This window comes from Scyliorhinus canicula, chromosome 12 (genome assembly GCF_902713615.1).
Source record: "Scyliorhinus canicula chromosome 12, sScyCan1.1, whole genome shotgun sequence".
Taxonomy (NCBI): Eukaryota; Metazoa; Chordata; class Chondrichthyes; order Carcharhiniformes; family Scyliorhinidae; genus Scyliorhinus; species Scyliorhinus canicula.
In genome coordinates, this window is record NC_052157.1 from 82,580,390 (window position 1) to 82,724,568 (window position 144,179).

General features: G+C 45.6%; 2 long non-coding RNA genes across 2 annotated transcripts; both read right to left on the reverse strand.

Moving 5' to 3' along the window:
- Positions 1–5,144: 5,144 nt before the first annotated feature.
- Positions 5,145–37,298, reverse strand: LOC119974597. The gene is made up of 4 exons (XR_005462529.1): positions 37,268–37,298; positions 34,538–34,558; positions 7,433–7,453; positions 5,145–5,165 (listed from the first exon to the last, which is right to left on the reverse strand). It is a non-coding gene; the product is annotated as an uncharacterized LOC119974597 (long non-coding RNA).
- Positions 37,299–51,785: 14,487 nt separating this feature from the next.
- Positions 51,786–97,578, reverse strand: LOC119974596. The gene is made up of 6 exons (XR_005462528.1): positions 97,557–97,578; positions 92,847–92,867; positions 81,642–81,671; positions 73,776–73,796; positions 72,160–72,180; positions 51,786–51,806 (listed from the first exon to the last, which is right to left on the reverse strand). It is a non-coding gene; the product is annotated as an uncharacterized LOC119974596 (long non-coding RNA).
- Positions 97,579–144,179: the final 46,601 nt, after the last annotated feature.

Below are 144,179 nucleotides of genomic sequence, written 5' to 3' on the forward strand. Positions count from 1 at the left end.
ACCAAACGTATCCTATAACGTACCGAATTGTGGCCACTGCTCCAAAAATGTCCCGCTAATGAAACCTGAACCACCTGTCCAGGCTCATTACCCAATACCAGGTTTGGTACTGTGCCTTCTAGAGCTGGTCTGTATACATATTGCATCAATGCGCCTCACTGGACAAACCATGCAATCTGTGCCACATCCAAGCCTTTCGCACAAATTCAGTCCCAGTCAATATAAGGTAAATTCAATTCCCCCACCAGAACAACCCTGTAATCTTTCCACTGATCCAAATCTCTACCTGTCTGCTCTTCTATCCCTCGCTGTCAGCAGTTTGGTGGCCTGCAATAAACAACAACATTGTGATTGCCCCCTTCCTGTTTCTGAGCTCAACCCGAATTGCCTCGTTGTGTGAACAATCCGAATTGTACTTCCGCAGTACGGCTATAATATACTCCCTAACCAGTAATGCTACACTGCCAATCCTTGCACTTTCCCTCTACCTCCCCTGAAACATCTATATCCTCCAACATTCAGTTGCCAATCCTGCCCTTTAACGTTTAACAACTTTTCTGTGATAACCACATCATAGTTCCAAGTACAAATAGTCCTCTGCCTTACCTAATATACTTCTGGCTTTGAAACTAAAATACTTGAAAACACTGCTTTTGAGCACACAGGGTGATAGTGTTCTCTTATATTTGTTGTTTATTTCTCCATCAGTTGTTACACCTTCCCAGCTAACGCTCTGGTTCCCACCCCTCTGCCATACTAGTTTGACTGCTCCTGAGTGACTCTAGCATACCGCCCAACACGGATGTTGGTGCCCTTTAAATTAGATGCACCCGTCCTTCATGCGCATCACACCTGCCCCGGAAGATATCCTAGTGGTCCAGAAATCCCTCTTACAACACCAGTTTAGCCACGTATTTAGCAGCACTATCGTCCTATTTCTCGCCGCACTGGCGCGTTACACATGGTGTAATCCTGATATAAGATAATCTGTGTATGAACCCTTACTATTCAATCCCAAATAACTATATCCCTCCTGCACTCTTCTGGCTGCTGTTGCTTTCCCCAGAAACGGTATACATGTTGAGATGGGACAGCCACAAGGTATTCCTGCACTGACGGCCTGCCCTTTCAAGCGGACTCCCATCAGTCTACCTCCACCTTGTGTGTCAGCACGTGCTATGAACCCTATCTACAGCGCTTTCGGCCACCTGCATTCTCCTAAGTACATCTAACTGCATGTTCAACCGAACCACACGGGATGCAGAGGAGCTGCCAGGTGTTACACGTCCTGCACACATAGTCAATCGGAATGCTGGAAGCGTCAATGATCGCTCAATTCTCTCAGTTGGAGTACAGCACCCGGTGAGTGACATTTGAGCACTAGTTAATTAATTTAAACTAAGTACTTCCATCGGTAAGTTGCAGATAACGAAATGACACTTGGTTAAAATGTAAATGTAAAAATAAATGCTGAGTATTAATCGATGCCCTCAGGTTTAGATACTCATTTTCCCATTTACTAAAGTAGTTTAAAACCGTTTTCCATTTTTCTTTGCAAATTTAGAATCCAAATTCATTTTTTCTAATTTAGGAGCAATTTAGCGTGACCAATCCATCTAACTTGCACACCGTTTGGCTTGTCGGGGTGAAACCCACGCAAACACGGAGAGAATATGCAAACTCCACAGGGACGGTGACTCAGAGCCGGGATCGTGCCTGGGACCTCGGCGCCGTGAGGCAGCAGTGCTAACTACTGCGCAACTCTACTGCACTTAAATAATTTTTATTAATTTAAGAAATATTCCCTATGAGCCAATCAGTTCACATCTTTACTGTGACGTCACCTCTCAGGTTGCCCATCCCTCACACTTCGAAAGCAGAGAGAGAGACAGACACGAAGTACCACTTACCTTCCCAGATTGCTTTCCGTATTTCTTCTGCTGAACTCCGCTCCCGATATGAAGGAGGTAACTGCCTTACCTGCTTCACAGCAATCAGCAAAAACAAAGAACAAAGAACAATACAGCACACGAAATGTCCCTTCGGCCCTCCAAAGCTGCATCGCCAATAGCACCTGTCTAAACAAAAGCCGTCTGCACTTATGGGGTTCGTGCCGTTCCATTACCACCCTGTTCATATAGTCGTCCATATGTTGCTTAAGTGCCACTATCGCACATGCTCCCAGTACATCCTCAGAAAGTGCAATCCATATATTTACCACCCACTCGCACATCTGTTCTAAACGTTTTCCAGGGCACTTTGAACCGAAGTCCCTTAGTTGACTCTCCTACTCCAGGAAAGAGCATGCGATTATCCAATCTGTCCATGCCACCCATCATCATGTCGTCACGTGCAGCAAGACAGGGCTAGTAACTGGAAATCTGTGTAACAAATCGAGGGATAAATGAGCCCTCCTCTCACCCCGTCTCCTGTTCCCACCGAGCCTCAAATTCCCAGCTCCCAATCTTACTCGCCGATGTGTTTCACTCTGGATGTCTCCACTCTGTCTCAACGGGGTGCTCCCTCTGACACATAGCTGTGTTAAAATCTCAGAATAACTCTGTGCCTTCTAAATTATTAAGACGATGAATTCGAGACATAGAATTATAGAGGGTTACAAAATGAAAATAGGCCCTTCGGTCACACATATCCATGCTGCACAGTAATAAACCACTAAGCTAGTCCTAATTGCGTGAATTTGGCACATGTCCCTCTATAAAATGCTTTGCTATATAACTGTCAATAGAGTTTAAATTCTGACGGGAGATTGTTCATTCGCATTTATTTTGCTTTCTGCCACAGATCTCATGTGGCATTTATCCGGCAGATTTCCTTGTATCCATCCCCAACACTTAATCCTGTCCATATTCAGGCAGAAAGAAAAGGGATGGAACAATGTCCTTACTTGCTTTCGTCCATTTATTGGCTGCAGGCGAAAAGGGAACATGTAAACATGATACATGAATTCGCATTTACTGGCACAGATTAAAGGGCTGAATGTTCGCAAGTTGAAAGGCAGTTTGACGAGAGATATAAATGTTTATTCTCCGCACTCCCAACCACGTTTTTCTCGGCACGGGCAGTTTGCTGGCGGTGGTGTTATTTCCTCACGCCGCTTCTCTATTGGATTACTGATGGAAACCACCCCGAACATCGCCCAGATGTCATGCGTCACAATTTCCATCCTAGCCTCTATTTGAACGAAATAATTGCCATATACAAATAAGGGTATTACCGAGACTTAAATTTAAATTCAGATTTTTCACCCTTTATGCCTGAGGCCTCGAAAGAAAAAATCGTTGGGTCAACATTAAGGGGAGACTGAGTTGAGAGTGGACGGATTTCTTCTTTATTTTCTGTATTCTAAACCCGGATGTTTTCGGTAAGGGTGAAGGCTGCCAGGAAGTTTTACCCTAAAAAGTATGATCATTTTAATACCGAAGCTTGATGGCGGACAACACTGCAGTCATTTGTTATCGTATTTCCTCGACCTTGCTTTCATCGAGTCAAATAAATTACAGTTCAGGAGGATGCCATTCGGCCCATCGAGTCTGCACCGTCGCTTGGAAAGAGAACTTTAGGTATGCCCAGGCCTCCACATTATGCCCGTAACCCAGTAACCCAACCGAAACTTTTTGGACGCAAAGGGCAATTTAGCATCGCCGATCCACTTAACCTGCACATCTTTGGACACTGGGAGTCAACCGGAGCACCCGGAGGAAACCCTCGCGGGTACGGGAAGAACGTGCAGTCTCCGGACAGGCATAACCCAAGCCGGGAATCGAAACTGGGACCCTGGAGCTGTGAATCCACTGTGCTAATCACTGCTTCCATGCTGCGCTTTGAATCACAGATTAGTTCAGCATTCCTCTGTCACCATCGTTCTGTATTTCAGCCCGGTCTGTAATTAATAAAATTACTTATTGGATGCATTATTTCAAACACAACACGCATTCCGTTATTTCTATATCAAAATGAAGCAGTGCTTATAACATTACATGTCAAACGTAATTTGTGGATCCTCTGTTCCATCTGCTCATAAACATTTCCCAGTACAAATGTTTCCATCTTACGAATGCCATTGTATCCTTCCCCGATCTTCAACTGAGTCACTTTGTCACAGTCAGAAGCCCGTGTTCACATTCAAGTAACGAATGAGGCGAGTCACTTACTCTTATTCGCTTGCACTAGTTCTGAAAAGCAAAATATGATGATTTAAACCCGCTGTCAAATTCGTTTTCCAATAACGAATATGAACTCCGAAGGACCTGAAAACTGAAAAAAAGTGTTTGACAAGATATCGACTATATCTTGGTAAGTGATACATTCAGAGATTCCACAACAAATGGCATTGTCACAAGACCGTCATCTCCATTGAACGGTAAAACAGTGACTTAAATGGTTAATTGAAATTTTACAGCCAAATAAACCGAGGCTGAAAACGGTTGTACGGTGGCGGAAAAGTCAAGATAATAGCCGTCTGAATGGATACATTTTTGGTGTGTATTTGGCTGCAGGAGTTTGTCAAATGGGAGATACGAGCAGGAACGAAATTGTCAAAATGATGAAATGTTTAATTCCTAGATGTCATTTAACAGAATGTCTATTTTTCCCGATATGCTAAAATTTAGTTCGGCATTTTATGTCTGCTTCTAAATTAAGAACAAAATAGCAACATCAAATTTATTCGGCTCGCCGATTGGGACAACTCGACATGTTTTCGCACATGGTTGGCCTTCTCTCTTATGTTCTAATGCTTTCCTAATCTTTGTCTTCTGAATAAGAAAACAATTCTCCAAGTATGGACAGTCACTTGGCACTTTGCCCATTGCTTTTCTCATCATGTACTGATGCACGCAATGCTCTCGCTGACTGTCACCGCCGCATAACGTGATCTCCCTGTCTAACTCATTTCCAAAAACTGTCTCTCTGCCTACTAAAACAGAGCTATATGTGTCAGTCATGATAGTCAGCCTGCAGAAGAGTCACAATCTAACAGATATTTTTTAGTCAGACTGGATTAATTGCTGACATTCTTTATGAATTTCAACAGCACTCTTATTTTCCCACTAGCGTTCGAGCATTTTCTGCAACGTCGTTTCTGGCAAAATGAAGACACACTCAAAAGTTTTGTACTGCCTTACCAACTTTCAGATTCTTTATCTCTGTGTGGCATAAGGACACGCGTCTGAATGTTTTGCACTCGTTCCACTTATTCATGAACTTACAAATGGGAAACCCGAATTTCAAAACTCAACCTCGACAATAGGTCGGGCAAGATTGTGGCAATGTGGCGACGCACGCACATGTTCAAACGACATGGTGCAGAAGTCCGAAAATGTTGTCGCCATTGAACGACATCGTGTTATTCCAACGTTTTAGTAAAAGTTAAGAGTGATAATACGAAAGACAATGCAATAAAGCAAGTTACGATTGCTTGGTATTTGGTTGACTACGTAGAAATCGACACATGATTCTGATGATTCTGTTGTAAATATGTTTCAATGCCGTACATAATGCAGCGCACAGCATGTTATACCAAAGCAGCAATATGCGAGGACAGAAATGCAGTGTATCATTATAATTAGAAAATCCATTGTGGAGTTTTATCTATCATCACTTGGTGACTACAAACCTAAAATGTCCATGACATGAATTACCAAACATTTGCTCAACAAAATACTCTGCACCTCTTACTCAGTCGCTCACGCTCCCACACGCCAGTAACAAACGGGAGCTATATCTACGTGTAACGGTTAGTCGGCCGATGAGCAAAATTTATGCCTAGAAATTCTCAGCAGCCAAGAATTGTTGGCTTCAATATTTTAAAGCTTCCAGTGCTGAGAAAACTCTTTTACGTGAGAACAAGATATCACCCGAAAATCTTTGCAGCATCCATGAGCACGGGTGAAGTCCCGGAGGACTGGAGAATTGCTAATGTTGTCCCTTTGTTTAAGAAGGGTAGCAGGCATAATCGAGGAAATTATACACCTGTGAGCTTGACGTCAGTGGTAGGCAAACTGTTGGAGAAGATACTGAGGGATAGTATATATTCACGTCTGGAAGAAAATAGAATTATCAGTGATAAGCAGCATGGTTTTGTGCAGTGTAAGTCATGTCTTACAAACCTAATAGAATTCTTTGAGGAAGTGACAAAGTTAATTGATAAGGGAAGGGCTGTAGATGTCATATACATGGAATTCTGTAAGGCGTTTGATAAAGTTCCCCATGCAGGTTGATGAAAAAAGTGAAGTTGTATTGTGTTCAGGGTGCACTAGCTAGATGGAAAAAGAACTGGCTGGGCAACAGGAGACAGAGAGTAGTGGTGGAATGGACTGTTTCAAAATGGAGAAGGGTGACTAGTGGTGTTCCACAGGGATCCGTGCTCGGACCACTGTTGTTTGTGATATACATAAATGATCTGGAGGAAGGTATAGGTGGCCTGATTAGCAAGGTTGCAGATGAAACTAAGATTGGTGGAGTTGCAAGATAGCGAGGAGGACTGTCAGACAATACAGTAAAATACAGATAGATTTGAGAGTTGGGCAGAGAAATGGTAGCTGGAAATCAATCCAGGCAAATGCGAGGTGATGCATTTTGGAAGATGTAATTCAAGAGCGGACTAAATGGTCAATGGAACAGTCCTGGGGAAAGTTGATGTCCAGAAAGATCTGGGATTTCAGGTCCGTTGTACCCTGAAGGTGGGAACGCAGGTTGATAGAGTGGTCAAGATGGCATACAGCAAGCTTGCCTTAATCGGCCGGGGTATTGAATACATAAGTCGGCAGGTCATTTTACAGTTGTATAGGAATTTAGTTAGGCCACATTTGGAATACTGCGTGTAGTTCTGGTCGCCACATTACCAGAAGGACGAGGATGCTTCTGAGAGGGTGCAGAGGAGGTTCACCAGGATGTTGGCTGGAATGGAGGGTGCTAGCTATGAAGAAAAGTTAAGTAAATTAGGATTGTTTTCGTTGGAAAGACGGAGGTTGAGGGGGGACCTGATTGAGGTCTATAAAATTATGAGAGGTATGGACAGGGTGGATAGCAACAAGCTTTTTCCAAGATTGGTGGTGTCACTTACAATGCGTCACAATTTCAATGTGAGAGCGGGACAGTTTAAGGGAGATGTGCGTGGAAAGATTTTTATGCAGAGGGTGGTGTGTGCCTGGAACGCTTTGCCAGCGGAGGTGGCGGAGGCCGGCAAGACAGCATCATTTAAGATGCATCTAGACAGGTATATGAACGGGCGGGGAACAGAGGGAAGTAGAACTTGGACAATAGGGGACAGGTTTAGATAAAGGATCTATCTCGGCGCAGGCTGGGAGGGCCGAAGGTCCTGTTTCTGTGCTGTAATTTTCTTTGTTCTTTGTAATCGCATTGTTTCTGCCAAATTCATACATTGATACAGAATGATATTTAACTGCGTTACCTTCACTTGCTTCTGCTAGTTCTGTAGGACACAAGGGTATGACTGTTTTGAAGGCATTCCATTTGCGAGGAACAGAAATGAGAATTAAATGAGAGCAAAGCAAGAATGCTAACACTTTATAATTGATCTGGCATACTCATGCCAGGGGAAAGCAACAAGACACAGAGACAAGCAGCACAATGTCTCAGCACGATAAATCGGACGCAATGGAATTGGATCTTTGCAGGAAAATGTTTTGAGGAAAGGCACGTTTTGAAAAAAGTAATAAAAACAATAGTTTTTGATACTTAATGAAATCAGTGACACTTCCAGAGTTTTGGTTGACTACGTCTGCAAGAAGTGCAATGATTGACAGCTCCTCCCATGTAGCGTGGTTCTGATGAGAGCAGCAGGTACACGCATTTCGTAGATGCCGGTGCAGGAAAGCGTCATGGATGGGAGTTATAGAGACGTGGTCACGCCCACGCTGCAGGAAGATGGATGGGTGACGCTACAAAGGGCAGACAGTCAGTGCCGGAATCCCATATGGCCGTCCCCCTCTCTACATGTTGTACTGCTTTGGATACCTTGGTAGTGGAGAGGCGGGAGATAGACAATCAGTGGAAATCAACAGCAGACATCACAGTCGCACCACAACTGGTTCTGCAGCTCAGGAGGAGAGGGAAAAGTCCCGGACGTCGATGGTTATGGTGACTCAAAGTGAGAGGCACAGAAAGGCGCTCTGCGGATGTGAATGAGACTCGACGATGGCATGTTGCCTCCCTGGTGCCAGGGTCGGAACTAACACAGGACATCATGAGGGGATGGTTAAAATACAGAGGTCATAGTACACAAACGTACGAACGACAGAGGTAGGAACTGTGACGAGACCTTGCAGATGGAGTTCAGGGAGTTCGGCATTAAGCTAAATTGCAGGACATTGAGGGCAGTAATGTCAAGAAGACTCCTTGTGCCACATGCCAACGAGGCTACAACTAGGAGGGTAGTGCACATTTGGCTAAACGGGTAGTGTCGGAGTGAGGATTTTATATGTCGGGGCCATTGGGACCTCTTTCGGGGCAGATGCGACATCTAAAATAAGTATGTGTTGCATCCCAACTGGCGATGTACGGATATCCTGGCTGCGAGGTTTGTTGGAGTTAATCTAGAGGATGTAAACTAGTATGGCAGCGGATGGAAACCAGAGTGTTAGCATGGAACGTATAACACCTAAATGCGAAATATATAACAGGAATAGGAGATAAATATCAACCTCAGGCACTGCAAAAGATCTGACTAGTGTGAGACGGGAGGTGGTAAATGTTAGAACATAAGAACATAAGAACTAGGAGCAGGAGTAGGCCATCTGGCCCCTCGAGCCTGCTCTGCCATTCAATTAGATCATGGCTGATCTTTTGTGGACTCAGCTCTACTTTCCGGCCCGAACACCATAACCCTTAATCCCTTTATTCTTCAAAAAACTATCTATCTTTACCTTAAAAACATGTAATGAAGGAGCCTCAACTACTTCACTGGGCAAGGAATTCCATAGATTCACAACCCTTTGGGTGAAGAAGTTCCTCCTAAACTCAGTCCTAAATCTACTTCCCCTTATTTTGAGGCTATGCCCCCTAGTTCTGCTGTCACCGCCAGTGGAAACAACCTGCCCGCATCTATCCTATCTATTCCCTTCATAATTTTAAATGTTTCTATAAGATCCCCCCTCATCCTTCTAAATTCCAACGAGTACAGTCCCAGTCTACTCAACCTCTCCTCATAATCCAACCCCTTCAGATCTGGGATTAACCTAGTGAATCTCCTCTGCACACCCTCCAGCGTCAGTACGTCCTTTCTCAAGTAAGGAGACCAAAACTGAACACAATACTCCAGGTGTGGCCGCACTAACACCTTATACAATTGCAACATAACCTCCCTAGTCTTAAACTCCATCCCTCTAGCAATGAAGGACAAAATTCCATTTGCCTTCTTAATCACCTGTTGCACTTGTAAACCAACCTTCTGTGACTCATGCACTAGCACACCCAAGTCTCTCTGAACAGCGGCATGCTTTAATATTTTATCGTTTAAATAATAATCCCGTTTGCTGTTATTCCTACCAAAATGGATAACCTCACATTTGTCAACATTGTATTCCATCTGCCGGACCGGAGCCCATTCACTTAACCTATCCAAATCCCTCTGCAGTCTTCCAGTATCCTCTGCACTTTTCGCTTTACCACTCATCTTAGTGTCATCTGCAAACTTGGACACATTGCCCTTGGTCCCCAACTCCAAATCATCAAAGTAAATTGTGAACAATTGTGGGCCCAACACGGATCCCTGAGGGACACCACTAGCTACTGATTGCCAACCAGAGAAACACCCATTTATCCCAACTCTTTGCTTTCTATTAATTAACCAATCCTCTATCCATGCTACAACTTTACCCTTAATGCCATGCATCTTTATCTTATGCAGCAACCTTTTGTGTGGCACCTTGTCAAAGGCTTTCTGGAAATCCAGATATACCACATCCATCGGCTCCCCGTTATCTACTGCACTGGTAATGTCCTCAAAAAATTCCACTAAATTAGTTAGGCATGACCTGCCTTTAACGAACCCATGCTGCGTCTGCCCAATGGGACAATTTCTATCCAGATGCCTCGCAATTTCTTCCTTGATGATAGATTCCAGCATCTTCCCTATTACCGAAGTTAAACTCACTGGCCGATAATTTCCTGCTTTCTGCCTACCTCCTTTTTTAAACAGTGGCGTCACGTTTGCTAATTTCCAATCCACCGGGACCACCCCAGAGTCTAGTGAATTTCGGTAAATTATCACTAGTGCATCTGCAATTTCCCTAGCCATCTCTTTTGGCACTCTGGGATGCATTCCATCAGGGCCAGGAGACTTGTCTATCTTTAGCCCCATTAGCTTGCCCATCACTCCCTCCTTAGTGATAACAATCCGCTCAAGGTCCTCACCTGTCATAGCCTCATTTCTATCAGTCGCTGGCATGTTATTTGTGTCTTCCACTGTGAAGACCGACCCAAAAAACCTGTTCAGTTCCTCAGCCATTTCCTCATTTCCCATTATTAAAACTCCCTTTTCATCCTCTAAAGGACCAATATTTAACTTAGCCACTATTTTTTGTCTAATATATTTGTAAAAACTTTTACTGTCTGTTTTTATATTCTGAGCAAGTTTACTCTCATACTCTATCTTACTCTTCTTTATAGCTTTTTTTTAGTAGATTTCTGTTGCCCCCTAAAGATTTCCCAGTCCTCTAATCTCCCAGCAATATTTGCCACTTTATATGCTTTTTCCTTCAATTTGATACTCTCCCTTATTTCCTTAGATATCCACGGTCGATTTTCCCTCTTTCTTCCGTCCTTCCTTTTTGTTGGTATAAACCTTTGCTGAGCACTGTGAAAAATCGCTTGGAAGATTCTCCACTGTTCCTCAACTGTTCCACCATAAAGTATTAGCTCCCAGTCTACCTTAGCTAGTTCTTCTCTCATCCCCTTGTAATCTCCTTTGTTTAAACACAAAACACTAGTATTTGATTTTAGTTTCTCACCCTCCATCTGTATTTTAAATTCCACCATATTGTGATCGCTCCTTCCGAGAGGATCCCTAACTATGAGATCATGAATCAATCCTGTCTCATTACACAGGACAAGATCTAGGACCGCTTGTTCCCTCGTAGGTTCCCTTACATACTGAGGGTTTTGTCCCTAAATAGGTGCGCTATATGGAACAAGTCACTGTACCTGTTGCTTATGTTGAAATTTGCTGGTATGACGTTGTGGGCATCAAATAGATGTGGCTGAAAGGGGATCAGGGCTGGGATCTAAATGTACACGTATGTGTGCCCTATCGTCAGGACAGGCAAATTGACAGATGTGCAAAGGTTGCATTGTTCATGAGGAATGAAGTTAAATCGATAGCAAGGAGAGAAATATGGATGGGAAGGAATAGGACATATTTGGGAATAGCTGAGTAATCGCAAAGGTACAAAGACCCTGATGGGAGTTATGCACAGACCCCCGAGATGTACACAGGGTGTTTGACAGAAATAACTCAGGAGATAGAAAGGGCATCTAACAAAGGCAACATTACAATAATATGGTGGGATTTAAATTTTCAGATGGATTGTGAAAGTCAGGTTAGTAGTACATCACAAGAAAATGAATTTGTGGAATGGGCAAGAGATATTTGTTTTCAGCAGCTTGTGACAGCCAACGAGGGAACAGACAGTTCTGGATTTCGTTATTCAACTTGATTAGAGAACTGAAGGTGAAGGAATACTTTGGAACCAGCGACCACAACGTTTACCTTGCAGTTTGAGAGGGGGAAGCTGGAATTAGATATATCGGTAATACAATTACTTAAATCCAACTGCAAGGGCTTGAAAGGAGAAGCTGTCCAGAGTTGATTGGATAACGAGCAAAGCAGGGAAGACAGTTGAAAAGTAATGACAGGAGTTTTGAGGTTTTTTTTCTGTAAGGACACCAGAAATTCATCCCAAGGAGGAGGAAACCTGCTAAGGGGAGGAAAAGGCTTCCACGACTGACGAGAGTCATCAAGGTGAGCATCAATGCAAAAGGAATATCATAAGAAGTGGCGAGGATTAGTAGGAAGCCAGAGAATTGGGAAACATTTAAAAGGGAGCTCCGAACGACAAATAATCAATACGGGTAGATAATATGAAATATGAGTGCAAGCTAGTTGGCACTATAAAAGAAGATAGGAACTGTTTCCGGGAAGGCAAACGTCTACATTGGAGCACTGTAAACATTCACTGGAGAAGTAATAGTAGGAAACAAAAATGACAGAGGAACTGAATAGTTACTTTGTATCGGTTGTCACGGTGGAAGACAGCAGTGGAATGCCAGTACTCCAGGAGAATAATAGGACCCAGGGGAGTGTAGTGGTCGTCCCTCAGGAGAAGGTTATGAGGAGATTATAAGGACTGAAGGTGGAAAAATCACCTGTACAGGATGGATTACACCACAGGGTTCGATAACAGATAGCTGGGTAGATTGTGGAGACATTGGTGGTGATCTTTCAGCAATCACTGGAGGCAGGGAGCGTCCGAGAGGAATATAAAGTAGCTAATGCAACACGGCTGTTTAAAATGGGAGGGAGGCAGAAGACAGGAAATTATAGGCCATTTGGCGAGACTTGGGACATTGTTAAGAATTTTATTTTCGTTCTTTTTTTGGCATTTTCAGCATGATGTGCATTGGCGTTCGTGTTCATTTGCAACGCAACAAAACTTTTATCTTACTTTATTTTATTTACAGATTGCTGCCGTCAAGTTCGGCGAGTCCTCTAATCCCTCCCGTGCACCCTCCCAAGCCTCCCTGTCCCTAAGCCCTCTCCCATCCGCACCTTTCTATTCTGCCTGATCTTTCCCGGGATTTGCTCACCCTTTACTTGCTCCCCCTTCTCTTCAACCTTAGTCGGCTTCAGCCGTTTTTTTTAGTGTATGACTGTGGCGGGGGCGTTACTCCCACCACCCCCCACCCCCCCGTGTTGTCCCTTTTCTTCCGTCTCATAATCTCTTCCAGCTTCCCCACACCCAGCCACCCCCCCCCCCCCCCGATTTGTGCGTCTCTGGATTTCCTCCTTGTGTTCTTAATTTGATTCCTCTCTGATGCTTTCAAGCTCCCCCTCTCCTGGCTGCTGCTGCCACAAACGGACCAACATATTGTCCCCATGTATTAAGGAAGTCTCCCTCTGAGCCTTGGATGGAATATTTTACCTTCTCCAAATGCAGAAATTCCGATAGATCAGCTAACGAGGGTGCGCGTGGTGGTGCTTCTGTTCGCCAGTGAGCGATCGGACGGGGCTGGCTTAGCACATTGATAAATCGATGGCTTTGAAAGCAGACTAAGGCACGCCAGCAGAATGGTTCAATTCCTATACCAGCCTTCCCGTACACACGCCAGAATGAGGCGACTAGGGCCTTTTCATAGTAACTTCATTTGAAAGCTACTTGTGACGATAAGCGATTTTAATTTCATTTTTCTTCCGCGTGCGGTTAGGGTAGCGAAAGCTAGGGCGACGGCCCTCTTCCCCATCTGCAGCTGTGGCTGCTTTAATATCCCGAAGATTGACACATTTGGACATGGTTTCACGCTCAGCCCTACAACATTGGACATTGCCTCGGAGAAGGCTGTCCAGAACTCGATAAGTTTGAAACACGCCCATAACATGTGCGTGTGGTTAACCTGGCTCCATTGGCACCATTCACATTTATCCTCCACCTCTGGGAACAATCTGCTCATTCGGGTTTGAACTGCATGAGGCTGAGATTTGCGCAGGAGGAGGGAGATATGGTCATGCATAGTGCGTCGCTCCAGATTCCCCACCAAACTTCTATTCCCAGTTCGTCCTCTCATTTTTTTCTGGTCTCGTTCAGTGTTGTTCTGGCTGTCGTTTTTTTCTCCCCTCAGAGTACACCGTGCTTACTGTCCTCGGTCATCAAGTCCTCTATTCGTGTTGTCTCCGGGGCCTTGCGTGTCCTACTGCCTCTTTGCGGTGGAAATGATTGATTTTTCAGTGTCTAATTTCCTATCCTGTCTGCAATTCCCCTTCGTCCGTCAGTTCGTTCAGCATTACAAGGCTGTGCCGTTTCTAGATGTCCCGAACTGTCAACGTTGTATGGCCCTCTCTCCATTACTTATACGTTGCGTCTATCATGGCTGTGGGAGTGGTGGTTGTGTGGGGGATATATAGTTACCGCAGATGGAGGGCGTGGCAGACATCCCGGTGACCCGAAATGTTGTCTTAGCTGGCCCCACGTTTTCAGAGTGTCCATTCCCACTTGGTGCGATTTGCATTTCGCCGCTGGGGAATGGAGGTACGCTTTATTTCCGGGAGCAGGAGATAGAGACGGAGCTGGAGTACAGCTTGGGAATTAGATTGGTTCTTAAACTTACGCCCAGGTTCCAACGGCCGTCATTTCCGGGAGCGGAGAGACAGAGGGAGCACGAGTGCAGCTTGGTAATCAGTTCGGTTTTTAAACTTCCCCTCGCCCTGTCCAGCGGCCTTCATTTTCGGGAGCGTGAGAGAAAGAGGGAGCCAGTGTGCAGCTTCTGAATCAGGTAGGTTTTTAAATATACCCCCAGGTTCCAGCGGCCTTCATTTCTGGGAGCGGAAAAGAGAGAGGGAGCCGGAGTGCAGCTTCGTAATCAGGTCAGATCTTCAGCTTACCCAAAGGTTCCAGCGGCATTCATTTCTTGGAGCGGGGGAGAGACGGGAGCCGCAGTGCAGCTTGGGAATCAGGTAGTTTCTTCAACATACCCGCAGGTTCCAGCGGTCTTCATTTCAGAGAGCGGTGGAGAGATAGGTAGCGGATGTGTCGCTTGGGAATCAAGGTTGTTAAACTTACCGCTAGGTTCCAGCGGCCTTCATTTCCGTGAGCGGGAGAGGCAGAGGGAGCCGGAGTACAGCTTCAGAATGAGGTTGGAGCTTAACCATACCCTTATGTTCCAGCACCCTTCATTTCAAGGAGCGAGAGAGAGCGGGAGCCGGCGTGCAGCTTGGGAATCAGGCAGGTGCTTAAAATTCCCACCAGGTTCCAGCAGCATTCATTTTCAGGAGTGGGAGAGAGAGTGGAAGCCGGAGTGCAGCTTGGGAATCATGTTGTTTCTTAAAATTAGCCCCAAGCTCCAACGGCCTTCATTTTCGGGAGCAGGGGCGAGGGAGGGAGCCGGAGAACAGCTTGGAAATGAGGTAGGTTATAATTTCCGGGAGAGAGAGCTAGCCGGAGGACAGCTTGGGAATCAGTTAGGTTCTTAAACTTACCGCCAGTTTCCAGCGGCCTTCATTTCGGAGAGCGCACGAGAGAGAGGGAGCCGAAGCACAGCTTGGAAAACAGGTAGGTTCGTAAACTTACGCCCATTTTCCAGCTGCTTCATTTTCGGGAGATGGAGTGACAGATGGAGCGGGAGTGCAGCTTGGGATTCAGGTAGGTTCTTAGACATACCCGCATGTTTCAGCGGCCTTCATTTCCGGGAGCGGGTGAGAGAGATGGAGCCGGAGCGCAGATTTGGAATCTGGTACGTTCTTAAACTTACCCCCAGGTTCCAGCGGCCTTCATTTCCGGGAGAGAGAGGAAGCTGGAGTACAGCTTGGAAATCAGCTCGGTTCTTAACCTTACTCCCATGTTCTAGAGGCCTTAATTTCCGGCAGCGGGGGTAGACAGAAGGAGCCGGAGTACAGCTTGGGAATCAGGGCGGTTAATAAACGTACCCCGAGGTACCAGCGGCTTTCATTTCAGAGAGCGGGAGAGTGAGAAGGAGGCGGAGTACATCTTGGGAATCAGTTAAGGTCTTAAACTTAACCCAGGTTCCAGCGGCCTTCATTTACGGGAGCGGGAGAGAGGGAGTGAGCCCGAGTAGCGCTTGGAATTAAGGTAGGTGCTTAAGTGTTCTATTTCTACCTGTATTTAAGTTGGGCGGTTGCTAAACCCGAGGAACGACACCAGTAATATCCCCCACCTTTCCAAATCCTCTAACCTAAGTTAATATCAGGTAAGCTCGTTATTTATTTTCTTTTATCCGCAAATTGGCTGGAGGGGATGGAGGCGAAGGCAGTACAATGTTCCACCTGCAGATTATTTAAGGTGAGGATCGCCGTCAGTATACCTGCTGATTTCACCTGTGTGAAGTGCAGCCTTCTCCTGCTCCTCAGAAACCGCATCAGGGAACTAGAGCTGGATGAACTACGGATCATTCAGGAGGCAGTGGTGGTCACAGATCGTAGCTTCAAGGATGTAGTTACTCCGCAGAATGTAGATAGATGTGTGACGGTGAGAGGGGCTGGGAGGAAGGACTCAGTGCAGGGATCCCCTGCGGGCGTTACCCTCAGTAATATATCTACCGCATTGGATAATGTTAAAGTGGACGGCCTACCAGTGGTAAGCTACAGTAACCGGATCTCAAGCACCGACTCCATCCATGTGGCTCAGTAGGGAAGAGGGGAGAGCCGAAGAGCAATAGCTATTGGGCACTCGATAGTTAGAGGGACAGATAAACGGTTATGTGGCAATGAAAGCGACTCATGGATGGTATGCTGCCTGGTGGGTGCCAGGGTCCGTGATGTCTCGGACCGTGTTTTCAGAATCCTTAAGGGGAGGGAGAACAGGAGGGCTGTTTTAGGCTGCAAAGAGACATTGATAAAATGCAGAGCTGGGCCGAAAAATGGCAGATGGAGTTTAACCGTGATAAGTGGGAAGTGATTAATATTGGGAGGAAACATTTGAATGCGGATTACAGGTTCAACAACAGGGTTATGAGGAATACGGAGGAACAGAGAGATCTTAGGGTTCAGGTCCACAGATCTTTGAAGATTGCCACTCAATTGGATAGAGCCGTGCAGAAGGCCTCTCGTGTGTATGTGTTTATTAACAGAGGGCTTGGGTTCAACAGACGTGGAGTTATGCTGCAACTGTACATGTCCCTGGTGAGACCACAATTGGAATATTATCTGCAGTTCTGGTCACCTCACTATACGAAGGATGTGGAATTATTGAAAAGGGTGTAAAGGAGATTTACCAGGATGCTGCCTTGTTTGGAAGGAAGGTCTTCTGAGGAAAGGTTGAGAGAGCTAGGGCTTTTCTCTTTGGGGCGGAGGAGGCTGAGAGGCGACTGAATAGATGTTTATAAGGTGATGAGGGGGATAGATAGAGTGGACGTTCAGAGACTACTTCTTCAGGTGGATGTGGTTTTTTCAAGAGGGCATAACTATAATGTTCAGTGTGGAAGATACAGGACCGATGTCCGAGGATGGTTCTTTACTCAGAGTGTTTAGAGTGTGGAATGGAACGCCTGCTGTGATAGTGGAGTCGGACACTTCAGGAACTTTCAAGCGGTTATTGGATCGGCACATGGAGCACACCAGAATGACAGGAAGTGTCAAGACAATGACACGGATAGCTTTATCTTGGTTTCGGACAATTCTTATCACAACATCGAGAGCCGAAGGGCCTGTTATGTGCTGCACTTTTTTATGTTCTGTGAAGTGCTGCCGTGGCCCGGGCTCTGATGGCAGTTCCCTTGCAAGAGACCTCCTCCACCAGTACTCAATCTGAATTGGACACGTGCACACATTCCCGCACTCGTTTGGCTGTTGCTGTCCTGTAGTAATACTGCAAGTTTGGCATTGCCAGTCATCCCTTACTATTGCTCAGTTACAGTGTTGTTATGGGGACACCTGGATTCCTGTAATGCCTCCACCCCCGGCTCCCCAACATACACACACGAACGCCATAACTCAGCTACCTAAGTTCTGAGTAAAGCCCGTCGGGATGATGGTAGTTATGAACTTAAACAGGAAGAGAAATCTCGGAAGCACGTGCAATTCGGCCGTCTGCACTCTCTCCGCCAGGAAGAATAGGAGACCGGCTCACTTCTGTTGGTCCTTTTTGACTTCCTCCAACAGGCTGGTAAGGTTCCATTTCTGTATATGTGTCAAGTATATACTTGTATATACTTGCAAGTAATAACACAAGGAATAAAACTGGAGATGTTAAGATTCAAAACAGAGGTAAAAAAACCAACATAAGTGTACTTTACCTGAATGCTCGTAGTATTCGGAATAAAGTAAATGAGTTGGTGGCACAAATCATCGTGAAGGACTATGATTTAGTGGCATTTACTGAAACATGGTTAAAGGATGGTCACGACTGGGAGTTAAATATCCGAGGGTATCAAACTATTCGGAAGGACAGAGTGGATGGTAAGGGAGGTGGTGTTGCTCTGTTATTTAAGGATGACATCCGGGCAATAGTAAGGGATGACATCGGTGCTATGGAGGATAAGGTTGAATCCATTTGGGTGGAAATCAGGAATAGTAAGGCGAAAAAGTCACTGATAGGAGTAGTCTATCGGCCACCAAATAGTAACGAGATGGTGGGGCAGGCAATAAACAAAGAAATAACTGATGCATGTAGAAATGGTACAGCAGTTATCATGGGGGATTTTAATCTACATGTCGATTGGTTTAACCAGGTCGGTCAAGGCAACCGTGAGGAGGGGTTTATAGAATGTATCCGCGATAGTTTCCTAGAACAGTATGTAATGGAACCTACGAGGGAACAAGCGGTCCTAGATCTTGTCCTGTGTAATGAGACAGGATTGATTCATGATCTCATAGTTAGGGATCCTCTCGGAAGGAGCGATCACAATATGGTGGAATTTAAAATACAGATGGAGGGTGAGAAACTAAAATCAAATACTAGTGTTTTGTGTTTAAACAAAGGAGATTACAAGGGGATGAGAGAAGAACTAGCTAAGGTAGACTGGGAGCTAAGACTTTATGGTGGAACAGTTGAGGAACAGTGGAGAACCTTCCAAGCGATTTTTCACAGTGCTCAGCAAAGGTTTATACCAACAAAAAGGAAGGACGGAAGAAAGAGGGAAAATCGACCGTGGATATCTAAGGAAATAAGGGAGAGTATCAAATTGAAGGAAAAAGCATATAAAGTGGCAAAGATTGCTGGGAGATTAGAGGACTGGGAAATCTTTAGGGGGCAACAGAAAGCTACTAAAAAAGCTATAAAGAAGAGTAAGATAGAGTATGAGAGTAAACTTGCTCAGAATATAAAAACAGACAGTAAAAGTTTTTACAAATATATAAGACAAAAAAGAGTGGCTAAGGTAAATATTGGTCCTTTAGAGGATGAGAAGGGAGTTTTAATAATGGGAAATGAGGAAATGGCTGAGGAACTGAATAGGTTTTTTGGGTCGGTCTTCACAGTGGAAGACACAGATAACATGCCAGTGACTGATAGAAATGAGGCTATGACAGGTGAGGACCTTGAGACGATTGTTATCACTAAGGAGGGAGTGATGGGCAAGCTAATGGGGCTAAAGGTAGACAAGTCTCCTGGCCCTGATGGAATGCATCCCAGAGTGCTAAAAGAGATGGCTAGGGAAATTGCAGATGTACTAGTGATAATTTACCGAAATTCACTAGACTCTGGGGTGGTCCCGGTGGATTGGAAATTAGCAAACGTGACGCCACTGTTTAAAAAAGGAGGTAGGCAGAAAGCAGGAAATTATCGGCCAGTGAGTTTAACTTCGGTAATAGGGAAGATGCTGGAATCTATCATCAAGGAAGAAATTGCGAGGCATCTGGATAGAAATTGTCCCATTGGGCAGACGCAGCATGGGTTCGTAAAAGGCAGGTCGTGCCTAACTAATTTAGTGGAATTTTTTGAGGACATTACCAGTGCAGTAGATAACGGGGAGCCGATGGATGTGGTATATCTGGATTTCCAGAAAGCCTTTGACAAGGTGCCACACAAAAGGTTGCTGCATAAGATAAAGATGCATGGCATTATGGGTAAAGTAGTAGCATGGATAGAGGATTGGTTAATTAATAGAAAGCAAAGAGTTGGGATAAATGGGTGTTTCTCTGGTTGGCAATCAGTAGCTAGTGGTGTCCCTCAGGGATCCGTGTTGGGCCCAGAATTGTTCACAATTTACATTGATGATTTGGAGTTGGGGACCAAGGGCAATGTGTCCAAGTTTGCAGATGACACTAAGATGAGTGGTAAAGCGAAAAGTGCAGAGGATACTGGAAGTCTGCAGAGGGATTTGGATAGGTTAAGTGAATGGGCTCGGGTCTGGCAGATGGAATACAATGTTGACAAATGTGAGGTTATCCATTTTGGTAGGAATAACAGCAAACGGGATTATTATTTAAACGATAAAATATTAAAGCATGCCGCTGTTCAGAGAGACTTGGGTGTGCTAGTGCATGAGTCACAGAAGGTTGGTTTACAAGTGCAACAGGTGATTAAGAAGGCAAATGGAATTTTGTCCTTCATTGCAAGAGGGATGGAGTTTAAGACTAGGGAGGGTATGTTGCAATTGTATAAGGTGTTAGTGCGGCCACACCTGGAGTATTGTGTTCAGTTTTGGTCTCCTTACTTGAGAAAGGACGTACTGGCGCTGGAGGGTGTGCAGAGGAGATTCACTAGGTTAATCCCAGAGCTGAAGGGGTTGGATTATGAGGAGAGGTTGAGTAGACTGGGACTGTACTCGTTGGAATTTAGAAGGATGAGGGGGGATCTAATAGAAACATTTAAAATTATGAAGGGAATAGATAGGATAGATGCGGGCAGGTTGTTTCCACTGGCGGGTGACAGCAGAACTAGGGGGCATAGCCTCAAAATAAGGGGAAGTAGATTTAGAACTGAGTTTAGGAGGAACTTCTTCACCCAAAGGGTTGTGAATCTATGGAATTCCTTGCCCAGTGAAGCAGTTGAGGCTCCTTCATTACATGTTTTTAAGGTAAAGATAGATAGTTTTTTGAAGAATAAAGGGATTAAGGGTTATGGTGTTCGGGCCGGAAAGTAGAGCTGAGTCCACAAAAGATCAGCCATGATCTAATTGAATGGCAGAGCAGGCTCGAGGGGCCAGATGGCCTACTCCTGCTCCTAGTTCTTATGTTCTTATGTTCTAACATTTACCACCTCCCGTCTCACACTAGTCAGATCTTTTGCAGTGCCTGAGGTTGATATTTATCTCCTATTCTTGTTATATATTTCGCATTTAGGTGTTATACGTTCCATGCTAACACTCTGGTTTCCATCCGCTGCCATACTAGTTTACATCCTCTAGATGGTGTTCGGGCCGGAAAGTGGAGCTGAGTCCACAAAAGATCAGCCATGATCTCATTGAATGGCGGAGCAGGCTCGAGGGGCCAGATGGCCTACTCCTGCTCCTAGTTCTTATGTTCTTATGTTCTTATGTTCTTATGTTCTTATGTTCTTATACAAGGGCAGCACGGTAGCATGGTGGTTAGCATAAATGCTTCACAGCTCCTGGGTCCCAGGTTCGATTCCCGGCTGGGTCACTGTCGGTGCGGAGTCTGCACGTCCTCCCCTTGTGTGCGTGGGTTTCCTCCGTGTGCTCCGGTTTCCTCCCACAGTCCAAAGATGAGCGGGTTAGGTGGATTGGCCATGCTAAATTGCCCCTAGTGTCCTAAAAAAGTAAGGTTAGGGGGGGGTTGTTGGGTTACGTGTATAGGGTAGATATGTGGGTTTGGGTAGGGTGATCATTGCTCGGCACAACATCGAGGGCCGAAGGGCCTGTTCTGTGCTGTACTGTTCTATGTTCTATGTTCTATCTGGCTGTTTGGATCCCTTGGAATCGGAATCTGTTTTGTGCTGTTTTGATCGGGAGCTCCTCCAGCTATGTCCCTCCCCCGTTTGGGTTCAGCGGAAATGCCTCACTTTTGCCCAGGTTGGGAACGCTTTAAATAAATGCATGATAGTTTTCAGTCCTTCCCGTGGCTTTTAGGCGGACAGGAGCTGGTGATCTGCATACAGCTGAGTTCTGTGCTCTCTGCCTCCTCATTGGATGCCTTTCCAGTTTGTAGCACCCCAGTCGGGCTATTGCTATGGGTTCCATTGAGAAAGCAAACTATAGCAGGGTCAGTGGGCATTCTTGCCATGTGCCTCTTTGTAGCAGGATTTGTTCCGAGCTGGTGGTGTTCGTTCGAACGCTCGCAGTAGGAGTACTGCACAGAAGTGTCACCAAGGAGGTGAATCCTGCTCCTAGCCAAAGCCGTTCCAGTAACTCTTGACTTTGTCACAGTCTTTATCTGCATCCAGGGAGGCGATCACCTCTGGTGTTCTCTCCCTGGTCAGGGTCATAATGCCGTTCACCAGCTGTCTGATGTTCGCATTGAGTTTCCTACCCTTGACAAGCCCATCTGATCTTCAGTGACCACCTTCCGAACGTGTTCTCCAGCAAACACATTCATAAGCGGAATGGGTCTATAATATCCACATCCCGACGGGTCTGTCGTTTGGGGTATTATTAAGATTGAGGCCTGTGCTAGCATGCGATGCAAAGTGTCCCTTGCCAGCATGTCTGTGAACAGGTCACTTCGATGTGCGGCCCAGAGCCCGTGCGAATTTCTTGTCGACGTCTGCCGGGATCCATCATGCCCCGGCGCCTTCCCTGCCTTTGTGGTGCGGAGGCACTCCATGATTTATCCCAGATCGATTGGTCCTTCCAATTCCCCCGTATACTCTCTCCCACAACGGGCATTTCCAGGCTGTCGAGGAATTGTTTCATCCCCGCATCGCCATCAGATTCGGAGGTCTCCACTCCTCGGTCTCAAATGCTTGATTGACCTCTACTGGTTCCACTATCAGTGTGCCTCTGCCATATTGTACCTGTGCTATGTGCCTCATGGCTGCCTGCTGTCTCAGCTCGTGAGCCAGCAGGCCGCCAACATTTTTTCCACGTTCGAAAAAGATTCCCGTGCCTGCCGGAGTTGGTACATGCTTTCTATTAGATAGCAGGTTAAATTCCATTTGTAGCATTTGCCTCTATGCAGCAGATGTACAACATAGACGCGGAGTATTTTCTGTTTACCTGCAAGAGGGAGATCGCATTTTGCCTGCGATTGTTTTCGCTGAAGGCCTTGTCGTCCAGGAGATCTGTGTCCAATCTTCACATGGGGCGCTGGGTACGTGCCGTCTCCAACCTCACATCCAGGTACTGCGGAACATGGTTGCATATGACTATTGTGGAGTACTGTGCTCCTGTAATACCACGAAATACCGTTTTGCCCGCTGCAAAGAAGTAGATACAGAATATACATTGGCCAATTTGAAAACTTGAGAAATATTTTTCTCCCGGGTGCAGGAACCTTAACGGAACCACTGTCCCCCAACTGTTCCATAAATGTCCCCAGCTCCTTAGCCATACCTGTCATTTTCCCGTTCTAGGATTTGACTGGTCGGTCAGTGGGTCCTGTACACAGATATAATTGCCCCTATAATCAGTCAATGTCGGCAATTTCCGCCATGGTATTTTATTATAAAGTCTGTGTCCTCCCAGTTGAGTGCGATCACATTCTCCAGTACTACCTGTGCCCCATCCAGGACACCACTGTTTATGGTGTACTATCCACTGGATCCATAACCGTACTAGTCACAGTCAATTTCGACCACTCGCTGTTGAGTATGGCCGCTGCCCTAGCCCTTGAACCGTAACATGAATGGTGCGTCTGTCCCACCCAGGCCTTTCTTCCCAGTAGTCTCTCTTTTTCCCTCAGGTGTGTTTCCTGCAGGTAGCCTATGTCCGCCTTCTGGATTCTCAGGTGGGCGAAGACCCTGTATCATTTCACTGGGCCATTAAGTCCCCTTACATTCCAGGAAACTAGCTTGGTGGAGGTGTTGCGACACCCCCTCCCCGGTTCTTGGGATCAACCACACTGACCTGGTGGACTGCCCTGCACTGCGGTCATTCTTTTGTCAGGGAGCATTCCAAACCGGACATGGTCGCCGCCCTTCCCATGAGGTTGGGCTACTGCGCTCCACGGCTTCACTTTGTCCAGGGACGCCAAATGTGCGCACGCCACTTTTGTGCTCCCCTGAAACCCAGGGATTCACCTTTTATAGCCCTGCCAAAGTGGCTGCTTATGGCGTTCTCTTGATTAATCAGCCTTCTCTACGCCTGCAGGGACGTGTGTCTGTCTCGCTGTCAAGCCTTTCCTATCTTCAGGCCTTTTTTGGTCCGTGAATGCCCTCCTTTTCTCACCTACACTCCTTGGGGCCCCAGCACTTCTCCCCCCCCCCCCGAATTCGCCCGCGTTACTGCCCAGGACACACCCTGACTTGGTCAGACGCTTCATCTCCCTGAGAGATGCGCCACGGTCCACTTTAATGGTTCTGTTCCCGTGAAAGCCCTCCCTGCAAGTACTGTGGCTCCCCTCCAGAGGGTGGTCTCGCCATATAACTGTGATGTCTGCCCGGCTCCGTTCCCTACCGCGCCCCCTCACCTATTTCCCCTATCCTCGCTACGCTCTCTATGTCCTCCTATTTTAGTCGGAGAAGGAGGCAGCACATTCCGGCGACAACAGGGACCATGCAAAACATCTGTGTGCCGTTTCGTCCTCCACTTTCCGTCTTTTGCCCCGCATCCCTCCCCTTTTCTGCGCCTGTTCCTTCTCTAGCCTGTTGGTTTTCATCAACCCCTCGTACTTCGCCAGGGTGCCAAATTATTTTCATTTTACTTTATGCCTTTACCAAAATTCTGAATGGAAACAACATGCCGAACATCACCACGACCTTGTAGGGCACCGATTTCGCCTTCTTGAATTCGGCCCTTTTTTTGCGAGGTCATCCCCAGTGTCCTGATAGAGCCTTATTCTGTGTTCTTTGACTGTCGGGCCCACCGCATGATCTTCTCCCGGTTCGCGTATTGGTGTAGCTTCGCAATGATTGATTTCGGCTGCGCCGCTGTCTTGAGTTTTTGCCGCAGCTCCCTGAGTGCCCCATCGAGTTCTGGGGGTTTGGGAAGCTGTTACTCCCGATCAGGTTGCCCAGCATGTTGGGGATATGGGCCTTTGGCACCCTTCCCTTCACCCCGTCTGGCAGATCCACAATAGGGATGTTCTGTCACAGGGGCCTATTTAATTCGTCCTCTACGCTTCCCCGCAGGTTCCCTTGCACTGCCAGAAAACTTTTCACGTTGATCGCCAGAGCGACGAACCAATCCCTCTAGTCGGTTGCCGTCCTTTTCAGCTCCTAGAACGTCATTGTCCGTTCTGCCACATTCTTTGATGGGCCGTCTATCGAACGCTGGATGGCAGCCATCGCTTCGGTCACCACCGCCATCAACATCTCTTTTACCACCACATGGAGTAAATTTTCGTCGTCTTCATCATGACAGTTCGTTCTTCTTTGAGGAATGTCATCCATCCCTCCCCCGTTGTAGTGCGCGGTGGTGGAGGTGGGGTGAAGGGCGTCGCTACCAGTTTATGCTCCTCTGTTCGGGTCGCCCCGTACCTTGTTTCATCGGGAACTCCGCCTTGCCTCGTGCGTCCGCTGGTGCGTCTGCTCACTGCTCCTGCCCCTTGCCGCCTCTACTGACATTTCGCCAGCACTTTGAACTATCGCTTGCCGGAATTTTCCCTTCTGCTTCCGCGCTACTAGTGTCTTTTGAAATGTTAGCAGTTTTGCGTGGCATTTTGAGCCAAGAATTCTGGAAAATTTGCTATTTTGGGTGCGATTGGCAAAACAGCCATCTGATGTGCGCGCGCTCAGCATATTGCCATGACCGGAAGTATACTGGTAAGAATTTCAGAGTCCATCATTAAAGATTACATCGTAGAATACTTGGAAGTGCATAGTAAAATAGGACTGACTCAGAACCGTTTCATTGTGGGGAGTTAATGTCTGAAAAAATCTTTTCTGGTTCTTTGATAACGTGAAGAGGGAGTTTGATAAAAGAGAACTCGCGGACATGAGTTATTTAGAACTCCAGAAGGCCTTTGTCAATGTTCAGCACAGGAGACAGTTAAATAAGTTTAGATCCCATGCTTTCAAGTGGACGATCCTGGCATCGATAAAAGATCGGCTGCCTGGCATAAGGAAGAAGATGGGGATAAAGGAGTCATTTTCACGATGGCAGCAGGTGACTAATTGTATGTCCCAGCGGTGTGTGCTGGGCCATAACGTTTCGCAATGTGCGTTAATAATATGGTAGACGGAACTGAAGGCCCTGTTTGCGACGTTATCAGATGGTACAAAGATCTGTCGTGGAACAGGTAGCAGTGAAAAGTCAGGGAGCTACAAAAAGTGGAGGCTAATCGGCGGAGGGATGGCAATGAGCCCCCCACCTCGGCTGATCATCTGGAATGTTCGAGGGTTAAATGGGCCGGTCAAAAGGGCACATGTGTTCGTGCATCTAAGGGGATTGAAGGCGAACGTAGTAATGTTGCAGGAGACTCAACTTCGAGTTATGGACCTGGTTAGACTGGGGAAAGGCTGGGTCCATCAGGTCTTTCACTCGCGACTAGATTAAAAGATGGAGAGGTTGCAACCCTGATCAATAAGCGAGTGGTATTTGAGGGAGTAGAATAGTCTCGGACGTGGGATGTCGATACATTATGTATGTGGGATGGTAGAGGGGGTGCAGGTGGTATTAGTAAATGTGGACACCCGAAATTGGGATGATGTAGGGTTTATAAAGTGGATGCTGGGGAAGATACCTGACCTGGACTCGCACAGGTTTGTCATGGGAGGGGACTTCAACACTATTATGCACCCTGGCTTGAATCGGTCAAGCTCGAAAACGGGCAGGATGCCAGCAATGGCAAAGGAACTAAAAGGGATCATAGAGTTGATGGGGGCGTGGTGCATCCAGGGAGATTTAGGCAGCCGAGCGTCAAGGAGCTCTCCTTCTACTAACACGTGCATAAAGTGTATTCCCGGATTGATTTCTACGTTTTGAGCAGAGCCTTGCTAGGTGGGATGGCGAAGAGGGGATACTTGGTGATTACAATCTCAGACCATGCTCAACATTGGGTTGAACTGCAGGTTAGTAAAGACAGTAACCAGCGCCCGCACTGGAGGTTGGATGTGGGACCTTTGGCGGATGAAGTAGTGTGCGAGCGGCTGAGGAAATGTATACATAGCCACCTGCAGCTCAATGACATGAGGGAATTTTCAGCAGCGTTGGTGTGGAAAGCACTGAAGGCGGTGGTCAGGGGGGAACTGATCTCGTGTACAGGGCGGAGACGGACCGACCGGTAAAGGAGTTACTACAGATTTATGGGCGGTACGCGGACACCCTGGAGACAGGTAATGGCGGAGGTTACAGGCGGAGTTTAGCTTGCTGATGACAGGAAGGGCGGTCGTGCAGCTGAGAAAGGCGAGGGGGGGGGGGATATCTGATCATGGGGAGAAGTCCAGCAGAACACTTGTTCAGCAGCTTAGGAAGAGGGCGGCAGCTAGGATGATAGGAAAAGTAAAGGACGGAACTGGGAACCTGGTTGGTGATTCAGTAGGGGTGAATGGGGCGTTTAGGGATTTCTACAGCAGGCTGTACAGGTCCGAATCCCCTATGGGGAGTGAGGCACTTCTTGGACCTGCTGAATTTCCCAAAGGTGGATGGGGAGCGTGTAGAATGGCTGAAGGGCACAATCGGGCTGGTGGAGATAGTGGAGAGCATGAAGGCCATGCAGACTGGAAAGGCCACTGGTCCTGACAGGTACCCAATGGAGTTTTATAAATCTTTCTCGGAGATATTGGGGCGAGTGTCGTTGAGGATGTTCAATGAGGCAAGGGAATGAGGGGTGTTGCCACCGACGATGTCACAGGCAACGATCTTGCTTATTCGTAAGCGGGCCAATACCTGGAGCTGTGTGGGTCCTGCAGTCCGATCTCCCTGTTTAATGTAGATGCCAAGTTGCCGGCTAAAATCAATCCTCCAGGCACTAGGATTGTGCTCCAGAGGTTACTGGCGAAGACCAGACTGCGTATGCTAAGGGTAGAAAGTTAGTGGGCAACGTAAGAAGACCTTTAAATGTGATCATGATGCACATTGGATAGTAGGGAGGTGGAGGTAGTGATCGCAATGGCTGCAGAAAAGGCTTTTGACCGGGTAGAATGGGACCAACTGTGGGAGATATTGGGATGGTTCCGATTCGGACGGGGCTTTATTAACTGTGTCAGGTTACTGAATCAGGCTCATGTGGCAAGTGCAGCGAAAAATAGGATAACAAAGGATTATTTTAGAGTACATTGGTGGACTAAACTTGGATGCCTCCTCTCCCCAGTGTTGTTTGGGTTGGCTATAGAACCGTTGGCAATTGCTCTCAGAGCGTCCAAGGGCTGGAGAGGACTGTTCTGGGTGGGGAGGCGAAGGGCACAGAGTTTCGTTCTGTACAGATAACCTGCTTCTGTTTATTTCAGACCCAGCAGAGGGGATGGAAGAAATCATGAGGACAACCGGGGTAAATGGCCGGTTTTCGGGGTATAATCTTAAGATGTTTGTGGTGCAGGCCAGCGGACAGGAGAGGCGATTGGGAGAGCTGACGTTTCGGTTAGTACAGGGAAGCTTCATGTATCTAGGCATACAAGAGGCACGGGAATGGAATCGGCTGCATGAATTGAATCTGGCCCTGCTGGTGGACAAAATGAAGGACGATTTTCTGAAATGGGACGCGCTTCCGTTGTCTCTGGCTGGAGGGTGCGAACGATGAAGATGACGGTCTTCCCGAGATTCCTATTGTATTTCAGTGTCTCCCCATCTATATTCCGCGGTCCTTTTTTAAGCGGGACAACAGAGTGATCAAGAGCTTCGTCTGGGCGGGCATAACCACGCAGTTAAGGAAGGTAATGCTTGAGCGGTGTCGCGGTGAGGGCGGGCTGGCACTGCCAAATGTTAGCAATTATTATTGGGTGGCTAACATAGCAATGATCAGGAAGTGGGTGGTGGGGGAGGGGTCGGCATGGGTGCATATGGAGGCGGCATCATGTAAGGGCACCAGTTTGAGGGCGTTGGTAACTGCGCCTCTGCCGTTTCCGCCTGCACGGTACTCCACCAGTCTCCAAGCCTGAGAGTTTGTGGCCAGAGGATGCGGCATGTGGGAGTATTGGGAGCATTGGTCTGTGCGCCAGTCTGTCAGCATTGCCAGTTTGCCCCGGGGAGTATGGACGGCGGTTCCGGTTGTGGCTGAGAGCAGGGATTGAGAGGATAGGGGAAATGTTCATAGAGGGGAGCTTTCCGAGTAAGAGGCCGTTGGAGGAATAGTTTGGGTTGTCGAGGGGCAACCAATTCAGATATCGGCAGGTGCGGGACTTCCTTCTTAAAGAGGTACCATCCTTCCTGCTTTTACCGCTAAGGGGGATTCAGGACTGGCTAGTCCAGAGGGGGTGGAGGAGAAGGGAGCGGCTTGGAATTTTATAAGGAGATGCAGACCGAGGAGCTGAAGTGCAAGTTGGAGGAAGAGGTGAGAGGTGAGATAGAGGATGGTCTATGGCAGGTGCGTTAAGTAGAGTCAATACGTCGGCAACATGTGCCAGGCTCAGGCTGATACAATTTAAGTTTGTTCACTGGGCTCAGATGACAGTGGCCCAGTTGAGCAGATTAATGGGGTGGAGGACATGTGCATTAAATATGCGGGAGGATTGGCGAACCATGTCCACTTGTTTTGGAAATGTCCAAAGCTTAGCAAATTTTGGTAGGGGTTTTCGGACGTTATGTCCTCGGCGTTCAAAACAAGGATGGCGCTGAGTCCAGAGGTGGTGATTGTCGGGGTGTCAGAAGACCCGGGAATGCAGGAGGAGAAAGATGCAGATGTTCTGGCTTTTGCTTCCCTCGTCGCCCGGAGATGGATACGATCAGCACAGAGGGACCCAAATCGCCCGAAGTCGGAGACCTGGCTATCGAGCATGGCTAGCTTTCTCTTTTGGAGAAAATCAAGTTCGCCTTGAGGAGGTCACTGTTTGGGTTCAACTGGAGATGGCAACCGTATGACGACTCCTTTGCGGGAATTTAATTGTCAGCAGACGGGGGCGGGAGGAAGGAGTAGTTTACATTAGAGAAGGGTGTCAATAAAGGTGGGACCTGTACGAGAGGTAAATGGCTTTTGCACTATGTTTATGCTTTCATGTATATTGTTTATTTTGTTGTTATCACTATATCAAAAATACTTCAATAAAATGTTTATTTAAAAAAAAGATAAAGCAGGGGGCTGAAGAAAGACTTGGAGATGTCCGGAGAGTGGAATGTGGAAACGTGGCAGATTATGTTGTTTGCAACGTGGGATGAAGGCACAGACGATTTTCTGAATTGTGAAATGCTCTAGAAATCAGAAGCATAGTGGGATTTTGTAGTCCTTGTTCAAGATTTTCTGAAGCTTCACGGGCAGGTCCAGTCGGCAGTTAGCAAGGCACATGCATAGTGATCATGCACGCTGTGATATCGAGAATACAGGACCTGGGATGTACTTCTGAGGCTCTGGTTAAACCCCATTTAGAATATTGTCAGCAGTTCTGCACTCCGTATCGATGGAAGGATGTATTGGCATTGGGAATGGTCAGAGCATGTTTACAGGAATGATCTCTGTAAGGAAGAGCTTATCGTATGAGGAACCGTTGTGGACTCTGTGTCTGTACTCGATTGAGTTTCGAAGGATGCGGGTGGATCTTCTTGAAACAGGTGACTGCAATGCCTCGATAGAGTGGATATGGAGAGGATGTTTCCACTTGGAGGAACAAGTAGAACCAGATGACACAGTCTCAGACTAAAGGAATGATCCGTCAAAACAGATGAGGAGGATATCTTGAGCCAGAATTGTGGTGAATCTGTGGAACGCTTTGCCGTATAAGGCTGCGGAGGCGAAGAAACTGAGCGCCTTTAAGACAGAGATAGACAGGTTCTTGATTAATCAGTGGGTGAGGGGTTACGTGGAGAAGGCAGGAGATGTGTTTGACGAAAGTTCCGGCCATGATTGAATGGCGGAGCAGGCTCGAAGGACCGAGTGGTCGAATTGTGCTCTGATGTCTTCTGGTTTTATGATACATTAACAATTTTATGAGTATGTAGCGATGGTGGAATTAATGTAAACTGGAGAATGTGTGGCCAAAAACAATTGGAGGTTCATAGTGTTCTTACAGATATCATTGCAATTCATTTAAAAATCGCAAGTTTTCTTGTGGACCGATGACAACCAGAATTTGATATCAAACACAGTATACATCAAGGATAAGAATAGCCATGTGATTTCCTAAAGTGATAAACTCGACATCGCGCATTGGCGGTCCTTTGAAGGCAACGCTCATTTGGACAACTGAAACATTGAATTTTAATTTTTCGGAAATTAATATTGTGATCACAGCGCAGGGTAAAATAAAGGAGCTTTTTGAGATGGAGGTTCTGGAATAGCAGGAACTGCCTAAGATTGGACACAATACAACGTGTACATAAAATCAAGATCAAAAAATTTAAAATTTGCTTGGCTCGGCGCAAAGTTTAGTCTGTGAACATCAGCCAAAAGCTGTTGCTTTGAGCTCATAGTTATTGCACTGAAGAGATACCTCCGTTCAATGCATGTCACATTGCATGTTTAAATGTGTTATGTTTTTGCTGAAATATTCCAGAATTATGACAGGAGAGTGGAATCGTTCAAATGCTGCTACAGAAAGGCTTTGTAAACATCGAAGAGCCGCCTCGACTCTCTCTGGACTATTAACATTATGACATTCCGTGATTCTATAATGAAATCATGATATAAATAATTGCAGACCGTGTATTCTATTTCGCCATGCATATTTAAGCAAATAAGTCGGATATGCACGGTTGTAAAATCCGTATTCCTGGATAATTTGTGCGTCCAATATGAACCAACAAATAAATTCAGACAGCTAATTTTAAACATTAATCTTGAAAATTGAGGACCAGTTAAATACAATCAAGCTGCCGTCTTCATTCAGAGACATTGTTTCCAGCATGACGTTGAAAATATAGTTTTTCCTGACCTCGTTTTTACATTATGCTCATTTAGTCTCTCTCAGTATAGCCCTCAATCGTCATCTGTATATTTCTACCTGCCGCAGTTTAATTGTATACCTTATACATGGATAATCCATGGTACTAACATGGATTGACGATTGGCTATCAGACAGAAAGCAGAGAGTTGGGATAAAATGTTTTTTTTCGGAATGGCAACCGGTGACAAGTGGTGTCCCGCAGGGTTCAGTGTTGGGGCCACAGCTGTTCTCTTTATATATTAACGATCTAGATGACGGGACTGGGGGCATTCTGGCCAAGTTTTCCGATGATACAAAGATTGGTGGAGGGGCAGGTAGTATTGAGGAGGTGGGGAGGCTGCAGAAAGATTTAGGCAGTTTAGGAGAATGGTCCAAGAAGTGGCTGATGAAATTCAACGTGGGCAAGTGCGAGGTCTTGCACTTTGGAAAGAAGAATAGAGGCATGGACTATTTTCTAAACGGTGACAACATTCATAATGCTAAAGTGCAAAGGGTCCCAGTCCCAGTCCAGGATTCTCTAAAGGTAAACTTGCAGGTTGAGTCCGTAATTAAGAAAGCAAATGTAATGTTGTCATTTATCTCAAGAGGCTTGGAATATAAAAGCAGGGATGTACTTCTGAGGCTTTATAAAACACGAGTTAGGCCCCATTTAGAATACTGTGAGCAATTTTTGGCCCCACACCTCAGGAAGGACATACTGGCACTGGAGCGGGTCCAGCGGAGATTCACACGGATGATCCCAGGAATAGTAGGCCTAACATACGATGAACGTCTGAGGATCGTGGGATTATATTCATTGGAGTTCAGGAGGTTGAGGGGAGATATAATAGAAACTTACAAGATAATGAATGGCTTGGATAGGATGGACGTAGGGACGTTGTTTCCATTAGCAGGAGAGACTAGGACGCGGGGGCGCAGCCTTAGAATAAAAGGGAGTCACTTTAGAACAGAGATGAGGAGAAATATCTTCAGCCAGAGAATGGTAGGTCTGTGGAATTCATTGCCACAGAGGGCGGTGGAGGCCGGGACGTTGAGTGTCTTTAAGACAGAAATTGATAAATTCTTGATTTCTCGAGGAATTAAGGGCTATGGGGAGAGAGCGGGTAAATGGAGTTGAAATCAACCATGATTGAATGGTGGAGTGGACTCGATGGGCCGAATGGCCTTACTTCCGCTCCTATGTCTTATGGTCTTATGTTCTTATCTACTGCTGCACGATAGCACAACAGGATAGCACTCTGGCCTCCCAGCGCCAGGGTCCCCAGGATCGATTCCCTAATGGGTCACTGTCTGTGTGGAGTCTCCATATTCTCCCGTGTGTGTATGGGTTTCCACCTCGTCCTCCGGTTTCCTCCCACAGTCTAAAGAGTTGCAGGTTATGTGGATTGGCAAACATAAATTGCCCTTAGTGACCAAACATTTGAGGAGGTGTTTTTGGGTTCGGGGATAGGTTTGAACTGAGGCTTAAGTGAGTCGATGCTGCGAATGGCCTCCGTTCGCACTGCATGTTCTACCTTCTAGACTTCCGAAGGCAACGTATAACTGATATAAGTCACCCCTCAGCATCAACATTTCACATAAAAAATGACACTAGCCGTTGCAATCTATCAAAACTGAAATATGAAGCACTGACTACAATCTTAAAGAGTCTCACTGCATCCCTCCATCACAAATTATGTATTTTCTGTAATATTTTGACCATGTTCTATGCATGCTTAGAGATGTGGGCTGACCTGCATTTGATACATTTCCACCTCCTCTGCACATCTCTGTGGGGGAGTTGAAGTACGGGGAGAATGTGCAAACGCCACACGGACAGTAACCCAGAGCCGGGATTGAACCTTGGACCTCAACGCCGTGAGGAATCAGCGCGAACCCACTGCGCCACCGTGCTACCCTCATCATTGTTTCTACATTCAATGAAAAGATCAATTAATGTTACCATCCATGCGTCCTCTTCACTATATGACACTCCTGTCCTTCCAGTTCACGACTGGTTGAAAAGTATCAGTATTCACTGACTACCTCGTCCTCTAGTCATATCGTCCCGTATGTGGACTGTTCCGCAACACGGAAACCATTATTGTACAGCTGGTGAAATGGCGTGAAAACCTGGTTGGTAGTTGACTGGGACACGGGTAGCGTTTGCGACTTCTGTCGTTTTATATTATAGGTAATTTGCACTCGCTAGTCGTGAAGTCAAGTTTCTTCACTTGCATTATAAATATGTTATGTTAATTTCTGTTTACAACATTGGGTTGCCTGGCATCGAGTTATCCTGGTTTCCCAGTTGCTTCTTGAAAAATCGTTCAAATTAAAACAAATTTATTTTTATCTGATGATCAAATCCATAGTCACTCTCTGTAACTTAAATTCGGACCAATAAAAATATGTTCTCCGTGTAATGTTACACTTGGAGCTGTTTAAGACTCAGCGTTCTTCTGTAGATTTTCAACTTCCGGCGGCCGTGAATGCTAGGAAAGGAATATGAACAGACTAACATGCAACCAAAACACTTCCCTCCCTATGTCAATCGGAATTCTATTCAGCAAACACACATTCAGTTTATTGTGTATCAGTGCACGCCTTGAAAGACCTGTATCCCAGTTGGCGGCCACATGACAACAGTTGTTCATTGTCTTTAATTCTCCTTATGCCCAGAAGACGGTTCGTTTTGAGGTTTTCCTGCCCTCACGCCTCTAATAAATAGACAAGAAAATTAAGTTGAAAGACTGCATTGCCAGAAAACAGCAGTACATTTTCCAAAATATTATCTCTTATGTAAAATTCCATACACTACTCACGCTTAGTCCTGTCGTAGAGTGCTGTATCCGTGTACAGGTAGATATCGGGATGGAACAGAGAATGAGAGAGTGAGAAGTTGATGCAGAGGCATTTGCATTTGCAACGTTACAGGCAAAACGAAATGGAGGCTAAGAATGAAGATACATCCATCAACGGCTATTCGAGCCACGATCGAACAGTGGTTGTCACTGTTGCTTCACAGTGCCAAGGTCCCCCTTTCGATTCCCGCCTGGATCACTTTCTGTGCAGAGTCTGCATCTTCTCCCCGTGTCTGCGTCAGGTTCCTCCGGGGGCTCCGATTTCCTCCAACATGTCTCGAAAGATGTGCTGCTGGGAAATTTGGACATTTTGAATTCTACCTCCGTGAACACCAACTGACGCCAGAGTGCGGCGATGAGGGGATTTGCACGGTATCTTCACTGCAGTGTTAACGTAAGAATACCTGTGACAATAAAAAAAATTATCATTACTGTCTCGAAACACAGTTATTATGAACATGCGAAATTTCTTCATTGAGTATATCAGTCTCTGTAAAAAAGGCAAGTATCCATATGCCAAGATGACTCTCGCTGCTTCGCTAATTGACAAGTAGAGGTGACTGGCGATTATTTAACCTGACGGTCGCCACATCTCAGGACAGGAGCACGTTTGAGAACGCAGGACCATCATAAATAATCTCACCTAGTACGAAAATTAATTCCGTGTTATTGGTCTCGCTCTCCATGCTGAAACGGCTGTTTCATAGATTTCATAGAATTTACAGTGCAGAAGGAGGCCATTCGGCCCATCGAGTCTGCACCGGCTCTTGGAATGAGCACCCTACCCAAGCCCACACCTCCACCCTATCCCCATAACCCAGTAACCCCACCTAACACTAAGGGCAATTTTGAACCTGAGGGAAATTTAGCCTGGCCAATTCACCTAACCTGCACATCTTTGGACTGTGGGAGGAAACCGGAGCACCCGGAGGAAACCCACGCACACACGGGGAGAACGTGCAGACTCCACACAGACAGTGACCCAAGCCGGGATTCGAACCTGGGACCCTGGAGCTGTGAAGCATTTATGCTAACCACTATGCTAATGTGCTGTTAAACTGGGATAAACCGGCCCTTCCAGTCTTTGTAGACATTTAGTGCAAACATCTGGCAACCCTGCCTCCAATGTAAATTTGTGCATAGATATGAAAGAAATGCTGTTTACTGTTCTGTTTAGTCGTTATTGCACTGCATATAAATATTTTTATACAGTCCCCAATCATATTCCTTATGCACAGATTAGGAATGAATTAATTTAAGGTCGCACTACGTGCACAGTTCAGGCTATTTCCGATTTTGGGACACGTTTCTTGGTAGCCTACGCATTCTCATACCGACATACGATAGAACTGCGTCATTGGTTAACCATGGAGTCGTTGATGTTGATACGTTTTATAAAATCAAGAAAATGTAAACAATAAAGGTTGCCAGGAAGGAATTAGTGTGTTACCTATTTGTTGCAATAATGTAGGCTCTATTACACGTAGTAATTGATAAAGATGTCTCTTTAAAGGGACGTTATCATAGATGCGAAATGGAAAACTTTGCAGTTCGCTGGCTGGATATTTGATCGGAGGTTGTCTGTTACGTTAAGCCGATCGTTCCAACTGTTTGTACTGCAGAACGATAAGCACAAGAACGTATTGTGAGCAAATTAAAGAGTTTATGACACGAACAAATCAAAAACAGAACAGCAATGTCTGATTCGTTCTATACAACTCTAAATGCACTCTGCCTCCAGCGGCTTAAGTAACCTTCTATTATTTGCTTTCTGCCAGGTAAATCATTCCTCCTGCTGTACGAATAGCGTAATTTGCAAGCAGCTGCTTTCAGTATGTCCGCAAGTGTCCTAATGCTTGAATGCTCATCAGACGAATCAGTAACTGTGTTTTAAAAGTGAGGACGGAGGGAAAAAATACTCAATCTCGGAGTCCAGAGCATTCATTAACATATGTTAAGTAAACATTCATGGAACACTTCGGGTGCATCTGCATGAGCGTTCGCCCGACAGTTCGTCGTGGAAAGAAACAGCTGAAACCAGCAACTTGGTGGCGATCATAACCTATGTGTCTGTGAATTGTAGATATGTTTTGTCTCTCCATCGTTGCATTTTTTTATTAAGTTCATCTAACTCAAATATCGCCGGTCGACGCTCTCAGGAATATGTAAGGCGCAATATATTTGTAAATATGTATCCTCTTTGATGAATAACGTGCAATAATCACTGTGATGTCGAATCCCCCACCTGCAATCAAACTCTGTCGACATCCGCTTTGACAGTACATCTATTGCTATAGTTCTATCCATCCAGAAGAGCTCACATCTATAAATAAATAAATATGTGCCTCAGACGTATGATTCTGTATTATGTTGCCAATGAAAATGTCTGTCTCCATACACAAATGCACTTTTTCCTGTAATTTAAAGCTCTGAGAATTCCTGTCTCCTGTACATTCTGCGGAATGAACCAGTTTTTCAGTTATACTCTCTCTCCGCCTAAAGGTTGGCTGAACGTAAGCCTATACACATAATATGTCATTTTCGAATTCGGCACGAACAAAAGGTGGATATGTTAACCTCGATCTGAAGCTGTCCACAGACGTTAATTTTTATTTGCCAATGATAATTTGTTCCAATAATTAAGTCTCCCAATATCGAAGAGGTTCTGCAACAAATACATTGCTTCCTTACCCGTTCTGCACTGATTGTATTCTCTGGGGGCTTGGAAAAGATAAATACATACATTAAAGTTGTCCATGTTGATATACACAACAGAAAATTCCGACTGCATCAATTTCTTATTCAAGACGAAAAGTTGACGAGCGATCTGGTCGGAACATTACACTGCTTAAGCCACACGATTCACAACTGTGAATAATCTAACGCCATGAAATTGGATAATTTTTTCAAAAATTTATCGAAGTCCCGAATGTGATAAAAATAAGGAGAATTCAAGAAAAATGTGTCAGATCCTTTCTCATATTCTCCCTCTTAGTAATCCGAACACAAATCTATTCTTTACACCGTCGCATCCAGACGTTAAAAACGTAAACATTCTTAAACTATGATACAAGTAATTCCATTGATAGAACGTGAAATCAGTCGTAGTAGCATCAACAGAACAGTACAGCACAGAACAGGCCCTTCGGCCCTCGATGTTGTGCAGAGCAATGATCACCATTTTCAAACCCACATATCCACCCTATACCCGTAAACTAACAACCCCACCTCCTTAACCTTACTTTTTTATGACACTACGGGAAATTTAGCATGGCCAATCCACCGAACCAGCACATCTTTGGACTGTGGGAGGAAACCGGAGCACCCGGAGGAAATCCACGCACACACGGGGAGGACGTGCAGACTCCGCACTGACAGTGAACCAGCCGGGAATTGAACCTGGGACCCTGGAGCTGTGAAGCATTTATGCTAACCACCATGCTACCGTGCTGCCCTCAATATATTGTTCTAAAAAAATTGTAAAATTAAAAGAAAACACCTTGCATGACAGGTGCAAACACGATTTGTAAATAGCACACAATAAAAAATAATGACATATTTCCGATATTTAATCGAAACGCTGTGTTCCTCCGTACAGTGTGTCATTTTAAAGTCGAGGTTCTGAGATTTATTGGTCTTTTCCCTAAAATTTACGATTTAAGCAGTCGAAAACAGGGACATAGGTATCTGTATATGAAATGTCGACAATTAGCGACGAGTGTCCGGATTCACGATGCAGCACGTGGGTTAACACTACAGCCTCACGGCGCTGAGGTCTCAGGTTCGATCCCGGCTCTGAGTCACTGTCCGTGTGGAGTTTGCACATTCTCCGTTTGTTTGCGTGGGTTTCCCCACCACAACTCAAAAATGTGCACGCTAGGTGGATTGGCCACCCTAAATTGCCCCTTAATTGGAAAAAAGGAATTGGGTACTGTAAACTTAAAAAAAAACAGAATAGGAGAAGGTTAATGAGAGTGGGGGTGAGGCAATGCGCAAGTGAAATCAGAGGTAGGAATTTTCATTTCAGGTATTGCTTTAACAGGGGGAAATAAATCACGTTTCGTAGTCAAAAGTAGGTTTTCTCCGACCGGAATATGTCCGTGTGTGGATGTACTTATAGCCTGCATGTGCTATTGCTTATTGCTTTATTGCTTACATGTGCTTATAGCCTGCAATTACATCAACGAAATATGCATCACACATGGTAGTGATATTGAGCTTCAGAGCGCAAAAAGAAACACTTCGGTCCATCGTGCCAAGCTGAACAAGAAGCACGTATCTACTTGAGTCCATTTTCCAGCACTTGGGTCGGTAGCCTTCGATGCTGGGACGTTTCAAATGCATGTCTCCAAGTTTATTCTCCGTTGTAACCGTTCGCGCTTCACCCGACATTTGAGGGTGCTAGTTTCAGATGCTTACCGTCGGGATTAAATAAATATATTCCTCGAATACCGTCCAAATCTCCTTCTATTGTGGTAATCGATGCTTCTGGTTATTGGCTCTTCTAATTAGAGTAAACGTTCATTCCTACCGGTCATGGGTACGTATTGAATTTTTTTTGCACCTGAGTCCTGTTTCCCATGTCAGCCTTCACTATTCCGTAGATCGAACATCGTGCCGCGACAGTGTTCCTTCACAGCTAAAACGCTCCAGCCCAAACTACGTCATGGTGAACTACCCCGCACGCTTTGTGTTGCAATCACATATTTATCAAATTATAAAGCATGGCTAAGAAATATTCTAACACGGTGCACGATGCGGGCTGTAATCAAAATTCACACATTGCAATGAATTAATTCCAATTGTGAACTTTCGTCAAATCTGAATGCTGTGCAATTTCTCTATCAGATACGGCAGTCGTAATGCTTTCCAATCAATTGTGTCAAACATTAATTCTGATATTTGGCGAAAAGTCACCTCAAAGTATATAAAATACGCAATCATTCCAAAGACAAGTTAACTAACTAATTCGTGTTTTTCTCCTACGGTCGGTGGTCAGCAGAATAATTCTCTGCCCCCCTCTCACACTCTCTGTTGAGTTCCTTTTCGGAGCATAGCAGATTCTGTCTCTCTAAAATAAGGAGCCAGACGAGGCAATCACAGCATGAAAGGAGCAATATATCACTTTCCGATGGCACCACAAATGTTCGTTCATTGGAACCAGTCCTTGTGATACGCAGTAATGTTAGATTATATTTTTACCCCCAAAATGGAAGGGTTAAAGAGCCATAATATTTATCACTTTTGAGCGACAATTCCAAATAAAATGGACATTTGACACCTGCCGAAATTTGGTTCAAGGGAGCTGTCCGGGACAATTATACATGTCTAGTCCAGTATCCTTTTGATGTGTCCATGAATTATGAACAGGAAAAGAATTATATCCGGATGGCCCACTCGTAAAATCTCAGAGAGATAATTTTTCAAAGTGCACGTCAGTAATCGTGCACAATTAGTGAAATAAAACTTTAGCTTGAGTGAATAGCGGCTCGAATGCACACCCTTGGGGATTTCACAATTAAGTGTGTTCAGAAAATAACTGTTTTCGGTCAGTTTGATTGTAAGTATTGTAACTAATACTAAAGTTCTTAGATATGTTTAATTAGAGTCGTGAGGGAAGCAGTTCAACAAGATCCCTTTTTCCTTTGATATTTCCTAAATATCTCACATTTCAGAAAGTGACCTTTGTCTGCTGAAGGGGAAGAATATGTGGGCCTGACGAAGGCTTAGTCTCAAACTAAAGTTGAGAAAAGTCTAGCTAGTGGTAATGAAGTGAGTGAATTACACGAACGAAAAGAGGTAAATTATATAACTGAATTAATTAATGCAAACGCGATTAAAACTGGATGATAACTCGATCCGGGGCAAAAGCGTCTGCAGTCAATATTTCTTGTTTGAGCAGTGCAGCTCAGTTTTTGAACCGAAGGCTGAACTACATTCGATGCAGTGCAATAGTGAGTACGGTAATTCACGAGGACTTTTTCTGACAGGACGACGCCACATTTATGAAGAAAAGGCCTTCGATTTTGGTAGCAGGACATAGGCACTATGTAAATATGACCTCAAAGTGGACAGAAGGAGATGTGCTCAGTTTTGCAATTGTACCAAATCGTAATATAAAATATTTATCTTGTTTGGATTTAAAAGGGGCCCCAGTTAGAAACAGCTAAGTGGCATTGGAACAGTGATAATATAAACCATTCTAGTGGGGTAAATTAAATGGAATCTAGCGGCATAAGGGGATTGTCTCTTCCAATGGAATGACTTAGTTCTTTGCAGAAAAGAGCACTATTGCAGACGGGAGATATGCCTGTCTGCATACAGGTTTTGTGGCAACTACATTTTCCATGATAGAAATTGCAGTGCGAGCTGGTGGGGCCATTCGTTGGAGTCCATGAATGTTGCAATGATGTAGCCAACGTAGAAGGAAGTTCTGCATCATGTGGGGACCTGGGGAATGGGAGAAGAATAATAACCTAACTGAATCATTGACTGAGTAAAGTTGATATTGGCAAGAAAGAAATCAGATTAGTAAGAAGGACGCTTCGCTAAAAATATGATGCTACGGAATACGTTGAATTCCATCAGACACGACTACTAATATAGGGAAAAGTGCGATCAATACATTTCGGAAAATTATCTCAAAAAATCTTCTCTGGCCGTTGTTCTTGCAAGCCTCTTGACTATAGAATTAGTAAGGTTTTGAAATTAATAATATGGCTATGTAGGTCGAGCAAGTGATGGGACGGGACTGTTGCCATAGTTTTTTTTTAAATTGAGCTGGTAATCCAATAAAGCAGTAATGCAGATCTGAAGGGTCAGATACCCTATTTCATCATGACATTTGGTGTAATTGGAATTGAACAAAGACAAATCTGTCATAAAAATCCAAATTAAATAATTGTTCGCAGTCAAAACCCATCCGAAGTTCGTGGGTCTTTTAGGGAAGAAAATCTGCCACCCTTACATGACAATTGACAAATAAATCAGATAATGACAGAAAGTGATATGGAACAGGAAATGAGTGAATGAAACAAGATGAAATAGATAATGCAAATGAAAGTCCTAATGTGAGTGCGGCTGGCTTTCGAAATAAAACAGCCAAACTGAGAGAATGAATATAGTAATAAGTAAGTATGATTCAACAGCCATAACGGAGACTTGGCTGCAGGACATAGGAGTGGGCAGGGGTATTTTTGCATCAGAAATTGCTGACCTAATTTGAGGATGCCAGGATGTGAAAAGGTTTACATTCAGATGAGGAATTGTAGGAGGAGGAAAATAACTGCCGAGAGTTATGGCAGGGTCGTATATACCATAAATAGTCGCATGCTTGTCAGAAAAGTGCACTAATAATAAGGGGAGATTTTAAATTGAAGATATAGTGCTAAAGTCTGGTGGGCTAAGGTCTCCCTGATGAATTGGCGAACACTGTTAAAGATAGTTTCAGAGAATAATCTGTTCTGGCGAAAACCAGAGAATAGGCTGTACTAGAGCTGGTGTTGTACAAGAGGATGGGAATAATTCATGATTTTATAGTGAAGTCGGCCCTTGGCTGCACCAGCCAAAAGGTAATTTGAATGTTTCATTCTGGTGCAGAAAGCCGTGAGTGGACCTCAGGCTGTGTTTTCAAACTAAATAAATTAAATTAGGAGTGCATTGCGGCTGTGCATCTTTAAGTGCATTGGACAAACATGAGCCGTCAATAGCGATACTGTAGCGAAACTGTGATTGTATTTACGTGAGGAACTGATGTTTAATATCTCGATTAAGTTCATTTTACACAGAATAGAAGGACATTCATTAATAAAGCTATCAGTGTATTGTCCTCTGTACGCAGAAATTGTTACTTCGACATTTCTAATGACTTCTCTCTGGCTTCATTTTGGAAAGAAATGTACAGCCGGATTGATGCACACCCAGAGCCATAACATACTGTTGAAATAATTGCAAGAAGACTGTCGAAAATTCCCTCTTCTGCAGTTTTACATCTCTCCGCCACATATTACAAAAAGTTTCAAACTTCAATTTTGAAATTGTCTATTTGCATCGTAATACTTAGGTAGTTAGAAGATGTCCATCGACCGAGACAATGCTGTTGAAACTGTTCATGCCCACCAAAACCAAACACAAATTATTCACTCAGCCATTTTTCTAATAAAGAATTAGCCTCAGCATTGTTAATCCAATGTACCACAATAAAATAAATGGTGGATCGCACTGTGGCATGTGCCTTCAAATGAGTTCACATCCACAACCTGCCACTGACAAAACTGTGCAGTGAGTGACTTCCTTCCATCGGGAGAGTCAGAAGATACCGAATTCCAACCTATGAACAAGGCTCAGTGGGAAAGAACGGGACATTATCCAAGTCCCCTTCTGTCATTTATTAATATTAATCGAAAATTTAAATCTTTCCGGAGTACCTTCCCATCCAGCGGTTAATTAAGTGGGCGGCACAGTGGCCGAGTGGTTGGCACTGCTTCTTACGGCAATGAGGACTATCCAGGCCCCCTGTCACTGCCGTGTGCAGTCTGCACATTCTACCTGTGGCTGCGTGGGTTTCACAACCACATTTCAAAGACGGGCAGGTTATGTGGGTTGGCTACACTAAATTGCCCATTAATTTGAAAAATGATAACTGGGTGTTCAAAATTATGAAAATAAAAGTAAGTTTATTTGACCAGACAATGATCTGACAAGGGTCAAAAATGTTCGTGCCATTTTGATAGGAAAAGTAATAAAGAATCATGGAAATGAAATGGTGAGAGATGGCAGAGCTCTGATGTCGGGGGAGCCTTGAACAAATACACGAATCAGAAATGACCAGTGTACAGCTTCGTCAAGTGGTTTTGGTCGCTAAGAGAATCACATCATGACGACGGTAATTCAATAGAGAACGATGGATTTGATGCTTCAGTTTTGCAAGGAAATGTTAAGACCCCCTTTCCAGTAATGTGCACAGAATTGGTAATGATTTTTAACGAGAGAACAAAGAACAGGCACATAAACAGGCCCATTGGCCCTCCAAGCCTGTGACGGTCATGATGCTACCCTTGGCCAAAAGTCTCAGCTTAATTTGTCAAAATACCTTTCGAACACCGTTAATGTATCTGCTTCCACAACCTCCTCTGACACCGTTTGCACCAATCTGCCATGAATCACCTTGTCAAAGTCTTTACTGACGCATATGCAATTAACATCCACCGCCCTCCACTCATCAATCATCTTTGTTAACTCCTCAAATAAAACAATCAAGTCAGTAAGACAAGAGCTCCCGTCACAGAACCATGCCTCCTGTCGCTAAAGCTCCATTTCTTTTCAGTTGGTATAAAGCCTTTCCCTGATAATTCACTCCAATAATTTACCAACTACCGAGGTGAGGCGCACGAGCCCATAGTTTCCAGGATTATCCCTGCTACCTTTTTTAAACAGGGGTACCATTTTACCTATTCTACCGTTCTCTGCGATCTCACCAGTCGCCAACGAGGATACAAAGATGCCAGTTAAGGCCCCAGCAATTTCCTCCCTTGTTTCGCCGTGTATTCTGAGGTGATTTCCATCCGGACGTATCAACCTTAATTTGTTTTTATAGACCGAAGACCTCCTCCTTTTCGATGTCAACATGACTCAGACCATTTTTCACAAAGTCCTTTTGTTTAATGAATACTGATGCAACTTTTCGTACCTCACACATTTCCTCTGCCTCAACACATAGCTTTCTCCAGTATCCTTCAGTTGTTCAATCCTTTCCCTGGCCACCCTCCTGCTTTTTACATCTGAAGAGATTGCTTTTGGATTAACCTTAATCCAAATTGTCAATGACGTTCTATAACCCCTCCCACACCTCCTAATTTCCGCCGTAAATACTTTCTTACTTTGGTTATACTCCACAAGCGTTCCCACTGTCCCGGTCCTTCTTGACCATAGAAAACCTCCTTTTTATGTTTGACAATGTTCACAGTGTCCCTCGTTATCCAAGTCTCCCTGAGTCTTCAATCCGAACACTTGGTTCTATCAGGAATCATAATCAACTGTCGCTTGAAAGATTCCACATGTCCGATGTTGATTTACCCTCCAAAATGTGCAGCCAATCCAAATTCGTCAATTCCTGTCAAGTTTATCGCAATTTGCCTTTGCCCAGTTTGGCAAATTAACGCTGGAGTTAAACTCAGCATTATACAAAAGTATTCGAAACGTACGGAATTGCGGTCACTACCATAACAATGTATCCCTACTGACATCTCAAAAACCTATCCAGGTTCATTCACTAATGCCAAGTCCAGTACTGCCCCTTCCTGAGTTAGAATATCTACATATTGCATCAATAAGCGTTCCTTGAAACAGCTTACACATTCTGCCCCATGCAAGCCCTAACAGTAAGTAAGACCCAGTCAAAATAATGGAAATTAAAACCCCCTACTGCATTAACCCTATTTATTTTGCACCTATCCAAAATCTCTCTGCCGATTTGTATCTCATTGACAGTTAGAATGCCTGTAATCAACGCCCATCATTATAATATCCCTTGTCCAGTTCCTGAGCTGTACCAAGATTGCCTCATTGTGTGAGCACTCCGAAGTCATAGAATTTTTAATTTTTTTTAACAGTGCAGAAGGAGGCCATTCAGCCCATCGAGTCTGCACCGGCTCTTGGAAATAGCACCTTACCCAAGGTCAACACCTCCACCCATTCCCATAACCCAGTAACCTCACCCAACTCTAAGGGCAATTTTGGACACTCACGGCAATTTATCATGGCCAATCCACCTAACCTGCACATCTTTGGACTGTGGGAGGAAACCGGAGCACCCGAAGGAAACCCAGGCACACACGGAGAGGAAGTGCAGTCTCCGCTCAGACAGTGACCCAATGCCGGAATCGAACCTGGGACCTTGGAGCTGTGAAGCGATTGTGCTATCCACAATGCTACCACAGTGGGGGTAATGATAACTGAGCTAAATCGCTGGCTTTTAAAGCAGACCAAGTAGGCCAGCAGCACGGTTCGATTCCCGTACCAGTCTCCCCGGGCAGGTGCTGGAATGTGGCGATTAGGAGCTTTTCATAATAACTTAATTGAAGCCTACTCGTGACAATAAGCGATTTCCATTTCATAATATGCTCCTTAAACATAAATGCTACCCCCCCCCTCCTCCTTGACACCCCCCTCTATCTCATTTAAATACCTCAATCCGCCAACATTCAGCTGGCAACTATGCCCATCATCTCACCACGTTTCTGTGATGTCCACAATATGTTCCAATTACCAATAAGTGATCGAAGTACATCTGTATTACCTGATGTACAGGCGTTGAAACAAATACAATTCAAACCACTGCATTTGAACAGACGGGTGGGGGGGGGGGTGTTCTCTCATTTGGTTCTCTGTTTCCCGATTATTACAGCTTCACAGCTAATTCTCTGGCTCGCAACCCCGTGCCTCACAAAGTTAAATCCTCCCGAGCGACACCAGCAAACATCCCAGCCAGGATATTGGTGAACCTCTAGTTCAGATGTAGCCGAACTGTTTTGCACTGGCTACAACCACCCTGAAAGACATTCCAGTCGTCAGGAAATCTGAGATCCTCCCTCCGACCAGTTAGCTGCGTATTTAGCTGCAATATCCTCCAATTTTTCTAAAGGAAATGGGAAACACGGTAGCACAGTAGTTTGGACAGATACTTCATTGAGTCAGGGTCCGACGTGCGTTTACCGGCGTGGGTCAGACTCTGAGCAGAGTCCGCACTTTCTCCTCGTATCTGCGGTGGCTTCATCCCGGTGATCGGGTTCCCTCCAACAGTCCAAAGATGTGCAGGTTAGGTGGATTGTCCATGATAAATTGCTCTTATATTCTAAATAAATGGTTGGTTGTGATACCAGGGTTTCGGGGATAGGCATTAAGTGGGGTGCTCTTTTCAGATGCTGGTCCAGACTCGATTGGCCGAATGGGCACTTTCTGCACAGTAAATTCAATGGTTTTATGATATTACTCGCGTCAGTGACAGTTGGAACAGGCAGTAATCCTGAGATTACAACTTTGAAGTCCTGCTTTTATGCTTGCTGCCACAATTCAGTTACGTTTGCTTCAGCGATGGAAAGGGGTAGGCATATACCGCAGGGCAAGAGTTACAGCTGGGGAAAGTCAATAATGATGCGATGAGGCAAGACTTAGGATGCATAGGATGGGGAAGGTAATTGCAGCGGATGGGCACAATTGAAATATGGAGCTCGTTTAAGGAACAGCTACTGCGTGTCCTTGATAAGTATGTTGCTGTCAGGCAGGGAGGACAGTGCTCAAGCGAGGGAACCGTGGTGTACGAAAGTAGTTGAATCACATGTTAAGAGGAAGATGGAGGTTTATTTAAAAATCAGGCGTGAACGTTCAGTTTGGGCGCTCGAGAGTTACAAGTTAGCTAGGAAGGACCCAAAGAGAGAGTTAAGAAGAGCCATGAAGGGATATGAGACGTATTTGGCAGTTCGGATCAAGGATAACCCTAAAGCTTTTAATAGGTATGTCAGGAATAAAAGAATGACTAGGGTATGACTAGGGCCAGTCAAGGACAGTAGTGGGAAGCTGTGCTTGGAGTCCGAGGAGATAGGAGAGGTGCTAAATGCATATTTTTCGTCAGTATTCACGCAGGAAAAGGACAATGTTGTCGAGGAGAATACTGAGATACAGGTTATTCCACTAGAAGGGATTGAGGTTCATAAGGAAAAGGTGATAGCAATTCTGGAAAGTGTGAAAGTAAATAAGTCCCCTAGGCCGGATGGCATTTGTCCGAGGATTCTCTGTGAAGCTAGGGAGGAGTTTGCAGAGTATTTGGTTTAGATCTTCATGTCGTCATTGTCTACAGGAAAAGTGCTAGAAGACTGGAGGACAGTAAATGTTGTCCCATTGTTCAAGAAGGGGAGTAGAGACAACCCCGGTAACTGCAGATGAAAGAGCCTTACTTCTGTTGTGGGAAAACTCTCGGAAAGATTTATAATCATCTAGAAAGGAATAATTTGATTAGTGATAGTCAACATGGTTTTATGAAGGGTAGGTTGTGCCTCACAAACTTTATTCAGTTCTTTGAGAAGGTGACCAAACAGATGGACGAGCAGTTGATGTAGTGTATACAGATTTTAGTAAAGCGTTTGATAAGGTTCCCCACGGTCGGCTATTGCAGAAAACACGGCGGCATGAGATTGAGGATCAGTTAGCAGCTTGGATCAGAAATTGGCTCGCTGTAAGAGGACAGAGAGTGGTACTTGAAGGGAAATGTTCCGCCTCGAGTTCAGGTACTAGTGTTGTACCACAACGATCTGATTTGGGGCCACTGCTGTTTGCCATTTTTATAAATGACCTGGAGGAGTGCGTCGAAGGATGGGTGAGTAAATTTGCAGATTACACTAAAGTAGGTGGAGTTGTGGCCATTGCAGAAATATGTTGCAGTTTACAGGGGGACATAGATAAGCTGCAGAGCTGGACTGAGAAGTGGCAAATGAGTTGAATGCAGAGAAGTGTGAGGTGATTCAGTTTGGAAGGTGTAACAGGAATGCAGAGTACTGGGCTAATGGTAAGATTCTTGGTAGTGTAGATTAGCACAGATATCTCGGTTTGCATGTCCATTGATCCCTGAAAGTTGCCACCCAGGTTGATGGGGTTGTTAAGAAGGCGTACTGTGTGTTGTCCTTTATTGGTAGATGGATTGAGTTTCAGAGCCATGAGGTCATGTTGCAGCTGAATAAAACTCTGGTGCAGCCACATTTGGAGTATTTTGTGCAATTCTGGTTGCCGCATTATCGGAAGGATGTGGACGCACTTGAAAGGGTGCAGAGGAGATTTACCAGGATGTTGCCTGGTACGGAGGGGAGATCTATTGAGGAAACACTGAGGCACTTAATGCTGTTTTTGTTAGAGAGAAGAAGGTTAAGAGGTGACTTAATTGAGGCATACAAGATAATCAGAGGATTAGCTAGGGTAGACATTGAGAGCCTTTTTCCTCGGATGGTGATGGCTATCACGAGGGGACATAGCTATAAACTGAGGGGAGATTGATCAAGAACAGATGTCAGACGTAGGTTCTTTACTCAGAGGGTAGTAAGGGTGCTGAATTCCCTGCCTGCAACAGTAGTGGACTCGCCAACATCAATAGCATTTAAATGGTCATTGGATAAACATATGGATGATAATGGAATAGTGTGGATGGGCTTTAGAGTGGTTTCACAGGTCGGCGCAACATCGAGGGCCGACGGGCGTGTACTGCTCTGCAATGTTTCACGTTCACTCCCTGAACTCCTTCTGCATGTCTCCATCAATCTTTCTGTATTTGCTGTTTGTTACGATGAGCACTACGACGTCTCGATGTTAACCCACCACTTTCACAATCCCCTGTGTTCGGTCAGAGAAATCCTTGGCCATGGCACCAGGAAGCAACGTATCATCCTGGAGTATCTTTCTTGTCCACAGAAGCGCCAATCTGTGCCCCTTACGAATGAGTCCTCTTTTACTATCGCTCTCCTGCACATTGCATGCCCCTACTGAACAAGAGTTCCAGTAGTGTTGCCACTCTTCTGGCTGATGTTGTTTTCCCGTGATAGGATTCCCCCCCCCCCCCCGCAGCACTATCCAAAACGACGTATTTATTAGAGAGGGGGCAGTCTCAAAGGAGTACTCTACTGACTGCCTGCCCTTTCGTGGGACCACGCATTTGTCTGCCTGCATCGTGCGTATGACCACGGCTCTATAATTGCTACATATCCCGCGTTCCGCCAACTGCATTATCATAAGTGCATTCAATTGCTGCTCCAGCCGAATCACGTGGTTTGTGAGTATCTGCCATTGATTATGCTCCGATGAGAAGTCAGATAAATAACATGATTATCTCAACCGGAGATCCAGCAAAGCTGGAACTTGAATACACAGATGCTTTGTTGGATGAGAAAGATATGCAGCAGAACGTCTTCTGGGAAGTTTCATCTGACTTACAGTTTTATGATGTGATATTCATGGGAACAAATCAAGTGTCTAAATTGGCCAGGAGTGAGTTAGGGAGATTCCACCCCCCCCCCCCCTACAATTAGAAAGCCTTCACGTGTAAGCATAGATTCCCGTCCGTCATTGTATCTTTAATCACCAAAGCGCAGATGAGTTACAAGGCAGCTCGGAAGGATATGAACCGGACAAGACTGGAGCACATGATTTCATACCATGCTGCTAATAATATATCACCACCCAACGAGCAACCGTACTGGCAGAATGTCATATTCATATAATCAGGCTAGAATGCAAGAGGACATGAGCGAAGTACATGGCTGTTTCCGTACGAATGGAATTTCGTCAAGCAAATGTCTGTGGTAGACACCTATTGCGCAAGCGTCCAACACCTAGCCAGGGTCTGAATGCCTGACGGATGATAAATCCACTTGAACACCTCAGGTTATTGTTAATCTGGCTAACACAGAGGAATTTATCCCACAGGCTGCCAACGTGTATTTGGAAGCGAGGCTGGACAAAAAAAAGATCAAGATCCAAGAGATATAAAGCGAGAAATCCTACAGTGTTCTGTAGAACCAGCAGGGCAACCTCAGAAAGGTACGGCCCTAAAACTCCAGAATCAAAGAGTAACGCACTCTACAAATCCACAAGATGTAAAACGGGTTCTGTACAATGGGGATAGAACCTGCAGGATGCGGAAAACAATTGTTTCACTATTTCTTTGCCACCAAAATGAGAAAACTAACCCCGATTCTGCATCCGAGCAAATGCATATCGAAAGGTCGCAAATGAAATCCACGTAATAGTTCCCATGACTGCTAATGTGCCATCTTTCAAAGTTAAAAATAATATGCAGCATGACGTGGTCATTGCTCGATAGCTGATAACCTGACGCGTCAGAATCAATGGCAAAACACATATAAAACAGTATCATTTAATCATTGTCCGTTTTGGACAACGAAAGTAACGGCTAATTTTTAAAATTTCATCAATCTGGCAAATACTTTCAAAACACTGTTGCCAAGGATTGGTCCAACACAAAAAGAACTCGCCTTCGGGACATGTGAGACCACTTTAACTCTGCAAAGTCAGTAACGCCCTGGCAGTTGCAAAGGAACAATTTCACAGTCCATTTTAATTCAATAAGCCAGGACTGGTGAACGGCGACTACGTGAGTTCACGCACAATGAACGCTGAAACTTATGTTTTTTTAAAATCGTTATTGACCGAAACGAAAGACACTTGGCGAAACAAAATAGTTTGTTTCATAGATATATCGGATGGGTATGAATAAGAAGAGGCTACAATGTAAATAATCTCACCGCTCCTACACCCTTCACTTTCACACATCCACCCACCCATCGCTCCCACATTCCCCTGCAGCATCTGAGAAAAATAGTGAATCCGCATGTATCTGCCGTTTTGCATCTCATGCAACGATGTTGCCAGCGTCTGCAAGTCGAATTCCCAAATTAAATATTTTCTCTTGCAGCAGCGGATTGTCAACCGTCCTCTTCCACCGACTGATCTCTATAAATCACGACAACTTTGGACTGAGAACTCCGGATAAGCAAATATTCATATTTCCTATGTGGTCTTTTCCTGTTTCTGTTTTGATTATACATGAATCATTTTGTGCGAATGCAGATGGGTGTTCAAGAAAATTACGCTCAAATTTTCGTTGTGCACAAAATAAATTTGCCCCAAAAATGCACCGTTCCCCGAACTTAACATCAACCTTGTCTCGCAATTTCTAAATAGCCGGGAAATAATTACTGCCAAGTTGTTTACGAAAGGTATCACTTCACTAATCCAGTTTCTCACTTTCAGGACAAAAGCTCGCGAGCGTCATAAACATGCTCCCGGTAGCAGAAACAGATCAATTAACCGTTTTTACAAATGCATCATAGACTCATATAATTTGCAGTGCAGAAGGAGGCCGTTCGGTTCATACCGTCTGCACCGACACTTGGAAAGGGCGCCCTACTTAAACTCCCGTCTCCATCCTTTCCCCTTAACCCAGTAATCCCACCCAACCTTATTTGGACACGAAGGGCAATGTAGCATGGTCAATCCACCTGACCTGAACCTTCTTGGACTGTGCACCGAAAGCACCTGGAGGATGCTCACACAGACAGTGATTCAAGCGGTAGTCGAACTTGGGATCCTGGATATGTGAAGCTGTAGTGTTAACGCATGTGCTACCGAGCTGCCGCAAATAGTTGCTTACCAATTCTGTACCTTTCGATTTCTGTAGGGTAAGAAATAGCGTTCATGAATATTTTGCCAACTTTCCGTTCTACTGTGAAAAACAAAGTCAGTTGATCTTAATTCAAAACCGCACACGTTGGGGAGATTCAGGAATCACGCGAAACACCTTCAAGCCACGTGATGCACAGTACGATCAATCGTCAAGAAACATTGTCACTAATGATGGTGTTGCCGCAAAACAGAGAACAAGGCAAGAGAAACAATAGAAGAAAAGTGCTCCAGAATGTTCGGCTCGAATACATGACTTTATTGAGCACGGTTTAAAATAAATTACGAATGTGGACGTCCGTAGATAAGTTAGCATTTATTGCCCGTCCCTTTTTGCCCGACATAAAGTGGCGGTGCATTATTTTCTTTTTTGTATTCTTTGTTCCAAACACACTCAAAAAAACAGATAATCATCCAATAAACATTGTGTTTTCCCATTTGTTTCCTGACGTAATACAAACACTCCAATCATGCCACCCCCGATCGAAAATACAGACTGCTTGAATAGAGAGCTAAACAACCTGCATCTGCATAAAAAAAGTCATTTGCAGCGCGAATCTCTACCTGCTGTTGCACAGCCGTTATCTCCAACGACGCCGACTCGCTCGGCGGCACAGCGTATGCGAGGCTCAACAGAATGTGCATTCAGAGTGGCGAACTTATTACGGTCCCTTCTATCCGCTTTGGAATCTCTGGCACTATGAAAATCGCCACCCTTGGGCACTGTGCCATTTTCACCCCCACATTCTCCGACAGTTTGGTAAAGCTCAAGGTCTAATTGTCGACTTCGAACGATGTAGTCCCTGACGTGTCGGTGCACGCAGGGCGCTGTTAAGGGAGTTCCAGAACTTTGACCAAGCGACAGTGACGTAACAGCGATAACTTTCCAAATTTTCAGGAATAAAAGAATGACTAGGGTAAGAGTAGGGCCAGTCAAGGACAGTGGTGGGAAGTTGTGTGTGGAGGCTGAGGAGATAAGCGAGATACTAAATGAATACTTTTTGTCAGTATTCACTCAGGACAAAGATAATATTGTGGAGGAGAATGCTGAGACACAGGCTATTAGAACAGATGGCATTGAGGTGAGTAGGGAAGAAGTGTTGGCAATTCTGGACAAGGTGAAAATAGATAAGTCCCCGGGGCCTGATGGGATTTATCCTAGGATTCTCTGGGAAGCCAGGGAAGATATTGCTGAGCCTTTGGCTTTGATTTTTAGGTCATCATTGGCTACAGGAATAGTGCCAGAGGACTGGAGGATAGCAAATGTGGTCCCTTTGTTCAAGAAGGGGAGTAGAGATAACCCCGGTAACTGTGAGCCTAACATCTGTGGTGGGTAAAGTCTTGGAGAGGATTATAAAATATACGATTTATAATCATCTAGATAGGAATAATATGATTAGGGATAGTCAGCATGGTTTTGTGAAGGGTAGGTCATGCCTCACAAACCTTATCGAGTTCTTTGAGAAGGTGACTGAACAGGTGGACGAGGGTAAAGCAGTTGATGTGGTGTATATGGATTTCAGTAAATCGTTTGATAAGGTTCCCCACGGTCGGCTATTGCAGAAAATACGGAGGCTGGGGATTGAGGGTGATTTAGAGATGTGGATCAGAAATTGGCTAGTTGAAAGAAGACAGAGAGTGGTGGTTGATGGGAAATGTTCAGAATGGAGTTCAGTTACGAGTGACGTACCACAAGGATCTGTTCTGGGGCCGTTGCTGTTTGTCATTTTTATAAATGACCTAGATGAGGGAGCAGAAGGATGGGTAAGTAAATTTGCAGACGACACTAAAGTCGGTGGAGTTGTAGACAGTGCGGAAGGATGTTGCAGGTTACAGAGGGACATAGATAAGCTGCAGAGCTGGGCTGAGAGGTGTCAAATGGAGTTTAATGTGGAGAAGTGTGAGGTGATTCACTTTGGAAAGAATAACAGTAATGCGGAATATTTGGCTAATGGTAAAATTCTTGGTAGTGTGGATGAGCAGAGGGATCTCGGTGTCCATGTACATAGATCCCTGAAAGTTGCCACCCAGGTTGATAGGGTTGTGAAGAAGGCCTATGGTGTGATGGCCTTTATTGGTAGAGGGATTGAGTTCCGGAGCCATGAGGTCATGTTGCAGTTGTACAAAACTCTAGTACGGCCGCATTTGGAGTATTGCGTACAGTTCTGGTCGCCCCATTATAGGAAGGACGTAGAAGCTTTGGAACGAGTGCAGAGGAGATTTACCAGGATGTTGCCTGGTATGGAGGGAAAATCTTATGAGGAAAGGCTGATGGACTTGAGGTTGTTTTCGTTAGAGAGAAGAAGGTTAAGAGGTGACCTAATAGAGGCATACAAAATGATCAGAGGGTTAGATAGGGTGGACAGCGAGAGCCTTCTCCCGCGGATGGAGGTGGCTATCACGAGGGGACATAGCCTTAAATTGAGGGGTAATAGACATAGGACAGAGGTCAGAGGTGGGTTTTTTACGCAAAGAGTGGTGAGGCCGTGGAATGCCCTACCTGCAACAGTAGTGAACTCGCCAACATTGAGGGCATTTAAAAGTTTATTGGATAAGCATATGGATGATAAGGGCATAGTGTAGGTTAGATGGCCTTTATTTTTTTTTCCATGTCGGTGCAACATTGAGGGCCGAAGGGCCTGTACTGCGATGTATCGTTCTATGTTCTATGTTCTATGGTTGTGAATGACTTGTGCGGAACATTCATGTATTCGGGTTCCCAGCTATCCCGTGTTCCTTTACATCTGTTTGCTAACGGTCCTGGGTTCCGATTGCGATGCTGAAGGAACTTTGGCGAATTTCTGCAGGGCATAATGTAGATGGTACACATTGCTGCCATTGTTTGTCTGTTGTGGAGGAATTGAATATTAAGGCACGGGTAGCAATCAAACAGACCGCTTAGCCCGGGATGGTGTCAGCTTCTTGGGTATTTTTGGCGTTTCCCTCATTCAGGAAGTGGATTGCGTCCCACTATCGTAACACCATAAAACCATGACAGGAGAAAAGGATCCGGCCAATTGGGCCATCATATCTGCTCCACCATTCAGTAATGGCTGATATTTTTCTGATCCCCATTCTCCTGCATTATTCCCATGGCTCTTCTTTCCCTTCTTAATTAAGAACCTATTTATCAATGTCTTAAAGACACACAGTGGTTTGGCCTCCACAGCTTGCTGCGGCAAAGTGTTTCACAGTTTCATCAACGTCTCGCTGAAGAAATTCCTCCTGATCACTGTTTTAAAGGATCATCCCTACAGTCTGAGACTGTTTCCTCTGCTTCTAGTTTTTCCGACAAGTGGGAATATCCACTCCAGGCCCACTCTATCCAGACCTTGCGGTGTCCTCCTAAGTTTCAATAAGATCCCCCACAATATTTTAAAACTCTAACCACAACAGACACAGAGACCTCAGTTGTTTTTTATGCGTCAAGTTCTTCATTCCAAGGATCATTCTTGTGAACCGCTCTGGACCACTTCCAAGAAACGCACGCGATTCCTTAGATATGAGACCCAACACTGCTCACAATACTCAAAATGGGGTCTGGCCAGAGCCATCTATAGCCTCAGAGTGGACCCCTGGTCTCGATATGAATTGTAATATTGTCTTCCTAACTGCCGACTGAATGTGCACGTTAGCCTTAAGAGCATCGTGAACAAGGACTCTCAACACCCTATGTGCTTCTGATTCCCTAAGCATTTCCCGATTTCAAAATAGACTATTCTACATTTTCTTCAAAAGTACATAACTTCACACTTGTGAACACTTTATTCCATCTGTCACTTCATCCCCCACTTACCTAGCCTCCCAAGTTCATCTGCAGCCCGCCTGCCTCCGCAATACTACCTGGCCAGCAACAGAACATTTTGTTCTCTGCAAACTTAGCAACAGTGCCTTATTTCCTTTCTCCAGATAATTGACATATATTGTGAAATGTATTGTTCCCAGCACAGACACCTGAGGCACACCACTAATCACCGGCAGCCATCCTGAAAAATACCCATTTATCCCGACTCTCTGCCTTTCACCTGTTACCCAACCATCTATCCGTGCCAGGAAGTTATCCTTAAAAGCATGGGCTCCAAACGCAATTAACAGTCTCCGATGTGGCAACTTGTTAAAGGCCTTATAGAAATCGAAACAAATCACGTCCGCTGCTTCTTCTTTGTATAACTACCTTGTTACTTCCTCAAGGAACTCAAACAGATTTGTCAGGCAATGATCTCGCCATGACAAAATTGTGCCAACTCTGAACTGATTTATCATGCACTTCCAAGTACTCCGCAGCCTCATCTTTAATAATGGACTCTAAGATCTTACCAATCACCAAAATCAGGCCAACCGGCTATAATTCCCCGTCTCCTTCCTTCCCCCCGCCCCTTGTGGAACAGCGGTGTTTTATTATCCACGTTCCAGTCCGCTGCAACTTTTCCTGCCTCCAATGATTCCAGAAAGATCATCACTAATGCCTCCAAAATCTTCTCAGCTGTCTCTGGTCCAGGTGATTGATCCAACTTCAGACATTTCAGTTCCCACAGAAGGTTCTCCTTTGTTTTTATCGTTACACCCACCTCTGCCCTCTAATTCTCCAAAAGTTCCGGAATCTCACTGGCGTCTTACACCGTGAAGTCTCATGCAAAGTATCCATTCAGTTCCTCTGCTATTTCTTTGTTTCCTATTATTACTTCATCAGCCACATTTTGATTGGTCCAATAAATATTTTTGTCTGTCTCTTAATTTTTATATGTTGAAAAACTCTTTCTATCTTCTTTTTCATTACTGGCTCGTTTGTGTTCTTATTTCATAATTCATCTCTCCGTCCTAATTGCTTTTTTATATGTCCGCTGCTCGCTTTTAAAGGCTTCCCAATTCTCTGACTTCCCACTAATCCTCTCCACTTTGTATCCTCCTTCTTTTGCCTTTATGGTGTCCTTGACTCCCCTCTCCATAACCGGATGCCTTGTCCTCCCCTGAGAATGCTTCCTCATCCTAGGGACGCATTTTCATTCTGCCTGTCGAATAACCACCCCCCAACCCTTGCCATTGATGTTCCGCTGTCTTCCCTGCTGGGCTCCTTTTCCAATCAACTCTGACCAACTTCACCCTCGTGTCTTTGCAGTCACCCCTTTTCAATTGTAATACCGCTACATCTGATTCCAGCTTTTTCCTCTCAAACTGCAGGGTAAATTCGATCATATTATGTTGCCTGCTGCCTACGAGTTCATTCTCCTCAAGTGCCTTGCCTCATTGCATACCACGAAATGGCGAATTGCCTGTTCCCACACTCCTGCAAGATTTCTTTATGTCCTCCCGAGTCATCCTGCAAAAATCCCAACTAGGCTATTGGTGTAACGCTTGTTTAGATGCAACCGCTCCTTCATTTACAGGTCGCAACTGGCAACGTAGAGTTCCCAATGGTTCAGAAGACTGAAACCCTCCCTCCTGCACCACCAGTTAAGCCACATTTTTAGCTGCACCATCCTCCTATTTGTGACCTTACTCGCCCGTGGCACAGGGGTAATCTGGAGATTATAATCGTACAGGTCCTCCTTTTTACCTTACGTCTAACTCCTATAACTCCTTCTGCAAGACCTACTAATCGTCCTGCCTATGCTGTTAGTACCTATGTGCACCACGACTTTTAAACGTTCACCCTTCCTCCTACAGGATGTCCTGTGTTCGATCAGAGACGTCTTTTACCTTGGCACCACGGAGGCAACACACCATGTTGGAGTCTCTTTCTGGGCCTCAGAAGTGCCTATCTGTGGTCCTTACTACAGAGCCCCCATGACTATCTCTCCGCTGCAATCACCCTCCCCTCCCCCCGCTCCTGCTGAGCAAAATAAACTGTTTTGTTCTCACTGTTCTGGCTGCTATCTTCCCCTGATACACTCCTGATTTTTAGACGCACCATGCGCACCACAGTGTTTGGGTGGCTCAGGATGTGGGTTCCTCGCTGGTGCATTGCTAGACTTTGATCTGACCTGGTAACCGTCATCTTAATATCGAATTATAGACTTTACAGTGCAGAAGGGGGCTATTCGGCCCATCGGTCTGAACGGCCCTTAGAAAAAGCACCCTATCGAAGTCCTCACCTACACCCTGTCCCCAAAATGCAGTAACCCCACCCAACACTCAGGGTAATTTTAGAGATGAAGGACAATTTGTCATAGCCAATCCTCCTAACCTGCACATCATTGGACTGTGGAAGGAAAGCGGAGCACCTGGAGGAAACCCACGCACACACGGGGAAAACGCACAGACTCCCTACAGGCAGTGACCCAAACCCGGAATTGAAACTGGGACACTGGAGCTGTGAAGTTATTGTGCTAACCACTGTGCTACCGTGCTGCCTAAATATGGCTCATCCAGTTCTGTTTCGGTCGACGGTAACCTCCAGGGTGTTCATTGTGAGGATTCAGCAAATATAGTGACATTGAATGTCGAAACTTCTCTCTGAGGAGATGGTCATTGCCGGGCGCCTGTGCAGCAGGACTGTAACTTGCCACTTTTCAGCCCATATCCGCTTGGTGTGTGAGCAACCTGAGCCATAGAAATTATATAACATACAGAATGTATGATCAAGAGTAGCAGTTTCCAAGTGAAGTTCCCAACAAACGTGTTAAGACTGGTGGAAACCGACATTCAAAAGGCGTTGCGCGAAGATCTTTGTTATCATTTGAAATGAACTCAACAGATGTATCAATAAAGTGTACTGAACGCAAGACCAGATCCCAACAGTGGTTAAGATGCTCGACAGAATCGCAACGTTAACTTGTCATTTTGTGGTTGTGCTGAAAGTTTAATTCACTCCAAGCGTGATTACATGAAGAAGAGCTCTTGCATATTTGAAAAATGAACTATATTATGACAAAAGTAAACAATATTTAAATATTTCAAATTCAGACCTAACACAAACAAATCAGTTTTCACTCTAGGGCACCATTAATTATTAACCAATACGTAAATTGAACATGCAGCTCTCAGTTCAATTTCGCAAGCAGGCTACATGATACATCCATTAGAGAACAAGGGCGAAATTCTCCGACACCCAGCAGGGTCGGAGAATCGCCTGGGGGCGCCTAAAATCCCGCACCCGCCGTGGCAGAGATTCTCCGCCACCCGGGAAGTAACGGGGGCAGGAATATCGCCAGTCCGATCGGAGAGGCCCCTGCGGCGATTCTCCGGCCCGGATGGGCCGAAGTCCCGCCGCTGGGAGGTCTCTCCCGCCGCCGAGGTTTAAAGCTCCTCTGGAACGGCGGGCACAGCGGCGCGAGCAGGCCCCCGGGGTCGCGATCGAACCCCTGGTGGTGCCCCCACGGTGGCCTGGCCCGCGATCAAGCCCCCCCCCCCTCAGAGTCCGGGCCAGTGCCCTGGCTGCACTAGTTTCTTCCGCGTACCATGGCGGAAGCGGAAGAGAAGACCACATCGCGCATGCGCCGGCAGTGACGTCACCGGTCAGCTGCCGCTGACGTCACTGCTGGCGCATGCGCGGACCGGAGAAATCCTTTCGGCTAGCTCCGCTGCCAGGGGTGCCGGTTTTTTGCGCCGGTCCTCTGGTGGCAACCGCTCCGGCGCGGGGCTGCCCCCAAAGGTAGGATAATCGCCCGGGGCCGGCGTAATTCCCGCCCCCGCCATGGCCCGAATACTCAGGGCAGCAGGGTAGCATGGTGGTTAGCATAAATGCTTCACAGCTCCAGGGTCCCAGATTCGATTCCCGGCTGGGTCACTGTCTGTGTGGAGTCTGCACGTCCTCCCCCTGTGTGCGTGGGTTTCCTCCGGGTGCTCCGGTTTCCTCCCACAGTCCAAAGATGTGCGGGATAGGTGAATTGGCCATGCTAAATTGCCCGTAGTGTCCTAATAAAAGTAAGGTTAAGGGGGGGTTGTTGGGTTACGGGTATAGGGTGGATACGTGGGTTTGAGTAGGGTGATCATGGCTCGGCACAACATTGAGGGCCGAAGGGCCTGTTCTGTGCTGTACTGTTCTATGTTCTATAAAGGTGGGGAGAATTCCCACCTTTGGGGAGGCGCGACCCCTGAGTCGTTGGCGCCACTCCCCTACTCCGGGACCCTCCGTCACGCCGGGTTAGGGGAGAATGCTGGAAATGCATATTACTGCTGGCAGTGAAACTCGTTTAGTTCCATTCCGAAATCTTGTCTGTGTGGCAATTTCTTCATGTTTACTCTCCGTAGCTTCCTCTTCTGCCACCACCGGTTCGAATAGGATTGTTTTCCCTCTCTGGTCTCCGCTCAACACCTCAGGAATGGGTCATTCTAGCCATGTCCAAACCTGACCACATCATCATTACCTGGACATTGGATTGCCCATTCACGTTTACACAAAATAAGGTACACGGCCTTCTCTGCATATGCAATTAACCACCAATTTATGGACCAAGGATGCCTTCGCCCTCCGTACTCAGCTCATGCTGGTCAGATAAAAGTGTTCCAGAGGACAAGGACAATGGATCTTGAGTGAATAACCCCGGCTGAAAAGGGATATAGTTTTCATTCATTTTAACGATTTTACTTCACAATTTGAACAAAGTAACTCAGATCAGGGGAGGAATTCTCCGACCTCCCCACCCCGGAGGGTAGGATAATCGCCCGGGGCCGGCGTAATTCCCGCCCCCGCCGTGGCGCGAATACTCAGCCACCCGGGAATCGGCGGGGGATGGAATCACGCCACTCCGGTTGGCAGGCGCCCCCCGACCCGGTGAGGGCCTAGCCCCTAAAGGTGCGGAGAATTCCACAACTTTGGGAAGCTCGACACCGCAGTGGTTCTCGCCACTCTGGTACGCCGGGACCCCACGCACCGCCGGGTTGGAGAGAATCCCGGCCCGAAATGCGGGTATTTACATCTCACTCAGTCTGGGCAGTTTGTGCACTATAATTGTACATTTCATCTCCGATCCGACGTTATAGCGTAGAATGGACGACGCATAGAATCCATACAGTGCAGAAGGAACCCACTCGGCCCATCTATTTTGCACCGACCATCTGAAAGAGCACCCAACCTGGGCCCAACACATCACCTTTCCCCTTCAATCAAATTAACCTTTGTAAACTTAGAGGCAATTTAGAATGGCCAATCCACCTAACCCGCTCACCTTGGACTGTGGATGCAAACCGAGGCACCAGGAGGTAAACGAGGAAGGCACGTAGAGACCGTGACAGTCAACAAAGTGTCTATTTTTCTTGAGTTCAGAATTCAACAGCTGTCATGGTGGTATTTAAACGCGAGTCCCTCGGGTATCTGATTACTCGTTCAGCAACAATACAACAATACCGCCTACATTAGAAATCTGACACCCAATCCTAAGAGGAGCTGACTATCCTCTAGAACAAGGTATCCATGTACCTTTCCCGCTCTTCAAACCCACACAATATCTGCAGCTCAGCCTCCAAATGATTGAAAGGCAGCCGGAAAAACACGCGCCAGAAATATTTACTCCAGGTATGGTTCCCGGCGTTACAATGGTGCCCGCCAATAAAAGAGAACTAATTTGGTTAACTTATAATTGTTGCAAATTATGACCCAGCCAAATCAATCAAAATTAGCAATTGACAATTAGAGACATTTGCAATTATGCATTTTTTAATAACGTGGAATGAACATTCTGCAATAGAGATGGAAGTGGATTCAACAAAATACTTCAACATGAATTGTAGTATATAAGTAAATAGGAAGATTTTGCAGGGCCTTGGGGTAAGACCTGAAAAGTGGAACTAATCTGAGAGTTATTTCAAAGCTAACACAGGCAGGGTGTATTTATTCTGTGCTGTGAAAGTAGATCATCCTCACAATTTCACACGCCTGTGCCAACTGTACTGTACCAACACAGAGTTGTACCCATGATCTAATCACAGATAGACATTGGGACATTTAAATTGAACTCACCCATTGGTGAGTTGTACATTAGATCACCATGCTGGGTTAATATTGTATGTTTCTGAGCATAGCTGTGATACGTTTGCTGTCGTTACAAACTGTCTTTACTACCCGTCGTCAGAAAATGAATGAGTATATATTTAAATGCAACAGCGTGTTTCATCTGGTTGGATTGTCTCTGCCAATGCCGTGTGCTCACTGGGGAGAGTCCAACAATTTTCCTGTCCTTTATCGATTTGAGCACGTTGATTTGCGCAGAATCATATGTATTCCTTGTAATGCGTAATGATATGTGTAAACATTCCGAGAGAAATGTGTGGCAATTGGCCAGCCGCCGGTCTGGATGGCGGTTCTGCAATACCTGCTTCGGGAAGAATGAGAAACCAGCTTCTCATTTCAGTAAGTATGGCAAAAAACTTAAATCTTTTTGCTGGGCTGTGATGCTTTATAAACTGTTCAGAAAACTCTGATTATGTTCTGGGTCACGATATGACGGTTTCATGCAGCAATATTTCTAGATGCAATGAGCAGCAACGAATCACAAAGCAGCACATAAGATCTAATAAAAGTGGTTATGAGGGGAAATTTACAAGGAACGTCACGATCAGCAAAACAATTGCATAGACAGAGAAAGGGAAATCTGGTGGTCAATAGGCAGGCAGGGCCAATAACAGCTGAAAATTGAGATATTGTCAGCGATAATGGGTAAATGGTGGATATGGATAACAATTACTCGGCCTCAGTATTTACGTCTGAGAACTTTCTTGAAGTCCTACAAAAAATGAACAGTCCATTTAACGTAAGTACAGATCTGGTAGCCAGGGGCGAACCGAAACGAAAGGGCGATACATCCCAAGGACTGCCGGTTTCTACCAGAGGTTATTAAAGGATGTAACGAGCACGTTGTGGATGCGTTAACGATAACATTTCAGATTTCCTTAGATTACGCTTTGGTCCTTCTAGATTGGGAAATTGGACGTGCCGGATCACTTTTAAAGATTGGTAAATGGGGAAAACCGCGGTTCAACAGCCCGGTTATCCTAGCACCTGAGGTGGTGTAATTTCGGTAGTCTATTATCAAGAATGAGCATCCGAACTCCACCTACAAAAGCGTTTTTTCAGGGTAAGACAGCATGGATTCGTGTAGGCAAGGTCTTATGTGACTTAGCTTCCTGAATTATTAGAGGTGATTCACGGAAGTGACAGGCGAATGTCCAGGAGAATTATTGTTATCGACTTCACGAAGGAATTTGGCAACATGGCGCATCACAGCCTGCTAACTACCGTGGAAGTCCATGAAGTCAAGGGCAAATTATTGATATGGTATGGACATTTGTTGAATGGCAAGCGACAGAGGGGGGTTAAAGAGTAAGTACTCTAACTGACCGGAGGAAACTAGTGGTATATGACGGGTATTTGAGTTGTGGCACAATTATGAATATTATTATTTTATGATTTGAAAAGTAGCGTAGAAAGTCATATAATATATTTTCTGATGATAAAAAATAGATGGCATTGTAGACCGCCTAGATGATAGTCTAAAATTTAGAGGACATATTGACAGACTAGTTGAATGAACAAATTCGTTGCAGGTGAATGTGAGGTTATTGATTTTGACCGGAAATGGACAGAGCAGAATACTTGCTGAATGGAAAGCGATTAGGTACAGTAGATGACGATAGAGTATTGCGGGTGCAGGCACATTGATCCTTAAAATCAAACGCCAACAAACAAGTTCTGAACGTAATCAAAAATGTGAAAGATTGTTCACACTTATATCTTGAAGACTGCAGTGTAAAGACAGATGTTATGCGATAGCTACACAAAGCCCTTGTTATAACCCACTTGGAATACTGTCAGTAGTTCTGAGCTGCACACGTCAGGAAGTATATTTTCGCCGTGCAGAAAATGCAAAAAATGTAAAATTCACCTGGACAAAGTGGTTCAAGTTACAGCGAGAGATTAAAATTATTAGGCCTGTCGGCGCATAAATTTAGAAGGTTAATGACTGATATGATTGAAGTAATTACGACAATATCAGGAAAATACAGGATGTATCGAGATAAACAATTTCCAGTTGCAGGAGATTTTGAAACTTGGGGTGACATAATCTAACATTTCTGTCGAGGCTGTTCAGCAGACATATTGGTAAGCACATATTTGATCATAAATCATTCATCATAGAATGTACAGTGCATAAGGAGGCCATTCGGCCCATAAAGTCTGCACCAGACCTTGGAAAGAACATTCCACTTGAGCCCATGCCCCCATTCTATCCCCGTAACTGAGTTAACCCCAACCAAACTTTTTGGACAATAAAGACAATTTATCATCGCCAATCCACCAAACTTGCGCATCTTTTGTCTGTGGTAAAAAACCGGAGCACTCGTAGGAAACCCACGCAGCAATGGAGATGACGTGTAGACGCCGCACAGACAGTGACCAAAGCCGGGAATCGAAACCAGGCATCCTAGAGTGTGGAAATACTGTGCTAACCACTGTGCAAACGCGCTGCCGTTCTTAAATCAAAGGTTAGGAGAGTTTTGGAACTCTGTCCCACAGACAGCAGTGGCATCTCGAACAGTTGCTAAATTTAAATCCGAGATGAGCAGATTTCTGTTACGTAAATTTATTGAGGGATATGGTTCAGAGACCCCTATTTGCAGTTCGGTCACAGAGACAACGCGCTAATGTTAAATGACGGGACAGGCTACGATGAATAGGTCACTCCTGTTCCCATCTTCCTTTGATAGTATCTTTGTTTGTTCCGATGCAATATTATCCCGAATAATGCGAGAGTCATCGAAGGAATAGTCGAACCCTCGTCCCTTTCCAATACCACAACACGGATCAGGTTGGTTGATTGTTTTAAATCCAATACTATGTCTGTGACTCGCAAATGAATATGAAACTGACCTTGAATATACAATATGTAAGTTCACTTTGCAAAACTTTGAAACAGTTCACATCAACCATTGGGACAATAGTAAACGGCTATTACATTTACACATGGTTGTCATGATCCTCTTTCCAAATGGATTCATAGTTTTCGAGTGAAGTTAAAAATTGCGACGTTTTCCCAGAGTTTCATGTACAATATGGAAACCATGGACAACTTCACCAGAAATGCACCATGACCTCGGACACCTGAAACATGCCTCAACTCCATGCGTCACAACGAAAATCTATTGATCCATTTTTATTATTCAGGGGCACAGACATACATTGTGACACCACCTTTCCGTCTCTCATCATTCACAACTGGAGGCAAATTTCAGGTATTATGCTGAAGCAAATCTTCCAGCTGAATGGACGGAATGCTCCGAGCCGCTCCGGTTTCGAGAATTTCTGCTCACTACGCATACTACGCTCACTAGTCATATGCATCGCCGGTCGGACACCATTTTGCAATTGTCCAAAGAAGCGAAAACGACGTGGTTGTGAATGGCGCCGCAGGACCCAGACACTCGCCTGGGCCGCGATTCTCCGTCCCCCACGACGGGTCGGAGAATAGCGGGAGGGCCTTCCCGACATTTCTCCCGACCTCCCGCTATTCTCCCCCCCCCCAACCCACGGCCGCCCCCGACACTAATCGCTGCTCGTCGTTTTTTCACGGTGAGCAGCGATTCTACCCTCGCCGATGGGCCGATTTCCCTGGCCTTCACGGCCGTTTTCACGAACGGCAACACGTCTGCTCTTACCGTTCGTGAAAACTGCCGGAAAGTGCCGTTCTGGGAACCATTGCACCGATTGGCACGGCCGTACCACGGCCGTGCCAAGCGTGCCATGGGACCGTGATCGGTGTGCACCGATCGTGGGCAGCAGGTTCGAACCCCGCGCACTCTTTGTTCCTCCGCCGCCCCGCTGGATCAGTCCGCGGGGCGGCTGAGGGGCAGACCGGCCCGCGCATGCGCGGGTTTCACGCATATGCGTGATGGCGTAATCCGCGCATGCGCGGGTTGGAGTCGTCCAATCAGCGCATGCGCGGTGACGTCATCGTGCGCGTCAGCCGCCGTTAACTTTGGCGCGCGGCCTTAGCGAAGTTCGCTAAGCCTGTGATGCCGAGGTTCACCGGGCCCCGCTGCTAGCCCCGACCCGGGAGCAGAATCGGGTCCCGGGAGGGGGCGCAGAGGCTGCCGTGAAACATTGCCGGTTTCACGGCAGCCTTCACGACTCTCCGCATTTGCGGAGAATCTCCCCCCTGAGGGGGTCCTGTTAGTGATTCTCCTGGCTCCCGGCGATACTGAGGCACTGATGGTCCTAGGTCCCGACGGCGTGACTCGAGGACACGCCGGCGCGGTTCTAAACTGCTTTTAAAAATCGTCAAACTGTTGTGCTTGGCTGACGATGCGGAGGCAGGAGGCGAGGGGTTTGCGTGGGCAGTGGGTGGAGACCGAGGGCTGGCGGGACGGGAAAGGCGGTGGCTTGGAGGCAGAGGGGTGGAGACGCGGGAATCCGTCGAGTTTCGGGATGGGCGAGTGGAGGATAGCCCCGGCGGCCGGGAACGACCCGCCAAAGCAGGGAAGTGCCAAAGTCACGGACGCCATTACGGCGAACAGGCTGATGGAACCGAACCCGGGTGCTGGCTGTGCGCAGCCCTCCCTGATGTGCGGATGTGTTCGGAACCCCCCCCACTCCCTCCCCTCCCCTACCCACCGCCGGGTAGGTCGACGGTCGCATCCACTGCAGCCTACAGCGATGGCTGTGCCACTGAACGGTGGTGCCTGCAGGATGGCCACGAAACAGTAGTCACGCCACAGATGGTGCGGGCCGGGATGGGGTCATGCATGGCTGGGGCGCAAATTGCCAACCAGGCCGGCCATGTAGCCTATGGAACCTGGTTGTGGAGAGGGACATGCGCCATGGTTAAATCTTTTGTCTCCCCTCCCCACCCCCTGCAAATCATAATGTTTGGGCACCAGCAAGCCACGTTGGCCGCCATGGCGGCTGCCGCTGCCCTGCATGCAGTCCTGTGGCAGCGTCGGCGCAGGCATCTCAGAGACACAGCGGATGGTGCAGCAGAGGGACGTGCTGCAGGGGTCCAGGTTGCATCCACTCAGGCCGGAGGGCCGCCCGCCCGGCAGGCGAAGATCAAGGAGGAGGAGGAGGAGGACAACGACTACAGCGAGGACAGGATGACGATACGGATGAGGAGGAGGATTAGGAAGGGGCTCAGGAGGAAGTGCAGATGAGAGGAAGGACGAGGAGGAGGTGATGGTGGTGACATGGTGCAATAGGCGCCCGTTGAGGCCTTGTGTCTACAGGAGCCGCCTGCCATCAGGGGACCTCGTTGACAGATTTCCTGTCTGGGATTAATGGCAACACGGTAGTATTGTGGATAGCACAATCGCTTCACAGCTCCAGGGTCCCAGGGTCAATTCCGGCTTGGGTCACTGTCTGTGTGGAGTCTGCACACCCTCTCCGTGTGTCCTCTGGATGCTCCTGTTTCCTGCCACAGTCCAAAGCTGTGCAGGTTAGGTGGATTGGCCATGATACAATTGCCCTTAGTGTCCAAAGTTGCCCTTAGTGGTGGGTGGGGTTACTGGGTTATGGTGATAGGGTGGAGGTGTTAACCTTGGGTAGATTGCTCTTTCCAGGAGCCTGTGCAGACTCGATGGGCTTAATGGTCTCCTTCTGCACTGTAAATTCTATGAAACTCATGATGAGGCGGGAATCACTGGCACATATCTGCAGCGTAATCGCATGTCTGGCAGCGCGGTCAACTTGGGGGGGGGGGGCATGAAGGTGACTGTGGCCCTGAAGCTTAATGCCACGGGATCGGTCAAGTCGCTGAGTGGGGACCTGTCCTGCCTGTCAGGCAGGGGTGCACTGATGAAGCCGTGCAATGACAGAGGCGCTGTACAACATCACCGAGTGCTACATTAGGGTCCCTTTGTGCCGCGCCCACAAGAATGACCTGGCAGCGGGCTTTGCTGTCGTGGACAGGATCCTCATAATACAGAGAGCGATCTATGGGGTGCACTTCGCCATCGGCCACCAGTGGAGATCAGGGCTGGGCTCATGAACAGTATGGGGACCTACTCCATGAATATTCAGGTGGTCTGTGACCAATAGATGTATATCCTGCACGTCTGCGCTCGTTACATGGGCAGTGTACATGTCTGGTTTATCCTGTCACAGTCGTTCATCCCCGTCATGTTGGTGCCCCCCCCCCACCCCCCCAGACCGCGAGGCTGGCTGCTGAATATCCTTTGCGGTCGTGTCGAATAATGCCTATATGGAGACCACAGACAGATGCTGAGTCTGGCTACAATGATGCCCATTGTGCGACAAGTGGTGTGGTCCATTGGCCTGCTGAAGTTGCGCTTCCATTTCCTGGACAGCTCACGACGGATCTACCAGTACCTGTCGCAGAGGGTCGGCCGCTTCGTTGTGGCCTGCTGCGTCCCCCACAATATAGACCAACAGAGGGATGATGTACTGGAGGAGGAAAAGTGGGCGCCTGTGGTTCAGGAGGATCATGGGGAGGGCACGCCTCTCCAAATGAGGAGGATGGGGTGGGTGGGTGGGAAATGTATGCAACATGGGGGCTGGATATGGACTGGAAGCTCCACGGGGTCACTGTCAGGGTCAGCAAGCACGGGAGGCGGTGATCGCCGCAGGTTTCACAAAGTAGGAGGGTTGGCGTTTTCTCAGCAGAGGCACTGACATTACTGAAATGCACCACCTCACTAGAGACAATCCCTTCCTTCGTCACCAGCCAATCGACGCACATCCCCCACAATCCACCACCTTAATTCCCACTCGACCGCATGCACAAGAGCCCTCCATAACACATCCACATGCGGCATAACCCGCTGGGCTCACACGATTGCTTGTGGAAGTGGGCATAGTGCGTGCCATGGACGATGATGACAGCGTAGTCTGCGATGAGCTCTGAGCTGCAAATCGTCAGACAATGTCTGACTCATGGCCACAATTACGCACTCCACCTGTGTGGTTACTGATCCGGGCTGGGCATTCCGACACAGAGCAATGTCGAATCATTGGGAGTTCGGTGGTGTGGACGTCCACGGGGTGGTGGTGGTGGTGGGGGGGGGGGTGGGTAGAATAGTACACCCACCGTGCTCAGTCTTCCAACATCCCTCGGACACCGTGGGACACAGAACACTACCCGACCCTTCAGGCATCGGACATACCACAGAGTCAGCATGCATTGGTGTAACAGTGTGTATAATTAGAAACGTTACATACACGTGACCTCGCCCATTTAACTAACCTGTGCCCTGTAGCCGTGCCGAAGTACTCAGCGCATATAACTTTCTGGCCGTATGTGCTCTATCACTGTGTCCTCGGGCTTTGCAGATGGTACAGCAGGAATAGAGGAGAACTATTGAGACTCCTGCCCGGCGACGTGGCTCCCCATTGCCACTCGTTTCCTGAGGCGGCACAGCATGGGTGGGCCAGGCTGCTCCTCGAGCGTCCTGCATGGTTTGGTGCCACACTGTTCTGCCGGCTGTCCACCAGATGTACCATCAACAGAACGGGGGATATCTGAGGTGCCATGGTGTTCTGGGACGCCCACGCAGGAGTCAGCGGCACAGTTGCAGCACCTCCTCCTCCCTAGGAGTGCCCAGAGGCACCCGGGCCTCTCCATGGGGCGGGGTTGCGATTGTTGACAAGCGACGCGGCAACAGTGACACCTGGCGCTGCCAGTCTTCGAGGCTCGCTGTGGTATCGACCAGGGACCTAACATCAGCAGCGATGGAGTTCAGGGAGTGGGACATCCCTGTCTGGAACTGTGCCAGCTCCCTCTGGGACTGAGCGACGCCATCAAGCACCTGGGAAATGCCACCGATGCTCTCAGCGATGTCCTGCTGAGACACAGCCGGACTGCGACGTTGGCTCTGGTACATGGCTGCCTATGAGATGGCAGACCTGTCCTCGGCTACGTATGATGCATGCACATGAAGCCCCATGCCTTGCATGACATGATCCATGGCACTGCCTCTACCACGCACGCCACCCGTGCAGTGCCAGCCTGAGAGGCAGCCTTGAGCGGCACCACACGCTGCTCCTGGATTCCTCCAACTGCGTCTGCAGCTCCTGGAATCCGGTTATTATCCCGTTTTCTAGTCCCTGGGTGTGTAACTGCATCGGGTCTATGTGTGGGCCTGGTACGTCCAGGACCGCGGGAGCCGTCTGGGCGGCAGCTGTTTGCTGGGGGCGGTCTTCCCACTAGCTGATCGCTTGGCTGCTCCTACCTAAACCTGCTGTACTTTTACAGCTGAGTGGTGCGCACATGTGAGTGTTCCAGGAGCCTAATTACTAAAGTGCCCAAACGAGGTGAGAGTCTCTGCGACGGTGGAAAATGTCTGAGACAGTAGTGACGAAAATTTAATGTCGTCATCAGAGCCAACGACCGGGGTCTCCTGCGTCTACCCTTGGTCCAATGGTACCTGTGTCATCCCCGTCTGGTTGCCACTGTCCGTCTCTGTCTATCCTCTGTGGTTCCACTCTCTTGTGGCAGTCGTTCATCTGTCGCTCCTCTGGGTGGCAGTCATCTCTGTGAACATCCTCTCGGTGGCAGTGCGCTGTCTGTCCGTCATCTGTGTGGTAGTCCTCTCTGTGTCAGTGTCCTTTGTGTCAGTGTGCTTGGTGGCCGTGCCCTGGTCTCTGTGGCGGTAGCAGGGCTCCCGTGACATCTGCCCGCGCTCTGTGGCCTGCGTCCCTGGGGTCCTCAGGAAATGGCGCTGGCCTTGGGCGTGGTGCCCGCGACGACCCGGTGCTATCGGCGGCTGGTCGTGTAAGACGGACTGGGTGAACGGGTTGATTGGGTGGGGGGGGGGGGCTGGCTTGAGGGGGTGGTCTGAGAAACGATGGTAAGAGCGTGAAGTAAGGGGCTGAAGTGAGGAGTGGAATCGGGGCTGTGTGAGGGGGTGGAGTGGGGGCTGGGATGTGGGTGTGGACTTGGGGGCTGGGGTAATGCGGTGGAGTCAGGCACGGGGTTTTACTTGGTGGCGCACCTTCGACCTGGCAACCGTCAACCTCTGGTTTCTCGGCTCCGAGGTCCAGGTCCCTCTGTTCATGGATGGTGAGTGACTGCAGGATGGGTGGACCCCACCAGTCTTTTCCTACTCATTTAGTTTGTGGACGCTCTTATCCTTTTGGTGGTGGTGGGGGGCGGGGGGGGGGGGCGGGGGGTGATGGAACATGAGTGTTATGCCGTCCGACGCATGCAGCGCAGCTGTTAGGTATATGATGGCATGGGAAAACGGGGCTGCTGGCAATATTGCTTGCATGGGTGGATGCAGCTCCTGCGTGTCAGGGAGGAGGTTGTGCCACTCTCCCAGGGACTAGTGGTGGTGGTGTTAGGGGCACGTTGTCCTGTTTGATCTCGTGCAGCTTTTTGCGTATCTTTTTGCCGGTCCATGGGGTGTGCCTATGGCGCTTAGGGCCTGGTCCAGCACCCTCCCCATACGCGGGTGCCGATGGACCCGACTGGGGCAAAGGACCGCACTCCTCTCCTCTTCTGCCTCCAGGAGTGTCAAGAAGCGGCACAGAATCGCCTCTCTCAGCGGCCCGCTTATGCTGTCATAAAATGCTCCAGCGGATATGACAGCGTCAACACTCTGCCGCTCGATAGGAGTTTCCCGCCCATAATGTGAAAAGTAAAGCCACCGTTCTCATTTTATGTTCTTGCCATCAGCGCACGCCACCCGCTGGGCTCCCGCTGGCCTGGGCTTGTTCGATGGGAAATAACATGTGCAAGTGGCGGGAAGCGAGCAGCTCTCCGCCAGCGAAATGCGTGCAGCCAACAAACAGGCAGCGATGTGGCGGAGTGGGGGGGGGGTGTGTGGGGGGTATTTGTATTTGTATTTTACATGCGACAGAATAACCCTGAACAATGTTGTAGTTAGCCTGTCCGTTCAGTTTCTGAGAAGTAATTGTCGCTATTCAATGCGCATATCGGCTGACATTGTTAACGAATGCCATATTCTCAAACTCTCAGTCAATTGGAGGTGATGCAAACCTCGTTTAAACTCACCACCAGCGAACTGTTCACCCGACCAACTAATGTTTATTTCACATTGTAGTGCAAAACTGTGGTTGCTCCAATTTCGCAATTATATTCTTTGCTCTGTCGAAACTGTTCATGGTTAGCGGGATAAATAATTTTCTGCCCGTATTCAGCTTCGATTGAAAGCAAATACTGTTCAGCCGTGACAGCAAATGTATCTTGAAATCCGCTTTGACGTGACCAGAGGCTCCTTGAAATTGCATGTACCCTGAAATGTTGTCACTTCAAACAAATGATTAATGTGATGCGAATATTGTTGCTCACACGAGCGGTTTCGCTGTTAATCTGAGGACCTTGCTACTCTCTCTGATTGCGCGCTCTCTCTCTCTCTACCTTTCTCTCCCCCTCTTTCTGTGCCACCAAACAACATCATCAAATTTAATGTAAAATTGCAATGGATTCTTAGTGTCTTACGCGTTCGAACAAGTTGGACTTCTAGAAAATGAAAAAAAAAGATAAAAACCAGTAAATATTAAGAGTAGATTGGAAATCAAACATATTATAAACGAAATATGTTAAAATATGACGTTACCTTGTGTCAAGATGCTAACATATAAGATGCTAACAAGATGCTAACATATAAGACCATAAGACATAGGAGTGGAAGTAAGGCCATTCGGCCCATCGAGTCCACTCCGCCATTCAATCATGGCTGATGGGCATTTCAACTCCACCTACCAGCATTCTCCCGCTGGAGACCATGGACCAGGACCAGGACCATATAATCGAAGATTCAAGCTATAACCAGAAATATTATAGCTCGACGTAAGAGCTCAGTGTCAGTTTGGAGACGAATTCGGCAGGTAGCAGAGAAAATGAAAGTTGATGGGAAGCGTCAAGAAGTATTCTTCGTATAACCATTTTTATAAAATCATCTCACAAGATTAACTGCAAAATACCGAGTTCGAAATGTTGCTTTTGTCAATGTGAATCGTTGTGACGTTCTTCCTCCGATGAAGGCATTCAACATTTAGCACAAATCAACTGGTAATGAATGTACCGTGACCCTGATGACTTGCACTAAATTTCAAATATACCGACTCAGCCTTTGCTGACGAATAGAGTGGGCAGAGGCAGAAGGTCTTCGGTGTAATTCTTGCATAATGCTGGGTCCAAAGATGAGAGGCCTCCCGATATCGCAGGACAGTACGTTCAACAGTATTCCCACTCTGCGCTCAACTATTTTCAGTTTTGAAATCGCTAACAATGTCATATAGAAGGAAAAGTTATTCCAAAATGGATTCAACAGTTAACTTTGACCTCCAGATTCTAATTTAACATGTTGCAATGCACAACACTAAATTTTCATATTTTCAAGGCATTGCGTATTTATCGGAGATTTGTTTGGCATATTATGTTCCAGCATATCATATTGAACATCTTCCAACTACCCGGTTAGCACAAATTAAATGTCCGTAAGGGCTCTCCTTCTGTTGAAGTTTTGAAAATCTGCTTTCATGTGCTGAATTATTTTCCTCAAATCTTCCAGTGTACCCTAACAAAACGAAACAAACGGACACATTTTAAAACAATTTGTTACATGCTCCTGCTTTGCTCAACTCAAAGTGTTGTTTTCGGTAACTAACTCCGCTTCTGTCAGTCAATTTCATAAACATCTATGTTGGAACTGCAGCACACAACCACGCGATATTCAAGTTGAACTCCAGATCACAAAATTACGTACATTTTCACCAAAGTCACAAGCTGATATCTCAAGTCACCGGCAGATTAAAAAAAACATATAATTCCTATTTCGCATGAACGCCTTGTTCTTTTTACTAAATGTATCCAATTTGTTCATGCTGAACTTGCAATTTTAACATGATTGAAGTCTTCTATCCAGTTTTAGAACAATTGAATACAATCGTATAGTGTTCTCGGGTCATTATTGGCTGACACTTGCCCCGATCGGTTAATTCTCACAAGTGGTGCTCTCGCTCTCTCACTCCCTCTTCTTTTGTCACAATCATAGAATCAAACAATCAGACGTCAATTTCCTGAAGACGTGCGATACTGTCTATCTGCCTTACCGCTTTTAGCGCGTACGAGTTCTTCAGGAAATAAAAAGAGAATCAATGTTCAGAGTGCATTGAATAACAAACATTTTCCAAATTAATATCCAAGAGATACCAGACAACCTTGTGGTAAGGTCTACCCTCATAAAAAAGGCATCACGTTTAATAGTGGTAATAATGCCCCCTGGAAGTAAAAGCATTAGTTCAGTTTTAGGAGGAAGGCAGACAGAGAGTGCTAATGAAAAACAATGTTGTAGGAGTTAACCACCCAAAAACCTTTGGACTTGTAATCATACTTTAGCATCATCTCACAATAGTAGGAGAAATATAGACGCATTTTATTCATCTTTACAACACAAAATGAGAAGTCAGAATGTGCTGTATAAGATGTTTCAACATCAACGTTTAACAGAAACCCGCCTATGTGCTGGAGACGGCCAATTGCCACATGTTTGTTTTCAGCGGTAATCAAACGGTTCTCAATACAGGAAAGATAAATGCGCATCTGGAAATTATTTTGGAGCACATCTGTGAGATTGCGGCATGGACATATCTGATCTTGAACTCCAGAATCGCTATAATTAAATAAAAATATAAAAACATATGACGGTGAATGTGTATTGTTTGAGTTTAAAAGATAATCCATGCTCAAAGAGAGTGTGCTGGGTTAATTAATATTTTTTAAAAATGAGAACGACTTTACAATCACACGTTTTTAAAAAAAAAATCAATTACGGGATGTGGGCGTCGCTGGTTAGGCCAGCATTTAGTGTCCATCCTTAGTTGCCCTTCAGAAGTTGGTGGTGAGTTGCCTTCCTCAACCGCTTCAGTGCTTCAGGTGTGCAGATACACACATTGTGCTGTTCTGGAGGATGTTCCAGGATGTTTTCCAACGACAGCGAATGAATGGCGATATACTACCAAGTCAGCGTCGTGAGTGACATGGAGGGGAAATCACAGATAATGGGGTTCCCAGGTATCTTCTGGTCTTATCGTTCGAGATGGCAGTGATTGGGGTTTGCAAGCTGCTCACAATGGAACCTTGGTGAGTTACTGCAGTGCATCTTGCAGAAAGCACACAAGGCTGAGGGCAGCAGAGCAGAGCTTCTGATTGGCTGTTCTGGAGAGATTGGCATACGTGCAGTGCGGTCAGCGTAAGTTGAAGGTGTACCGGCTCAAGTAACCCGCGGAGGCCGAGTGAAGGCAAGCATCCAGCAGAGGGCAGCAGAACAGAGCTTCTGATTGGCTGTTCCGGGGAGATTTGCATACGTGCAGTGCGGTCAGCGGAAGTTGAAGGTGTACCTGCGCAAGTGACCCGAGGAGGTAGAGTGAAGGCAAGCATCCAGCAGAAAGCAGCAGAGCAGAACTTCTGATTGGCTGTTTCGAGGAGATTTCCATACGTGCAGCGTAAGTTCAAGGTGTACCTGGGCATGAGACCTGAGGAGGTGGAGTTAAGGCAAGCATCCAGCAGAGGGCAGCAGAGTTGAGCTTCTGATTGGCTGTTCCGGGGAGATTGGCATACGTGCAGTGCGGTCAGCATAATTCGAATGTGGTTTGTGAAGGGGCTGTTCTCGAGTGACAGCTTTACCCAAAACACTACTTACGTAGTGTCTCCCACCCATCCTCCTCCTCTAACCAAAAAAAATGTCCTGTCCGTCGGATTGCTGAACTCACAAGTTTTTGTTTTTTTTTGTTTTAAGTTTTCAGTAGTTCGGAAATTAGTTCAGTGGGAATGTAGGCTAGGGCAGTTGAATGTTCCTCCTGCAGAATGTGGGAGGAAAGGGTCACCCCGAGCGTCCCTGCTGACTACATCTGCAGGAAGTGCACCAACTCCAGCTCCTCGAGAACCGCTTTAGGGACCTGGAGCTGGATGAACTTCGGATTATACGGGAGGCGGTGGGAGTTATTGAGAGGAGTTATAGGGAGGTAGTCACACCTCAGGTAAAAGAAGAAGGTAGATGGGTTACCGTCAGGGGAGGGAGAGGGAACCGGCAGGCAGTGCAGGGATCCCCTGTTGTCGTTCCCCTCCATAACATGTATACCGTTTTGGATACTGTTGCGGGGGACGACTTACCAGGGGTAAGCAATAGGGCACCGGTCTCTGGCACAGAATATGTCCCTGTTGCTCAGAAGGGAGAAGAGGAACAGAGCACTTGTCATTGGGGACTCCGCAGTTAGAGGAACAGACAGGAGGTAATGTTGGAACGAAAGAGACTCACGGTTGGTGTGCTGCCTCCCAGGTGCCAAAGTTCGTGATGTCTCTGATCGTGTTTTTGGGATCCTTAAGGGGGAGGGGGAGCTTTCCCAAGTTGGGGTCCACATAGGTACCAACGACATAGGTAGGAAGAGAGATGGGGATTTGAGACAGAAATTCAGGGAGCTAGGTTGGAAGCTGAGAGCTAGAACAAACAGAGTTGTTATATCTGGGATGTTACCTGTGCCACGTGCTAGCGAAGTTTCCTGGATAACTGGGGCTCATTCTGGGGTAGATGGGACCTCTACAACCAGGATGGTCTTCACCTGAACCAGAGGGGTACCAATATCCTGGGGGGGGGGGGGGAGATTTGCTTGTGCTCTTCGGGGGGGGGGGGGGGGGGTTTAAACTAATTCAGCAGTGGGATAGGAACCTACATTGTAGTCCCAGTGTAAAGGATGTTGAGAGTAGTGAGGTCAGGGATCGGGTTAAAAGTTCGAAAGAGGGCACTGGCAAGCAAGACGCTGGTTTGAAGTGTGTCTAATTCAACAACAGGAGCATCCGGAATAAGGTGGGTGAGCTTGCATCATGGGTTGGTACCTGGGATCTTGATGTTGTGGCGATTTCGGAGACATGGGTAGAGCAGGGACAGGAATGGTTGTTGCAGGTTCCAGGATTTAGATGTTTGTGTAAGAACAGAGATGATGGTAAAAGAGGGGGGGGGGCGGTGTGGCATTGTTAATCAAGGAAAGTATTACGGTGGTAGAAAGGACGTTTGAGGACTCGTCTATTGAGGTAGAAAGGGCCGAGGTTAGGAACAGGAGAGGAGAGGTCACCCTGTTGGGAGTTGTCTTTAGACCTCCGAATAGTTCCAGAGATGTAGAGGAAAGGATTGCAAAGATGATTCCCGACAGGAGCGATAGTAACAGCGTAGTAGTTATGGGGGACTTTAACTTTCCAAATATTGACTGGAAATACTATAGTTCGAGTACTATAAATGGGTCAGTTTTTGTGCAGTGTGTGCAGGAGGGTTTTCTGACACAGTATGTAGACAGGCCAACAAGGGGCGAGGCCACATTGGATTTGGTACTGGGTAACGAACCCGGCCAGCTGTTAGATTTAGTGGTAGGTGAGCACTTTGGTGATAGTGATCACAATTCGGTTATGTTTACTTTAGCAATGGGCAGGGATAGGTATATACCGCAAGGCAAGAATTATAGCTGGGGGGAAAGGTAATTATGATGCTGTTCAGCAAGATTTAGGATGTATATGATGGGGAAGGAAACTGCAGGGGATGGGTACAATCGAAATGTGGAGCTTTTTCACGGAACAGCTACTGCGTGTCCTTGATGAAATGAAAATCACTTATTTTCACGAGTCGGCTTCAAATGAAGTTACTGGGAAAATCCCCTAGTCGCCACATTCCGGCGCCTGTTCGGGAGGCTGGTACGGGAATCAGTATGTACCTGTCAGGCAGGGAGGAAGATGTCGAGCAAGGGAACCGTGGTTTACTAAAAAAGTTGAAGGACTTGTCAAGAGGAAGAAGGCATATGTTAGGATGAGAAATGAAGGCTCAATTAGGGTACTTGAGAGTTACAAGTTAGCCAGGAAGGACCTAAAGGGAGAGTGAAGAAGCGCGAGGAGAGATCACGAAAAGTCGTTGGCGGATAGGATCAAGGAAAACCCTAAGGCTTTCTATAAGTACATCAGGAACAAAAAAATGACTAGAGTAAGGTTAGGGCCAATCAAGGATAGTAGTGGAAAGTTGTGTGTGGAATCAGAGGAGATAGGGGAAGCGTTAAATGGATATTTGTCGTCGGTGTTTACACTGGAGAAAGACAATGTTGTCGAGGATAATATTCAGGTTCAGTCGACCAGGCTAGATGGAATTGAGGTTCACAAGGAGGTGGTGTTAGCGATTCTGGAATGTGTAAAAATAGATACGTCCCGTGGGCCAGATGGTATTTATCCAAGGATTCTCTGGGAAGTCAGGGAGGAGATTACAGAGCCTTTGTCCTTGATCTTTATGTCGTCTTTGTCGACAGGAATAGTGCCGGAAGACTGGAGGATAGCAAATGTTGTCCCCTTGTTCAAGAAGGGGAGTAGAGACAACCCTGGTAATTATAGACCTGTGAGCCTTACTTCGGTTGTGGGTAAAATGTTGGAAAAGGTTATAAGAGGTAGGGTTTATAATCATCTTGAAAGGAAAAAGTTGATTAGCGATAGTAAACACGGTTTTGTGAAGGGTAGGTCATGCCTCACAAACCTTATTGAGTTTTTTGAGAAGGTGACCAAACAAGTGGATGAGGGTAAAGCGGTTGATGTGGTGTGTATGGATTTCAGTAAGGCGTTTGATAAGGTTCCACACGGTAGGGTATTGCAGAAAATAAGGAAGTATGGGATTGAAGGTGATTTAGCGGTTTGGATCAGTAATTGGCTAGCTGAAAGAAGACAGAGGGTGGTGGTTGATGGCAAATGTTCATCCTGGTGTTCAGTTACTAGTGGTGTACTGCAAGGATCTATTTTGGGGCCACTGCTGTTTGTCATTTTTATAAATGGCCTGGAATAGTGTGTTCAAGGATGAGTTAGTAAATTTGCAGATGACACGAAGGTCGGTGGAGTTGTGGATAGTGCTGAAAGATGTTATAGGATACAGAGGGACATAGATACGCAGCATAGCTGGGCTGAGAGGTGGCAGATGGAATTTAATGCGGAAAAGTGTTAGGTGGTTCAAATTGGAAGGAGTAACAGGAATGCAGAGTACTGGGCTAATGGCACAATTCTTGGTGGTGTAGATGAACAGACAGATATCAGCATCCAGGAACATAAATCTCTGAAAGTTGCCACCCAGGTTAATAGGGCTGTTAAGAAGGCATATGCTGTGCTAGCCTTTATCAGTAGGGGGATTGAGTTTCGGAGCCACAAGGTCATGCTGCAGCTGTACATAACTCTGGTGCGGCCGCTCCTGGAGTACTGCGTGCAGTTCTGGTCACCACATTTTAGGAAGCTTTGGAAAGGGTTCAGAAGAGATTTACAAGGACGTTGCCTGGTATGGAGGGAAGGTCTTACGAGGAAACGTTCAGGGACTTGATGCTGTTTTCGTTAGAGAGGAGAAGGCTGAGAGGTGACTTAATAGAGACATGTAAGATAGTCAGAGGGTTACATAGGGCGGACAGTGAGACTGTCCTCCCTCGGATGGTGATGACCAACACGAGGGGACATAGCTTTAAATTGAGGGGCAGTAGATATAGGACAGATGTCAGAGGCAGTTTCTTTACTCAGAGAGTAGTAGGGGTGTGGAACGCCCTGCCTGCAACAGTAGTAGATTCGCCAACTTTAAGGGCATTTAAGTGATCACTGGATAGACATATGGATGAAAATGGAATAGTGTAGGTCAGATAGGCTTCAGATGGTTTCACAGGTCGGCGCAACATCGAGGGCCGAAGGGCCCGTACTGTGCTGTAATGTTCTATGTTCTATGAGTTGAAGGCCTTGAACGTTTTGGGAAGGAGGAGACAGCAAGCATGCTACTTTGTCCTGGATGGTATCAGGTTTCTTGAGGGTTTTTGGAGATGCACTCATCTGGACAAGCGGAGAGTATTCCATTACACTCCCGACTTCTTACTTGTAGTCGGTTGCCAGGCATTTTTCTTTTTTTTTGGTGGGGGGAGGGGGAGGCGGGGGGGGGGGGGTGGTCAGGAGGCGAGTTACTTGCCGTAGGATTCTGAGCCTTTGACCTGCTCTAGAAAAAACAGTATTGTTTTTTAATTGAGGGTACCCAATTCATTTTTTCCTATTAATGGGTAATTTGAGCTTTAACAGTCCACCTACCTTGCACATGTTTGTGTTGTGGGGGAGAAACCCACGCTAACACATTATGAATGTGCAAACTCCACAAGGACAGTGACACATAGGCAGGATCGAACCCTCGGCACAGTGAGGCAGCATTGCTAACCATTGAGCCACAGCGCAGCCCAATCGCCACTGTATTAATCTGGCTAGCCCAGTTCAATTTCTTATCAATGGCAAGCCCCAGGATGTTGGTTGTGGGGTATTCAGCGACGGGAATTCCGTTGAATGTCAAGGAGCGATGGCTAAATCTCTCTTATTGGAGATTGACATTGCCTGAAAATTTTACGGTACGAATGGAACTTGCCACTTGTCAGCCCAAGCCTGCATATTGTTCAGGTCGTGCTGCATTTAGGCATGAACTGTTTCTTTTTCTGAGGAGTTGCGAATGATGCTGATAATTGCGCAGTCTTCAGCAATCATCCACACATCTGACCTTACAATGGAATGCATGTCATTGATGAAGCAGCTGAAGCCGTTTTGGCCGAGCACACAACCCTGTGGAACTCCTGTGGTGATGAGCTGGTGCTGAGATGATTGACTTCGTTCTACCACAACCATTGTAATCTGAGCCAGTTACGAATTCAACCAGCGTAATGTTTCCCTACAATTATCAATAATTTACGTTTTGCTAGGGCTCCTTAATGTCATACTCGCGCAAGTGTTGTCTTGATGTTAAGAGCAGTCGCTATCACCTCACCTCTGTCAATCAGTACTTTTGTCCCTGTTCGGACCAAGGCTGTAATGGGGTCAGGAACTCATTTACACTGGCAGAACCAATCTGCCGTTGTCGCTCCGGTGCCCGCTTCTATGTCGGATGTGTCGTCCGGTGCTGTTGTTAAACTATTCAAATTTAATGTGGACAACTATCAGAAGCACATGGTCATACCTCGATTTTTGCGAGAGTGAAGAGAGTATATTTTGCAGCACATGTCAGAGATTTCCCATGCCTCTTTGAACACGGGATATGCCCCGGGGAATGAAGGATTACAAGTGTAACGCCCCTGTTTCGGAAATGCATAAAAGATAAATCAGGAAACCTCAGTCATTTTAGCTTGACATCAGCAGTAGGTAAACTGATGGAGTCCATCATTGATGAAGAAATAAATGTGCTTTCTGAGAAAAACATTTTTATTCCTGGCAATCAAGGCGGAGTTGGCAAGGGCAGGCCATCCCTGACACACTTAAAGGAGTTATTTGTCAATATTACACAGACAGTGAATGAAGGTAGCGCTGCCGAGGAAAGTGTTGGAGGTGGAATCCAGATGATGTTTCAAAAGAGATCTGGATATTTATTTGAATGTGATGAAGTTAGAGAGCTGCAGAGATAGGCTCGCGGAGTGGAACGAGTTGGGTTGCACTTTCGGGACCTGGTGCAGACACAATGTGCCGAATAGCCTCCTTCTGTGCTGTAAGTTAAGATGAAAAAAAATCAGCACGGTAGCATGGTGGTTAGCATAAATGCTTCACAGCTCCAGGGTCCCAGGTTCGATTCCTGGCTGGGTCACTGTCTGTGCGGAGTCTGCACGTCCTCCCCGTGTGTGCGTGGGTTTCCTCCGGGTGCTCTGGTTTCCTCCCACAGTCCAAAGATGTGCGGGTTAGGTGGATTGGCCATGATAAATTGCCCATAGTGTCCTAAAAAGTAAGGTTGGGGGGGTTGTTGGGGGTATAGGGTGAATACGTGGGTTTGAGTAGGGTGATCATGGCTCGGCACAGCATCGAGGGCTGAAGGGCCTGTTCTGTGCTGTACTGTTCTATGTTCTATCTAATATTTGCATCGATCGGTTAGTATCTCCAGGTCTCAAGGATAGACGGCAGTCGTACAGCAAACTCCTTACCAGATTTGCACTTGGTTAGATCAGGGGGGCCTAAAGGCAAATAAGACGATATGTGCACATTTACTGTTTCGTTGCGAAGTACAAACAGTGCGCCATGATATAAACTGTGAACGCAATAATTATATTTCAGGAGAAACACCAGTTTAAGCCGTAGGCTGTTCAGAAGCTGAGAATATAATACATGGAATTGCATCTTTTGTCGTGACGAATTGATCGAAAAGTGGAAATAAAATGAAACGAAGAGAAACTAAAGAAATACGTTCCATATTGTTTTTTATTTTCATGAAACCAGTAATGTTGATTCCAATAGTTCCTTGGTATATGGGATTGATATTTTAGAAATAATGGAACATGTGCATAAAAGCAACACGAGCAGCATCATCCGAAACGCTTCCTTTAACAGGAAAGCGTTTGCGAAAATCATTTGAAAATAGCTTGCAAACATTTCCTTGATTGTCTAATAAAGTGTGCGCATCACATTTATTGCCTATCACCGATTCCCCTCGTAATCGTGCCTTGCTGGGCCGTTACTTTCCGCCTTCCACATCAAACATGGGAGTTTGCCTTACGAAATGTAACAATAAATTCATGATGATACGCTGACATACTCATATAAATTTATAGAATTCAAATTCCAACGTCAGTCCTCTTTTAATACCAGCCCAATAGTTTCGGGATTAACAGTCCTGCGACGAAGCATCCACCCCACATATTTTAACAACAAGATGCATGTGCATATATTTGGTACAATGAGGCTTTTAACTGTTTGAAATTTAAAAAGCGGAAGTCCAGAATTGGCGCTGATTGGGAGGCATCACCCGGACACATTGAGTTCAATATCTGGAGTATTTACATTTTACACACAATCCGCAGTATCGTACAGTAAGAAGTCTTACAACATCAGGTTAAAGTCCAATAGGTTTGTTTCAAACACTCAGTGTTTGCTTCAGTGTTTGAAACAAACCTATTGGACTTTAGCCTGGTGTTATAAGACTTCTTACTGTGCTCACTCCAGTCAAACGGCGGCATCTCCACGTCATGGCTACCATCGCCACCACAAATTGCCGGCTCAAAGTGGAGAGGATGTCCAGGAAGATCGCGCATATAGTCACTGTCATTAAGTTTCAAAAAAGGTAGGGCAGCACGGAGGCGCAGTGAGTAGCACTCATGATGCTGATGTCCCAGGTTCGATCCCGGCTATGGGTCACTATCCGTGTGGAGTTTGCACAGTCTCCCTGTGTTTGCGTGGGTTTCGCCCCCACAACCCAAAAGATGCGCAGGCTAGGTGGATTGACCACGCCACATTGCCCCTTAATTGGAAGAATGAATTGGGTACTCTAATTTTTTTTTAAGAGTTTCTACATTGGTGTAAAAACCCCAGAAAAGATCCAGAATGGGCTACAGAGCACAAACTCACTCAAGTCGATCTACAACACAGACTATGCTGAACGGCTCTGCTACTGCACCTCTGTCACACTCATCAAACACAACGTACACCAGCTCTACAGCAGTTGATGCATCCTGGAAACAAAGATAGAGGCCATATTCTCAACTTGCGCTCAGCACACAGCAGGCCAGCTGCGTAACACCGCCAAACAGATGAGACAACGATACTATGCCACCTATATGCACAGCAAGAACAGGAAGCTTGAGAAACTCGGTATCCCCACCAGCAGCCACCAAGCTTCCCCCGGTACCACAATATAAAACAATGCAGGGAAATCTATTGTCAACATGTCGGACTCACCCTTCAACCAGCCGAAATCGAAGTCCTCAGCAGAGGGCACAATTTATCCTCCAAAATTGACCCCATCAGTCTCGCGGCAGACACAGAGGAATCCATCAGGCGAATGAGGCTCCGGGAATTCTTCCACCCGACCCCAGGAGGCCGACAGCGAACCCAGGGAGACGAGCAATGAACCAGAATAGCACACAGCGAGATATATGGTTCAGCAAACGAAAAGGAAAGAGTCGAAAAGGTCCACTCCGGAAGGCCGCTGCACTCGACTCGACTGTATGCACAAGCCGTCAGGAGTCGTGTCAATGCCAGATTCATCAGTCGCATTCACAACGCAGCCCCAAACACAGCGCAACACCATCCATGGTCTGAAGACCAACTGCAACATCGTCTTCAAACCAGCAAATGGAGCAGCTACTATCATTCTGAACAGAACGGCTTCTGCAAAGAAGTATACCGACAATTCAACAACCAGGAACACTACAGACAGTTACCCGCAGATCCAAGCAAGGAACACACTTGCGCCAACTCAACGGACTGATCAAGACCTTGGATCCAGACCTTCAGAGCACCCTTTGTGCTCTCATCCCACGTAATCCCCGCATTGGAGATCTCTACTGCCTCCCAAAATACAAAAGGCAAAACACCAGGCCGTCCTATCTTTTCAGGTGAGAACTGTGTGAGGTTCTGTGTGAGAACCTCTCTCGCCAAATCGAGGGCATCTTGAAACCCATCGTACAAGGTACACTCAGCTTCTGTCACGACACAACGGATTTCCGGACAGAAACTAAGCACCCATGGACCAGTTGAACCAGGAACATTCATCGTCACAATGGATGTGACAGCTTTCTACTCCAGCATCCCCCATGACGACGGAATTGCTGCAACAGCCTCAGTCTTCAACACCGAAAACTGCCAATCTCAAGACGCAATTCTGCAACTCATCCGCTTCATTCTAGATCACAACGTCTTCACATTCGACAATAAATTCTTCATCCAGACGCACGGGACAGCCATGGGGAGCAGATCCGCACCTCAATATGCCAACATCGTTATGCACAAGTTTGAACAAGACTTCCTCACGGCAGAGGACCTTCAACCGACGTTATACACCAGATACATCGATTACACTTTTTTCCTTTGGACCCACAGCGAAGAATCACTGAAACGACTACACGATGAGATCAATAAATTCCATCCCACCATCAGACGCACCATTCACTATTCTCCAAATTCAGTTGCTTTCTTGGACACACTCATCCCCATCAAGGACGGTCACCTCAGCACTTTGTTTTACCGCACGTCCACAGATAACCTCAGGATGATCCACTTCTCCAGCTTTCATCCAAAACAGATTAAAGAAGCCATCCCCTATGGACAAGCCCATAGGATCTGCTCAGACGAGGAGGAGCATAACAGACACCGACAGATGCTGAAATAAGCCCTCGTACGAACGGGATATGGGACTCTACTCATCGATCGACAGTTCCAACGCGCCACAGCAAAAAACCGCACCGACCACCTCAGAAGACAAACACGGGACACAACTGAAAGAGTCCCCTTCGTCGTCCAATACTTTGCTTGGGCGGAGAAACTACGACATCTGCTTTGCAGCCTTCAACACATCATCAATGAAGATGAACATCTTGCCAAGGTCATCCCCACACCCCTACTACTTGCTTTCAAACAACCGCGCAACCTTAAACAAACCATTGTTTGCAGAAAATTACCCAGCCTTCAGAACAGCGACCACGAGACCACACAACCCTGACAGGGCAATCTCTGCAAGACATGCCAGATCATCGTCATGAATACCACCATTACAAGTGGAAACACCACCCACTATGTACGGGGCACATTCTCGTGCGACTCGACGAATGTAGTCTACCTCATACGCAGGAAAGGATGTCCCGAAGTGTGGTACATTGGCAAGAGCATGCAGAAACTGCGACAACGAATGAACGGGCATCGTGCGACAATCACAAGGCAGGAATGTTCCCTTCCATTCGGGAAACATTTCAGCAGTCAGCAGCATTCAGCCTCTGTTGTCCGGGTAAGCATTCTCCAAGGCGGTCTTCAGGATACACGACAACGCAGAATTGACGAGCAAAAACTTATAGCTAAGTTCAGCACGCATGAGTGCGGTCGCAACCGGGATCTTGGATTCATGTTGTATTACATTCACCCCCCCACCATCTGGCCTGGACTTTCAAAATCCTACCAACTGTCCTGGCTTGAGACAATTCACACCTCTTTAACCTGGAATTACCCCCTATATCTGGATCTGTAATGATTTGATTACCTGCTAATGCTCGCATTCCAAGCATGTGTTTGAAACAAAGCTGTTGGACTTTAACCTGATGTTGTCAGACTTCTTAATGTGCTCACCCCAGTCCAACGCCGTCATCTCCACATCGCAGATCGTAGAGGAGTTTCCAAAGGTCTTGCTGGTTGGACAGCAGGGTGGACCGGGAACGAGACAATTTTGCACGTCAAGTGGCTGCTCGGATGTTGAATGTACAACCTTGCTTAATGGAACGCCTATGTAAGTCTGTGCACGTATCTCCAAAGAAAGTTCGGCAAAATAAAAACATTGTCGTTTTTTAAGTCAAAATACTGTGGTCTATCATCTGCTCCCAGAAATACGTATCACATGTAATTTTGAAACGTGTAACTGCGGTAGATTGAACTTTGCAGCCCATTTGTTCGATACAACAATATCGCGGTGCATCAGGTCAGTCATTTTCAAGCCATGAATCGCAAGCCACGGTTGAGTCGCGCGCGGGTATCAAGAGTACAGACCATGTGTCGCAACATTCCTGATCGCGGTTCGATGTGCCACAGCTTTCACAATTGAACAAAATAGCACGCAATAGAATGACTGGTATTAAAAATGCCTCCCACAACCTAGTTGTGAATTTTATTCTCATCATGCATGCCGCCTAAGCAGTGCGCAGGCACAGAGCGCAGGGAGGAAGAAGGCCTCCTGACGTCTGCGCGCTCACCGAGTCCCAGATTATATTATTTTAATCGCTAGAGCCTTCCTGCCTGGAGCAGTGGCAGAGAGAGCAGGTCACGTAAACTAACATGGCCTGCTCCAGGCGCAAGAGAGATTCCTCCATTTTGCAGCTGCAAGTGGTGCTGGTGTGACCTTCACGGCGCCTAGGCGAACAACCAATGAAGACGAAGCAGCAAACAGGAACAACGTAGCGTAACCGTGATTTCTCGAGGCGTGTTATATTCAACTTGCTTCTGCACATTCGGATTCAAAGTTCATATTCGTTGTATGCAGCGATGCACTTTCAAATAAAATATTAAACCTCAAATGGTCAAACAAATTTGACGACTTAAACATATTGAGTTCGAGAACAAACCTCTTGATTTTTTGCAACTGATGCAGTAAGGTAATAACGCTTCTGCTGTAGTCATTATCAGAAATGAAGCATTGTATAACAAAGTGGAGTTCACACATTCCTTCCGTGTCGATGCCGGTTTTCCTCTGGGTGCTCAACTTTTGTCTCCAATGCAAACATGCCCCGGTTAGATGCACTCGTAATGCAAAATTGCCCTGTGATGCGTTTTGCACGGGTAGGGTTCGTGCATTGGAACTGGGTAGGGTGCTGTTTCAGAGGGATGCGCTGATTCGATGGGACAAATGACCTCCTTCTGCACTGGAGGAATGCTATGATTCTATGAAACCACATCCTTATGACCGAGCAGGCTCGCCTGTCACATTTATGGTCCGTGAAAGTGGCAGGTCAAGATTGCTGGGAGCGCACGTCACGAACGTTGACCACCGTGGGTCTCGAAGGTTGTCCAGTTCTTAAAAATGGTCCTGGGGAAAAAGTTTGTAAAACACTGCACCAGACTCAGCTATCCAAACTTCCCTTCTGGAGTTTCGCCAACCTATCTGTGCTTAGTCATTCGTTTGTTCAACATAAGCATTTGTAATTAATTCAACTGCTCACTGCACATTTTCTTGATGACATTTGCCGGCACTTCGTGCAAATTATTTCAATATTTCTGCACCGCGACACTGGTCCCGACCGCCCGTCGAAAAAATAACGCTAACAATCCACTGCAGTGGTAGCAATCATTCAAGAAACATCAACTAAATATGACAATCCGAAGTCACCTCACAACTGCACGCACCAATGACTGCCTCATGAGTTGATACCGTTTGAAGAGTTCAACATTGCCCACATTGACTGCCTGCAAAAACAGTGAAACATCAGATGCACTAATACAATAGCTACAGCCGTTAGTTATGATATGTCCAGAGATTTGGTGACGAATGCTCAAACAATTGAGTTGATTATTGGAAAGGAAAACTTTGTGATCGCCAAAGGAAGTGCGAAGAATTCCGAGAAGGAAACGCAACAAATGTCGACGCAATTGGAGAGTTCAACAGTGCTAATGTTCTCCTTAGACTGAAAGTACAACCTCGGCTACTGAATCTTTCTATTGCAAGTCTATTGGCCATTCCGGAGATGTGTGTTGGAAATTCAGCCGGAAGCGATTTGACATTATTGAGCGTCATCCAGATAAGTGTCCCAATGATTTCTCTCCGGCCAATGCCAAAGAGAGTGGTTAAATATCGCTGCCTTTTGGCATATTCCAAATCACCTCTATGAAACAAACATGGTCACTGTTTACCTGGTCATTTTTTGTTATTGTTTGGAAAAGCATTTCACGTCCCTCCTATCGATGCAGAAGGGGCTGGTTTAGCTCACTTGGCTAAATCGCTGGCTTTTACAGCAGACCAAGCAGGCCAGCAGCACGGTTCGATTCCCGTACCAGCCTCCCCGGACAGGCGCCGGCCGGAATGTGACGACTAGGGGCTTTTCACAGCAACTTCATTGAAGCCTAATCGTGACAATAAGCGATTTTCATTTCATTTCATTTCAGAAGCTAGATTCATCTCAATAATTAATCTCAAAGGAATTGTTTGAACCCCAACTCATTTTGTCCCGCAAAGAAAAAATCATGTTCCTGAGTGTTGTCTATGAATTCACCTCTCAATAGTGTCCACCTGGAACCTTTGTAAGGAAATAGTAGAATCGAATATAACCTCGCCGATTGTAAAGCGATAGGGAAAGATGTCGTTTGAAACATGACGGTCTGATCAAGCCCGAAGGAATATGAGGAAATACATGCGAAAATCCCACAAAGGGATAACAGCATTCAGAAAAGCTGGTTTGAAGTGCCCCGACACCTTTATCACACAGGCGTTAAGACAACAGCTCTAAAAAAGGTTATGCTGTAATCTGATACATTTCTTTCAAGTTAGACAAATTCTCGCAAACTAAGTTTTTAGGTACAAATTTTTCATCCTTTTATTGATGTTAATTAGTTCAGCAAATAATGTATTAGAATTCCCAGAATCTGAAGTGAATTGCGTGAAATAATGTGCATTTGTGAACAATAGAAACTTTGTGTCATCAGTTAAAAGTGTAAGTCTGGAGATAACGGTTGTCTGCTAAGGCATAAATTAACATCAAGCAGGGATCAGTTTAAATATTGGCGAGAATCGGATGTGTCAGTCTTCTAAGATTTGACAAGCATCAAAGCATTATTTTTACCGATGCTGATCATTGAAATATCGTCTTGTTAGACATTATGAAAACTATATTAGTACAATGGACAAATAAATTATACAAATGAGCAGAAGATATTGCTTTAAGATAATGCCATGTAACCAGCACAGCTGTTGGAAGGGGAACAAATACCCTGAATCGCTGTTTCCAAACACATCCAGCTCTCAGAGCTGGTTCGGTGGATGGGAAGGACTGAATGCGAGATCCAAACAGGGAATCGAAGTTACTGAGTACACCCACAGATCAGAAGAGAGATTGTCCAGGGGGCCACGGAGGTCCGAACAACGAGAACGGAAATTCCAGAAGCATTTTTTTTAACTTGTTGCAAAGACAGAGATGTTATCTTTTGAGGTACTATAAAGTAAGTTAATAACTCCCCTTAACCTGAAATAGTGGTTACTACAAAATATCGAAAAGTCTACTGTGGTATTAACTCAGGTAGGCTGGACACAGGATCGAAGCTCATAAGTGGTAAGTAGATAAAATCCTCTTTGTCAGTATAGGCTACATCGGTTAAAAACTTGAAACATTAGTTTGACCTGAATAGCACCTACTTCATTCTGCATTAAGGAGTCGTGGAGTGAAAATCCGTGCACACCATTTAAAAACTCGTTTTGAATATTTTTGGTTTATGGGACATTTCCAATCAAAGTGGTGACTTAAATTCACGATCAGCAGCAGGAGTGGATTTTTTGCTTCGAAAACAATAGATTGAGATGAATGTGTTCGTGTAGGGAAATGGTGCCATTGCACCCAAGAGAAGTAAACGAAGGAGATCCGATATTACAGTGCCAACGCAGGACAGCAAAGTTCAGCTCGTTCGAATTTGGCCATTATAGTTTTTATTGATGTGTTGAAATTAAGCTACGATTATGGAACAAGCAAGCCCCGGATCCGGAACAGAGAGAGCAATGGAATTGTCACACGTAGCCTAAAATCCTTGGGGAGGCATGCTGTTAATATCTAGAAGACGACATTAACGGGCTTCCTCAAGTCTAGACAACATACATTTGTGAAATTATGTTAAATATGACCATCTAAATCACAAGACAATGAGCAGATAGAAACAAATATGACTCTGAAAGTAAGAAGACGCAGGATGGAGTAACAGGACGTACATCTCAAATTAAAATCCTGAGGGCATCATCGGGGCGCTGTCGTTAGCATTGCTGCCTGTCGGCTGATGTCGCAGTTTCGCTCCCGACTTTATGTCACTGTCCGTGTGGAGTTTGAGTAGGTTTCGCCCCCACAACAAAAAAATATGTGCAGGTTGAGGTGGATTGGCCACACGAAAGTACCCGTTAATTGAACAAAATGAATGGTGCATACGAAATCTGTTCAAATAATCGTAAAACCAGGCATGTTCCGGTAACAGGGAACAAGCTAAGTGAGCATCTCGTGAAACGTCGAATGCTGCGAAGCTATGGTTGTTTTTCTCTCCAACCGACTTATCTCTAAATTAACTGGTGCCCAACAAATCTCCCCATTTATATCAGAGAGCGTGAGTGTGATTCTGCTGCGGGTTTTAAAACAGCAGTATGTACAGCGGGATATCTCTGCCAACAAGATCCACAGAGCGTACAATGCAACTGATCGCAGAGATGTTGATGTTAAATCAACATTCATCATTCAATGATGATCAGCAGAGATGTCAACCAAGATGTTGACACTCTATGCTCATCCCCATAATTCCGAATCGCTAGCTGTACCGGATAGATTTTATCAAGCTGCAATTTCATTTAAGCAACGATTTGAGCTGCAAGTTGTATCCCGACGCGGTATTGGAGCGTGCAGATAAGACACCTCAGAAAGCTATCAGTTTATTATTCGGAGGCAGTACATGTTCACAAACTGGCATTTGACAAATGTCTTTCTGTTGCCATGCCAAGGAAAAACACCTCACCAGAGTACGTGACACACAGCACTTTTTGTAAAGCGAGGGCGTGACGCCGATCCACGGTTTCTCAGAGTTCTAAATACCCCACAAAACCACCAATCTCCTTTCTTTCAAACTAAACACATGTATTGCTTTCTGGAGCTGATCTAAGTTCTCTCATGGAAAGTTAGGGTTTAAGCTGTAACGTAGAATCCCGTTTATGATTTAAGAGATTCAGACCCACCAAGGGATCGGGAATTATTCGATTTCAATCGAGGAGGAAGAGGCAACAGAGTTGTCACGTCGTGTGGGAATCATCATGTAAAACTGCCAGACACTTCGAATTTGGACAGGAAGAAAACTGAAAAGCAATCGTTTCATCCATACGAAACGATGGTGGTTAGCATAAATGCTTCACAGCTCCAGGGTCACAGGTTCGATTCCCGGCTGGGTCACTGTCTGTGTGGAATCTGCACGTCCTCCCCGTGTATGCGTGGGTTTCCTCCGGGTGCTCCGGTTTCCTCCCACAGTCCAAAGATGTGCGGGTGAGGTGGATTGGCCATGATAAATTGCACTTCGTGTCCTAAAGAATAAGGTTAATGGGGGGGGGGGGGGTTGTTGGGTTAAGGGTATGGGGTGAATATGTGGGTTTCACTGGGGTGATCATGGCTCGGCACAACATCGTGGGCCGAAGGGCCTGTTCTGTGCTGTACTGTTCTAAATATCTAAATATCTAGATTCTGAGATCTAACCTGAAAGCCTGTCCAAAAAAATACATTTAGAAGCTACCAAAGTCAAAGATCATTTCCCATGACCGGCTGATGTCTCTGCTGCTGCAGTGGTTCAGGTTTGAAACATAAAAAATAGAATGCAGCTGGGAACTTCCATGGTCCTTGATGGCTGTGTGTCTGACATGCTTGTATGGATGACAACACGTCTGCATTCACATTCACGTTCTATTCATTTTTCGGAAGTTCATAATTAAAACCTTGTTTATATGTAAATGTTACAAACTTGACCAGGACATCAAAAATAATTAAAGACATAAATGAAAGTGTCAAAATTGTCAGTGAAGTTCCATCATGCAGAGAAATATTCACGTTGACAATTATGCCGAGATGCTAACGCTCCAGTGAGCTGCTGAATGCCAACTTCAAAGGCATTATACAAAATACGTGGACGGTAAATGAGCCATGTCGAAGGGCGGATAATGCCACTCTGTTAATTGAAAGGACTCTGCAACCGTTATTTATGTTCTCAATGGACGAAAAGTTAACAATCCTCGAGCATCAGAGGAAAGAGAAGTGTCTGAACGACATAGTGATCTCTTACAATTCAGATGAATCACTGTGAAATCACCCAACCCCGCGGTCCACAAATCTATAATCGAAGATCGTGGGAAAAATAAAATGGTCCATTACAGCAGGAACGCACAGTGCATTTAGTTACATGAAAAATGTCACCGCTGTGAAATTACAGGACGTTCTGAACTTCTGTAATATTATATGCATGACTAATTAAGCTCTAAAAGCCCATCAGATCATGGACGTCAGCTGTAATGGAACAGCAGATTACTCAGCATTTCTTTCATCCTAATGATTTCCACGGATGATTTCAAGGTTGGGTTTATGATTCTGCATTGTGTGCCCAGGTGAAACTGTTTTTGTGTGTTTCTTACAGTCCCGCTATGTTCCTGCTTCCTAACGTTATCGTTCTTTCACCGTGAACGCAAGCTGGATGAGTTGCAGTTGGCAGTTCTCTTCCAGTGCATTGCCTGTATGAAAAATAAAGTATGCCTCAAAATTTGCTCTTATCGACTTGCCGCTGAAAACACGCTGACAACTTCGATTTAGCAGTGACTAAATCTTCAAGTCTATTAATGTTACCTCTAGCTGACAAGAATGTTTTCATAGTAATATGATCCTAACAGTCGCCAAATGGGTTCGTTCTCTCCCAATATGGCACAGATGCAGGACTATTTTGCACTTTCTTACCAGAGTTCCACATTTTCAGCTCTGAGGAGCATAAGAACAAGCTGATGAATTTCGGACGCAGGGTACAGTTTATTAATAACAGCAGACTATTCTATTCTGTAGCAAAACAAAATGGAAAGGAACTTTGCTGGAAGATTATACAAACACCAGACACAGGTTCATATGATAATATACAAGTACCGTCAATCTAACAACCTCGAAGTTATCGAAGAACGTCAGATATCAAGAGGAAGACAAATATAATTCAATATTGTTCGACTGATTGGCACGATCGTCATGAGAGTTAATTTATTTCCTGGATGTAATTCAATATGTGGGATTGATACATGACAGCCGATTGCAGTGATTGGCCGCGGTGGAAGAACGTAATACACAATATATGCATTGTAAAACCACAGTTTCCATCCAGTGTTCCCCAGAGATAATTGATATGAGAAAAACTATGTTGATCGATATCAATAAATATTAGACACACACTCAAAAGAAGCTTCAAAAAAGACAGCACAGCAGATATGTTGCGGTTGTGGCTAATGACTCTGAACCGAACTGCTCGTGTCGTGCGTTATGTTCCCAAGGGATATGGGGAGTCACCTAATGTCGCAGGAGCTGGTGGTGGTGAGAGGCTTGTTCGGGGATGGATGGATCGTCTATATGGTCGAGGATCGGTGTGGTTTCGCCGAGATGTTGAAAGTAATTCCCCTTAAGTTAGAAGTATTTTTTTTCTCATCCCAAGACTATCAGTGTCGCTATGAGTGCAAGAGTAGAAGACATTCCGAATCGAGCACTTTAAATCGATTCTTTAGACGGCTGCCATCCGCACGCAATCGTCAATGTTAATGGGACTATCTGAACACTTTCTGTATATAACCGCAACGTGCGAACTTCGAAGAGGGATTTCCCAATGCAATTTGTGACGTTTATGCTATGCTCCTCCACGAATACGTCCTTCGGAGAAAATATAAATGCAATTTGCAGAACTTGTAATCATGAGCAGGATGATCTATGCAGAAATAACATCGTAACATAAATAACGACCCGTCCTACGTGTTAACATATATCATTACAACTGGAACGTCGGCGGAGAAGAAGTAGGCCAACTGGCGCCTCGAGCCTTCTCAGCCACTCAGTGAGATCATGCCTGATCTTTTGTGGACTCAGCTCCACTTTACGGGTCGAACACAAGAACCCTTAATCCCTTTATTCTTTAAAAGTCTATCTGTCGTTATCTTAAAAACATTTAATGACGGAGCCCCAACTACTTAACTACTTCACTTGGCAAGAAATTCCATAGATTCACAACCCTTTGGGTGAAGAGGTTCCTCCTAAACTCTTTCCTAAATATACTTCCATTTATTTTGAGGCTATCCCTCCTAGTTCTGCTTTCACCCACCAGTGGAAACACCGTCCCGGCATCTATCCTAGTATTCCCTTCATAATAGTATATGCTTCTATAAGATCCCCCCTCCACCTTCTAAATTCCAACGAGTACAGCCCCAGTCTACTCAACGTCTCCTCGGAATCCAACAAATTCTGATCTGGGATTAACTCGTGAATCTCCTCTGCAAAACCTCCAGCGCCAGTACGTTCTTTCGTAAGGAGACCAAAACTGAACACAATATTCCGGGTGTGGCCCCAATAACAACTGATACAATTGCAGCATAACCTCCCTCGTTTTAAACTCAATCCCTCTAGCAATGAAGGACATAATTCCATTCGCCTTCATAATCACCTGTTGCTCCTGTAAACCAACGTTTTACGATTCATCGCCCCTGCACACCCAGGTTTCTCTGCACAGCACTATGTTTTAATATTTTATAATTTAAATAATTATTCCTTTTGCTGTTATTCCTACCAAAATAGATAACCTCACATCTGTCAACATTGTATTCCATCGGCCAGACTGTAGCCCATTCACTTAACCTATCCAAATCCCTCTGCAGACATCCAGTATCATCTGCACTTTTTGCTTTACCAATCATTTTAGTGCCGTCTACAAACATGGACACATTGCCCGTGAGCCCCAACTCCAAATCATCTATGTAAATTGTGAACAATTGTGGGCCCAACACTGATCCCTGAGGGATATCACTTGCCACTGATTGCCAACCAGCGAAACACCCAATAATCCACGCTATTTGAATTCTATGAATTAACCAATCCTCTATCCATGCTACTATTTTACTCTTAATGCCATGCATCTTTATGTTAAGAAGCAAACTTTTTTGTGGCAACTTGTCAAAGCCTTTCGGGAAATCCATATATACCACACCCATTGACTCCCCGTTATCTACCGCACTGGTTATGCCCTCAAAAAATTCCACTAAATTAGTTAGGCACGACGTGCCCTTTATGAGCCCATGCTGTCTGCAAATAGAGCAATTTCCATCCAGATGCCTCGCTATTTCTTCCTTGATGATAGATTCCAGCATCTTCCTGACTACAGAAGTTAATCTAATTGGCCTATAATCACACACTTACTGACTACCTGCTTTTTAAAACAGTGTTGACACCTTTAATAATTTGCAATCCGCCGGAACCACCCCAGAGACCAGAGAATTTTGGTAAATTATCACTTGTGCGTTTGCAGTTTCCCGAGCCATCTCTTTTAGTTCTCTGGGATGCCTTTCATCAGGGCCAGGAGACCTGACTACCTTTAACCCTATTAGCTTCCTCATCACTACCTCCTCAGTGACAAAAATCATCTCAAGGTCCTCACCTGTCATTGCCTCATTTCCATCAGTCACTTGCATGTTATTTGCGTCTTCCACTGTTGAGACGGACCCAAAAAATCTGTTCATTTCCTGAGCCATTTCCTCATCTCCCAGTATTAAATCTACCTCCTCATTCTCTGAAGGACCAGTATTTACCTTAGCCGTTGCTTTTTGTTTTATATACTTGTAGAAACCTTAACTGTCCGTTTTTATATTCTGACCAAGTTCATTCTCATTATCTATCTTTCTCTTCTTTCTAGCTTTTGTAGTAGCTTTCTGTTGCCCTCTAAAGTTTTCCCAGTCCTCTAGTCTCCCGCTAACTTTGCCACTTTGTATGCTTTTTCCTTCACTTTTGTACTCTCACTTATGTCCTTACATATCCATTGACGATTTTCCCGTCTTCTGCCGTCATGTAAAATCAGCTATTGAAGTTGACAATCCGAATGAGAAAACATTTGCGCTTTTCGTCTGAAGTTAATTAACTGTTCTCGACACTTTGACAGGATTTGGAGGTATCTCCAGATTTCAGACACTTCGTGCTGAAAGAGTGTGTTGAAATTCTGAAGTTCGAAAATTCTTTGCACAACGAGCTGGCTTATAAAAGTGATTAACCGATAGTTGACGAGCAGTGCGAATGGAAAGAGATATCTTGGAAATTAATTCGCACGTGGTCTAAAGTAACCGTTCGACAACAAAGCCATGGCGAATGACATGGCCCGGTTAGGTTCGTGCCGCAGACACGGACAACGTGCTGTCCACAAAAGTACGACATGTTTTTGATCACTGCGGAAAACATGACTGAGCTGTTACCTGTGCACGGAAATATATATGCTATTTTGGAACTTACTACCGAGTACCGAGGCATGTTCGAACGTTTTACAGGCCATACAATATAGGGAAACTTAATTCCAAGCATATAAATGCAATACTTGTGTCATTATTCGACAAACGATTAGTGCAGACACATCTGTGCGTCACATATCAACAACTTGACGCGAATGTAATAACATGCATTTGACGACGATGTATTCAATCTTAGGCATATATTATAAAAAGCAACACGAATTCCATTCACGTGTTTGAAACTTAACGTCTGGCGTCCCTATGCTTCAGTTTGGTCAGCACTCTCTCTTTCTGTCTCTTGCTTTCCCTGTCTGTGGAACTCCCAGTGAGTTTCAGAAGATACATTGCGGAGGGAATTATAGAAGTCCATTGAATTTTTGGAAGTCACAAGTCTCCCACCGACATTGTCAGTCGCTTGGGTCAAATGCAAAGGCAATCTCTGGAAGTAATGGTGGGAACGTCAGCAATCAAAAAAAAAGTAAATGAACGTACTTTGTTAAAGACAAAGTGGAACCCTGTGAGTCAGAAGAAGCATTAACCCCGGAACGTCGTTGCACAAATGTCGCCAATCTCACTCCGTCCCCAACACATACCCTCAACACACCATGGTTCCGAGAAATTTGTTTAATGCAACTTCCATGCTGCAGGTCGAAATTTTGGAAACTTCTCAACTGCTATACTATTGTCTGCAAGGCTAATTCTCCTCCGGAGGCCGATCTGATCCTGGCAGTTCTCTCTAATGAAGCAGTGTATTGACCAGAATTACTCTCAGTCTGCGAGCATGTGTGAGGCAGTCCTTTAATTCTGCACTGTGTACTTAACTGGAGCAATCGTTCTTGTTTTCTGTGTAGTCTTTCGTGCTGCGCATTCATCACGTTATGCGTGCTTTGCAATGAATCCATAATGGGTGGATTGGAATTGGCAACCCTCTTACCTCTGACCGTGTAATTATTTTGTGCAAGATTGGATTTTCCTCCAAACGAATCCTACCTCTACCTGGGTATCAGATAGCACCTAGGTTGGACGAACCGTAGAGGTAGTTATATTAAGCTCTTCGTGTCCATATCCATTCTGTTAATCTTTAGAAGGGGCAGGTATTGATCATATCATTTCAATATCACACTGGGACAGAAGAACAGTGTTCTTCGTTACTTACCATTTTCCAACTTGGTTTTCTCTGTGTTGAAGTAAGAATATAATCATTAATGTAGCGAACACTTACAATGTCATTTTGAATATCAAGCAGACCTCAGTGAAAGCAACGGTGAACCACGACATAACTTAGACAAAATATCTTCAAAGCGCATGACATATTTTGAAGGGACATGAAGCACAATTGGTATAACATTGCGCCTTGGAAATTCAGTCCTTTATCATGGATTGTTCAATTAAGAGCATATGTGAATTTGAAGAGCTATATCATTTAATAATTACAGAATGCACAGCTTTTTGAACACTCTGCCATTTAAATTCCATTTTTTCAAGAAGCGTGTTTGAATTCCGAACACCGTTCAGGGTACACACAAAAATGGAGCAATGCAAATTTAAGTACCTGGAATGAAATAAACAGCTGACGTGCATTGTTTCCAGAGATAAAATAACAAATGTTTAATAAAATCGAAAATACTCTTTGGACAGATATGAGTTAATATCAGGATGAAACTCACAACAGACAAGGTAATAACGGGGATTTTGGGGCCCATTCGCTGGAACAAAAGTAGTCGGGTCTGGAGAAGTGTGTTGTGTGAATGACATGATGGTGAGTTGTGGGGTTGGGGAATACAATACGTTTTGGGTGCTAAATTAGGGAGGATGATTTGACTCGTTGTGCCCGGTCCCTTTGGGGTGGGAGTCGAAGGCGATTTACAGTGATATACTTGGTGTGGATGATTAAAATAGTTATTCAGTTGTTTGTAGTTTTTTTTGTCTGTTCTCCTATCAGTACAACTACAGTGCCAGATCCATTAAAAACTCGCCACTATAATCGATTTACGCGATTTTTTTCCAGTCCAGCGCCACCATTGAATGGAATATAGAACAACTGGGTAATTGTCAGGTCAGCACTTATATAGGAACGTCAATTACGGATTCCCAAAGCTAAATTGGAGCACCGCCTAAATAATACGCCGTCATACACAAAGCTCTTGTGCTGTGAAATGTGCAGATCGTTTCACCAAGAACAGCGGTACAAATGCAGTGTTGCATTAGCGGTAATTAATATTGTAAAAAACAAAATCTGATCGCCCAAGTGATCCTACTGCAGTCGCCACGGTAAATCAGCTGAAAAAATAACAAGATAGCTGATCACATGATTCATAAAAAAACAACACTATTCGCACTGGAAGCCACGGAGCTATTGGAGACGTTTTGTCAACATTCGAGCCAACCTTGGAATGTGCGTTCTCGGCAACTAAAGGAATTACTTGAATATCTGGAGACGTAGAATTCTGGGTGAATCCCGCTCCCCAATAAACGAGTTTCCAAATGTATCGATCCTTCTGCAACAGGACTAATGTACGGACAAAGGGGCGAGGCCATATGTAAGCAGAAATCATGGTGACGGGTTACATAATACAGCTGTGCTTACTGGGGATGTCCACTTAATTTTGGAGTGTAGACGCAGATGAAAGAAGGTTAACAAAAATATATAAGTGTGATCTTTGCATCATTATACGCATTCCTGCACTCTGCTCAGATAAATGTCTGTCGTGCAAGTTTGAATCATAGTGCGCTTCATAGATGCTGCGATAATTGCTGCAATTGCAGACCGAATTGCAAGCAGTTCGCCATAAGTTGCGTGAGGTAATTCTTCAATTTTTCGGTGATCCATCGGTGGTTCCACAAAAATAATCAGTCACATTTGATTTCAACTGCTTATTACACACACCCACATTGACATTTAAAGATAAGTCACGCCACCTTTTGTCAACACATTTAAAAAGCGATGTTATGGAGGGGCTTCCGGTCAGCAAGCGGAGCGGTCGCAAGGTGAGGGGCTCCCGTAGCGGTGGAGAACAGGGAAGGGAAGGGAAAGGACGCGCACACCCCCCCCCCCCCCCCAAAACAAACCGGTCACCGAGGGATCCTAGGCGGCGGCGGCAGCGGCGGCGGCGGCAGCGGCAGCGGGAGAGGCCCAAGCGGCGGCGGCAGCAGCGGCGGGAGGGGCCCAGGCGGTGGCGGCGGCGGCAGCAGCAGGAGCAGCGGCAGGAGAGGCCCGGGCGGCGGCAGAGCGGAGCAGCGTCTACATCCCCCACCCCAGGGGCCGGAACGGAGCGGCGTCCATACCCCCCCCCCCCCCCCACACAAAGGGCCGGAGCGGAGCGGCGTCCATAACCCCCCCCCCCCCAAGGAGCGGAGCGGAGCGGCGTCCATACCCCCCCCCCCCAAGGAGCGGAGCGGAGCGGCGTCCATAACCCCCCCCCCCAAGGACCGGAGCGGAGTATACCCCCCCCCCCCAAGGGCCGGAGCGGAGCGGCGTCCATACCCCCCCCCCCAAGGGCCGGAGCGGCGCCTACCCCCCAAGGGCCGGAGCGGCGTCTACCCCCCCCCCCAAGGGCCGGAGTGGCGTCTACCCCCCCCCCCCCAAGGAGCGGAGCGGAGCGGCGTCCATACCCCCCCCCCAAGCGCCGGAGCGGAGCGGCGTCCATACCCCCCCCAAGGGCCGGAGCGGCGTCTACCCCCCCCCCCAAGGGCCAGAGCGGCGTCTACCCCCCCCCCCCAGGGCCGGAGCGGAGTCTCTGCCCCCCCCAAACAGGCCCGGAGCGGCGTCTCCCCCCCCCCCCCAGCAGGCCCGGAGCGGAGTCTCCACATACTACCCCCCCCCCCCCAAAAAAAAACCGGCAGCAGCCACCACGTGGCAAGAACAAAGGACTGGACAGACTCCTCTCACTCTCTTTCTCTCTCTCCTGCGTGAGAGAGGTAGGGGAAAAGTGAGGGGGGGGGGGGAAAAAGAAGGACTTTTATTTTTAAAAAAAGAACACTGTTAAAGAGAAAGGGGGAGGGATATATATATTCTTTTCTCTTTCTCTACACCCACTCCCAACAAAGCAAGCCCACCTGAGGGGAGTTGCATAAAAGGAGGTGGGAGAAAATAATTAATAAACAAATAAATAAAATAAAAATCGGGCATCGAAAAAGGGGGAACAGGAAAACAAGGGGAGAAGAAAAGATGAAAGGGAAGGGGGAGAAAAAAACGCCAGAAGGGAGCCAAGGGAATGGGGGCACCAAAAGCAGGTGGGACAAAGGGCAAGCCAGCTCACGCGAGCGGATTAGCACACGAAGCAGCGGGACGGATGTACCACCGCATCAAAAAGAGCCGAACAGACAGATGCCATCTCCCCTGGGGTTAGAGGGGGGCGTGAATTGGAAGGAAGCCTTTACTGAGGTGGTGAGGGAGCAGCTGCAGGCAATCAAGGCAGAGTTGAAAGCAGACGCAGAGGCCGCAGCACAGGCAGCAGTGGCCAGGGCCATGTCAGGGGTGCAGCAGGCTCTGACCAGATTGGAGGAGAAAGTGGAAGCTCAAGGGAAGAAACTGGAAGCTCAAGGGGGGAAACTGGAAGCCCATGAGGCAACCATTAAGGAGCTAGAGAAAGCAGCGACAGACATGAGCGACCGGGTCACGGCCCTAGAAAGGGAAGTGGCGAGTCTGGGCGCAACACAGGGGAGCCTGAAGGGCAGGGTAGACGACCAAGAAAACAGCTCGAGAAGGCAAAATGTTAGGATAGTAGGCCTGCCAGAGGGGACTGAGGGTAGAAACCCCACAAAATACGTGGCTGCAATGCTGGGCAACTTAGTGGGCAGGAAAGCTTTCCCCACCCCAGCGGATCTGGACAGAGCACATCGGTCGCTGCGCCCGAAGCCCAAGGAAGGGGATCAACTGAGAGCAGTCATAGCCAAACTGCACCGGTACCGGGATAGGGAGGCAATCCTGCGCAGGGCCAAGGAAAATAGAGCCAGAAAATGGGACGGGCACACCATCCGAATATATGAAGACCTTGGAGTGGATATATCTAAGAAACGGGCTGAGTTTAACAGAGCGAAAGCGGCTCTCTACAGGAACAAAGTGCGTTTTGGTATGCTGTACCCAGCGAAACTCTGGGTCACATACCAAAACAAGGAATATTTATTTACAGCCCCTGCTGAGGCGAATAGATTCGTCGAGGAGCACGGGCTGGAAGAACAGCAGGGGGGGTAGGGACGAGAGGCCCCTGGCAAGGAGCAACGACACGCCAATGGGTAGGATGGGGGAAGAGCAGACAGAAAACCGTAGAGGCCAGGTAGAGGAGAAGCGAGACAACAACCTCCGAGAGGGGAGCCACCGTAATAGCAGGAAAGCTAGCGCCGGGGGCACGCAACAAAGCAGGGCCGCTGCGCACCCCCAACAGGGGGGAAGGCGCCAGGCAGGGGAGGGGGGAGATCACCCACCAAAGTCGGGAGAGGAAATGGGGACAGGAATAGGGTATAGAGGAGCAAAGGAGGGGTATACAGGGGAGGAGGGTAGAGGGAGAGACCAGGGGGGGGGCACACAGGGAGGGGAAAGGTAGGGTCAAAGGGACAAACGAGGCCAGAAAAGGAACAGGGCTACAAAGTACCACAACCAAGGGCTCGGAACAAGGAACCGCTGCAAGCACCCACCCAGTACGGCCTGTGGGCAAAGGGGCCCCCCAGAGTGCAGGGGACTACCCGCGTGGCGGACACACAGTGGACGGCCATGGCGGGTGCCCCCAAGACAAGGGGAAACCCCGGAGCGCAGAGACCCGAACGCATGGGGAGAGCAGTGGTAGCGGCCATCCTGGACGGCCCCCTAACAAAGGGAAACCCCGGAGGGCAGGGGCTCGTCCACCAGACAAACATGGTTAATCCCACAGGAAGGAGGGGGCAGAAGCCCCCCACCAGGATAATCACCTGGAACGTAAGGGGACTTAACGGCCCAGTGAAGCGATCCAGAGTCCTCACCCACCTCAGAAATATGAGGGCCGGCATAGTCTTGCTCCAAGAGACGCATCTGAGGGAGCAGGACCAACTGCGGGTAAGAAAGGGCTGGGTGGGACAAACCTACCATTCCTGCTATGGGACAAGGGCCAGGGGGGTGGCGATACTGATCGGCAAGAGGACAATGTTTAGGGCGACAAAGACGGTTACAGACCCAGGGGGGCGATATGTCATGGTCAGCGGGGCCCTGGATGGGGCGCCGGTAGTCCTAGTCAACGTGTACGCGCCCAACTGGGACGACACGAGCTTCATCCAAAAGACCATGGCAGAAATCCCGGACATAGCGACGCATCGAATAATCATGGGGGCTGACTTCAACTGTGTACAGGACCCAAAGACGGACAGATCAAACCCCAAAACGGGGAAAAACTCAAACATGGCAAGGGAACTCGGTCACTTTATGGAGCAGATGGGAGCTGTGGACCCCTGGAGGTTCGCCCACCCGGGGGAGAAAGAATTCTCCTTCTTCTCCCCAGTACACAACGTGTTCTCCAGAATTGACTTCTTTGTGGTGGGGAAAACGGTGCTTCCAGGGATAGACAAGGTGGAATACTGCGCAATTGTTATATCAGACCACGCCCCACACTACATGGACGTGCGGCTGGAGACGGGAAGGGCCCAGCGCCCCACATGGAGGTTGGACGGTGCCTTACTAGCTGACAAGGCCTTCAGCGAAAGGATAGCGCGGGCCATAGCGGAGTACACGGAGAACAACCAAAACGGGGAGGTATCATCCTCCACGTTCTGGGAAGCGCTTAAGGCCGTAATAAGAGGGGAAATCATTGCCTTCAATGCGCAAAGAGATAGGGAGGAAAGGGTGGCTGGGCAGAAGCTGGTCGACTCCATACTGGAGGTAGACCGTAAATACTCCGAGGCCCCGACCGTAGAGCTCCTGGTGGAGAGAAAAGAACTACAAAGGAACTTTGACCTGCTCTCCACCAGGAAAGCAGTGCACCAACTCCGCCAGGCGCGCGGGACCCTGTACGAACACGGAGACAAAGCCAGCCGCCTGTTGGCACACCAGCTGAGAAAGCAGGCAGCCACCAGAGAAATTGGGCAAATCAGGGGTACCAGAGGCATGTTGGAAACAGAACCAGAGAGGATTAACAAAACCTTCAAGGCCTTCTACCAAGAGCTGTACACCTCAGAGCCCCCAACGGGGAAGGCTGGGATGAACCGGTTCCTTGATGGACTGGTCATACCAGTCGTGGGAGAGGGAAGGAAACGGGACCTGGAAGCACCACTAGCACTGGGAGAGATCATGGTCAGTGTCAGCTCCATGCAGACGGGGAAGGCGCCGGGACCGGACGGATTCCCGGCGGACTTCTACAAAAAATTTGCGACAGCGCTGGCCCCGCACCTGCGGGAGATGTTCACAGTCTCGCTAGCTAGGGGCACACTGCCACCCACGTTAGCACAGGCCTCAATCTCGCTGATACCTAAGAAAGACAAAGACCCAACGGAATGTGGGTCATACAGACCCATATCTCTGCTGAACGCAGACGCCAAAATACTGGCCAAAATCCTAGCCAAAAGGCTAGAAGACTGTGTACCTGAGGTGGTCACAGAGGACCAGACGGGCTTCGTCAAAGGTAGACAGCTGACCTCGAACATCAGGCGCCTGCTGAACGTGATAATGACCCCCTCCGGGGAGAGAACACAAGAGGTGATCGTCTCCCTGGACGCAGAAAAGGCCTTCGACAGAGTCGAATGGAAATACCTCATAGAGGTACTGGAGCGGTTCGGGCTTGGAACAGGGTTCACCGCGTGGGTAAAACTCCTATACAACGCCCCCATGGCGAGTGTACGGACCAACAATACCAACTCCCAATACTTCCAGCTGCACAGGGGCACCAGACAAGGATGCCCACTGTCCCCACTGCTGTTCGCACTAGCAATCGAACCGCTAGCAATTGCGCTCAGGGCAGCAAAAAATTGGAGGGGGCTCCGAAGGGGAGGCAGAGAGCACAGAGTCTCACTCTATGCAGACGATCTGCTCCTCTACATCTCGGACCCACAAAGCAGCATGGACGGAATCATCGCGTTCCTGAAAGAGTTTGGAGCCTTCTCGGGCTACAAACTCATCATGAGCAAAAGCGAGATCTTCCCAGTACACCAGCAAGGGGGGGGGGGGGGGGCAGCACTAAAGGGCCTGCCGTTCAAACAAGCCCGACATAAATTCCGCTACCTGGGGATCCAAATAGCCCATGACTGGAAAGGGATCCACAAATGGAACCTCACCAGCCTGGAGGAGGAAGTAAAAAAGGACCTGCAAAGATGGAACACACTCCCACTCTCCCTCGCAGGAAGAGTCCAGACGGTCAAAATGAACGTATTGCCCAGGTTCCTCTTCCTGTTTAGATCCATTCCGATCCTCATCCCCAAGGCCTTCTTCATAGCGCTGGACAAACTTATCATGGCGTTCGAATGGGGGGGGGGGGGGTAAAAATGCTAGGATCCCAAAGAAGGTCCTACAGAAAACAAAATCCAGGGGGGGGCTAGCCCTCCCGAATCTACAATTCTACCACTGGGCGGCAACAGCCGAGCGAGTAAGGGGATGGATCCAGGAGCCAGAAGCCGAGTGGGTGCGTGCGGAGGAGGCCTCCTGCATGGGGACCTCCCTCCGGGCCCTCGCCACGGCAGCACTCCCATCGCCACCCAAAAAACACTCCAGCAGCCCAGTGGTGACAGCCACCCTCCAATCCTGGAACCAACTGCGGCAGCAATTTGGCCTGAACAAAATGTCGGACAAGGCTCCCATCTGCAACAACCATAGGTTCAAACCAGCACTGACTGACGCCACCTTCAAAAGGTGGAGACAGGACGGGGGGACACTGACAGTCAGGGACTTATACATGGACGACAGGATCGCAACACTGGACGAACTGACAGAGAAATGTCAGCTAGCTGGGGGGAACGAGCTACAGTACCTGCAGCTCAAAAACTTCCTACGAAAGGAGACAAGGACGTACCCACAACCGCCACGACAGACACTACTGGAAGACCTACTGGACGCAAGTATCCTAGAGAAAGGGAACTGCAGTGACATGTATGGCCGACTGGTAGATAGGGACGACACCGTACTGGACGCAACAAGAAGGAAATGGGTGGACGACCTGGGGATGGAGATAGGGTGGGGACTCTGGAGCGAAGCACTGCATAGGGTCAACTCCACCTCCACGTGCGCAAGGCTCAGCCTGACGCAACTAAAAGTGGTACATAGAGCCCACTTAACGAGAAACCGTATGAGTATGTTCTTCCCGGAGGTGGAGGACAGATGTGAGCGGTGCCAAAGAGGCCCGGCCAACCACGCCCACATGTTCTGGTCTTGCCCCAAACTTGTGGAGTACAGGACAGCCTTCTTCGAGGCTCTGTCCAAAGTGGTGGGGGTGAGGGTGGAGCCATGCCCGATAGTGGCGTCTTCGGGGTTTCAGACCAGCCAGATCTATTCCTGGGGAGGAGGGCGTACGCCCTTGCCTTTGCCTCCCTGATCGCCCTGCCGTAGAATCCTGTTTGGCTGGCGGTCAACAGCAACGCCCAGAGCTGCAGACTGGCTGTCTGACCTCGCGGATTCTCTACAAATGGAGAAAATCAAATTCGCCATCCGAGGGTCGGACGACGGCTTCCACAGAACGTGGGAGCCATTCATGCAATTGTTCCGGGACCTGTTTGTGGCCAACGTACAAGAGGAAGAATAGTCGGGGCAATGTAGCCGGCGGGGAGGGGGGGGGGGGGCGGCTACGGGCTCGTTACGGGGGTTTGATGGCTAGCTAAGGCCCAAAACCAAACTAAATAAATGCCAATAAACATGTTGGGGAATGTAAAATATGTATACCGGCGAAGTGGGGGAGGCCACAGTTATTACTACGAAGATGCTCACCTGTAAATATATATGATGTGGATATAAACATTTCTGGAACAAGCCTTTCCATTCACCTGAAGAAGGAGCCGTGCTCCGAAAGCTCGTGTTTGAAACAAACCTGTTGGACTTTAACCTGGTGTTGTAAGACTTCTTACTGTAAATATATATGTTAATTTTTGCGTGTTTTTTTTCTCTCTCTAACAATTTGTAATTTGTTCAATATAAAACATGAAAACTGAATAAAAAACATTTATAAAAAAAAAGCGATGTTATTGAAATATATGTGTTCCCGAATGTCTGATTTGGGAGGTAACCGATGATGAATTGCGTATGCTTCTGGGAATTTACCACGTAAGGATTTACCACTAAATTGCCGAGAAGAGGGATCGTCCCCTGGATAGTTGCGTTGGACTTGGATGCAACTTAAAACTTGGGCAGCACGGTAGCATCGTGGTTAGCACAAATGCTTCAGAGCTCCAGGGTCTCAGGTTCGATTCCCGGCTGGGTCACTGTCTGTGCGGAGTCTGCACGTCCTCCCCGTGTGTGCGTGGGTTTCTTCCGGGTGCTCTGGTTTCCTCCCACAGTCCAAAGATGTGCGGGTTAGGTGGATTGGCCATGCTAAATTGCCCGTAGTATCCTAAAAAAAGTAAAGGTTAAGGGGTTGTTGGGTTGCGGGTATAGGGTGGGTTTGAGTAGGGTGATCATGGCTCGGCACAACATCTAGGGCAGAAGGGCCTGTACTGTCCTATGTTCTAAATCGACAAATTTGGACGGGGCTGCCGGCATTATTATTTGAAGGAGTTAGACAAAAAAAATCATAACTGTAAATTATCTTTTCAAACACCCAGATTCAGCCTTGCAGAGGACGCCGAGCAGAACCAAGCCAACACAAGATCCGATCTGACATTTTCCACACCAGAGGCAGCAATGACTCCCCAGACGACTTAACCGTCTCCATGGCCAAGTCCTAACACACGCCACTCCGCTCCAAAAGGATACGCACTGCCGCGAAACCTCCTCCGGGCAGGAACGTGTCCGTCATTCACTTACCATCTCAGTCTCAAGCCTTCCTCCCTCAAGGACTGGCCTCCTGCCGTACTGTAGACCGTCCCTCCCTCAACAAATATGGACCATCCCGGACTGAGCCTCCTACCGGATAGATCCCCCGTCCCTTCAGAAACCACGCCTTGCTTCGGACACTCTCGGAGTGGACCTCCAGCATCACCCCCCCCTCAAAAGGGTACGAAGCCCCCGTCCGGCCCCACATCCTGAAAAGCTAACCAACGTAATCCACCCCACACCCACGTAAACAAAGACTTCCCCCCAAACACCGGATGCTCACCGCACTAATTCCGAAAATCGCATCCCAAAGCACCCACTGTAACTTACCACCCCACTCCCCGAGTACCCCACACACTGGAAGCGGCCCCCCACCAATCCCCTCCACCCTTTCCCGAAACGTTAAAACGTACATGCTCCATGTAAATTTTTCAATTAAACACATGGGATAATCCATGTTTGAACTACCAATTGCTTTTTGAAGGAGACATACTGACCCGTCGATGTTTCACTGTCAATGTGAAGTATGGCTTCTTCGAACGGCCGCACCTGTATATGTTGGTGTACTGTTTTCCTTGCAGGCCTTTCAAATGCCTTTTGATAAGGGCCCTCACAAGGGACTCGTGAGCACAATAAATAGCATATTATTGGGGATAATGTATCGACGTGGCGGGAGAACTGGTTGGCAGGCAGGAAGTAGCGATTGGGGGTAACGGGTCCATTTCAGGCAGTGATCCGTTGGGTACAGCAGGGTTCATTTTTTCACAATGTACATAATGATTTGGACGGAGGAATTGGACTCAGTTGTCCAAAGCTGCAGACGACACTAAGCTAGATTGCAGTGGGTGCTGTGAGGTGGATGCAAAGTGGCTACAGGGTGATTTGACAGGCTGACTCACTGGTCAAATTCTTGGAAAATGCATTAACTTATGGGTTATTGGGAGATTATCCACATCGGTTGCAAAAACAGGAAGGCAGGTTATTAACTCAATAATTAGGCATCTTATATACAGGGGAAGTGCATCGAAAATCTGGGTATCATGGTAGAACAGTCGCTGCATGGTTGGCATGCAGGTACATCACGACATGAGGACGGCCATTGCCATACTGGCTTTCATAGCGAAAGCTGTGACTAATTGGGTCTGCTATGTATTCAAGCCACACTATTTTCTGATGAGATGTTCAGTGTCACATTGTTGTCTGCGGGACACGATTGATTGTGTTTGGGTAGCACGGTGGCGCAATGTGTTAGCCCTGCAGTGTGAGCGAGGAGAAATACAAAACAAAAACAGACAAAAAGCTTCTTCGCACAAAGCGTTGTGAGCATCTGGTAACGGTTGCCAGAGGCAGTGGTAGAGGCGGGTACGATGGTGTCTTTTAAAAAGCAGTTGGGCAGTTACATGGTTAGACTGGGTAGAGCGTGATATGGGCCAAATCCGGGCAAATGGAATTGCATGGTCATAAAAACTGGGCGGCATAGACACGCCGGGACGAAGGGCCCGGTTCCATGCTGTATACATCTCTTACTCTAAGACTCTACGTACTGTGGTGTCACAGAAATGTCTATTTGTGATCGGACCCTTCCATTATGCATCTTTTTTTTTAGATTAATGGAACAATTCAAAAAAAAGGGCTATCTCCGTTGATAAATATTATGAGGATGTCATTCTTATTCCATGTTAAAATGATGGAGAACATATTAGGACATTTTAACCTACCCTTTGTATGTTTTGAGAATCACATAATTAGAAGGGGCTGCATCTGTTTCTAACTGTTTCGTCAACTACCTGTGTCGTATCGTTGATGGAGATGGATTATATATTGGACCAATGAAGGTGGCAGAGATCCGAGAAGTTACATGTCCACATAATGTCACGCAATTGTGTTTGTATTTCGCACTGCTCAATTATTATGCCCATTTCGTTCCTAACTTATCAACGAGGCTGCAGCTATTTTATACTCTGATTTGTGACAAAGAGGCTTCTCACTCGACAAAAGTGTGACAATACTTATCAATTTACCAAAGAAATGGTAAATAAAGTTGGTCCAATGCATTCTGAAACTGAGGCCAATCCTTGGTGTGGTGGATCATCCTATGGGATTGATGACGATTAGCACATAATTCCGTTTGGAGTGGAATTATCCAAAATGTTTTCCTCTCAACCATTAACTGCCGCAGCTTTGATCGTTACCGAATTAGCAGGGTTTAAGCAAGGTGCATATGCCTCGAAGTATAGCTAAGCATTCACAATGGCCAATAATGCATGAGCGCCCGAGTTATCGAAGAATCATAGAATTCCTGCAGTGAAGAAGGAGGCCGTTCGGCCCTACGGGATTGTACAGACCCTGAAAAAGAGCACAATTCCAAGGCTAGACGTCCGGCCCCATAGCCATTAACCTGCAACCATACCTAACCTAATATTGGGGCACTAACTTGCAATTTAGCAAGGCAAACCCAACAAACCAGCACATTTCGGACTGTGGGAGGAAACGTATGCATCAGCAACAAACCAACGTACACATGGGGAGAATGTGGAAATCTATACACATTATATTGCGAGCCGATAGAGGAATAAGTGAAACTCACGGTAAGATAAAGAAACAGTTCAAATGCCCTTGCTGATACAAACATGTCGTTCCGTTCTGTGGCAGAATTAAATAGGGAACCGTGCGAACAGTAATAAAACCGGTGCTTTTAGTTCCTGGCCCAGATTTTCGGACACGTCCTGGAGAGAACGTATCACAGAAGTAGCAGTGTGTTTTATAGGACAGTTCAAAAAACAATGATCATGAACCCAGGAAATATTGAAACGTGTGGTTATGTGAAATACGCGTTCTGAAATCAGGCCTTTCGGAAATATGACAAGGATCAGAGTTGGGCAAGATTTCGCCAAATTGCCACCAAATAAGTTGAAGAAAATAGTTGAAATAGAATTAAGGTTAGTTTTTCATGTCAGATTACACTAGAAATACATGATTATCGTCGATATAATACAATAAAAATCATCAGGATATCATTCGAAGTCAGAGCGGGTGTGAGGGAGATGGAAGCGAACATTAAAAATGATCGTGAAAGTGTAGTTAGAGCAATGCACATATTTGGGACAATGACAGCTAAGTAATATTATTTTCCATTCTTGATGCAGCACGTGATTCAAAGCAATGTCTCCACTTGAATTGGTCTTTGCTTATGAAATGAGAGGACGAGTAGACTGATTCCAGGAAAATTGATTTTGTAAGCAATGAAGCAATTAGACAGTCAAATTTGAGAGACGTTTTGAACGTTGCATGTTAATTAACCAGGTCTGGTTTAAAATGCCACAGCAAAAATTTAAAAATATATAATTGAGGCTGATCAAATTTGGCAGCAGGAGGGAATGATTTTATTACTCGTGTCGAGTGAACCATTAGAAGTGAGGTTTAGTGGATGGTACCAAATTGTGATGAAATGTAGCAAAGCAAATTTTTGGTATCTACTACACAAAACGCAAAATCTCACAATTGTTGTCACATTAGTAAGCTCAACAATACTTTGCTCAAGAAATTAAGGAAAACCAGGACGTAGTAATCGCACTGATGCAGGGAAAAATAAAAACGGTTTTGTTTCTGCTGGATAAACTGAACCAATTAAATTTTGTACTTAGAATGTCCATAACATATGGGATGCTTGTTGATGTTTCTTCTAGATTCAAGCGAAAGCGATTTGAAATAGTTACTCCAGTCTTGTAATGGTACTTCTGGGGATACGTTAGACAAATTCAGACAAAACGGAGGTAGCTGTGCTGTGCTGACACATATGTGGGCGAAACAGTTCCAATACAACAACACGCGAACCAGTAAACTGCAGCAGCTTCATAGCAAGGGCAAAAATAAATTGAATATATGCTCAAAAAGTAACATCATTTAATTCACCGCTACAGTTTTAGGTCGTACTTTTGCAATAGTGTTTCAATTCGATGGAAGACCGGCATTCTGTTGACTACAGTAAAGTGAGTGTTTTCCACATGATTTAATCGTTGTTTTTTCCACGTGTAGCGTATTGTGCTACAACGATAAGATGCTGCCAGCTATAGAGAGTTGCTGAAGAACTACGATTCTCATAAGGGAACAGCTGTGTTTCCCTGTGATGTTCGACGGAGCAGCAGCAAAGGTAAAACGATACTGATTTGAGTTGTGCACATGCCCCCTAGCAGTAGTCAAGATGTGGGACAGAAAAGAAAGCAGGAGATAGAAAAGGTACATAAAGACGGCAATATTACATGAATCATGGGGGACTTCTTTATGCAGGGGGACCGGGAAAATTAGGTTCGTAGTGCATCTCAAGAAACTGAATTTGTGGAATGTCTAAGAGATGGTTCTTTGGAGCAGATTGTGAAAAGGCACACTAGCGCAAACAGGCAAATCTGGACTTGGTGAAGCGTAATCAGGCAGACTTGATTCGGGAACTTAAGGTGGAGGAAACCTTAGGGATCAGTAACCACCATATGATCGAATTTACCCTGCAGTGTGAGAGGGAGAAGTTGCTTATTTACAGAGAATTTACAGTACAGAAGGAGGCTATTCGGTCCATCGAATCTGCACCGTCTCCTGGAAAGAGCACCCTACCCAAGGTTAACACCTCCACCCTATCCCCATGACCCAATAACCCCACCCAACACTCAGGGCAATTTTGGACACTAAGGGCAATTTATCATGGCCAATCCACCTAACCTGCACATATTTGGACTGTGGGAGCAAACCAGAGCACCCGGAAGAAACCCACGCAGACACGGGGAGAATGTGGAGACACCGCACAGACAGTGACCCAAGCCGGAACCCGAACCTTCGACCCTGGAGCTGTGAAGCGATTGTACTATCCACAATGCTACCGTGCTGCCCCATGTAACGGTATGACAATTAAATAGGAGTAAGTATAAAGACAGGAGGGAGGAGTGACCAGAGATACTTGGAAAATGAGCAGAGCAGGGAAAACAGCGGAACAGCAATAGCGGGAGTTTTGGCGGGTTATTCGCAGGCACAACAGAAATTAATCGGAAGTAGGAGGAAACATGCTGACGGGAGGCTCCATGGCAGATGAGGGAAGTCAAGGACAGCATAACAGCTCAAGGAAAACATGCAAAGAGGCGACGATTAGTGGGAAGCCAGAGTATTGGTAGGCCTTTAACAGGGGGCAGATGACAACAGCATAAGCAATAAGCGGGAGAAGATGAAGCATATGTGCATGCTAGCTAGTAAACGAATGGAAGATCGGAAGAGTTTTTTTTCAAAATAGAAAAGGTAGGTGATGGGCAAAAATAGACATTGAACGATTTGAAAATGTGGCAGGAGCAGTAATAATAGGAAACAAAGAAATGACAGACGAACTGAATAGTTACTTTGCATCAGTATTCATGGTGGAAGACACCAGCTGGATGCCAGTGCTCCAATACTACCATGGGCAGATGTAAGTGCATTGAGCATTACTGAGGAGTAGGCTCTGGGAAACTGAATGGCCTTAATGTGGATAAATCCCCTGGACTGAATGGACTACACCCCAGGGTAGTAAACGAGATATCTCAAGAGATTGTGGCGGCTTTGGTGATGATATTTCAGAGTTACTACTGGAGGCAAGAATGTTCCCAGAGGACTCGGAAAGTGGTTAATGTAACACCCCTGTTTACCAAGCGGGGAGGCAGAAGACGAGAAATTATAGGCCGGTTAGCCTGACTTCGGGCATTTGTAAGGTTTTAGAGTCCATTATTAAACTTGAGATCGCGGAGTACTTGGAACTGCATGATGAAATAGGACTGAGTCAGCACGGCTTCGTTAAGGGGAGGTCTTGTCTGACAAACCTGTTCGAGTTCTTTGAAGAAGTAACAAGGGAATTAGACAAAAGATAACCAGTGAACGTGATTTATTTCGATTTTCTGAAGGCCTTTGACAAAGTGCCGCAGAGGGGAATGTTAAATGAGGTAGAAGGCCATAGTTTTAAGGGTAAGGCCCTGGCATGAATAGATGATTGACTTAGTGCAAGAAGTTAGAGAGTGGGGGCAAAGGTGTCTTTTTCAGGAAGAACGTCGGTGACCAGTGGTGTACCTCCGGGGCCTGTGCCGCGACCACAAATTTTCAGAATACACATTAATGATCTAAAGGAAAGAACTTAATTCAGGCACTGTTGCTAAGTTTGCAGATGATACCCATATCTGGAGAGGGACAGATAGTACTGAGGAAGCAGGCGGGCTGCAGAATGACTTGGGTAGGCTCTGAGCTTGGGCAAAGAAGAGGGATACAATGAGGACATGTGCGAGGTTATGCACTTTGCAAGGAGAAATGGAGGCATTGACTATTTTCTCAGTGGGAAGGTGCTTCGGAAATCAGAAGTACAAAGGGACTTGGGAGTTATTGTTCACTATTCCCTTAAGGTTAACGCACAGGTTCAGTCGGCAGTTAGAAGGCAAATGCAATGTTAGAATTCATTTCGATTGGGCTAGAATACAAGACCAGAGATGTATTTCTGAGGCTATATAAAGCTCTGGTCAGGCTCTTTTAGAGTATTGTGAGCAATTCTGGGCCCCTTATCTAAGGAAGTACCTATTGACTTGGAGATGGTCCAGAGGAGGTTCACAAGAAAGATCCCTGGAATGAACAGCTTGTGTTTTAGGAACGGTTTAGAACTTTGGGTCTGTTCACCTTGGTATTCAGAAGGATGATGTGGGTTCTTATAGAAACTTACACGATACTGCGTGCCCTGGATGGAGTGGACGTGGAGACGATGTTTTCACTTGCAGGACAAACTAGAAGCAGAGGACACAATCTCAGACTAAAGGGTCGATCCTTAAAAACAGAGATGAGTAATTTCTTCAGCCAGAGGGTGGTGAATCTGTGGAACTCTTTGCCGCTGAAGGCTGTAGAACCCACCTCACTGACCGTCTTTAAGACAGAGGTATATATGTTTTTTTATCAATAAGGGAATCAGGGTTGTGAGGAGAATGCAGGGGAATGGGGATGCGAAAAATATCAGCCATCGTTCAATGGCGGCGAAGACTTGATGGGCCGAGTGACCAAATTGTGCTCCTATGACTTATGGCCTTATTTGTTTCTGTTTTTGTAGATAAAAGTACCAAGATGTGGCCACTGAATAGGACCGTGCCTTTCCATGTTTTGACTGGTCAAACTGCCAGCTGCAGGTTCCCTTGGGTTAAATTATATTTTTCTGCTGGAGATCTGATAGGTGAAATCATGAACTGAACGGTACCTGACATTTATTTCAAATTCGTCAAGGACAATTTGAGAACAGAGGATTGAATCGTGGAGGCCAGGCCAAAGGCAGAGGTTGTTCTTCTGTTGACTTCATAAATTATACGTCATGAATACAGTGCAATCATTGCAGACTTTATGTTTAAGTCACAGTTCATATCAGCAAATTACATTCGCCTTTTACATGACTGTGCAGACAGCAACAGTTTAGCAGTTCACAGAGAAGAGACCCAACAGGGCAACATAAAAAGAAATGACAAAGGCCAATAAAGTTGAAATAGGAACGGGAAATAGCATTTAAATCTAGAATGGATAGTGTTTCAGAAATTATGTTGCAGGATTCCCAAGTGCAGAAGATTTTTTGGCGACTATGATGAAACAGCAGGGGTTAACAGTGATGGCGGACTTGATTTAACGCTTCGAAATTTGAATATTGTAGAATTGACCCTTTCGTGGACCACAGAAAATGTGTTTTTTCCGAAATAAATTTTGACGCAGCGCAGTTCCCAAATGGATAAGCAGATGACTTGAATCTTCCAAGTTAAAATCCACATGAGGGCGTAGCAGGATCTGTCCTTCCAATTTAATGAAGCACTTTTCCCATGGACACGGAACAGGTTAGTTGTGGGTCGCTTGCAAAGTAAAAGACAGTGGCTAGGAAGATATTGTTTGCCCTGATTTAGTTTTGTAAACAATGCAGAGTACCCAAATATTGTTTGGCCAATTAATGGACAATTTAGAGTGTCCAGACTCTGTCTCTGTTGCTGAGTGCTCTCTGCACTGCTGGTTGAGGCAGAATGTCCTGCAGGAAGGAGAGAGGAAGAAAGGAGGGAGAGAAAGGAGAGTTGACGGAGAGAAGGAAATAAGGAATGAAGGAAACACAACGGCGGGAAGTTGGCTGCAATAACAATGTGTGTGTAAAGCCCCTTTGGGCGATGAGTTTGCTATGCTCCTCCCGGGCTGAGTGCCCGGCCCTGCCCAGTGTCTTCCAACTGTCAGGCCATCCTCTTTCCATCTGGCGAGCTTGTTCCGGGACGGTGATATCGAGCGGTTGCTGGGCCCTTCGTGGGCTAAAGCCTCCAGACACCAGCAGGGAGTAGATCAGTTGAGTTTGGCTGTAGTTCCAGAGACGGATCACAGACTGCATTTCGGAGAGCCGTAATTCTGGAGTGACCAGGATCGGGCATGTACAGGTGGCGATCGACTGGGCTGATGGCATCAAATGTGCGGAGGTGGACGTCCGGATCGCGGCCAATGCCATTGGAGGCCTCAAAACGATTGTGCTGGCACCTGATGGCAATGGTGGTTTGGATAACATGCGGTTGTGCCGCGGTATACAATCTGGGCGAACACCTGGGCGGAAGGTAACCCCGGCCGGAAGGTATGCCATATTGGCGCCAGGCACCTAAAGCTCCCTCGGGGCTGCTGCTCCACAATCGTAGCCGCCTCGCGGAAATGCCCACAGGACTTTTTGCAATGCGTGGAGGGTTTTACTGCACGTGCAGCGACTGAGCACCATTCACCTCGTTACCCTTGCCAGTCGTCCGGACACACAATGGTGTGCCTTCTTGCCGTCTGGCGGTGGAGGTCCCACTGGACGGCGGACTTAAGAGCTGTACTTTCCCTCAATTCCGGGGACCCGGGGTGGAGGGTGTTGCATACAACAGTGCCGTACAATCATCGACTGCACCGGTTCACGGCTTCTCAAGATACATGCCATTTTTGTGGCCTTGTGGATTCCGTGGACCATGTCTATGTTATATGTATTAGGCAGCAGTCCCTTTCCAGTTTTCGAACCAATCTATTGCTCGAGTTTTGTTTACACTTCAGCCCCACGCTCTTGAACTACGACGCCCAGTGCGGAGGCGGTTGGGGAAAGCAGACGACCTCCTTGTCTCCTGGGCCTGGCGAAGCGCGAATTGTCTGGTTCAGGCAGCGGGCGACCGAAGGGGACGTCCAACCTGACTGTCTGCCCCTCTTCTGCGGCAACATTCGCATTCGGGTTTCTCTGGAAAGGAGCATGCAGTGTCCACGTGGACCGATGAGGCCTCCCGTGCCCAGTGGGCACCGCAGGGGTTGAAATTATTTATGACCCTTTAACTGAAATCATATTTGATGTTCTTAAGTTTCTGTTGATCTGTGTTATGTCCGGTCATCGCCCCTAGCAGGAGCGGCCCTTTTATGCTTTGTCCCTCAGTTTGTTTCGTTTCTTCTGTTTTGTTGGTCGACCTCAAAAGAGAGCCCATGCACCTATCTAGCACGTCGATTGGGTTATGGGGGCGGAACCCACGGAAACATGTGCAAATTCCACACGAATAATGACTCAGAGACTGGATCGAACGTGGCACATCGGCGTCATGACGCAGCAGTGTTAACTACTGTGCCACGTACTGGCCTGCCCGTTTCACAGTATGACTGCGAATTTCTATGACGGCTCAATAAGTCCCAGACAGAAGTGTGGGAAGACACGGCTTTGTTGATCGGCCAACGGCGGATACACAGTCCATTGACGAGGAAAATGCAGTGCAACAACATACACAATATTTTCAACACAAGTCAGCAGAATCGTCCACAATGTAACTACACATCACGGTGCTACCATAATTCAGGCTTGTTAGTGACCGGAAAGGTTGTCCATGATATTTAATCCCAACACGCTGCAGCGCTGTTCGTCCAATGGTGATGTATGTGGCAGCGGGTCCCCAGAGGCGAGCTCAAGTTCTGTAGATTACTGTCTGCCTCTTGTCGAACATAAAGATGGTAGTATTAGCATCCATTAACATCTATTTGCTCAAACGCCTGAAGCAGATCATGAAACAGCATTCCCGAATGATGTGAAGAACGTACATTTGAAAAACAAAACAATTCTCCTCATGATCAGGGACACCACAGTCGTGGTTGTGAACAGCTGAACAAACCGGCTCCCAAATCTGACAGCCACAGCCTCAACTGGAAAAGATCAGCGCAGACAATTTATCCAGGACCAACGAACCCACCGAGTGAAATGACGAGGCTGCATTTCAAATGGCGAATTGCAGCTCACCAGCGTTGGCCCCACGATGGGAAGCAGCCCTATTAAATCTTCAGCTCCATTAAAAAAATATGTAATCGGCAGTGTATCGGGCAGAGTACTGAAAGCAAACGTTTTGATTATGTCCACCTCCATCAGAGAATACTGGAAAAGCTAAGTATGGTAAGACAGCCCAAACAGTTGAATTCAAAATCGGCAAAGTCAAATAATTATTGTTGATGTAATGAAAATGCAATGCCCTTCCTGGGCACGATCAGGTATTTTTAAAGTTCACCATTGAACGTGGCCTTGAAGTGCTATTGTTCCAGATGCAAGTGTGACCAAAATGCAAACTTGATCCAGACAATGCATGTATATTATTCCAGTTCATTCTATAATTTATTGAGACCACACACACGAAACAATGACTCATCCATAAATATTCACAACTGGGCAAGGGGTTCAAAAGAACCGAAGCTGTCGATGTATGTAAGGAAAACAAAAATACTTTTCTTCATGCGGTGAATCTGCAGCATTGTTATTTTTGAAGAGACAATAGCTACGTGATGAGCTGTGGACGACAGACTTCAAAGGCAATTCAACGAAGTAAATTTTAATTTTGTTGCCACGGTCTGGCATGCAGTCTGCTCAGTCGAAGCACTTAGTCGAAACTGTATCGAAATGCATATGTGGTGAAACATGAACAAGCTCAAGAGGGATAATAATGCAATACGCCTTCTTGGTCAAAAGTAAAACAGATCGATGGGTTCTGACGACCAGACAATTCAGTACCTCCGGCCATCTGCGAGACGATAGCATTTCCATTCGCTTTCCACAAACACTGGCTTCTCTCTCGAGTGAATTTTAACTGCAACTTTGACAACAATAATTTTCACACCAGATGTGAATGCCTTTCGGATTGCATTAGAACTTCTGATCGTTTGCACCGTCGCCTGAAAGGCTACTGTACCTCGGCAGATCCACATACAGACGGAAATGGTAAAAATGTCGATTCCCAAACATCACTTTTAGTTTGCAGTTCTGATTTTTATTACGGACATTTCCATAACTATGTTTGTATGCTGCAATTCTCTTTGAGTGCGTGAACGCAAATTGCGCTGGCAGAACATTGGACCTCTGTTCCCCCATTTCGAGGTTGTGATAAATAGTTGTAACTTCACTGTATCGTCCCTCGCATTGTCGTTGGTTAATTAATACAATCTATGATGGCAACAAAACTGAAAGTCACTGACTGGCTACGAACATATTCAATCAAATGCTAGAAATTTAACCCTTATCTTGCTTCGCTAAGTTAATGCTGCTTGGTGACCTTTCTCAATTGCTTGCGTTTGCTTCTGTTTTCCATGTTCAGAGAGCACGAACACTCATTGCAAACCGATGTGTCATGCTGAGTTACGATAGTGATAGCATTGGACCACTGGTGCTCCATCATTTCCATTCCAACTAAGCAGTAGCTGGGGAGGTGACTTGTGACGTATTCTACGCCATGCAAGCCACGATCCAGGCACTGTTAGCTTTTCATGTAAGGAGATTTAAGCAATCTTATATCAAATAACGTGATTTTTCCCCAGAACTTTTCATTAACACCTAAAATTTCCCCAAAAATGGAAATACATTTTCCAAGCGCAAGTGAGTGAATATACCATATATCCCGTAATCTATGCTCCTTCCACAATATTGGAAGATTGAGCATGTTTTCAGAAACAAAACAGAAAATGCTGGAAAATCTCAAAAGGTCTGGCAGCATGTGTAGGAAGAGAAAAGAGCTAACGTTTCAAGACTAACAGACAGAGAAAGTGGGAAATATTTATACTGTGGAGTGGGAATGAAACATGAGTCATAGCCACATAAACTCTGGGAAACGGGGTACTAACAGCCACAGAAACCAAGGGTAATTAGTGCTAATAGCAGTCCCCAGAGAGCAAACTGGGTGTGAAAGGCAAAACAGCAGAAAAACAAACATCAGAGAGTAAACTGTGACTGATGCAGATATGGGGGCAGAAGAAGGGCATGCAAAGTGGAGAAAGGGTGACGAAAGGTGGATACGATGGGGGGTGGGGGAGGTTAAATATATATTAAGGAAGACAAGAAAGAAATACATTGTCAGACAACTAAAATGAAATGGGATGAAAACAAATGGTTCGAGATGGGGTAAACTAATCATCTGAAGTTCTTGAAGTCGATGTTGAGGCAGTAAAGCTGCAGCCCGCCTAACCGGAAGATGAAATGTTGTTCCTCCAGCAGACCAAAGCCAGACATGTGGGCATGCGAGCAGGGTCTTACCTTAAAATGGCAAGTAACGGAAAGGTCCGGGTCTTGAATGCGCACATGAGTCATTGTGTCAGCATCTTGATAATGCGATTCAGATGGCTGAATTTCACTGCACGTGCCTTCTAGTATGTCGTTGGGAGATTTTTCCGAAATCTGATGGTCTGCGCAGCAGAAAATCGACATACCGGAGGAGGAGGATGAACATCAAGCCTCGTCGAACAAGGGCAGCGAGGACCCTCAGGAAATCTGGCCCGTCCAATTGTTTTGCATGCATTCACTTTTTCCTCTCGGTTTGTTACAGGTGCATTGCGAAAAAGATAAGCATGAAATAATTTTTATATGTAAACGTCTGTATGGATAGTGTTTGGAATCAAGGTTTACAAAGCACCAACGTATACTATGAAGTTGACCTTACGATAACTTTTGTTTCGTTTTGGTTTTGATGAGCACAATAGCATTCCTTCGAGGTGTTATTCAGCAGAGTTTTCAGCACTTTTAATCAAAAATAAGCATTATTCTACGAATTTAGGTTTTTTTTAAAATTTAGATTACCCAATTATTTGTTCCAATTAAGGGACAATTTAGCGTAGCCAATCCACCTACTCTGCACATTTTTGGGTTGTGGGGGCGAAACCCACGCAGATACGGAGAGAATATGCAAACTCTACACGGACAGTGACCCAGAGCCGGGATCGAACCTGGGACCTCAGCGCCGCGAGGCGGTTGTGCTAACCACTAGGCCACCGTGCTGCCCTACTACGAATTTAGTTAACATCTGTATAAACAAGCACAGTAAAAATTATAATCAACTACTAACATCAAACCTCCACACAGGTACAGTAATGTATCTATAACCCTGAATGAATTCCCCCTTTTGCTCTTGCAAATAACATTAAGATCTCATAAATCAAAAAATCCTATTTTCACCAAAGCTGCAGGAAAGTATAATCATTGGGTTTTTTGCTTCGAATAACACTGTAAAGTTGAAAGTAGAGAGAAAGGCCAAAATAATTATCAGTCGGAGTCTTCAGCAGCTAAATGCGAAACCGAAAAGAAAAACCCACAGTGCCGCAAACCAGTTACAAAATTCAAAGTGAAAATAAAAACTTACAGAGCCACAGCCCAGATCCAACAACACAATAACATCACGGAAGCCATGTGAATAGACAAAACATGAGTCAAAGGGACACTCCTATGATAATAACTTTCCGGCTAAGGACGAGATAAGTTGATGGATTCACAAGGTGCTACAGCTCCGAGAGACAAAGACACTGTGAATGGGATGTCATAATATAATTTTGGTCCGATAATGTTACGGAGAGAAATGGAACTAAGGGATTTTGGAGGTGAAATTCAAACTGTGTGCTGTTACGTTACGAAATATTTGGGAGAGTGGGGGCTGTAACTTTCGTTGTTAATCTTTTTTCACTCTCCTCGACTTGTCTGCCGGCCTGGATGGAAATCCTCTTTTTGGTTTGTGAGGGTTCGTTCAATCAGAGTTCATGGGTTTTCCTGGCATGAGCATAATCGGATATCTCAACATCAACATGTAACGTGAATGCTAGGGGCCGATATGGTGTAGTGTAGCACGCAAGCTGTTTTGCTCGACTTCAGTTAGTAAGCGTGGGTGCCATGTTTATACCAGAAACACACGTACGTGTGAAGAACAAGTTGAGGCATCGCAATAATTAGAGAAGTCTTTCATTCAGGCCTTGCCAGCGGCCTAGAGTAATGGCGATTCTGATCCATACAAACACATCAATTAGTCCACCTCGGATTATTGATGCCCCAAATATCGTAACAGGGTTTCCTGTGGTTAACTTGAAAACATTGCGGTTATTTTATTAAATATTTATGCTCCCAGCTCAGACAATCCGAATATTTTCAACTCTCTGCTGAGCCTCATCCCTGATTTAGCCTCACATCTTTCTAGGAGACGAGCACAACTGTGTATTGGACCAGATTTTACGGCTCCAAGCCAACATCTCAGCCAACTGGGGATGACCACGGCATTAATCTCATTTGTGGACCGTATTTGGGGTGTGGTAGGCTGCGGATTGAGGGTTGGATCCATGGCGTTTTCTCCACTGAAACAGTAGAAAAATATTTTTGTCACATGTTCACCGTGTCTATTTCCGATCAGGTCTGTTTTTATTGTTGACAAGTCCCCTCACTGAATGCAGCCAAACACGTGGCAACATCTATCTCTAGCCATGTGCTCAATTTGTAGATGTTTCATTTTGGCCCTCTCACACGCCGACCATGAAAATTAGACAACACTTTGATCTCTGATGACAAATTTTGTATGCATTTTCTGCTGCCATTCAAAACTCTAGAAAGCTGACAAAGTAGAATCTGCAGCTGCATCAATGCACTTGGTGACCCGAAAGGCAATCATAAAGGTACAGATTATCTAACATAACGCTCATACCATGGAAGTGGACAGAGTGCAATGACAGAGGCTGGTGTCCTCCATTCATGAAGGAGACGACTTAAACTCACTTGGCTCAACGCTAGATGCACTGATGCACATAGAAAATGCAGGTCTAATTTGAATTGATGTCCCGGGATTAAGTCGTGAAAGAGATACGCCGTTCTAAGGACACCTACCTGAGCATGAGGGGAAGACGTGTCGCCTTTTTGTGCATCAACCGAATAAGCAGACTGCCACTTGAGAAGCCTATTTGGTTGGGAAAATCCATTGTAACTTAATTTCAGCTTATCGATAGGGCATTGCGGTTATCAGTTAGTAGTACTTTGGGCGATATAAACCACACCCTTATCCAACCACTGCAGAAATGAATATTTTTCTGAGGTTTTTCACATAAAGACCATATAGGAAGACGGGAAACAGGAACTGAAATCCAACTTAATCCCAGAGAAACTACTGAAATGTACAGAGGGGTTGTATCATGGCGAAGCCCCTGACCGTGACGGCTTTACAACCAAACACAGAACAATGCAGCACAGGAAGAGACGTCCTGCCCTCCAAGTCTGTATCGGTCATGATACCAACCTTTCCACAAACCTTCAGGCATTCTTTGTGCCGTATCCCGCTCTACCCATCCTCCTTAATGTGTTTATCACGATACCTTTTGAACGCATTACATACATGTCGAAACGATTCCCTGAACAACTCACAGCTCTAATTCTGGACTGCTCAATGATTCGCTGTGAGGGGAGTTACAACCTCTGACGCTCACTGCAGCCCCAATTACTTTCCTCCTTATACGGGTAAGACCACAGTAGAATTTGGCTCAAACCGATTCAGTTAATACCTGAGCACTGATGTTAACCTGCTGGCGAATGAGATCATAATAACTCTGCATGCTCAAAAGGCCTCATAAGGGGAGTGGAACTATTTGTTTTGTTTTTGAGGCGGATCAGTTTCGGTCCGAAGTGTTTTTCCTGGATTAGTCTGAAACATATCCACAGGGACATAGAACCACAGAATGTACAGTACAGAAGAAGGCCATTTGGTCCAAATAATCTGGAAAAAAAACACTTGAAAGCGTACCCTACTTAAGGTCACACGTCCACACCACCTCGTAACCCAGAAACGCGACCTAACCTTTTCGATAATAAGGGCCATTTTAGCGTGGACAATCCACTTAACCTGCACATCTTTTAAATGTGGGAGGAAACTGGACGTCCAGAAGGAAACCGACGCAGACACGGGTGAATTCCACACAAACAGGTACCCAAGGCCGGAATGGAACCCAGGAATCTTGAGCTGTGAATCAGCTGTTCTAACCACTGTGCCACCTTGCCGCCCAAATAATACCTGTAAAAGGCAAAATCCGGAGGATAACCGTATTTTTAGAACATTTTCCGTGAGATGGTGGTACAAAACAGGACTATCACCTTCCGCACTGCACTATTATTTGCACAAGCTATTGAAACGCCCTCGATAGTGTTGTACTTATCTGATGAGTGGAAGTATATTTGCCAGAATGCACGAGAACACTTGATCTCACGGAACGCAGATGATCTACTGCTATACATTTCCGGCCCGGCCTTCTCAACAGACAATATAGTGAGGATACTCACAATGTTTCGTTCCTTCACAGCTTTCAAATTAAATGTGAACATTTTTTCCACTGAATCCGTCTGTCACAGAGGTACAGCTCAGTTCACTATCTCTTCAACAATGGCTCTACCTTCCAATACCTTGGCATTTTCACAGATTATAAATGGGCATTCCTTCACAAACTGAACGACCGAAACCTCCTTCGTTATGGCAAAAGCGATTTGCAGAGGTTGGTTAATCTTCCTTTGACTCTTCTAGGCACGAGCCAAACATACGTTTAAATTTAATCCTCCCCTTACACCACCCTTTTCCTTGCTGGAGAAGCTCCTGCCCATGGCAGAACAGAGAGGACGATCTGTCTCAACGTGGATGGCCTCATTCTGTCTTCTTATTCTGCCCTTATGGATGGGGCTAACTTGTACTTTTTGATGTAGCTTGAATGGAATACCTCTACATGGTGAATGCCACTTCATCTTGCGACGACTGCATTTTGTTCCATTCGATATATTGCGTAGAACAGCTTGGAATAAGGCAAAGAATTCCGGGTTCTTTCGAAATCTTCTTTTTTTATAAATTTAGATTACCCAATTATTTTTTCCAATTAAGGGGCAATTTAGCGTGGCCAATCCACCTACTCTGCACATTTTTGGGTTGTGGGGGCGAAACCCACGCAGACACGGGGAGAATATGCAAACGCCACACGGACAGTGACCCAGAGCCGGGATAGAACCTGGGACCTCAGCGCCGTGAGGCGGTTGTGCTAACCACTAGGCCACCGTGCTGCCCTATTCTTTCGAAATCTGAAAAGCGAGTGTGATCGCCGTTCGCTCACACGAGCAAAGCAAATACCATGTGTTTGGTGTTTTGTTGATAGAATATGTAAAACGGTATAGGTGGCACTGGAAATTCATCCAAGAGTAGCAATATTTACCATCTGGGACTCATTGGAATTCCACTCAGATATAGGGGTGGACCTTCCCGTCGATGCCTCATTGATAACCATGAGGCGTATGTCATACAATTGGAGGTCTCATGCTGCTGAATGCATCCACATGATTCGAAGTCGTGATGTCATTTCTGCATCTGAAGAAGATTGCATAGATCATTACGGGTTCAGTAGAAGGTCCAATCAGACGTGGGGGTAGTCATCTCATTGTTCAGAGACTTGGCCACGTTCTAGATTTAAAGGGTTTGCGTTATAATGGGTTAGTGTGATTGTCATTGTTGTGTAGACGACAAAATATTTATATCACTTTTAAATTCCATACCTAAACAACGTGCATACCTTTACTGTTCATATTGTTGTTATTGTTTTGGTTTGAAAATCCAAAGCGGCATTTAAAAAAAAAACGTTGATGACTAGTGCGGCCCAAAACTCAGAAGCACTCCGGCCACGCCATTGAACTCCTTCTGTTCATGATTCGTCCCACTTAGGACTCCTTGTGTTTTCTTCCAGTCTGCCAGGAATTGAGTCATCGAACATCATGTTTCTGAAAAGAAAAACATCAGAAGCGTGTGCCTATTGCGATTCATAATATATTATGTCTTCTTCCATCGAATTTGGACGACACTGGTAACTTCATAATTTGTTGAAATTGAAGAGGCAGTAAATAGACAACAGCATCACTGTTGGGCTCGTGGCTTATGTAGATGAAACAAGTTAAGTATAGCAGATTATATACCGTAATGGGGATAAGCGATTCTGCAATGTTTTTTCAAAAGTTTATGACAGCTTGGCAGACGATTTTATCTTTCATATTTATATTAACAAAATTCACCTATGTCCGTCTGCCACGTTCGCATTTGAAGCTATATTAGAAGATCAATCGGCTAGTATCTGTATGCAGGTCTCGTGACAATATCACCGCGGCAGCATATCCACGTGATTGTACATAAAGCAAGCTGTTCTTCCTGTTTTTTGTTGTTCTGCCTCTCAAAGCCGAAGCATTTCTCTACCTCACAAGATGGTATGTCCATCGATCTCTGATGATACTTTAAATTATCTTCCATAGGTTCGATTTCCGCATATCAATAATTGATAAGAGTGCTCCGGTAAGGCTTTCTCTTTCTGCAGATGGAGTTGTGCATTCTTCGATCTCTCAGTTTCAGACTATGGGATGAGTCATTTACACTCGTTGTCAGAATCTTTGCATCGATTCCAGGTAAATAAATTATAAATATGTGCGCATTAGCGAACTTGTGCTTGATTCTATGATTATTATTACTGTATCGAAATATAATGTTATGTCGTTTCCTGGCAGTACGTTGTTTTAGTCATTCGGCTCTCGTCGAGTAAGTAGGTGACAGGTCACTTCGTCCGTAATGTTCCTCTCCACCGTTCGCCTGAACGATTGACCTCCCAGTATCGGCTTATGGCAAACTGACAGCTGTGTCCTGTCTATCAAAACTATTGTCCAACTCTACCAGTCGCGTATCTTTCCTCGAATATTTTACTTGCGGGGAGTAGTCGTAGACTGATTCATGGACAATACATTTAAATTAGCCGTTTCACAAGGTTCGATACACATCCTGATATTTTCAATCTAACGGATAGGCTTCACCAACGTGTTCTTTAAAGGTTGGTGCCAGTAAATGCGAACTCAATATCCTCTGTATTCCAAGTATTCCTCAACATAAACGTTATCCTGCACAGACACATGCGCAATTTGATTTCGTTGACTGATAAAAATGTTTAACCCCGCACCCACCTCTGTCAGCCCCTAACTCTGTTTACAATTACACGTGTACCTGCCCTAAAATAAAAACAACCACACGCATATATTTAGTAGTCTTCGCTTTGCTTATCTATGCTATCATTCCATTTTTTTCGAATTACTTCTGCATGTTGATTGCTATCTTTTATCTGCAAGAAACAATTATTTACCTGCGTCCTTGTCTGTTGACTTGGAGAGATTACTCTCTTCATGCCTTCTATTCTCGAATCCCTAAAATCATATCGTTTCTGTTCATTTACGTTTCTCTGTGTCCCCCATTTCTTCTCAGAGCAAAATAATATTAAGTTTGCGGTAGTTCTTTAATTAGCAAGAAATCAATATACTAATTTTTCATTCTCACAACATCTATGATTCAGTGACTTCATGTAGAATAATGCACGTGCTTGGGAGACGCAGTGGACACCATTGCTGCCTTATAGTTTGCGCATCCCGGCCCCGCGTCACTGCCTGTGTGAAGTTCACATATGCCACACCCCCGTGTCTACGTGCTTCTCAGCCCCACGTACAAAAGATGCAGGATCGGTGAATGGTCTATGTCGAATTATCCATTCATTTGAAAAATGCAGATTTTTTAATTTTGGAAAACTAATAATTTATCTACCATAGATTTATTAAACCTGTCTCCGAATTCCTGGTCCGCAGATCCAAATTGACAGTTTCAGCAAGAACATTTGCGGGGCGCCGCCGGTTCGACCAAAGATTCATGAAGAAATCCAATCCTTCACGAATGCCTCGCCGAATTTGCTTTCCTTTTTTCCGTGGAAAGTAAGAGCAACCGAATGAATAATTGAAAGGAATTGTACATTTGAAATCAACTGGAAGAACTTTTAGGCCTGCACAATTGAAAACACCACGAATGAAGTACTCTCCATACAATTGCCAGTCAATGACCAGATCTTGCAAAGAGAATTTAACCACTACCCCTTGACAGTCAATGACAATCTAATCGCTGAATCCTCCATAATTAACATACTGGGTGTTACCATTTATCAGAAACTGAACAGGAGTCGTTATATCAATAATGTGCCAACAGGGCAGGTCAAATACAAGAAATTGTATTTGGCAAGTAACTTACATGCTGAACCCAAAAAGCCTCTCAGCAATGCATAAAGCAGAAAGCATGGATGTAATGGGATATTCACCAATTTCCCGGATGGGAGCGGCTCCATCAACACTCAAGAAGCTCGAAGGCACAGAGAACAAGCAGCCCACTTGCTGGAACCCACTTCCACAAACATTGAAACCCGCCGCCAGTTCAGAAAAGTGCCGGCTGTGCGTACCATCTTACAACATACAGTGCAGTAAGTCACCATGTTTACTCAAGCAGCACCTTCCAAACACACGAACACTTTCGCATTGATGTGAAGGAAAAGTGCAGCATATGCCTGGGAACACCACCAACTGGAGATTCTCCTCCAAATCACTCGTAATCCTGATTTGCAAATCTATTGCCTTTCCTTCACTCTCGTTGAGGCAAAACGACTAGAACTCCTTTTCCAAGAACCCAGTAAGTGCAGCTACAGCTGAAGGCTTACAGGGGTTCAAGAGGTCAACTCAGCATACCTTTTGAAGAACAACTCGTGATGGGCGAAATGTGCTGCCGAAACCATGACGCTCACCGGCCCATAAACGAAATTTTTAAAATATGTACTATGTATGTAATAATATTTACGTACCGCAATGTATGTGCAGAATAATTAACAGCACAGTTGCAAATTCAGGGCGCGTTAGATATCATGCATTGTTGTTGAATTTCAAATAACAAAGAACAAAGAACGAAGAACAAAAGTCAAAGAAAGAAGAACAAATAATAATACAGCACAGGAACAGGACCTTCAGCCATTCAAGCCTGTACCGGTTGTGATAACAACACTGGTCAAAACCATCAGCACTTCCTTGTGCTGTATCCCCCTATACCAGTCGTAATCATGTGTTTGTCAAGATGCCTTTTGAACACTGTTTCTGTATCTGCTTCCATAACCTCCCCTGGCAATGCCTTCCAATCACTCACCGCCCTCTGCATAAAGCTACTGCCTCGCACATCTCCTCTAATATTTGCCCGACTGATCTTAAACCAATGCTCCTTCGTGAACGACCCCTCTACTCTGGCAAATACTACCTGCCCTTCCACTCCATCCATCCAACAAATAACCTGATAGACCTCTGCAAGGCCACCCCTCAACCTCCGTTTTTGTCATGAAAATAGTCCGAGTTCATCCAGGCTGTTCACACAGCTAACACCCTCAAGAGCAGGCAACATCCTGGTATACCTCCAGTTATCGATGTCCAGAGCCTCCACATCCACGCCCCGAGCACTAATGGTGTCCCAGTCAATATAGTTAAATTAAAATCCCGTACCACAACATCCCGATTACATTTGCACCTATCGAAAATATCTATCCATATCTGCTCCTCTATCTCTGGTTGGCAGTTCGGGGGCTGGAATAATCGCCCAACATTGTGATTGTCCCTTCCTCTTCCTGAGCTCTACTTAGATTGACTCATTGTATGAGCCCTCCAAGGTCTCCTCCCGCAGTACGGCTATATAATTCTCCATAACGAGCAATGCTACTCCCCAACTCTTTTTACGTATTTCTCTATCTATCCAGAAACATCAAGATCCTCCAGAGTTCTTCGTCGAATCCTGCCCTTCCTTTAACAATATTTTTCTGATAGTCATAACATCGTAATTCCAAGGTGACAATCGTCAACTCATGTCAATGCATTTGGTCCATGTGAATGTCTGCGTCATTATTCAACCAAATTTTAGTAATTACGGGTAGTTTCAATTGATGCCAACCATTTTGCCCAACCTCCTCTTGCATCCAATTTATTGCGCCGATGTCACACCCAAAGAACTGCAATGCAGTATACTATCGTTTTCCGGATCTGACATCATGTTTCAGGATGTCCAGCGAGGTCAGCTCTCATACTGCATGAATGGTTGCATGACCAGAATAACTACCTGGATTCTTAACGATTCTGAGGTTGGTCGAGGCCACTGTATTTTCCATAAACTATGTTCATGGCGCACAGCATTATTGTAATATATGTGACATTAGCAGACATTCCACGCTGTTTCAATTGATTATCTCATGCTGTGTATACAATTTGCACAAAACGTGGGCGCATTAATGCAATTGCATAGATTGGTATCAACCATATTGTTTCACACAGAACGGGCTGAAAAGTATCTAAATACTCTGATGAGAACATTCCTCACTGGAACCTATTTTTTAATGGGTTTCTTCTGAATTTCTATCAACGATCGACAATTCCAACTAAATCAACAATAAAAATCGTTCGTAACCAGTGCAACCCCGGCCTAATCTGATCTTCTTTCTTTGTACAATTATTGCATCAATCGTTTTTTTCCGAAGAAACAACAGATTTTCTTGCAAGTTATTCTCCCTCTGTTCTGTTTCGTGCAATGAACTATACTTTGCTATCTCTTCGTCGCATCTGCACACGGAACTTAATTGCCTTCAACAACATAAAAATGGAGAGTGCATATTTATTTTGACTATAAAATATCGTAACTCATACTGTGTTTTATAAGATCGGCCATTGCAAGGTAAATATACTATTCTGCGTTCATAAGAACAAAAAACTAGGAGCAAGAGTAGGCCATCTGGCCCATCGAGCCTGTTTTTCCATACAATTAGATAATGGATAATCTATTGTGGACTCTGCTCCACTTCCCAGCCCGAACACCACAACCCTTTATTTATATATTCTACAAAAAACAATCGATCTTTCATTTGAAACATTTAACGAAGGGAGCCTCAACTCGCATCTTATACAGTAGCGGCATCTTAATCTCCATCCCTCGAGCAGTGAAGAATAAAATTCCGTTCGCCTTATTGATCACCTGGTGCATCTGTAAATCATCTTTTTGCGACACTGGCACTTGGACACCCAGGTCCTTCTGCACAGAAGGACGTTTTACTATTTTCTCATTTAAATTATAATCAATTATCCTGTAAAAATCCCTTCCCCTTCAAAGTACATTTTAAGAATATTAGCATGACACACTCGGTGAGTCTTTCTTCCATCTTGTCTTTCTACCACATCATTCACCTTTCAATTTGATAAGGTCCAAATAATCTGGCTTATCAAGTTTCACCTGCCACAGGTAACAATACTAAAACGTTCTCTCCACTGGCAAAACTACGAACTTCGGATTTCTTGTCCGGTAGCCGTTTCATACATTTTGTGCAACTTTTAAATGTTGTCTAGCCATTTCACCTGCTCCATTTAATCGTTCCCTAAAAGTTGAAACGGAATCCAACAATGTAATTTCTGATTTATCGCTCACCAATCTTTCCTTAATCAACTTAAGTGGTCCTCTTACCTCATGAACACAATTAGTTCAGACGGACTAAATTTGATTGACTCATTAGGTGCATCTCTAATTTGAAAACAGTACGAATTGAATTCCTTTATCCAATCCTCTGGATAATCTTGACAATAGCCCTCAACATTTATAGAACATAGAACATAGACAGTACAGCACAGAACAGGCCCTGCGCCCTCGATGTTGTGCGAGCAATGATCACCCTACTTAAACCCACGTAACCCGTATACCCGTAATCCAACAATCCCCCCCAATTAACCTTACACTACGGGCAATTTAGCATGGCCAATCCACCTAACCCGCACATCTTTGGACTGTGGGAGGAAACCGGAGCACCCGGAGGAAACCCACGCACAAACGGGGAGGACGTGCAGACTCCACACAGACAGTGACCCAGCCGGGAATCGAACCTGGGACCCTGGAGCTGTGAAGCATTGATGCTAACCACTATGCTACCGTGAGGCCCCTCCATATGTTTGATGCCACCTCCCTAACGCTCCCTGCGATTCTGGATGGTATGCAGTTGATTTAAATTGTTTTACTCCAAAAGCTATCTATACGTTCTTTGAATACCTTGATGTAAAATGTCATCCTTGATCCGATTGTATTTCTGTCGGTAGACCATAGGGATTAAGGAATTGACGTAACTCCTCCACAAAATTTTGGAGCTGTACGATTACGTACTGGAATGGCATCTGGAAACCTAGGAGACACATCCATTATCGTCAAAAGATGTTGATTCCCATTTCTCGTTTTAGGAAGTGGTCCAACGTCATTAATTAGGACCCTTGTAAAGGTTCCTGAAATGCTGGAATGGGTATTACGGGCTTGCTTTTTCACTGCTTGAGCTTCCCTAATCGCTTGACATGTGTGACATGATTGACAAAATTGAAATACGCCATTATGTAGTCCAGGCCAATAAAATGTTTTTGGATTTTAGCTTCAGTTTTCCTTATTCCCAATAACCACCAACTGGTACCTCATATGTAACTAGCAACACCTACTTTCTACACCCGACCGGCAATACTACTTCATGAACTTCTGCTGACCTTCCATCCGCCTGCATATGTAAAAGCCTCCATTTTCTCCTCAAAACATGACTTTCAGGGCAGGTTGGTGGCGCAGTGGTAGTACTTCAGTCTCAGGGCGCCGAGGTCCCAGGTTCTATCCCGGCTCTGGGCCACTGTCCGTGTGGAGTTTGCACATTCTGACCGTGTTTGCGTGGATCCCCCCCCCCCCCCCCCACCCTCGCCACAACCCAACGATGTGCAAGACAGGTGGATTGAACACTAAATTGCCCTTCGTTGGACAAAATTAATTGGGTACTCGGAATGTTAAAAAGAAGAACGATATCACTTTTACGGCAATAACAGTCTGGTATTCAGTCAGATAACTCTTCCATGCATGTTTTCTGATACATCGGTTTTTTTTCTATATCTTTCTGTTATAACTCCGCAATTTTGTTCAACTAAAAATACCCGCCTCATCTTCTATCTGTTCTTATTATTTTTCAACTATCTGATCAAAAATCGTTTCAGATAATTACACTGCAACTTCGGCTTCACTCTTTGATTTCTCCTCTTGTCTTAACCTGTGATTGTGCGACCTTGTTACTGCACAATCCGAAAAACATCCCAGGATATTCGTTCTTCAACACATCAGTTGTCAGATTTTCCACTAGCTTATCATGCACAGTAGGCATGACTCCCACCTGCGAACCAGGTATATCATTACCCAATATAAACTGTATTCCTGGACAATACAGTTTCCCTATACTCCTACTCAACACTTCACCACTTTTCACTGGACGTTTCCACCTTAACTTATATAATGAAACACTACTCCCCTCACCACCTGAATTCCACATATCAACATCTATTCTTCACAAACGACATAACTCTTCATCACTTACCAGGAAGGATAGACTAGCTCCCATACCTCTTAAATATGTGACGTCGCACCTGTTCCTCCTGATACACATGAGTAAATTTACCCGCACAGTAAATTTATTTAAAGGAGATTCTGGCGTCTTCTGATCAATCATCTCATGATCAGGCTGCACAATAGTTTGCACTTATTTCGCTTCACTTGGGCTTTCCTGTACCACATTAATCATCCCCACTGTTATCCTGTTTAGCACATCAGCCGTCCCAGTATTTTTCATGCAACCTCCACACGGTGACCTCCATGGCCTAGTTCATTACAGTGAAAACATTTGAAAGTTTTCATGTCTCTTCCATCCTCCTGGATTCCTTTTTAATCTAAGGTACAGTCTACTTATTAAACTCCATCCGATCGCCTTTACCACTTGAGTATTTCTCATCTCCACATCTTCTGTACCACACAGGCTGAAACTGATGTCGGAAACCAAGCTTTGATTAGTGACCTAATTCAGAAGCATTTGCCATTTCTGGTGCTAATCTCGCAGTTTTAACCCTCTGCACTTCCACATGAATTATCACTGCATCAGGAAAATAATTGTTACCTCCTCCAAAAGTAAAATAACTCTGAGCTTCGTACGTTTGGTACATTTCCCATACCAGCTGCCCCGGACAGGCGGCGGAATGTAGCGACTGGGAGCTTTTCATAGTAACTTCATTGAAGCCTAATCGTGACAATAAGCGATTTTCATTCCATTTAATTTTGAAAGCCCTTATCCACCTATCAAAATTACTCTGTTTGAGGCTTTCAAATTCCATGTATGTTTGACCAAACTTTTTCTTTAAATTTCCAATACTTTATCTGTAGGCTTCATGCACTCGTTCATATGCACCGAAGATGGGTTGTTTCACCTCTTCATACATCCCAGATACCTCCTCCGGTCGTGATGCAAACACTTCACTAGACCTACATATCAGCTTTGTTTGAATCAGCAATACCAACGTGCCTTGCGGTCATTTCATTTATTTACCGCCCTTCACAAATGAAATTAAAAGGCTTCCACTCACCTGTCGTCAAACTCCGGCACTGCTTGGAAATATTTAAATAGGTTCGCACCAAGCCTTCGGCATTGGCGCTCTTTCTCACTATCCTCATAACTATCCTCCAACTGTACGTTTTCCATTACACCTGCCAATTTTAACTGACTGTCATTTTACACGATCATTTTCTGAAATTCAAACTCTTCTCTTTTCCCTTCGTCTCTTTCCTTTTTGATCTGCTGGGGCTATTCCGTCTTTGTCTCTCTCCTTTTTCTCCCGATCTGCATCTCCTTTTCTCTTTTCTTTTTCTCTCCTTGCATATCCATCTGCTTTAATTATTTTTCATGATGAAGTTGTTTAAATGTTCAATTGCATATTTGCCATTTCTCATGAGTCAGATTGTGTATCCTGCAACATTAAATGCTAGCCACCGCCATAATTACTCCACCTTTCGCATTTTGTCAGGTAATGTTAACTTCAATGGTTTTTGCCAAATATAATAGACTGCTTTTAGTTTCTGTCAGTAAGATATTGCGTGTAACCGTCTCCACCACCCAAAGCATTAGAGGCTCTGAAAGAGCATTAACGACCACACACCCCCGGTTATACTTGAACACCACAGCAGAAAAGAAACCACAATATGCTCACCCCTCACTGCCTTTAAGTTCACTAAGCCAATCCAATCGATATAATTTAATCCCCGTCGAGCCCCTAATTGTTATGGGCCAGTATTTAGAGAACCCGAAAGTGTATCGTGGATTTCCCCTGGCCACAACATTTAATAGATTGTGGCATGGGGAATACACAACAGCCCACTCTACAGGTCTGGTGCAGCAGAAATGGAAAAACAAATATTTTAAAACAGAATAATGCTGTTCTATGAACTCAGTTAACCTTTTAAATCATACAATGAACCAACTTAGCAACCATTAATTATATTGCAACCCCAAACAATACACACAATGTAATCTGTCAGGTGCCATTTTAACATCCAGAAGACTGAAGAAACACCTTTTAACATGAGCACATTAGGTTTAAATTCACTGTTGAGAACATTTATAATTCTGAGTTTAGCAAAGGGTCAAGAGAAACTATTTTCATGGCAGAGAGTTCAACAGTACACCTGCTCTGAGTGGCTTCAGCTCCAAAACTGAAAACTAAACTAAAACACACCCGACAGCAAACAGCCTAAAACGGAAGAAAAAAGCTGACAGACATCCCAGCTCCATCCTCTCTCTGACATCACTGCAGCAATAAACACTCATTTCTTTAGGGTGTTCGCACCACAGTTATTTATATACACACCCATTTGTTAACACCCGTTTGTTAAAGGTAGACTCACATGACAATCTATGTGAATTGTGAACAATTGTGGGTCCAAGACGGATCCCTGAAGGACACCACTAGCTACCGATTGCCAACCAGAGAAACACCAATTAATTCCAAAACTCTATCCATGCTGCTACGTTACCCTTAACACCATGCATCTTTGTCTTATGCAACAAGCTTTTGTGTGACATCTTGTCAAAAGCTGCCTGGAAATCCATGTATACCACATCCATTGGCTCCTCTGTGTCTATCGCACTAGTAATGTACACAAAAAAGTCCACTAGAGGACAGCACGGTGGCGCAGTGGTTAGCAATGCTGCATCACGGCGCCGAGTTCCCAGTTTCGATCCCGGCTCTGGATCACTCTACGAGTGGAGTTTGCACAATATCCCCGTGTTTGCGTGTGGTTCGCCTCCACAACCCAAAGATGTACAGGTTACGTGGATTGGCCACGCTTAATTGCTCAATACTTGGAAAATATGGATTGGGTATTGTCTATTTATAAAATAAAAAATCCCTTAAAATAGTTTTGCATGATCTGCCCTTTATGAATCCATACTGCGTCGATTCAATGGGACTATTTACATCCAGATGCCTCGCTATTTCTTCCTTGATAATAGATTCCAGCATCTTCCCTACTACTGTAGTTCAGCTAACTCGCCTATAATTAATTGTTTTCTGCCGACGTTTGCTGATTTTCAATCCGCCGGGACCACACCAGAGTCTAGTGAATTTTGGTAAATTATCACGCATGCATTTGCAATTTACCTAGCCATATCATTTAGTCCGTTGGTATGCATTCCATCGGGGCCAGGAGACGTGTATACCTTTAGCTTGCCCATCACTACCTCGTCATATCAACCATCTCCAGGCCCTCACCTGTCACAGCACCATGTGCATCAGCCACTGGCATGTTAATTTTGTCTTCCATTGTGAAGACCGACCCAAAAATACTGTTAAGTAACTCAGCCATTTCCTCATCACCCATTATTAAATCTCACTTCTCGTCCTCCAAAGGACTAATATTTACCTTACCCACTCTATCTTGGTTTATATATTTGCAGAAAGTTTTACGATCTGTTTTTATTTGCTGAGCAAGTTTACTCACATAATCTGAGATATTTTTTATGATAAAGATGGGAGCAAAGAATTATCGACGCAAACAGAAAAGAGCAAAGGAAAGTGTAATCATATGGGCCATGATATTATTGAACCGAAACACAGTATCTAAGGTCCAAAATGCCTATTAATGTTTCCAGGCAAATATTGTTGTTGCCGTTTCCGGAAAATGCAGTAGTTTCTCGAGTGGAACATTATCCTAATACACATTTGATGTTTTATTTTTAAATGGGGCAAAATGGTCATTCATCAAGATTTGTCCCTCCCGATCATTTATTCGAGCTTTAGCCACCTTGTGTGACTTTCAGAGACAGATTAATGTTATGTTGATACGAAATGTGAAATGCATGGACTACTTGTCCATGAGTTAGTTTAATTGTCACATAAGATCTTATTTTATCATGAAGTGTCAGGCCTAGGATTCATCTTATTTTACTTGGTCCAAAGTGACCGAGATATTCGGCGAATTGTACTGGGTCCACCTGATATTAGGAAACGTTAATTGCACTAAAAGGAACCCAGCCTTGTGACATGTCATTACAGCAGCAGTAATACTGGAGATTTCTTAAGTATTGGACTCGTCCGTTACAAAGCTATTTTCTTGCAGCTTAAGCAGTGGTGAAACTACAAATATGCGCAGTATTGTACGTTTTTCCTGATTATTTTTACATTGGGGAAACATTTAAAAACTCTGCTATCTGCAAATATCACTCAGCCCTTCCCGAATATTCTCAACGATAAGTTCCATATGTATTTTGGTTGAGCACAAAGCTACGATTCGAAACTGACTGTCAAATATGCAACAACATTTAACTTTCGGTCCAAGTTTCCGATATTTATATCCAGACATTCATTGCAATTAACAAGTAGGAATATAATCGACATTGCTTTAACCTCATATGAAAGCATCAATGCGCAATTTTACATTGCAAACTGAAAAACGTGTCACAACCATTTTGCAATTACCCTCCAAAGTTTTCTTATTGTCTGTATGGTGAAAGGAGAAATAATATACATATATATATATATATATATATATATTTGAAATTCATTTCGGTTGGGAAAGCAGAATATATGGGTCACAAAAGCAAACAAACATCCGATACTGCATTGCACTACCCAAAATATTGTTATTAGTTTCAGCGCCAACTCAGTTGTTCTTGATAAGCTTCGGCCACCACAATCGTTTAATTCATGTCTAAAAAATATATTCTCCCTTCTACCTCTCTCGCTCTTTCAGAGTAACATGAGAATCGGGAGCACGATTAGGCCAATGGAACCCACCCGGTTGTTCCACCAGTAAATACGATAATGGCTGATCGAATTTCAACCTCTATTTCATTTTCCAGCTAATTCCTCATATCCCATAAAAACGTTTCTAATCAAAAATCCTTATAACTTCTACTTACATTCACATAATGTCCTGGTCCCCATCGAACACTAGTTTAGTGAATTCCATGTATTCAGGACAGATTGAGAGAATTAATGTATCCTATTTCTGATTTATGACGGCTACGCCTTGACCGAAAACTATGACCTCTCGTTCAAGATTGCTCCATAAGAGGAAGCATTCTGTCTATTCTTATTTTTTCAATATCTGTTATCATGTAATCTACTTCAATTAGATGTCCTCTTATTCTTCTAAACTAGAGCGAGTGTAGGACAAAACTATTCGACCCTCTTCATGATACCATCACGCGCTGAATTCAGATTCACAAAAACGGGCAACACTTTGTTTCTCCTTACCGTCTCGAGATTGCTGTAGATCTTTGGGAGACGATGAACAATTATTGATTCTCCAAAGGTCGTTGAAAACAAGTGTGTTGCGATCTCACATCGTTTTGACATCGGATTCGATCATATCAGACAGGCGACTCATGAATACACGCACATGCCATCCCGAACTGAATACAAATTCTGCGACATCAGTAACAGAAAAATGCCGAAACTACCGGTGGTGGAAAGTAATTCACCAGTTTTTCGCCTTGAGTTCCCGTTGGAAAACGAATCCCCCAAACGGACAGGGACCTCGGTCCGGGTGAGAAACCTGGTCCTTGTCGCAGTGAGGCAGCAGCGCTAATGTGCCCTACACTCACCGTGCTGCAGTCTATCCAATCGATGTCCAACAACAACTGATAAAGATGTAGAACCGTTACGATGCTAATCCTGCCTCAACAAAAACGTGCTTACACATAAAGGGGAAGAACGACATCTCAATGTTTCCGTTTTCGTCCTAAAATCATGATAACTCACTCCACAAATTCGTTCATAGAGCGCGAGCTAAATCTGGCCACAGTGAAGTCGCCACACCAATACGAATCGATTCAGAAGAGGAATACACAAATAAAATGTATCATTTCTTGAAGCCCTGTAATGTTCTTCTTTTTTCTGTCACTGCGGTATGTTGTGCTTTCAATTCTTACATGAAGGACACAGGTTAGGCGAACCAAAGGGTGCAGGAAGGCAGTGGCTAGCTGGTTGTCGTTCGTTCTAAAACTATGTGTGTTCCAGGTAACTTCCAATGTCTTTGATTTCTCTAGTCAATTATTTGACGGTATGTTTGCCTTATAACCATGAAAACCCGTTAGCAACTTTAAAGGGCAACGTGGTTTTGATGGAAGTTTCTATAAATGTCGAGCTGGGGATCGCCAACGTAATTCTGGACCCAGAGATTGGGAAATTAAATCCCCGAGAACCGTGGTAGATATTTAATGGTGACGGTTGTTGTGTCACAAGAAATTAATTTAAAAATACAACTTTCTCTCTCTCTGCACTCTTCACGCAGTTAGGCAACCCCACCCACATTCAACCACAACTGAAAAATGTTTCTTTTAGCTCACCTTCTGCAGCCTGTTTTACGTCTATGGGAGAAAATGTAAAACATTGAATCTCCAGAGTGGGTAAAAGGGAGGTCTGTTGCAAATTAAGATTGTCGAGATTTTGGGGATCTCACAAGAAACAAATGTCTCACAATCATATACCATGCCATTCACAAGTGGCAATAATACCGTTGGATAGAAGTGTACTGCTTCAGTTGGAATTTGAGATCAGAGAACAATGATGAGTACACAGGTAATGAAAATATTTCGAGCGCCTTTCGCCATGTAATCACGTTGCTAATCAATCTCAAAATATAATTAGGAATGAGACAGTGTTCTAAATGGTATTCCTAACGTCCAGAGACGGGAGCAGATGTTTCACTGCAACGTTGACAATCAACCCTGCTAACTACTCATTCCGACTAACTTACTTTTTCTTCACATCGGTAAACCTTCGCTACATAACTGAGCAACGATGAATAAATGTTTGAAAATGGCTTTTGACCTACCATCCCAAAGTATTGCAATTTATTACTGACATCCTGCCCTGCAGGATCGGAATAATTACTTTGGAACGTGCAAACAAGAAGTTCCAATAGGTGGAGAGAAATATTTTGTGCTGTCAGGAAAGCTGATTGAGATTTGAAAAGAAGTAATCTTAAAATGAGGCGTTCAGAACTGAACCAGCTGCTCATTCAACTTGTCTCAAATCGGCTCGCATTAAAACTACAATGAAGAGCCACGCGTCACCACATTCCAGCGCCTGTTTGGGTAAGCAGAGGGAGACTTCAGAATGCCAAAAATACCTTAAACCACGTCTTTCGGGACTTGGGTGAGAAAACCGGAGCATCAGCAGGAAATGCACGCATACATGACGAGAACATGCTGACTCCACACAAACAGTGACCCAAGCCGCAAATCTGATGTGGAACCCTGGAGCTGTGAAGCAACTATGAGACCCACTGTGCTGCCATGCTGCCCAAGATATGAAACATTTACGACCAACATGCATATGTTATGCCATTGAAGAATCTATGCTATCATTTGGATGCCTTTATTGTATCAATGTATTTCAAGAACGTGCCAAATCATGTTTTGTCAGTTCATATTGTAAAGACATCACAATGAAATTAAATTCCACGTGTAACTCATATCAAAAATGTCTAAAATTTCAAAAAGCTAGTTCCTCAACAGGGAAATGTAATCAACACATAGCTTGATTTCTTGTCTGCATTGTATATTTGAGTAATTGATTCACTATACAGCGTGAAAAGGGGAATAGTCCATGTGATTGCATTATCTTTTGACTCAACTGTTTATATGTAATATTATCTAAAAAGCCACCATCTCTTTCGATTAAACTGTCACTTATCTAATCAAGGCACGGCATTATTTTACTTCCCAACATAATGCAGAGTCATCTGCTATCTGCCCTGTTTAAATATACCACATCATTCTATGCCTTAGTATGAATTCTGTCGAGATATATAGTTTTATTTTCATAAATTTCCGCGGCCTCTCCCTTTTATTTTTAAATGATATGCCTTCATAGTTCGATCTGACTGCGCCACAAACGGAAATAGAACGGATGCCCAATAATTAAAACAGGCGACATATGGTTTGCTACAGCAAAAGTATCTGGAGTCCTATTTGCTTGATGTTTGCGTCACCCCGGTGCACGATGAACTGCAACGGGAACATGAGTCGCTTCACCACAGATTCATGGATCACTTCACGTTTTAAGGATCTCTCTCTATTGCTGTCTTTGCCTCTATCTCTCTCTCTCTCGCTCTCTCCCTCTCTCTATCTCCATTTCTGTCAATCGATCTGCCTCTCTGTTTCTCCAATTAAAACCTATTTATATGCCAGAATCCCCACAACAGTTTGCATAATATCTGGAGTCTCAAGCAATTAAATGTATGCAGCATTACAAGAACCTTTCCTTACCTCCTCGACATACTATCAGTTCTGTTTCAGACAAACAACAAAACATGTGTATTCTGGTCAAGTACAGTTCTTATGTTAATTCACAGTGTCATTTGACGTAAACCACAAGCTCAAAGCTGAATTCAGAAGTGAGCGTACTATTTGATTTCAAGCACGGAATCAGGTCGGTATCAAAAATGGTCATATCCCATGACAGATGCATAGAAAGATATAACTTTACACGATGCGCACACATTGGAAAAATAAAGAGAAGAATGAATGAGCCTATGCGGAAGTTACGCATTTTACGAATTTGCCGGCAGCTGGAATCAGTTTTGGGCGAAATAACATCGGAAGCATGTAAACACTGAAGTTGTTTGCAAAAATTGTTGAAGGCTGACGAACTTCGGAAATGAGAACAGTTTCGAGAAGAAAGGATATCTCTCTCAGCAGAGAAGAACGTCGTGGTGAGATTTGTTTGAGATTTTCAAAACCATTCTTCTGCTACCTGGCTGCAGTAGTGCAGATTCAATCGGGACAAATTTTACAGAATTCGCAAATCATCAAGAGCGAGAGGACACATCTATGATGTGACTTCAAAAATAAGCAACTATATTGTCACAAAACAAAACTCGTTCAGATAGCCGTTCTTTTGAGTCCAGAATGCACCGCACGCAAATGCTGCAAACGAACATTTGATCGGGGCATTCACAGGGTAATTAGATGATACATTTACATAATCAATGTACAAGGAAGTATGTAAACTGAGCAAGAAAGTTGAACTAGTCCATCATAGTCCATGATAGGAAAATCTATTCAGAGACAATGGGCTAATGGCGTCCAGCTGTGTCTGAACGATTCAGTGAGCTGAGGAATGTTTTGCCGTTTGATCACTTTCGTTAGTTTTACGAGGTCATTTTTATGAAAACGCGATTTATGATGTCTGAGCTAGTCAGAGATTTAAGATGTCTAAGATAGTAAGAATATGAATGACCGGATAGACAAGATGAATGCATGGCTTGCGAGACGGTATATGAGGGAGGGATTCAGATTTTGGGGACATTGGAATCGGTTCTGGGAGAGGTGCGACCATTAAAATCGGACGGTCTTACCCTGGGCAGGACGGGAATCAATGTCCTAGGGTTGTTGTTTGCTCGCGCTGTTGGAAGGGTTTAAACTAATGCGACAGAGGACGGGAAGTGAAGCAGGAAGTAGAGGGTAGTAAGGAAAGGACAGAAGAAAAAGACTGCAAATGAAAAGTGGAAACCAGATAAACAGATTGAACTGATTCCATTTCAATGCAAGAGACGCTAACAGACAGGACTGATGAATGCAGGCATGGATAGGTACATGGAACTTGGATATTATAGCTATTTGTGAAACATGGCAAAAGGATGAGCAGGATTGGCAGTTAAACGTTCTGGGGTACATTAGCCATTGGAAAGATAGAAGAGTAAGATATTATGTTGTGGTGCATATTTGATTGGGGACGGCATCACGGCAGTACAGAGAGGATATATGGAAGAATTCGCCACTGAGTACAAATGGGTAGAACTGAAAAATGGGAAAGGTGAGAGCACTTTGATAGGACTCCATTATCGGCCCCCAGGTATTCAGTGGGATATCGAGGAGCAAATATGTAAAGAGACTAGAGATAGCTGCCGGAACAATTAGAGTGGCAATAGTTGGGGACTTAAACTTTCCGAACAATAACAAGGACAGCCACAGCACTCGGGATTTCGATGGAGATAAATGTATCCATTGTGTTTAGGAAGAATTCCTGATTGAATATGTGGATGCCCGACTAGAGAGGTGGCAAAACATGACCTTCTCTTGGATAATACGGAAGGGCTGGTGACGGACCTGTTAGACAAGGATTACTTAGGGACATGTGGCCATAATTACAATAGTGTTCAGATAGCTGTGGCGAATGATTGTCTGGCCCAGAAGTTATAATTCTCAATTATGGCACCGCCAATTTTGAGGGGTCGGCGGTAACATTTAAAACTTGATATCGGGGTGCTTAGTATATGCCAGTATTTCAAAAAATAGGTAACTAGGGTTTAGCCTGAGCACGTTCCACTTGGAGTGAAGCTTAAGGCTGATAGAAGGAAGGAACCCTGGAACTCGGGATATTGAGGCCGTGGTCAAAAGGAACAATGGGCAGATGACATACATAGGCATCTGGGGTCAACTGGGTCCCGAGAAGAGTATTTGGTATGTGGGAATAGATTTAATAGAGAAATAAGGACGGCACACAGGGCAAGTAAGATTGTCTTGGCAGACAAGACAAAGGAAAATCCAAAGAACGTTTGCAAATACATGCAGGGGAAAAGAGTGACTTTTGACAGCAGAGAGCCTCTTAAGGATAAATGCAGTCAGCTATGTGCAGATCCAAAAGGCTGGGACAGGTATTTACGGTAAGTAAATTCACGACTGATAGGGAACATGGGGGAATGAAAAGTGTTTCCTGAAGTAGTTTACAAATTACAGAGAATGAGGTGCTGGATGTATTAAAGCGAATGAGGACTGATGCAGCAGAGGGCAGTAGAGCGGAGCTACTGATTGGTTGTTCCGGGGAGATTTGCATACGTGCAGTGCTGTCAGCCCAATTTGGAGGTGTTCCTTGCGATAGAGACCAGAGACGTTCGAGTGCAAGCCAGCATCCAGCAGAGGGCAGCAGAGCCGAGCTACATAGAACATAGAACACTGCAGCGCAGTACGGGTCCTTCGGCCCTCGATGTTGCGCCGACCTGTGAAACCATCTGAAGCCTATCTGACCTACACTATTCCATTTTTCATCCTACGTCTATCCAGGTGACCACTTAAATGCCCTTAAAGTTGGTGAGTCTACCACTGTTGCAGGCAGGGCGTTCCACACCCCTACTACTCTCTGAGTAAAGAAAATGCCTCTGACATCTGTCCTATATATATCACCCCTCAATTTAAAGCTATGGCCCCTCGTGTTGGTCATCACCATCCGAGGAAAAATACTCTCACTGTCCACCCTCTCTAACCCTCTGACTATCTTATATGTCTCTATTAAGTCACCTCTCAGCCTTCTCCTCTCTAACGAAAACAACCTCAAGTCCC